We start from the raw sequence: 113,525 nt of genomic DNA on the forward strand, positions 1-113,525 counted from the left end.
CTGCAAACAACTGTGTCAGGGTGGAGTTACAGGGACTTTCTACAAACAAAATCCCTTTGGTAAATATTTCCCAGAGCAGTGAGAACCTGGCAACCACAGCAGCAGCTCTGCCTGCTGCTTCTGTGGTTTTGAACTAATACATCTGCTGGACTTCAGTCTGCAAACTCTTTTAATCAACCACCATTTATATGCATATAAGTTGAGGTAAAAGCAGAACTTCTATATGAGTTCACTTTGGGTTATTTCTTTTGAGTAAATGTTCCAGAACCAGACAAAACAGATAAGTGAAAAATGGTCAGGAGGAGGAAAGGATGCCAGAGTGTAAATCCCAAGTGCCTGAAAGTGTGTCATAAGTCCAAGGATGTTCAAATTTTAGTTTGGAAAGCGGGTTAGAGGTCTGTCTGCGGGCCTACAAGTGTCTAAACAGGATTGTGTACTTCCTTTAACCCTTGTATGGTGTTCGGGTCTGTGAGACCCGTGTTCAGTTTTTTTCAAAAGAAAAATTAAACAATTAATTATTTTTTCACGTGTAAATGTGTTGTGTCTTTCCACTCACTCCACTTGATTATAACTGATTTATTTATAACATTTTATATAAAAGAAAAACGAGAAGCACATTAATTCATAAATGTGATCTAACAAAGGTAAAGGGAAAAAATTAACCATGTTTGCTGTTCATATGTCTTGTAATTGGGATGAAGTAAACATCTGTTGAGTAATTTAACATAAAATTGTTTGATAGTGTTAATTTGGAAAGCCAAAACTCTAGCGGGTCCACCAGACCCATGAACACTGGCTGAGTAACAAAAATACGAACACCACACAAGGGTTAATATCCCCAAGTAGTTCAGAGGTGGTTTGCCGTTAGTGTAGATGTCTTTTCGCAATCATGTAACATTGGTCAGCACTGCAAAATGCATTTTAAATATCTGTACTCAGTGTTGTTGTTGATTTTTAGTTTCATAGCCATTTAAAAGGACAAATCTTTACAAATATAAGTGCTGATCTCTCTGTGATGTGTTGACTTTTAATATGTGGGTGAAATTTCTGAGTAAGTGAGTGGTGCTGGACCTATTAGAAAATGAGGAGTGTTCTTTCAGAAAGAACTTTGCTATTAATAGCACATAAACAATGACATGCATTAAGTCTGACACCCTGCTGAAGGTCTTTAAAGCATCACTGTGTGCGCTTGAGACTAAGTATCCCATGCTTCTGTGTGCACAGGATCACCAAGCTGACTCTTAATTTCAATGATTATCTTCAGTTAAAGCTTTTTATACAAGGTGTCGATTCTTGGATTGATGACAGATTATGGCTACCTGTGTTTTTTCTTCTGTTTGGCTTTTGAATAACATCAAGTGATGTTCAGTTTTGTTAGTTTTTATAATGCAAATGATCCAAAAATGAATTTTCAGTTATCTGTAAAGTTTGAAATCAGTTCAGTCTAAAACTAACTGCTGTTAAACTAATAAAACGTCAAGTTGGGCCTTTAAGATACAGAAAACAACTCAACCAGAAAGATTAAAACACACAGGAAGTCTCAGTCAGAGTTCAGGAAGCTAAAAGAGATTATCTATTTTGTTTTTCTGTCCTGGTGGTTAAAATGATCAGAACAGTTGCCCTTTTACTGGACCAAAAAAAAGTGAGTTGCAAACTGAGCAGTGCAGATTCCTCGCAGCTCTGCAGAGTCCTCTTAGCAACACACAAAACCAGACTCCATTCAAATTCTGCTCACACGCTCATCGGGGAGGCAGAACATCCTTTCGCTGGAGTGACTCGAGGACAGGCGCAAACATTTCCTCTGCCAAACATGATGAGAGCAAGAACATCAGCCTCACTTCCACAGCTCCATGACCTTTGACCCTTTACAACATCAGCCGAAGTCTTCATGTTTATTTCTGCAAGTGTTTGGCCCAGACCAGCAAACCTGAGCACTCGGCCCTCAAACACTTAAATTACTTTACCTGTGTACACAGCGGTGAATCCTGAATGTGAGACTTCATGAAGTGTTCGAACATATGTTTGGTGTCACAGCACCAAAACATATTTCTTAGTATTGTGAGTATTTTAATGCCAAGGAACCTATGGGCATTGTTGGGAAGGTTACTTTTCAAATGTATTCCACTACAGATTACAAAATACATGCCTCAAAATGTATTTTGTAACGTATTCCGTTACGTTACTCAATGAGAGTAACGTATTCTGAATACTTTGGATTACTTAAGTGAGGCCCATGAGGCTACATTCTTTTGAGCAATGCCTGTAACACTCTGCCTATTGCCTTCATATTAAATAATTTAAAAAATATTTCTTCACGTCATTATGAGATGCGAGATTGCAGGGATTTGAGCCTCTTAATGCGTGTTTTGTTTGGGTTTCCACCGGTATGGAATTACCAAAAATAGAGAGGGCATAGTCGAACATATGAAACAGGAAAAGACCGCCATGTAATCCCTTTATTTCAACAAAGTAACTGTATTCTACATACCACCTTTTTAAACGGTAACTATAACGGAATACAGTTACTCATATTTTGTATTCTAAATACGTCATGACGGTGCATGTATTCTGTTACTCCCCTGGTATAACACTGGTTATGGGTGATCCGAGCATCCACCAGCCTTTTACCTTACTTCTCATATAACACTTTTTTACTCTACTTGAGCACTCAAAGCGCTTTGCACAACTTGCCTCATGCCTTTTTTTCACCTAAGTGATTTCTATCTAATGTGCAGCATTCCTTTGGCTTTCCTTATTATGATCTGCAAATCCGGTCGTTAAGTGATGACGTGACGAATCCTACTTCCGGGCCTAAAGTAGTCGGCGTTTAATATGGCTTTTGTGTTGTTAACATGTTCAATGTTATGTATTTTCTTCTGTTTAATCTCAAAAAGCTCCTAAAACAGTCAGTGATCACTGTTGACCTCGCTCGGCTTTTATTACCACTAATCATTTATTTAAGCTCAGTTTTTAAAACCTTAGGATGTAACTACAGCCCAGCCCATGCAGCAGTATATGAATGACTAACCTCGTATTGTGGATGGATTATCTCAGTTGTTCTCCTGGTTGAAGTTTGGTCCTTTTACAGCATCCTGCCATGCGATTACATTTGTTCCTGACCGAGAACACTCACGTTAACATTTATCGAGTGGAAATAAAGTTAGCTTGTTTATATTATGCTAACATAGCTGTGTCACTAGCGATCACGTAGCACATCATTATATACCAGCTAGCCCAACTTCAGTAACCCTACAAATGTCACTGCTGTTTAGTTTTCTGTCTTCCTTTATGTTGGAAGTGATAACAGAGCTGTACGTTTTAATTTGTTTCCAAAACCCCGCAGTCAGGACATGCTATATTGTATTTAGATAGAAGCTAGCGAGCTAACTCCCTGCTAACTTCTAACTCCGTTAAATGTCATAAATGTCCGTTTTCATGGATGCCTGGATGTTAAACTCAATTGTTACACCTGGTAGAGCAGAACACTGATCATTTTATTAAAGATGAAAGACTTTAGACAGTTTTTCAACTCTCAGTAATGCCATAGTGATCGTTTGATATATGGACCTGCAGCGGAGTTTAGACCCAGACACGGCTAGTGACGTCAGACTGAACAACCGGATACTTTTAGCTCACACTACAACTCTCTGTTTTACATCACAACACTATGCACTGTGGGTATTTCCCTTAGATAAAGTCTGCCTGTGCATTACTGGTCACACAAGTGATTATAGTGATGAATTTCAAGCCATTTGGATGAGCAGTTCTCACATTATGGCTGTAAATTGCCACTGTTACACCAACAGTGACTGCTGCCTGCTCCACCCTGTGTGCATGCACACACAGGCATGCTTGTTTGGCTATGTGAGGACGTTCAAGTACATACCCAAGCATCTTACAACCATAATAACTGAAACCCAGAACCCAAAAAACTTTATGTCTAAATCGAGTCCTGTGATGGGGTATGAGAAAAAACCTCAAACTGATTCTCACAATCGCAACTTTATAAAACTACACAAACTATATTATTGTCTATGATCTGCCTGATTGTGTCTATTTATTATCTTTGGTTTGCTGTTACGAATAACCTCAAACACTTGCTCATGCTGGCTGAGTAGTTCTAAAGCATAGGTGTCAAACTCTGGCCCGCGGGCCAAATTTGGCCCGCAGCCTAATTACATTTGGCCCGCGAAGCCATACCAAATTACTATTAGAGCAGGCCTACTGGTATTATACAGCTAATATATATATTGTTTAGTATTAAGCTTTGCTTGTTCCATATTCAGTTTTTCAGCTAAACTTGTTTGAGTCCATAAGAAAAGATTCATTCTTATATCTGGAGGAAGATTTTTTTTTTTTCAATAAATATTAATGTTAGCCCGCGACTTTGTTCCATTTCGAATTTTGGCCCACTGTGTATTTGAGTTTGACACCCCTGTTCTAAAGTATTGTCACCCACAAACCGACTGTTCTGCACAGCCACGGTGTGAATAGAAACAGGTGCAAGTGTCCTATTTTCAAACCATCACAATGTTTTTTTTAGAGAAAAGACAAGAAGAGAGTGAAGATTAGAGACTAAAGGAACACAAACTGATGTTGGAAACTGAACATGTGCTAAAATGAACATGGAGAAAATATCCTACAACATGCACCATACACCTTGTTCACATGGTGCCACCAACGTGTAAATAAAGTGTAGCTTTAAACACGTCTAAATTGAAACACAGACAGGCCAATTACACAGCTTAGTTTCAAGAGCAAACCCTATGAGGTAACTATGGTTAACTACTCATATTAACCCTTTAAACCTGGTGAATCTTCTAACAAACCTGCTGAACTTTTGTACTGTTATAGGCAGTAAAGAAAAGAAAAGTCAACCACATATATCTCCTGAAACCAATTTACAATTTTAAGCAATCCAAACTGTGAGATAAGATGGAGATTTATGAGGAGGCGAAGAGGAGCAGGGTCTGTGATACAATGTGTGTTTTCTACAGGGACTATAAAAAATGCGCTTGTTTTTTCTTTGGTGGGTGTGACTTTTTTCTCTTTCTTTTTACGCTTGGTTGAACAGAGGAAAACACCCCCAGGCTCAGGAAACAGACACCACCACTGTGTGTGTGTGTGTGTGCGTGTGTGTGTGTGTGTGTGTGTGTGTGTGTGTGTGTGTGCTTTGTATTTCTAGACAAGTCCTCTAAAGCCTCTCAATAATTGTGAATGTAAACGCTAATAGGTCATAATTCACGAGTGTGCCAGTTAAAACATCAACTATGAAAAGCAGCTGTGTTAATGAGCAGTGGAACTACCTGTTGGGTCGGTGTTGGTTTCTGCAGAAAGTTCCCACGATCAGGGTTTTTGCTCCTGGCCTCTTGGCAGGAGACCTCCTTTCCTTTTCTCTCACACCAAATTTTCAGTTCAGATAAGTTCAGAACACATTTTCATATCTAAAACGTCAGCAGCATAAGTAAGTTAATGCTCAGAGTAGACTTTAAATTTAATTTTTTTCATTGTCATTGTACTAATACATGCTCATGCTGCTGTATTGTTTTTCCTGTGCTTTTTATTACATTGTTATGTGGTTGCTGGGCAACATGATGATGTCATAATTTAGTTTACGTATAATGAAAGTTTTGTGTATATAATTGATAGAAGTTATTGTCATGAGATGAAAATGATAAGATGCCTTTCAATTCAATTTTATTTATATAGCGCCAAATCACAACAAAAGTCGCCTCAAGGCGCTTCATAGATACAGAGAAAAACCCAACAATCATATGACCCCCTATGAGCAAGCACTTTGGCAACAGTGGGAAGGAAAAACTCCCTTTTAACAGGAAGAAACCTCCGGCAGAACCAGGCTCAGGGAGGGGCGGCCATCTGCTGCGACCGGTTGGGGTGAGAGAAGGAAGACAGGATAAAAGACATGCTGTGGAAGAGAGACAGAGGTTAATAACAGATATGATTCAATGCAGAGAGGTCTATTAATACATAGTGAGTGAGAAAGGTGACTGGAAAGGAAAAACTCAGTGCATCATGGGAATCCCCCGGCAGCCTACGTCTATTGCAGCATAACTAAGGGAGGATTCAGGGTCACCTGGTCCAGCCCTAACTATATGCTTTAGCAAAAAGGAAAGTTTTAAGCCTAATCTTAAAAGTAGAGATAGTGTCTTCAAAAGGTTTTTTTGCAACAAACAGGCGATTTTAACTTGTTTGTAGGAGCTTGCTAGGCAACACAATGACATCATAGCATCTGATATAGATAAGAACCTTCGGGGACCAGTTTTGGTTGCTCATCTCCTGATCATGTAGAAGGAGCTGACGTGAGATTTCTCTGTTGTTTTTCCTCAGCATTTGTTCATACAGTAGCATAGTGCATTTTCACTCGCGTCATCTCATAACTTTAACGCGCTTTCATACGATGACGAGAAAAGGTTAACGTGGTTGCATGGCATCACTATATTAAGCTTAACTACAGGCTACTGCAGAGCTGTGGCCCCCAAATGGTGTACCTTGAGACAAAGCCAGGTGTGTCACAGGATATTTTGGATATTAATGCATTATATAACTGCTTAAAAATTTACTAATTTACTGCTGCTTACTTTACAGATTAAATTCCCTTTAAGTTAAACCCTTCTGTTAAAGGGAACTGAAGTCTGTTTGCACAGTTTGCTGGATGACGGTAAATAAGATGGAATGTGAACTAAGGGAGCATCAAGGGCTCTGTTTGACAGCAAGAAGGTTAATTAGTTGTCTAATCATAATTAAATACCAGTGCAAATGACCCAACACCCAAGAAAGGAGAAAAAAAGATGCTTTCTGAAGGCAGGATCACAAAAGTTCCCTGTCCAGTTCTTTCAGTTGCAATAGGCACACCAGCCTCCCTCACCTTAAGTGCATCATCAGTCAGGAGAGGTTGGGTGTTGCTGAGTCTATGCCAAGCAAGCTAAAGAGGCACTTAAAAATCCCAACCACCCCTTCCAAGAGAAACGATCTATTTATGAGCAACAGCCAGCGATATATCACATATCACTGCTTGTGGCTAGATTTTGCCCTGCAAAGCGATGGAGTCAAGGTATGTCTGTGTGTGACATGAGTGCGGGCTCAGTCGCTTAGTCTGACAAAAAAAAATCTGAGGAAAGCTGACAGAAATACAGGTCTGCTTTCTGTTGTATGGAGGAGCCTGGGAGACGATGCTTCATGACTGTCTTCACTTATATGAATAGATACTTTACCTAAAAATCATTCATTTTGTAAACAAGAGTCGTAAAGAGCTTAAGTCCTGTGTCTTGTAAGATATTTAGGATTAGGAATGTCCGTAATTATTTCTGTCATGATGTCTGAGAACAACAACCAAAAAGATGCCCATAAAAGTAAATGACTGACAGAAAAGAAGTGAATTTGAATTCAAAGGTTTTTTAAACTAAAAATCTGCAGGGTGATCCTTTTTTTTATATAACATTCTAAAAAGCAATACCAGATTTCACTAAAAATAAAGACTAAAGATCATGATAATTATTTTAATTGTAAAAATTAATTCAGCAAAACAAAAACAAAGCAAAAAGACTTTGTGAAATCTATGTATAACAGGCTCTACAGAGAAGAACAAATTAAAAATGTATATTTTTTCAGGTAAATTAAACGTAAGTGTGTAGTACAACAACACTGATGGGGGGTTTTTTTGGCAGTGATGCCAACCGCACTGGATTTGTTTTTTTATAATGGGACTTGTTTACAGTAAGTGAAATTATATACTACTGGCAGCTTGGACCCTTTTTGAGGATTAAAGCTCCAACTTTCTGGTGAGTTTACATCCTTTTTACTGCATTTAGTTATGCGGAGGAGGTTGAACAATGAAATTACATCACCTGCATTTGTTTAGCCCACTGTGTGACTTGTTTCAGTCATGTCCTGCCCCCTCCTCTTTTCTCCTCTTTCACTAATGGAAATGTTCCATGTTTGTCCACAGAAGTTCCTGGATAGTGGCAGCTGATGCCAGCAGCATCTATTGTAAACCCAGCGCTTCCTTACATCTTTTATAGTCGAATAAACAGCTCTGCGTCCAGCTCCGGTCCCTGCTGACAGAATTGCATGTACACTAACCAAACAATGCCCCCATCCTTTTCAAACCACAGCCCACCATTATATAACCTGGCTCCCTCAGTGAATGTGACTCCCAAATGTACAATAGTTGCAAAACACACTCCAAGTCATTTTAACTTACAATAATAATATGTTTATTTCTGTAACCATGGCAGATATATTGGCAGCAACACACAAAAACCTTCACATTCTGTAAGATAAAACAGCTTCAAAGATACAAAAACGAACAGAGAGGGAAACGTGAGGAATAGGAGGGGAAGTCAGTTCGTCCAGAAGGAAGTAGCTCCCTGCATCCAAAGAGGTGGTTGGAAAATCTCAGTCCAGCACAGATCCCTGTTTAGCTGGAAGACCCTCTGACTGCCTCCACTGTGCGTTACGTAGCGTGAACCATTTCTGTAAGAAACAAACAGGACAAACACACCCATGGGTGGGGTTAGAACAGGTGGCAGGGGGTTTTGTTCACTAATGTAAAGCCTGAACACAAGATTGATGATGTAACTCTTGGACTTCTCATATTTCCAAGAATTAAATACAGGCTTCTTTAAATGCATTTTCAGCCTGAGGCTACTGGTTACAAGCCTACATGTAGACAATAACCTAACCACTACTAATACCAACTAGAGCACATTACTCTATGGGTCTCTTAAACTGGTAATCTAATCACCCAGTTTGTGTGTATTATTATCATTGTGTGTGTTCAAGTAAGACACATGAGCTAAAGAAATATGATATGTATGTGAAACTTAAACTTGACTGTTAAAAATATAGTGGTGGATCACATAATTTAATATCTTTAGAGAATAATTGTTTTTTTCTCATGAGACACTACCACCTAAATCTACTGAGCTCCTATCTGTGGATTTAGTAAGGCATTAGAGTCTGGACGTGACTAGCCTAGCTTACCATAAAGATATAGTTAGCCTGGCTTAGCATAGAAACTTAAACTGTCAATGTTTACTATCTAGCCTATTTACATTTTTAATAACACTTATTAAATTTAGCCTAATATAATGTTCAGTATTCATCATTTCAGCATGCCAACATTTTTATGTGTTGCCACATGGTGCAGAATATTACATCAGACTCTCAAGCTAGCCTAGCCAGACATAAAGCCTAAGATTAAGTGACAAAAAAAAATCTAAAGTAAAACATGCTGATATTTAACATTTGTACATGTTAATGTTAGCCTAATATATCTTTAACAATCAATAAATTTAATAAATTGTAATAAAATCAATATTTTAATATTTATCGCTTCAGCTAAAACTGGCTAGCCCGATTCTGGTCAAAATTCTTATTATTTTTTTTTTTTACCATCACAGCATTTGCAAAAGTAAATTTAAAAATAAATAAATAAATAATAATAATAATAATATTTACCATCTAAAATTTTATCACGCTAACATTGACCTGGTAACGTTTTCCAAGTTAGCATAATAAAAAATATATCATTTCAGTGTGCTAATATTAGCTTGTGGCTCTTATTTAATTAAAAGAAGGGACTTTAATTAAAATTTGTAAGCTAGGCAGCATATACATGTTGTCTTTGGTCTCACAGTCAAATTAAGACATTGCTCAGTCATGTCCAGTTTCAAAACTCACAGCTTTAAAAAGGATATAACTAACAAGTGTATGATAAGGAAGCTGGTTGTTGCAGACATCTTTTATATACAGTCTATGGACAGCATCACAGGAAGCAACTTAACTCAAATTATCAGAGGTAAATATTAATTGTTATTTGCGACCAAAGCATAATCATCATACAGAATCCCCACATGGAAATATGATTAACCAACACCGAACTAAACAAAAGCCCCTTTCCATCTGACTCTCATTATCTTCACAATCACACTACAGTCACATCTTTTCAGTGCATGTTAATGTGGTCGCTGACTCATCGTGGCAGAGCAGTGACCCCACAGCAAAGTTTTTTCAGGGCAACCGCACAAAACGAATGTTTCCATCTAATTTTAACAGCATGTAGTCATGGCCCGTTTCTCTGACCCCTCTGCCAAAAACTGCTACACTAAAACTCTGACCAGAAGATGATTGCACGGAGTGCTTTCACACACACGCACACACCCGTGACCCATTGCATTGCTGTTTTAAAATTCATGTTGTCTTGGGATTCACAAGAGTGCTGATGTAATCTGGGGAGGGATGCAGACCCTCTAACATGGGCCTTAGGGTGGATGTTTGAGCCGTGTGCCTGGCGAGAGGGATGGTTTCCTCATTTTGTACTGAAAACACACAAGATTCCCATTTGGAGTCATCTGGGATTGCACTTAAACATGATCAGACTAAATAAATTCAAGAACTATTCTCTGAACTCGGCTGTACGCGCTCTATCCCGTCTGTAAAGCCAGTCCATTACAATGCAATTTTCTTCACCCACTTTTCAATGGAAGCTGTCACTTTTTGTAATCCTGCTGAACCACACAATGGTGCTTATGTCATTTTTTCCTGTTGACTTTAAGTGGATTACGTAAGACGGTCTTTCACACTTGACTCTTGGCCCTGCAGCAGTGAAAACAAAGAAAGAGTTCACTGAAAGGAGCTCAAACATGCAGCACGGAGCCCATAACATTGTAAAGGTTAATGTGGAACAGGGAGTGGTAGCCGGGGTGAGTTCATTCAGTTAAACCTTCTCCAATGAAAGCTTTGTTAACAAATACAAAACGCTTAGGAGGGTCGACAGGAAGAGAAAGAAAGGCAGACACAAAAAAAAGATCAGCTGGAGACTGAGTCAGTACTTTTTGATGAGAGGCCAGACCTTTACATTACCCTGCCTGGACTGGGCTTCCCTGTCAGGTTGGCCAAGCACCTTTGTGTGCACTGAATGGAAATACAGAATAGCCTGATTATTAGCCTTGGCAGCAACATGTGTTTGCTGTAGTTCAACCTTTTCTTGGTTATAATTCCTTCACTTTATTTCCATAAAGGACATCTCCTAATAGATGCACAAGGATCTACTGCCAAAGTGAAACGTAGGCCATAAATCGTCCACATCTTGCAGGATGAAGCGATGGTTCGAGTTACTCTTTAGTTTTGATGTTTGTAATAAACTTTCTCGCAGACTTCTGGATCCTTGAATTACTACTGTTAGCAATAATCCTTTAAATGTGCAAAACCTAATCCTTTAAAGTGGAAGTTGGTTACAAAGGAAGACCTGTGTTTGCCTTTTCTCTGCATACTCGGAAAAAAAGATTCATATCTGGGATTTAAAAGGTAGGAGGACATTTCGACCTTTGCACTTGCATAGATTCCTGGAGTGTCTGTTTCTCCAGGCTGGGGATGTGGGTCAATGCCATTTTTTCCAAAGCTGTTGTGGTTCATTTACATACAAGGTGGAGGTGGAGTGTGTCTCTCCCAACATGTCATTAATGATGTGAAGAGGTGGATTTTAATCCAAACCACAATGTTTTCCTAAATTTACCTGATGAGTCTAGGGTGCTCTAACCTAACTGAGTAGTTTGCAGAACCTAAATCCAACCAGCAGGTGAAAAAAAGGTAAAAAGAAAAAAACCTCCTAGTCTCCTCCTGACAAACCTGCTACTCTTCCCACTATCATCACCTCCTCATGTGGCCTATGCTAAATAAAAATTACCCCCTGTATGTAACAGGAGGACGCAGGTGGGATCATTATATTCCATCCTGGGGCAAAAACACATTGGCTTTTCTGGATTACACACACAAAACCACTTACACGGCTATTGTCTTCTGCTTCTACACTGTTACCAATCATCCTGCACACCTCCAAGCTATTTGATTACTCATAACACTCTTCTCTGCTTACAGTCAAACAGAGATTGTCAAGATCTTTCATGAAGATTGCTCACCTGGTGCATTATCCAAAGATATTTACTGGCTTTTAGCATTTGATTCAAAGGACTATGAATGCTTATTAGTCTACCCTGATGGCTCCATGTTTCTGCTTGATGTCACAGCAACAACATGAGTACGGCTTTATAAACAACATTATTTAAAAAGCAGGAAAGACCAAACTGATTGTCGTGCCAACATTTTAAGTTAGTTTATTTTATAAAAAGGGCCCATGGGAATGTTTTCTTTGTGTGTGATTAAATAATTGACTAATATTATTTTTCTTGCCTCTTCATATTTGTTTTACTTTTTTTCGGCACAGCAAGTAACAGAGACATTAAATGACAGCATCTTCTGGCATCACTGATTGTTGCTTTGGCTATTTGTTTTTGTCAAATTGTGTTTAAACCTAAAACTGAGTTGTGATGAGGTGGGAGTGAGAATGATCCTTGGTTTAAAAAGCTGTTTCAAATCACTTGAGTTCAGTTTGGGGGTTTTTGTTTCATTTTTTTGCTGCGCTTGTGTTACTGCAGTCCAGAAAAATCTTCTGGGACTGGTTTGTTGGGTTACAGCAGAAAAAATGGCAGGATGCACAAATCTGTCATACATGAACTGTTAATGTACATGCCATGTCTTCAGCTTTATCACTCCTGACAAACACAAACACGGGCAGAAATTTGCCTACAAAACGAAACTGATGCTGCATCAGCTCAGATGACAGAGCCACAGGTTGGGCCTCGCCTCCTGCTGAGTACAGCTAAGCAAACAGCCAGGTCATTTGCCAGCCAAATCACGAACAAGAAACTTGTTCTAAAAGGAAACATCCCACCGTTTGCAAAGTTAAAACATCATCATGGATAGCAGCTTCAGAGTGCTGCTTGCAAAGAGGAGGTGCCTGCATTACTTTAGTGCACTTTGTGTTGTTATCAGAGCACTGAAGCTTCACATCTGGCTGCAGATGTGACAGATGCTCAGACTTTACAGTAGGCTACGGCATTCCTCAGATACAGTCAAGGCGGGAGTGCGTACATGTGGAAAGGAGCAGAGACAGAGACCGAATGGAGGCAGTACCAAAAGGAAATTTTCAAGAATTCATTCAAATATTCTCTTTATTAAGCTGCTTGAATATGAAAAACAAAAACGGTGTGTGTTTTCTATTCTTAACATAATTAAGCAAAAAGTAGATTTTAACTTTGGATTTTCTGGCTATAAATAAGAGATTTGGTACCGTTACACTGAGCTCTATAGACCGGTGAGGGGTATGTATTGGCAAAATTATTAAAAATGTTGTAAGTAACAAGGTCTAGCTCAAATTTGGGGTACCTGAAGATGAAATTAAAAGATCATAAAAATATTAGACAGTAAGTTATACTGCAAAGAAATGTATAATTGATGGGTTAGGCATTATTAAAGCCCAACTTGATTTATCAATGGGCCAATACTGTGGGCCAATATTAGCTATTGTTAGTATTGATGTTTATAATGAACATTTAAAAAGTAAAGAACAGACGGGAGAAACACCCTTCAACCATGTTATCAGTGCTGATGTTGCATAGTTTGCTCACCAGAGGGCAGTGAACAGATTTATGCAGAGTGATAGTTAAATAAAAGAAAAGCTCTATAACTCTATGTCTCTATAAGAAAAAATTATCAGGCGATACATCAGAATATCAGGGGGGGTTTTTTAACCAAAAATATCAGTATAGGTCTTAAAAATTCAATATCAGTCAGGCTTTAGTAATTATCCCTTAAATAACGCATTTGTTTTGTCAGTGAGGTGTCAAACATTCCTGTGAAACACCCATAGCCACTATGATATTCAGGGGGTTTTTCTACACAGCAGAAACAAATTAAAAGTAGCAAAAACCAGGAAATGGTTTGCATTTTTGTTTGAAAAGCTAACTGATTATGATTAAAGAAGATTTATATTATAAAAAGCATTTATTGACGTTGAAGCATTGATTTTAAATGTATTTTGTGCTGATATCTGAAATGTAAGCCAGAGAAGACGCATTTCTAACATCTGAACACACACGCTAATCTGGCACAGGTATGAGCAGCGACCACATCACCAGAAATGATATCATCTGAAACAGACGCAGCAGTCCCGCCCTCACTGTTTGATCCCAGGGCTCCTCTGAAAGTCACCCTGCGCAGATGAATCAGTGTTATGAGTGTTAACAATAGCTGACCCCCCTGACTCTGGGGTGACTTCATCAGGAAAGACAACTTGGAGTTGCTCCACTGCTGATCAGCTGTGGTCACTGTTGGTTTACACTCAGATGAGGATTATTTCATCACACTGTGATGTAAACAGAAACACTGAGCGCTCTGTTCGGTGTCAGCGGAGCTGCCCCACAAATTCAAAGTCTTATTTCTTAGACACTGCATGATTATTTCCTCAAAGGTCACCTGACTGAGCCTCTGACAGGATTTACTCAAACACTAGTAAAGCTGTAAAGGAAGTCAGATTTACAGACTCAACATCTCTGAGTAAAGTTAAACTTCTGAAAACCGCACAAACGGAAAGTACATTCAATAAAGTACGACTTTAATACATCTCAGAATGAAACAAAGTACTTCCTACTATAGGAAAAAGTATTATGATAAAAGACTAATGCTTTTTATCAACAGGCGTTTTTCAGCCTTGAACAGTATTTAAATATTAAAAGTACATTTTTAGTAGAAGTTGGAATGCAGGTATTTTTTATACTTTTTCCTATTAAAATGTTTCCAGTTTATGTTATAAGATAATGACTATTATTAAATGCTTGAATAACAATAATCACCACTGTCAGTCTCCACAGGCCTGTCACGGTGATCTCCATGGAGATAATAACTTAAAGGTGTCCTATGTTTGCTCAACACTATCGTTTAAACAGCTCCTTATCGATAAGCCTCCCAGATCAGTAACATCGGGAAAACTGAACTCCACACTGTTTTAAAGCATTCCCGCTCACAACGACAGTAAAGAGAGGCTGCGGGAGTTTTTTCGGTTTTACTCACTTGTGTTTCCTCCTCTGACAGTCCGCACTCCGCCGCGATCAGCATGAGCGTCGTGCCGTCCGGATGCTTGCTGACTTTGTTGAAATTCTCCTCCAGGATAGCAATCTGATCCTGAGACAGGTTCATACTATCCATTGCGTTAGAACCCATATTCCAGTCTCCTCCTGCTCGCCAGTGGTTCCGGCGGGTTCTTGCTTCGGTCCTGATTTGGAGCTCAGATGTGCGCGCAGAGGACGCAGAGATGAAGCAGCGCGTACTTACAGCTCGGCGGGAGTCTGTGAGCAGTGTGGGTGTGTGAGTATGTGAGCGCTGGGTTTACAACTGTCAACAGAGCAGAGCCCTTCCCTGAACAAGGGAGGCGGAGAAATACAAATGTTACACCAGGGGTGTCAAACATGAGGCCCACGGGCTAGAACCCGCCTACCGGTGTTGTGCCAAAAAGTGATTGTCTGCCAAAAACTGATTTCCAGTGTTTCTGTGTATTTTTTATGTGTAATATCTTTACGTATGTTCGTAAATAGACTTCGGTGAACAGGGGATACAAAGGGGTTACATAAAGAATTAAAAAATGATCTGTTTTTTAAGTATCTTTACAACTTGTACTTACATTATAACCAATCCGGTCCTTTATCCCCACTTAAAATATTTTTACAGAACTATTGTAATATTTGCTGCCATTTCTGCTGTCCTGTTGGGCAACTTACTCTTACAAAATACATTTTTAATGTTAATGAGATTTTTTTTACTGCATAAATAAAGGTTATATAAAAGTCGCTGCCAAAAACTGATTGCGGCTTGTATCTTGCTACACGAATGTTGTTTGTGGCTCAAGATGACTTTATGTCATCCATAAGGGATGCATTTGACATATGTTTAACATATTATAGCCCAACAAGTTACTTATAGCACTTTAAATATGAGCAATCGCTTTTTGGCAAATACCGGAAATCAGTTTTTGGCAGACAATCACTTTTTGGCACAACACCGGCCCACTGAATGGGCTTTGCAACATGTCAACACCAGGAAAAACAAAAAGCTTTTTCAGAATATTGTGCAAACAACACAGTTCTGGATTATAACTCTTCCCTGGCCAAAATAACATCTCTGATAGACAGAGTCTCCCACCCCATGCATGTGATTGCTGCTGAACCGCAGAGCTCCTTCAGTGACAGACTGCTGCATCCTCGATGCATGAAGGAGAGTTTCGGCAGGTCCTTCCTCCCTGCAACTGTCTGACTGTACAATCAGAACTGCTCCCAACAATCATACAGGGAGTGCAGAATTATTAGGCAAGTTGTATTTTTGAGGAATAATTTTATTATTGAACAACAACCATGTTCTCAATGAACCCAAAAAACTCATTAATATCAAAGCTGAATGTTTTTTTAGTTTTAGCTATTTTAGGGGGATATCTGTGTGTGCAGGTGACTATTACTGTGCATAATTATTAGGCAACTTAACAAAAAACAAATATATACCCATTTCAATTATTTATTTTTACCAGTGAAACCAATATAACATCTCCACATTCACAAATCTACATTTCTGACATTCAAAAACAAAACAAAAACAAATCAGCGACCAATATAGCCACCTTTCTTTGCAAGGACACTCAAAAGCCTGCCATCCATGGATTCTGTCAGTGTTTTGATCTGTTCACCATCAACATTGCGTGCAGCAGCAATCACAGCCTCCCAGACACTGTTCAGAGAGGTGTACTGTTTTCCCTCCTTGTAAATCTCACATTTGATGATGGACCACAGGTTCTCAATGGGGTTCAGATCAGGTGAACAAGGAGGCCATGTCATTAGTTTTTCTTCTTTTATACCCTTTCTTGCCAGCCACGCTGTGGAGTACTTGGACGCGTGTGATGGAGCATTGTCCTGCATGAAAATCATGTTTTTCTTGAAGGATGCAGACTTCTTCCTGTACCACTGCTTGAAGAAGGTGTCTTCCAGAAACTGGCAGTAGGACTGGGAGTTGAGCTTGACTCCATCCTCAACCCGAAAAGGCCCCACAAGCTCATCTTTGATGATACCAGCCCAAACCAGTACTCCACCTCCACCTTGCTGGCGTCTGAGTCGGACTGGAGCTCTCTGCCCTTTACCAATCCAGCCACGGGCCCATCCATCTGGCCCATCAAGACTCACTCTCATTTCATCAGTCCATAAAACCTTAGAAAAACCAGTCTTGAGATATTTCTTGGCCCAGTCTTGACGTTTCAGCTTGTGTGTCTTGTTCAGTGGTGGTCGTCTTTCAGCCTGTCTTACCTTGGCCATGTCTCTGAGTATTGCACACCTTGTGCTTTTGGGCACTCCAGTGATGTTGCAGCTCTGAAATATGGCCAAACTGGTGGCAAGTGGCATCTTGACAGCTGCACGCTTGACTTTTCTCAGTTCATGGGCAGTTATTTTGCGCCTTGGTTTTTCCACACGCTTCTTGCGACCCTGTTGACTATTTTGAATGAAACGCTTGATTGTTCGATGATCACGCTTCAGAAGCTTTGCAATTTTGAGACTGCTACATCCCTCTGCAAGATATCTCACTATTTTTGACTTTTCTGAGTGTCACGATCCTGGGTCTTATGACCCAGTGTTTTGAGTTTTAGTTCATTTTTGATGTTTTAGTTTATGTAAGCCCTTCAGGTTCCTAAGTTCATTTGTTATCATGCTTAAGTGTTTCTAGTTATTATTTCCCCCTCGTGCTTCCACCATGTTAAGTCTCCCCTGCTTTTCATGTATTTCATGTCTGTGGCTTATGTTGTCAAGTTCAGGTTGTCATGTCTATATCTCACTCTGTTTCCTGTTTTATTGTGAAGAGGTCTGGCGTTTCTGTGTTCATCGTGTTCAGTTTTACTCTCCCACTGTGACGTCATTATGTTCATGTGTGCCAGCTGTTTCCCCAGGTGTTGCCACTTCCCCTAATCACCTCCTGTGTATTTAAGTCCTCTGTTTTCAGTGTGTGATTGTCAGGTCGTCTGTTGTCCACGCCATGCTTCCTATGCCATGCTTCCAAGTTTCTTGTCTAGGTTTTTCTTATTGTTTGTTTAGATTTCCCAGTTTAGGTTTGTGTTAATTTTGCTTCAGTTTGCCTTGCCCTTTGTTTGTACCTTTTTTACCAGCCATATTAAACGGCTCGCTTTTTGTTAACATTCAAGTTTTGTTCCCTGTTCCTTGGAGTCTGCATTTTGGGTCCTTTTTCAATTCATACAGTCTGCCCTCGCCAGACTGTGACAGAACGACCTGACCAGTCATGGACCCAGCAGATTCAGCTCTCACCGAGTGTCTGGAGGAGATGGCTCGCATCCAAGCGATCCTCGACTGCGTCCTTACAGCGCCCGAGTTGAAGAGCAAGCTTGTGATGGTCAACGTTGCGGAAGCTATTATGGAGAGGGATCCCCGCCTCCTTCAGCTCCCGGGCTCACCTGCTATAGTGGATGCTTTTACAAGGGTAAAAGAGATGCTGCAGGCCCAGGAACTGTCGAGTCAGGAAATGGCTTCCAGCACCCACCAGTCACAACAACCCCACGATCAGTCGTCTTCATTGCTGCCTCCGGAACCTGAGTGTGTTCGTGTCGGTTCGCTGAGATTCGCCGCAGCGTCACCACCTCTCAGCTCACCAGTTTCCACGCCCTCATCACAGTCTCGCCATACTCTTGCCACGGTCCAGTGCGAGGAAGCACTGGACGCCATAGATTTGGACTACGACGAGCGTCGGTCGATATACTGCACTCTATTGGAGGAGGAGCTCCGGTGGAAGCCATGGCTCATTCCGGAGCACGAGCCCTCTTTCCGGGGTTCTCGACTGGCTCTCGGGGGACCTCGGAGTTACCAGGGACTTCCGCCTATTGCACCGCCGTCTTCCACTTTCAAGAAAAAGCGGCGTGCGCGCCATCGACGCTCCACACCACGAACACAAGTGAGTGACTATATCTTGGCTCCTCATGTTTCTTCTCCGGAGATTATTGGAACGGACACTGCCTTTCCGGGTCATGAGCCCGGCTGTGAAGAGACTGTTTGTACAGGAAATGCTAGCCAACAGGCTCAGCTAAGCTGTTGTGGGACTGCTATCCAGGCCGGTTTGGAGCCGGAGACGGAGGTACAGCTGGTCCAGCCTCACGCTTCGTCTGCTGGAGGTTCAGGAGAACCCAGCCAGCCTCGCGCTTCGTCTGCTGGAGGTTCAGGAGAACCCAGCCAGCCTCGCGCTTCGTCTGCTGGAGGTTCAGGAGAACCCAGCCAGCCTCACGCCTCGTCTGCTGGAGGGCCCGAGGAGCCCGTCCAGCCTCACGCCACGCCAGCTGGAGGGCCCGAGGAGCCCGTCCGGCCACCTTCTGCTTCATCACTTGCAGCTGCCGTATCGCCACCTGCAGCGTCGCCACCTGCAGCGCCACCACCTGCGGCTCCCGTGCCGCTGCCTGCAGGACCACCACCTGCCGCGCTACCGCTTGCTGCTTCTGCGCCTCAACCTGAGGACGACGCCTCACCTGGTTCTGCCACACCTCAGTCTGAGAACTCATACAAACTCATTTCACCCACTATAGACTGTGTGTTGCTGCAACTTACACAGCCTCCTGCCAGGTCAGCTGGGGGGCCCGAGGAGCCCGTCCAGCCACCAGCTGTGGCTGCCTCATTGTCGCTTGGTCCGGCCTCTGCCTCTGCTACGCTTGGTCCGGCCTCTGCCTCTGCTACGCTTGTTCCGGCCTCTGCTGCTGCCTCGCCTGTTCCGGCCTCTGCTGCTGCCTCGCCTGTTCCGGCCTCTGCTGCTGCCTCGCCTGTTCCGGCCTCTGCTGCTGCCTCGCCTGTTCCGGCCTCTGCTGCTGCCTCGCCTGTTCCGGCCTCTGCTGCTGCCTCGCCTGTTCCGGCCTCTGCTGCTGCCTCGCCTGTTCCGGCCTCTGCTGCTGCCTCGCCGTCGCCTGGTCCGGCCTCTGCCTCGCCTGGTCCTGCTCCTGCTTCGCCGTCACCTGGTCCGGCTCCTGCTTCGCCGTCACCTGGTCCGGCCTCTGCCTCGCCTGGTCCTGCTCCTGCTTCGCTGTCACCTGGTCCAGCCTCGGCTTGTGTTTCGCCTGGTCCGGCTTCATCAGAGTCTTCGTCCTCGCCTGGTCCGGCTTCAGCCTGTGCTTCGCCTGGTCCGGCTTCATCAGAGTCTTCATCCTCGCCTGTTCCAGCCTCGGGGTCTTCAGCCTCGTCTGGTCCGGCCCATGCCACTGCTTCTGCCGGCCCTGCCTCGCCTGATTCTGCAGCGCCAGCTGGAGGTTCAGCCAAGCCACCCGACAGGTCTCGTCCTCGTCGCCGCCGGCCGCCAGCCAAGCCACCCGACAGGTCTCGTCCTCGTCGCCGCCGGCCGCCAGCCGAACCGCCCGAGTGTGGCCAGCCATACCTGCTTCGCCACTGCCACCTTCCACATGGTCGGCCCCCTGATTTGCTCCGTCACCACCGTTGGACTTGTGGCCGGCCCCCTGAACCTTTGAACTATGAACTTTTATGCTATCGACCTCCAGGACGGCCCCCTGAACTAATTAACTCTGGACTTTTGTGCCGTCACCCTCCAGGTCGGCCCTCAGAAAGTTTTGAGAACTGTCTCCGGAGCGTTAGTGCCTTTCATGGGCTCTTTGCACCCTTTTTGTTGGACTTTTGCTCTGGTTTTGGTCGGTTTCGGGCCCTCCATCCTGGACCCCCGCCGCCCGCCCTGGGTGGGTTGTTTTGGTTTTGTTTCATGTTTGTTTCTTTGTTCGTGGTTTTGGGCGTCTGGAATCCGCCCTTGAAGGGGGGGCCCTGTCACGATCCTGGGTCTTATGACCCAGTGTTTTGAGTTTTAGTTCATTTTTGATGTTTTAGTTTATGCAAGCCCTTCAGGTTCCTAAGTTCATTTGTTATCATGCTTAAGTGTTTCTAGTTATTATTTCCCCCTCGTGCTTCCACCATGTTAAGTCTCCCCTGCTTTTCATGTATTTCATGTCTGTGGCTTATGTTGTCAAGTTCAGGTTGTCATGTCTGTATCTCACTCTGTTTCCTGTTTTATTGTGAAGAGGTCTGGCGTTTCTGTGTTCATCGTGTTCAGTTTTACTCTCCCACTGTGACGTCATTATGTTCATGTGTGCCAGCTGTTTCCCCAGGTGTTGCCACTTCCCCTAATCACCTCCTGTGTATTTAAGTCCTCTGTTTTCAGTGTGTGATTGTCAGGTCGTCTGTTGTCCACGCCATGTTTCCTATGCCATGCTTCCAAGTTTCTTGTCTAGGTTTTTCTTATTGTTTGTTTAGATTTCCCAGTTTAGGTTTGTGTTAATTTTGCTTCAGTTTGCCTTGCCCTTTGTTTGTACCTTTTTTACCAGCCATATTAAACGGCTCGCTTTTTGTTAACATTCAAGTTTTGTTCCCTGTTCCTTGGAGTCTGCATTTTGGGTCCTTTTTCAATTCATACAGTCTGCCCTCGCCAGACTGTGACACTGAGCCTGTCAAGTCCTTCTTTTGACCCATTTTGCCAAAGGAAAGGACGTTGCCTAATAATTATGCACACCTGATATAGGGTGTTGATGTCATTAGACCACACCCCTTCTCATTACAGAGATTCACATCACCTAATATGCTTAATTGGTAGTAGGCTTTCGAGCCTATACAGCTTGGAGTAAGACAACATGCATGAAGAGGATGATGTGGACAAAATACTCATTTGCCTAATAATTCTGCACTCCCTGTAGATGTTTACATCAGCGCTGTAACTTGCACTATTTTATCAACCGATTCACACTATAACCAGGGTTGCCTCTTATCTGTATTTAATTTTATTTAATTTGATAACAGTATGGTACTCAGTTTTTGGTAACCATTGTCCTTCATGTAAATATGTAAAAATTGTGTATGTTTCTGTTGTGTCTTGTGTACTGTTTGTTTGTATATGTGTCTTTCTTGCTGCTGTTACACCCAAATTTCCCCTTGTGGGACAATTAAAGGATTATTCTATTCTATTCTCAACCAATAAGCAGTATCTGCCATGACTGTGTCAGATCTGTGATGTTTGGCCCCAACTGCATTGTTGTAAGGCTAAAACTGAGAAACTGACAGCCCTTCATGCATGTTCACATTCAAATCTAATTTAGCATCATCAGTTAAGTCAACATGAGTGTCTCTGGTCTGCAGGAGGACGTCAAAGTTGTCGGGTAGAACCCAGGCACGCAGAGGGAGAACATGGAGACTCCACTGCACTGCTGAGCTGCATGAGTGGGATTATCCAGAACCAGAACCAACCAGATCTTGTCAGAGGATGAGAAGCAACACCAGTATGTGCTGGAAGGCATTGAGTACATCATCACTTCCTGTATATGATAAAGACAGAGACTCACTGACTCAATATCAATCCTCAATGAACAAACTGCATCTGTGTTGCTAGTGGAAGACATCAGCACCACACCAAGGCCTGTGCTGCTCGAAAAGCTTATCTGCAATACATCGGGCGCTGTGCTGTTGATTGAAGCCTTCTACACCACATGGTTTGTGCAGCCTATTTAATTCAGCATCAACAATCATAGTGTATTGGATAATGGCTTTTTTAATAACTTTGCTTTGCTTATTGGCCGTGGGGGACTTTTGGACACTCAATTTTTCTAAGATGAGAACATTTAACACCATTCTGCAAGACATGGTTCCCAGATCTACATGCGTCACTGCTGCTATACATCCTGTACAATTTCCAATGTATTTGGAACAGGACATTAATCATTTTGAACTACAGAAAGATTTACCTCATCTTCAAAACCTTCTTGCTTTGTACAATTACAAAATTAGTTACAAAAAAATCCTGCTTTGTGTCAACATTTCACACGTCAAAATCAATAAGTACAAAGCAGAGACTTCTGATCGTCTTACTACTGCTCTTATCTGGTAATGTGCAACCTAACCCAGGCCCTGAGCTGCAATGTAGCTAGACACCATCTGAATTTAAATCCTCACCTGGGCTGAAGATAGTTCATCTTAATGTGCGCAGTTTGTTACCCAAGATGGATATGATCAAGATCTGGGTTCAATCAACAGATGCAGATATTGTCCTCATTTCTGAAACTTGGTTGTCTAAATATATATCTGATGAACATGTTAGCATGGCTGGCTACAATATCTATCGCACCGATAGGCTTAAGAAAGGTGGTGGTGTTGCTGCTTATGTTAAGTCAAAATTTGATGCTACAATAGTTCTATCAGAATCAATTTGCAAACAATTGGAATTTTTGGCTCTGAATGTGAATGTTGCAAAGGGTCTTTGCATAACAGTTGCTTGTTGCTATCGACCCCCTTCTGCCTCCACAGAAGCTCTGCGTTCTTTAAACCTTTTGCTGTCCAGACTAAATTATGGGGAGCTTGTTCTAGCTGGTGACTTTAACTGGGATTGGCTCAAAACAGTTTCAGATGATTTTAAATCTTTTTGTGATTCTATCAGTCTTACCCAGCTGGTCAATTTACCCACTCGGCCGAATCTCAAAAGCCCCGAAAAGTCTACCTTGATTGACTTGATTTTGACAAATGTTCCTCATAAATTTTCATCTTTGGGTGTCCTTTGTAACGACTTAAGTGACCACTGTGTTGTTGCTGCTATTAGAAATACTAAAGTGGCCAAGTCACAACATCGTATTATTTTTAAAAGAACTGTTAAACATTTTAATGAGCAAGCATTTTATCATGATTTGTCAAACTATGACTGGAAGAAAATAGGATTGATCCCTGATGTAGAATTAGCGTGGGCATTCTTTAAGGATGGGTTTATGCAAATTGTGAATAAACATGCTCCATTAAGAAGATATAGGATAAAAGGTCGTGAAAACCCCTGGTTCTCCCAAGAGCTGGCAGATATCATTCATGAGTGTAACCTGGCTTGGGCCAAAGCGAGGAAAACTGGCTACCCCAGTGATTGGCTTCTTTTCAGACAACTAAGAAACAGATGTACTTCCTCTATTAAGAAAGCTAAAACAGAATATTATCTGTCTGTCACCACTGAGAACCTAAATAATCCACAGAAGTTCTGGAAAATCATTAAGTCTCTTTCAGTGAGTAAAAGCTCCCACGCTTTACCCACCTATGTTTTTAAGGATTCTGTTCCTGTTTATGATAGGAAGGAGATTATGAATTGCTTTAACAAGCACTTTATATCTTCTGGCTCTTTGTTTGACTCTCTGAATCCAGTCTCTGTAAAATCTGGCACAAACCTTCCGGTGTACACTGGTCAGCCATTTAACTTTGTTCCTTTCTCTGTGCAGGAGGTCTGTAAAGCTCTTAAACTGTTAGATCCTAGAAAATCTCCAGGGCCAGACTTACTAGATCCTTACTTCTTGAAACTGGCAGCTGATTTTGTCGCAGAGCCTCTCACAACACTTTTCAACCTCACACTGGATATGAATAAAATTCCCTCAGTATGGAAATCAGCTTTTGTTGTTCCTCTATTAAAAGGGGGCGACCCAGCAGTGTTAACTAATTACAGACCAATATCTAATCTATCTGTGCTGGCCAAAGTTCTTGAAGCTCTTGTGTGTGAGCAGTTAAAGGAGTTTTTACACACCAATGCCATTTTATCTGAATATCAATCAGGCTTTAGGAAGAATCACAGTACTATCACAGCTGCAATTAGAGTGGTAATATTACTGGGGCTTTGGAGTGGTAATGCAATATTACTATTGCACTTGATAAAAAACAACACTGTGCATCCCTTTTTATTGATTTGTCAAAAGCATTTGACACTGTTGATCATTGTATTTTAAAACTTAGACTCTTCCAGTCAGGGCTCTGTGAGAGAGCAGTGGCATGGTTCTCAAACTACCTCAGTAACAGGACTCAGTGCATTAAATCTGACGGTCTATGTTCTGACTTTGTTACAGTGCACAACGGAGTGCCACAGGGTTCTGTATTAGGTCCCCTTCTATTTATCATTTACGTAAACAATCTTAGTCTACATGTGCCAGATGCAAACTTGCACTTCTATGCTGATGATACAGTTATTTACAGCTGTGGTTCAACTCTTGTCCAAGCCATTGACTCCTTGCAGAAAGCCTTTTCTGCTGTCCAGCACTCATTACTTCAGCTTAAACTTGTTCTCAACGCAGACAAAACAAAGCTCATGTTGTTTTCTAAATCAAGGAGACGAGCCCAAACAATCCCATCAGTAACCACTCTTGAAGGTAATAAAATAGAGTTGGTTCACACCTATAAATATCTGGGAATCTTAATTGATGACTCGCTTACCTTCAAACCACATGTAGAGAATCTTGTGAAAAACCTGAAGTTAAAACTGAGATTTTACTTTCAAAATAAGTTGTGTTTCTCTTTTAATACAAAGAAGCGGCTTGTTGCTGCAACATTCTTGCCTGTGCTGGATTATGGTGATATTCTATATATGAATGCTTCTGCTCAATGTCTTCGAATGGTTGATTCTGTGTATCATGCTTCTCTGAGGTTCATCACTAACTGTAAATTTCAGACTCACCACTGTGAGTTATACTCTCAGGTAGGATGGCCTGCTTTGGTAAGTCGGAGGAACTCTCATTTATACAGTTTTATATATAAGGCAATACTTGGGTTGCTGCCTTCTTATATATGTTCCCTGCTTATAATGAAACATGCTGGTCGGTATTCTCTTTGTCCGCATGGCTACTTGTTGCTTTTTGTTCCATTTGCCCGAACTGAACTTGGTAAAAGAGCTTTTGTCCATTTAGTACCCTTGGCCTGGAACAAACTGCAGAAGGAATGGGAAATGACTGAATTCATTTCATTAAGTGCTTTTAAATCTAAACTACGAATCATTGAGGCCAAGTCCATAACATGCAACTGTTTCAATTAGATTGATTGTCATTTTAACTGACTTTTTTATTTTTATTTGAATTTTATTTTATATTTTATTTGTATTCTTTCACTTATTGTTGCATGTGTGTTGTTGCTGCCTGTGTTTGAGTAATTTCTGTAACTGTGAGACATCTGCTGCTGCCTATCTTGGCCAGGTCTCCCTTGAAAAAGAGGTTTTTTTAATCTCAATGGGATCTTCCTGGTTAAATAAAGGTTAATAAAATAAAATAACTGATAAGTGATTATTGCTGGAAACTAGAAGCAGCTGATACTTTATGGACTCTTCCTCACCAGGCAGTGTCAGTCAATGCTACAGGACTTTGGGGAAATGCCCATTTTGTTTGTGCCATCTTCAGGCAAGAAATGAAGCAGACAACTCCGTATATCAAAAGCAAGCAGTTGAAAACACCCCAACAATGCTGGAGATTATGTGGAGACTGGAACGCCAATCACTCACATGTGTTTTGGAAGTGTAAATATATTAAATCATATTGGGAAAGAATCGCGGCAACAATGACGAAGGTGCTGGGGTATGAAGTACTGTGTGAGGCACGAGTAATGTATTTTGGAATATGGGAAAATGTAAAAAAGGAGGACTGGTATTTGTTTAAGATTATGTTGTTGTCAAGCAAAAAGGTGATAACAAAGAATTGGCTGAAAAGCGATCCTTTAAAACTGGAAGACTGGATGGACGTAATCGAGGACATATATACAATGGAAAAAATGACTTACACTCTGAGACTGAAATCTGACAAACACCGAAAACAGTGGACAAAATGGATAATTTATAAGTCTCAGCCAGCCTTATAGGGCGGGACCTCTCGTGTTTTTTTTTTTTTTTTTTTTTTTTTTTTTGTGTGTTTGTTGTTGTGTTATTATTATTATTGTCTTGTCTGTATGTAATACAAAGGAAAAAGTACAAAATAAAGAGTTAAAAAAAAAAAAAAAAAAGAAATGAAGCAGACTGAGGTGGACAAACACATGACTTTCATTTTGGAGACTAGAGCTTGTGTCCCTTCTAAAACCAAAAGCTTTTTTAAAAAATCTTAACTTACTTTATTATTAGGTTTAGTTAGAAATAAGAAAAGCTCACGGTTTGTTCACAGCTTTACCCGTGTGAAGTCAGAAAGTCCTGAAGGAGAGCTCTCCCTGCTGGGTGAAAGCCCTCTTTTTAACCCATTCATGCACAGCCTGCACCCTTCACAAACGTTTTTCATGCTTGACTCATTTAACATTTCACTTCAGTTGCAAAACTAATATCAAATATCAAATAATAGGGCAATAGCATCGTCAGCTTTTACTGAGCTTCCTCTGGCTGCAAAAAGAAATTAGATTGTGTTGAAGTTTACGAGAACATGGCCCTACTTTTTGCTTAATTTATGACGTCCATAAAAGCTGTTCTGATGACCCATCGCTCATGAAGGCGAGCTTTAGAGCAACATTTTGGCGACAACCAAAAATGCGTACATTTTTGAAACATGGTGGACATCACAGTGGTTGTGTCACATGTATATTTATTATTGTGTATGGGTTCAACTGTGTTAATGACATTTGAGAGAATGGGATTAGCACACTATATATCTATAAAAATCCCTCTGCTTCACTTTTAACTCGCTGTAGTATCACAATAATATTCAAATATCTACACGATTACCAAAATCAGACAACTAAAAAGCTGTTTCATTCAACACTCACTTAACAGTCTTGACATGCAATTGAAGCTTTGAAAAACTGGAAACAATGCACCAGGGGGCTGACTAAAACCTGCTAACACAGCACAGCAAACATGGCTCGTGTCCCAACATGAATACTTTTCGAATATAAAGATGAGCTTTCATGCCAAATCCTGAAAAATAAAGAGTGAATAATTCCCACCTCTGCATCTCTACTGCAGCTTAATCTGCATGGTTATTTTCTCAAGGCTTTCCCGCTATCATTTTTCAGAACATGGTGACTGACTGCTTTGAAAGCATCTGTCCAAGCATGACTAAAACCAAGGCACTCCTAACAGAAAAAAACTTTCCTTCTGCGTCATTATTATGTTTTTCTCTGCACTGCTGTTCTCTAATGAGCAGACACTGACTCATTTAGCAAACCAGCTATTGTGACGATCTTCCTACAAAGTAAAAACATCCTGATTTCAGATGATAGAAACTGTAAATTCAGGCCTGATAAATGCTCCCATATCCTCAACACACAGCACGCAGAGTCTCTTGCGGTTCTATTTTTGGATTTTGATTAGACCCATAATTATGTGGTACTCTCACTGAAAAGCTTGCTGGGTGACTTTCCTGCACAAATCCATGCAATCATGCAAAGCAGATCCCATTAGACTCTAAGAGTTTATATATATCCTTTAATACAGACATATATCCAGTATTCATTTAAGCTTTCTGGACATCTACAGGCATGTTCAATGTGCTTGGAGATACGGAGGCTCAGATTCACTTAAAATGAGGCTACAGGGAAAAAAAATTACTGTGAAAACATAATCTAAACCAAAGAGAGGAAGTGACCCCAATGTTCAATGTTTAACTTGCGTGAAGAAACCAAAGGAGATATCTGATAACCTGCAGGCCCTTGGGCTTAAAAGGCTGAGAAAGGCGAAATAAAGAAGGTGTTTCTTTGTTGTCTTTGTATCCATAAGATACAGATTCCAAAGAAGGATATGAGGTCTAGGAGTGAGCGTCCATGCACTGACTTCAGCTGTGCTTGTCAAGGAACTTTCAGGGTTTCCTCACAGTGTTACAGGAAGCCAAGATAATGCCAGTCAGAGGAAGTATTTGGTGATGGCACTAATGCAAACCAAAACAGCCTTCAAAACAGATTATGTACAATTAGCACTAATCTTCCATGTCTGACTTGCAATTAAAATGGATTAAATGCACTATTTATTGAAAACAGACAAGAATGTTCCATCCATGCATCTTAACAATAAAATAATTACCTTGCTAACCCTTCAGTCAACAGCTATATATCTCTAACGTCTATTTATCTAACAAATTTTGATCTCAAACAATAACAAAACTGTATTTCGCCTTGCTTTCTGAATAGGAGTTGAATTAGGCGCTTAGTTGAGGAGCTCAATAAGATGAGGGCTGTAGAGCTGGCAGAGAAAATGGGATGTTTTTTTTCTGTTAATGGGTTCCCAACAGTACTTTAAATATGGTTAAAGATATGAAAGATATTGGACATTAACAACAGGTTCACACCAAAACACACCATTGTGCATGGAGATACTTTGATCTTCAGATGCATCATCGGGACTCAAGTTATAGATGATCAAAAGACACAAATGAGTATTTAAAGAGGAGGATACACCTTGAACTAAACAGCTCAAAGACAGATATCCGGAAATGCACAAAGAATTCAAGGCTTTACTTGACACTGTTTACATTTGTCACACTGTTTATATCCTAAAATATTAATGAAGCTTATGTGCAAGTTCAATCACTTCCACTTTCCCATGCTGTCAGACTCAGTGTTGACTTCGAATTTGTTGTTGCCCCCGTCCTCCGAGACAATCGGCCTCCACTCTGCGTACTTTGAATCTGTCATTCTGCATTTCATATTCTCATTAATGCAACCCAGCTCCTCCCCATCTTTGCTTTATCCTGGTCACTCAGAGCTCCATCCAACCTCCATCTTCATCTACACCACCACCAGTGTACAACTTTCCAAATTCCTATTACCCCTGGGAATCTGCTCTGTTATGATGGGTCACCACAGTCTAATCTCCAAAATGCTTAACTGAATTCTGTATCTCAATGAATCATGTTCAAAAAAAAATATGAGGAACTAAAGCATTTTTTAACACAATCGATTCATTTCAGGGACTTAAAATTAGTTGGACAAATTAAATAACTGAAAATAAAATGTTCATTTCTAATACTTGGCTGAAAACCCTTTGCTGACAAACTGAAGTCTTGAGCCCATCGTCATCAGCAGATGCTGGGTTTTCTCTTTTTTAATGCTCTGCTTTTATCTGCCTAATTAATAATGACATAACGAAGCCCATGAAATAACCTTTGAGTCAATTGTCTAATTACTTTAAGTGGGTGGCGCATGTTAAAAAGCTGAAACTCCTAAACCCTTTTTTCCAGTCTGAATGTGGATACCCTCAAATGAAAGCTCAGAGTCTACACCTTATATCCATGTCCATTATATATGTATAACTGGAATATATTTCACTAAACAGGTAACAAAACAAAACTTGTGTCAGTTTCCAATTGGACATATATATGGTACAATTCTACGGGCTCAAAGATCAATATTTAGCATGACTACCTTTATTCTTTAAACCAGCTTTCTTTAACTGGTTTTTGGGAATAGTTCTTCATGCATCTTGGAAGACATTCAAGGCTCATCTTTGGATGTTGGCTGTCTTTTTTTCTAATGTCTATCAGCAGGACCCCACCCTGCTAATGTAATGTATGGGCTCTGGGGAAGCCAATCCATGACTGATAGAAAAATAAACAGTGAAACACTATGAAGGTTGTTGTTCCTCTCTTGATCTTCTCTATCTACTGAAGACAGTTTCAACCAAACATTTCAAATTTAGATTCATGGCTAGATGTCAGGAAAACACTGCCAACCGACGGTTACTAAATGCTGAAATGTGTGCCTGAAAATGGCTTATAATTTTAACTGCTCACAACCACGTCAATATTAGAGGGTTTCATTTTAGAGTAAAAAGTATTTCCAATAAATTTACTGACTATGAAGAGGAAAATCAGAGCAGCAGTCACTGATTCCAGTGACATGTTTCATAAGTAACATACCATGAATACTTGTCTCCACCCTGTTTGCTTGCTTTACTCAGATATTACTTTACTCTTTACTTAACTGCAGATAGGGCTGAACAAAATCAAACAACACTAAAAAATAAGAAAAGCTTTTGATACTGGACAACATATAGTGAGATACAAGTGACAGCCTAATAACAGAGAACTGGATCTTTGAATTTTAAAAAAAATGTATGAAAGCTCTTAACAAAAGCATTACAGAATAAACACAAAGCAGCACTGAAGTATCTCCTGCACGAGACAGGCACATGTGGAAACTGTCAGATTCCTTTTAAGAAGCAGATGCATGATCCTTGATTGTTATCCTTGCCTGACAGTAAAGCATATGATAAACCTGCGAGCAAGGTTTATGATGGACAAACAGTATACAGTTGTGTTGAAATGTCACTGTACATTATATAGTCAGAGCTGATTGGCTGCTATTGATAGTGAAGGTTGTATTCAGTGATAAGAAAAGAAAATGGCAGCAGAGAGGTCCAAAGTTCGCTCTGAGTGCCTGTAAACGTGACCACCTGCCTCGGTTGTGTTTGAAAGTGATATAACCTGCAGCAGTACAAATAGTTATAAATAACAACCTTTGTCCAGTGTGATCAATTCAAGCAATTATACATGGCAACGTGTGTATAGTATCTATGACTTGTTTGAAACCACATCTTGTCGTGTGTTGGCTGTGTGCAGGCAGGATAGGAGGAATGATGGACCTGAAAGTGCACTCAAAAACAAAGATTCATTACTAAATGACAAAAACAGAATACTGGGAATACAGAAACTAAACTGGCAGGCAGCTGGACAGATGACAACGCATGGGATGACGGTAGAGCACAACACAGACAATGGAAAACACAGGGCTTAAATACACAGAGGGAGCAATCAGTGAATGAGAGACAGAAGGGAAGCACAGCTGGGGCAAATCAGGGCTAACGAGACAGGGGAAGCAAAACCTGATACAAAAACCCGAGACACGGACTTCAAAGTAAAACAGGAAACATAACACAGAGACGCGGACTTAACAAGGGGATACAGCAGACAGGAGAGACAGAGCAACTAAGGAACACTAACAAAGAAACCAAAAGACTAGAAATGATAAATAATATCAAAATCAAAGTTCAATAATAATGCAAAAATGAAAACTCTGGGGAAAATGTCTGTAATTCCAAAACATTACATATAACACTTTTGTTAAACTCCTTGAATTAAAGCTGCAAGTCTCTACTTCACACACCTTGACTGTTTGATTTAAAATCCACAGCGATGGTGTACAAAAAATATCATTGTCCAAATACACTTGAACCAGGCTGTATCTATTTAAAATATATTTGATTAAAAGGGCAGATTTAAAAGATCTGGAAATATTTAGCACAATTTTTTTTTTAATGGTGAATTTATGGTTTATTTATCGTTAATTTATGATCAGGCGGTAATATGCTGAGAATTTGTGGATGTTTATTTTGAAAGGCTTGAAAGTTATTTTATTAATGATGTTATCTGCATTACAGTTTTGTTTGGAAATCCAGCATTAAATTACTTAAAGACTCAAATATTTCTTTTGTAGAGCTGCATCTAATAATATCAAGCTTATATTATCTTGAAAGAGTTAATTGGACAAACAAATGTTAATAACTGTAATATGCCAATTAATAATAATTGAGCCACTCTAACTGCACCAAAGTGAACATACTCATCATCATGAATCATGACTTATATTTCTATGTTAATAAAAGCTATAAATGTGAAAGAACGTATTATTTTTGTTATGTTGTTACTGTTTGATCACACAGGAGTTCATTCCCCTACAAATAAATGTCCAAAAAGTTACTGAGGGCAAACAATACGGTGTAGGATAACAGGACTTACGAAGAGCTTAAAATAGAGCAACACTGTGATAAAGTGAGTGGCTGTGAGTCTGTAACAGATATCAGACCAGCCAAAGCAAAAATATCACAGGTTGTCATGCTTTAATTTGGAGGCAGTGCAGATGACAGACAGTAGCTGTTAATGAGGGATGAACGGGTGCTGTAAAACCAAGAGCAGAAACATCAAGAGTATTTCATAAAATATTACATGCATTCACTTGGCAAGCCAAAGGTTGCTGGTTCAATTCCAGACACACAAATCCACTTTGGGGCTGCGTCAGGAAGGTTATATCCAAACCAAAACTCAGATTTTACTCAGTCTTTTTGCATAGTAAAAAGGATAACACCTGTGGTCAGCTGTTTTACAGATTTACTATCATGTACCCCTGAATTTGTTTGAGCTTAGATATTGGAAACAGTCAAAAAGTGAAGACTTGTCATTGACAACATGATAAGATCAAGACGCCAAGAGAAACTACAGCTTTAATGGATCATTGAGTTCATAGACAACCCTAAAGAGGACTAATAGGAACATGATCCCGTGAAATATACTCACAAAGAAACACTCACAGAAAGACAGAATTTTAAGGAAGTGTTTCGGAGGTTTATTTTTAAAAATTGGGTGGAAACATTTCGGGGATTTGGCAGCACGGTGGCACGGTGGTTAGCACTGTTGCCGCACAGCAAAAAGGTCCTGAGTTCAATTCCACCATCAGGCCGGGGTCTTTCTGTGTGGAGTTTGCATGTTCTCCCCGTGTTTGCGTGGGTTCCCTCCGGGTACTCCGGCTTCCTCCCACAGTCCAAAGACATGCAGCTTGTGGGGATAGGTTAATTGGATAATCCAAATTGCCACTAGGTGTGAATGGTTGTCTGTCCCTGTGTGTTGGCCCTGCGACAGACTGGTGACCTGTCCAGGGTGTACCCCGCCTCTCGCCCTATGACAGCTGGGATAGGCTCCAGCGCCCCCCGCGACCCTGAAAAGGATAAGCGGAAGCGAATGGATGGACATTTCGGGGACTGTTTGCTGGTGTAGCGGTAGGAATTAAATTAATCATAGCTAATTAAACAACATTCAAATGCTGGTTTACTTTGCACTGAGAAAGCTGTGGCAGGCTGGAGCAAAGAAGTCTTCTTGACTAACTGTCCAGATAAGGCTCTGTACAGTCCAGGCTTCACTCATCACCTGCAGATAAGAAATGTTCTGAGTTATTTAGTATCTGGAACTTTCTCTGCTTCAGAGTAGCATAACAAAGCTCAATATAAGAACATCGGAGTTGGTTTTGTGTGGGTTTAAAGCTTCCTGTTGCTTCACAGTGGGATTAGCACTAGAAAAATAAAACAAACATGATGTAATGGTGCTCGTGACAAAAGTTGAATCATGACGCTCCGGTGAGGCATTCCCGCACCGAGATGTGGGACGACCTCCTCCCACTCTGTCAGTGAGACGGCTCATCGGAATCAGACAGACATGCAGTAAAGTGTTGTTTTTACAACTTCGACACTTGTAATTAGAGTCAAACGTGTCAAGGTCCCAAAACAAATGCTTATCAAAGAGCTCCCTGATATGAGACACTGATATTCACAGCTGTTTGCTGCTGAGTCACAGGATGATGTCATCATAGAAGACAGACGACTGATTAAAGTATGATGGAGGGCATTGGAAAAAATTAATAAAGCAAAACAAAACAAAGACTTTCAAAGCTGAGAAATGGAGTATATCAGTGGTGTCAAACATAAGGCCTGGGGACCATAATTGGCCTGCCAAAAACTCCAATGCGGTCAACTGAACTGCATTGGAAAATGTGAAGGAGGGCATAAATTCTGGACTTTTTATGTGTTTTTATAAGTTTTACGGCTTTTCCTACTGAAAAACTGATTTATCATTTTATATTTTTCTAATTAATTGCTCATCGTACAACACTAAGGTGAATATAGATGAACAACTGTGATTATCTGTATTATTTATACATTTATTTCTTAACCATTTAAGCCCTGAGTCATGCTGACAGATATCTTTCATTTACCACAGGAACATCTCTTTATCATATGGAAAAAACTGAGCTGTGTTGTTGAAATTGCACTTCTTTTTCTTATATTAAAATATTTCACGGATTCAATGTGTAGCTAAGGTTCTTTAAAGCGTAGTTTCACTGGTCAAAGTTGGCTCTACGTGGCCCACCGTGTAAACTGAGTTTGTCGTACCTGCTCTAGATGGAAGTGACAGCTCCAATGTTGAATAATCATCATTTATGGAAATAAACTTGCTACGTCTAAATGATTTCTATCCAACACTCACACACCAACATTGATGAACACATCGGGAGCAACCCAGCAAAGCCAGAAGCTTCCTGTTGTGATGTAACCGAGGTTAGTGATGATGAAGGCTTATTGTGTCAGTCTATGAGTTGTTACAGAAGGCCGTGTGCCAAATAAGGCAGCAAAAATATATTGTGCTGACTATACTGATGAATTCTGAAAATGAAACCTTTAAAAAAATAGAACCTTTTATAAATGCTGTGCAATAAAGAAAGGATTACCTTTGTGTTAATTGAATTACGACTGGAGGAAATTAAGATCATATAAGTGCACATAGTGTCAAACTTATGAATGTGTTGAAATCATGATATGGTTAACACTGGTGGATACCACTGGTTAATTAGATGCAACAAATGTAACAAATGTTTTTATTGTGGAACCACATTTGAATGAAGATCTAAACTATGGATTCTTTCATTGAATACTGAAACAGGGTACATATAGTAGCACTGTTTACACTTTAAATTCGCTTCCCTGTCAATTTTAAGCAACAAGGAGGATGTTTAGTTCACTGTGAAGAAAGGGGAAAGGGACAAACACTTAGAAACGGAACCTCATCTTAAGACAGTTAATCCACAGAGAATCAGATATGTGCCGTGGATCAATCTTCGGACCCTGTGAGAAACAGGGAAACCGATTCGCCAGTATTCTAAGCAGTCGTGTCGTGTCCCAGCCTCACCTTTTGGCCCTCGTAATTCACGCTGCGTTGTTTTCATTAAAGGGAGGCTGCGAGTTATTACGGATGCTTGGAAGACAGCGTTTGTATGTAAGGCCACGTGGCCCTTACATAAGTCTGAGCTCCCACCCATTCGCTCCCTCATCAAACAGAAACATCTGGGAATAAAGAATCTAATTCACGCTGACCTGCGAGGGGCGGAAACATGGCACGTGTGCCGACGATGGATCATTAGATACACGGGGCTTGACTGATGATTTTCAGGAAATTGCACAGTTTGGGATACAAACATTTATCTGAGGAGCAAATATTTATGAAGACCATTAACCCCAACTGACAAAACACTGACATACATGCAGTGTGATGGTTCAGGACACAACAGAGCAAATATCAATAACATAACATGATTGTTAAAATAGTCATTAAAGACAAAATGCGATTACTTGCAAGTCATCTAAAGCCTAAATTCAATTAAAAGTAGCACATTTTAAAAAACCTTTTTGAATGTAAATTGCTGGTTTTGAATCTCATGCCATTGGACATGTTTAAAAATAAAAAGTTGCAACACGGGCACGTTTGCCACTGTGTTGCATCACTTATTCTTTCAACAGCTCTCTGCTAACTTCAGGGAACTGAGAAGACCAGTTTCTGTGTTGAAAGAGATATGGTTTACCATTGTTGCTTAACATAATATTTCAGCAGTTTAACAGTTCAGGGCCTCCTTTTTCATTTTTCAAAAGTAACACTCCAAATGTTTTAGCGGCTGGTTTCAGGCCTGGGTAGGAGGAAAGCTGTGATTCGGCATCAACCTGCTAAGATTAACAAGGCCTTCCCTGAAAGAGATCATCATGCTAAAAAAAAAATCTGGACATGTTTTTTAGAATTAGTGCCTGATAACAAGCAGGATGGTCCCTCTTCTTTAAAGCTCAGAGGATATAGTACCCAGCTTATCTTTAAAAAGCTTAGGCCCAGAGAAAGTAGTAATCCCATCGAATTTTGCAATCTATGGAGAATTTTAACTTGCAATTTGTGTTTTGTAGCAACAAGCTGTGCTGTAAGTTTTGTTGAGCACATACAGTGATTTCCACGACTGAAATAACCATTTCTTTTGCAGTTTTACTTTCTTCTTCTTCAGGGTGTCAAAAGCCTAGTGCCAGTCCCCAGTAGGGACAACAGGAAGGGCATCTATAAACATATTTGCAAAAATTAACTCATATTTTTCCAGACAAAGCAGAATTTTCCAGTTTCAACATTATATTAAATTGAATCTTAAATTAAATACAGGTTTGTAACCAAAACAAGTGCCTAAAAGAAGGGTGAAACTCTTCTGATACAAAAGTTGGAATCTATATAAACTACACTGATAAGAGAAATTGTGACCCGTGCATATGAAAGCCATCAGCAAGCTCGTGTCTGTGCATTAACCCTCATTAGCTGCTTTGCATTGACCACTTATGGCTGAATGGGAGCATGTCAAAAGCAGGATAAAGGATAAAAGTCTGATTCACATTTCCATGTGAGCTGTGTTTTATTTTAGGGAACATTGCTTGCAGATGTGAGCATGGCTTTATAAAATGGATTATTTTTTCAGCGCATAGCTTTTAGTTTTTGTGTGGATCCTGCTTCCTGATCTGAGCTGGTTTCCAACAGAAGTTGTGGATACATTTTTAGCACTTGATTGCTGAAGCATGTCCCAAGTTGAGCATCAAGTTGAAGTCATACAGGCACATGGACGGCGACAGAGAGATTTCTATCAGGATATTTTTGGTTTGGTGCAGGGCCATTGTAGAGGAAGTGCTAAAGACATTTCAAACTGCCAGAAAGGGAAGCCAAGACATGACAGCAGGAAACAACTTCCTGAGGCAGAATGGAGATCCAACCATTACCGAGGAAGGAAAAGGCTTTGAGGAGCTGGACTTCAGGCAGAATAAGAGAAGCGCTTCTTACATAACTGGGTGGATTTTTATGTTCTACATCAAACACTGGGGGCCCTCAGTAAGTAAATACTCTAGGGAAGGGGTTGAGTTTGAAACCCAACTGGTTTCCTTGGCCAAATACAACAGTCCAAAGGAGCAGACTGAAGAACTGCCACTTTCTATGGTTGAGTATTGAAGAGCTCAACTGTACTCAAAGCTTTTAAACTGGCTTTTTGTTCATTTTGGCTGTTTTGGAAGTGCAAATCCTCTGGGAACAGAAGATTTGCTCAGTGCTGAAAGGAACAGAGACAGACAGTTATTCACACCTACGGCCAGTTTAGACTCATCCAGCCTAATCTCACAGAGTTTCCAGTGAAAATGCACGCAAGCATTGGGAGAACATATGAAGTCCCCTGCTGGCTGGTGGATAACAACATTGGTAACCACTGCCCTACTGAGCTGCCTTAAAAAACAGTGAGAGAGAGAAAGAACATCTGTGTGCTCATAAATTAATGACTGTTAATTATGCTGATTGTGAGTCAGCGGCTGCAGCAGGATATCATCACTTTCACTTTACAACACTGGACCTTTAATAAAAGTGCCAGCAATACCTCCTTTCAACATTATGATCTGTTACGACAGCTGTTTTCTGGGGGAGTTTTTTGTATTAAGTTTGGGTTTGAGCCAGCCGTTAGACGATTAGCACCACCGCCTGCCTTCCTTCACGTCTTCCTTTCCCCCCTTTGAAATCAAAACGAGATAGTCAGACACATGCGCAGCTCCGGTCTGGTGTTCTCTGAGGTTATCTGCCCGTGATATGCGGCTCAGCAGTCTCTGGGACTTTTCTGTGGGGGTGCAGTCTTGGCTTCACTCAAAAGCAGTTTCTGTGGTTGTCCTGTAAGCAAACAATGGGGTATTGTGGTACCGGATATAGTTCAGATAGACTCATTCAGGAGTCAAAATAGAGAGAAAAGTTCTTTTTGTAGTCTGTGAGGGAAAACATTGGAGTGTAAGGCCTGATAAGGACCTCAAATGCCTTGTTTTCAGTCTCCTGCTAAGAACAGAGGTTTGCTCAAATATTTTTGAGGCAGATCTGTTTGATTTTCCAACGATTTATTTAGAAGAGTTCATTTTTCACAGTTGAAGGCCAGAGGATATTACCAATAACCACCAACAAAAGCCTGCTATCATTACACCTGTCTGTAAAAGCATCATCAATATTTTCGGCTTTCAACGCGTCTTTTTATGGCCACGCCGCTTTGGGACTCACAAACACTCACTGTTTGCTCAGCTTTCCGGGAGCTTGACACACCACCGTGCCAGCCCTCTGCAGGCTATCTGTCAGGCTTCTTAGCTGTCAGGGGGAAGAAAAAGGAGTTCAGCTGAGTTTATTATGATGAGCATTCCTCCTTAGACGGATCCTCAACTTGAACCACATGCACAACGACTGAAGAGAAAATGAATACAGTCTGTTAAAGCGGGTTAGACTTTCTCTCTGACAGTGAGCCTTAACCCTTGGAGGATCTTAAGGACATTTATTGTCCTTAGGCACAAAGGTGGATGTCTTTTTAAGGTACCTCCAAGGGTTAAACAGGTCATCTTTGGGCCTTGAAAAATCTTTAACACAGATTTGAGATCCTAAAATCTTTAATAAGTGTTTCAAGCCAACCATGGGATATATCAGAATTGGCATAAAAACATGAAAGGGTGTATTTATCCCACCTTAACAGTTCAGGGTGGCAGTGGTGTAATGCTGTGGCAGCACACTTTGGGCTACTTAGTACCGCCGAGGATCGTTTAAACGTGCGTTACCTGAGTAATGTTGCCGACCATCTCCATCCCTTTATGATCAGAGTGTACCCATCTGTTGATCGCTGCTTCCAGCAGAATAATCCATGTCACAAAGCTCAAATCACCTCATGTTTCCTTAATGTGACAGTGAGTTCACTGTACTCAAACAACCTCAACAATCAACAGATCTCAGTTCAACACCTTCGAGATCTGGTGAAATGGGGAGATTCCCATCATTGATGTGCAGCAAGTCTGAGACGCTGTCGTGTCAATATGGTCCAAAAATCAGAGAAATGTTTCCAGCAAGTTGTTAAATCTCTGCAATGAAGAACTGAGGCAGCGCTGAAGGCAAAAGGGGGGGTGGGGGAGGGGGACCAAACCAGTAGCAGAAAGATGTTGCTAATGAAGTGACCATTGAAGATATCAGAGTGGCTGTAGCTCAGGAGGTAGAGCAGGTCATCTACTAATCGAAAGGTTAGTGGCTCAATTCCTGTCTGCTCCAGTCTGCAAGTCGAACATCCTTGAGCAAGATACTAGACCCAAGTTGCTCTCCGAGGCATCGATCAGAGTATGAATGTCTGTTAAGGTTACACAGAAAGCACTTATGTAGAGAAAGCATAGATAAAAGTGAATGAGGGGAGTAGTTTAATGTGCTTTGTGTGCTCAGGTAGAATAGAGAAGCCATATATAAGAAACAGTCCATTTACCCTGTTTTTTTTTTAAAGAACGTATTATTGTTAGGGATTATTCTGTCATTGCTTTTTAACCTCCCTACGTGTCATTTCTGATAATAACTACTGTAGCAAAAGTAAAGGTACAGCTGTGAGGGGAAACTGTGACTTCATGGTTTTGAATATATCAAAGAGGGTCTGTTGTAAAAAAGGTGGGATGGAGCTGAAGCGGGGTTTAGAGGGGAGTGGGGTTGGACACTTGGAGGTGGGCGTGTGAAAGGGTGGACCAGTCAAAGCTGGAGTTTAAATATAGGCATCAGAACAGCAGTCACTTGTTGTTTGGCTCTTTTTTCCCCCCCAGCCACCAAACGGACCAGTTTGTGTTGTTGACTGGTTTAAAAACCTCTAGTTCTGAATGTTCATGGCGCAAAACAGCAAACATCTGGCATCACAAATCAAACTGCTTTTAGACTGACTAAAAAACCTATATAAAATACGGCTGCTTTGAAGTGCTCTACATGACTTTCCAACGCCCCTTTCCAGCCGAGTGTGGCCTTTTTTTCTTCTTCCCAACAAGCTTTCTCATATCTTAGACTGAACTATGTTTTTAAAAGTCAAAAACAAAAATGTGAGGCCACTTAAGACAACTTTTTCAACTTCTTCTGGTCTTAAAATATTTGAGATTTCCCGGGTCCAGTTTTCCATGAGAACAGCAGCAGTCAGACCATATGGGAGCCAGATCTGTTTGAGAACAGTTCACGGGCTGTTTGTGTGTTTGCTGCCAGCATTTCACAGCTCCGTCTAAAAGCACCTCACTTACGGAAAACAAATTCTCACACAGGGGCTGTGTTTAATGGACTGACGAGGCTAAAAAAACAAGTGAAAACTGATTTGATATTTTCCAGCTCGGGAGAATAACAGCACAAGGAAAGCAGTGTTTGCCCATTCAGGCGTAGTCTTGATTTAAATGCAGGTTTTTAACATCTCATGGGATTTACTCCAATTTCAACCCTGGTGCTGAAAATACAAAAAGACTGAAAATGGTCAAATTTAGAAACACCGAGTGCCAGCTCTTTGCATGACGTCCTTCATGTATAATAACTTTGTACATTTAATGAAGCAATGCAATATTTCACATTTATATAATTAAAATTATGTTTCAAGAGTACAGAGGTGTGAAATTAATGCTCTTCTTCAGCATTAGTTTATTAGTCCAAGACCTATTCACATGAAATTTTCAGGGTTCAAAAACACATTAAATCTCTGTTCAAAACTGCAGAAAAATGAATTTTACTCCCACTCTGAAGCTAAAATCTGTTTTTTGTTTACTTAAAGTGCACATAGATGAGGATCGACACCCTGGATGTGTGATCGGAATTCTGATTTATTAGAGAGAAAGGATCATGAAATTCCAGATAAGTTTCTGGACACATGAGCCAAAACTCAGACCAAGAAACTCTACGACCTTCCTTGAACCACTCACACAGTAGAAAACTAGAAATCACAGATGCTCAATCTGTGATTGGATGGTTGCACATCTGTAAAGGAGACTGAATGTTGTATACAAGCTTTGGGCAAACAGACAGCTTCTTACTTATTTCAGGAAGACAAAGCCAAAAATGCATCGTGCGCTTGTTCCAACAGCATGACTTCAAAGTAAAGGAACATCTAGAACTAAACTGATCAGTCTTCATTCCAGACTCGTCACCTACCAGAAAAACCTGGAGCATAATCAAAGAGGAAACCCAAGAGAGGACGCCCGGAACGGCGAAGCAGGTGAAATCATCAAGTAAGAATGGGGAAACACTCTGTTTTTCATGTTGCAACAGAGTGTTACACTTTGATAAATTTGCACCCATCTTCTTGTTCTTTCTTAAATAAACACGTTGTTGAGCAGATATTTAAAAGGCAATCACATTTTTCACCTCTCTGATTTTATTTGTTGTTTTGCACCCAGCGTTTCAGGAAACAGAGTCCACGGCATGATGCAGAGAAGAGATAAAAACTAAAGTTACACTGTGTTAGGCACTCTGGGCATTTTGATGAAGGATGCTGCAAATAAAGCTTATAGGAAATCAAAATTAAAATGATTAAAATGTCCATCACACAGACTTGGAAGCAAACACAGTCGAGCGTAAGCGGATTTGTAGCACAGGCTGTTTCTATATCAGAGCACAAAACGGAAATTTGTATCCTGTTGGGAATGGTGAGAAAGGAAAGACAACGCCAAAGTCAACCCCAAACTTCCACAAATAGCCTCTAAACGTATTAAGAGCTTGCTGTTTTTTGCTTTCTTTTTTAGAGATGATTCAATTTTATGTTTACACGAGAGGAAATGCCCTGCTGCTCGGTGTTTGTAGCAAAAGAGTAAAATCAGTAAATACAAAAACCTGCCTCCAAACAACATTGTTTTAAAATACAAGCTTGGACACATACAGTAAACATTGACTGTAAACCACAAGTTCAAATGTCCTGAAGGAAATCCTTTCATAACTTTTCCTACAAAAACATTGCTGCTTAAATCTAACACACTCAAAAGTTGAAGATGCAGTAAGAGCAAAAACATAGAAGCAAAGCTTTTATCTGGTTACCTGCTGAAGTTTTTCCTCAGAAATATCACATCAGCCTAAACCAAGCGTGCCTCAAGAACACACTGATCCTGAAACCAATCATCTGTTTCATGACGAGCACAAAGTGATTAACTAAAAAGAACAGTCTGTGGCCATTGAGGCCATTTTGTTCACATAAGAAAATAACTATCACTCTCATTTTTTTTTTTTTTTTTAGATACCTACGACAAAATATTACTTCCTTTGTTTCCGAATCACTTCAGCTTCACCCCAGAAATAAAAGGTGCATCTTATTTCACCCCAGTTTGGTTAAATATGTGTGTTTACTGTGTTGCTTCATTTAGATCACTTTAATAAGAGCCACTGGTGAAAAACATAACAGTGAACACAAATCTAAGTTCTTCACACGATTTATGGGACAACATTATTTCCTCTGCATTCACAAAGGACGGTTAAACTCGCTTTACATTATACAGCCTGCTTTGAGCATAAGATATTCCACTTCCTGTCAGTGTGAAGACGTTTAACCGAGACATCTTAATGTGAGAAAAGCACATCGCAGTATTTATAAATGATTAAGACATGCTGCTAGAGTAAATGAAAGAAATCCTTCAGTGTGAGTAAATTAATGTGTAAAATTAGGTCTGGTAACTAATTTCACAGACTTTGCAACAATTATAAAATCTCAGAAAGCTTTTATTTTATTCCACTTTTAGGCTAGTTTAGTATTTAAAAGAAAAAAGTAAAAAAAAGAATTACCTGTTTTGAAAAGCCCGGGAAGTCTTTATCATTAGCAAAAGTTGTAAAACTTATGAAAACATAAAGTCCAACATTTATGGGGTCCAGATTGGAGTCTTCACCTGGCTAATTCTGTGGCTAACCCTGCTGTAATATTTCCATTTGACCACAAGGTCTGGGTTACTTCACCCAACTTCTTGAGAAAATTAGATGAAAGCTGTGGCAACACCAGCACAACCAGTCTGGAATGATATGAGATGCTGTCCAAAAAGGCTTTGCAACTCTGCCAAGAAAATAAATCTAAATTTTAAAACAGTAACCAATTTGAATTAGGCCACTTCCTTATTCAAGGTCATCTCCTTGTGTCATTTCAAGATTAGGTCACTGGGTGACTTCTTCCTTTTCCCTTAAATGAAATTCATGTTGAAGGATCCCCTTTTTGAAGAAACCGAGTGCTTAGTCATTGGGCTGATGGGGTAATATCAATAATCACGTCACACGAAACAAGCAGAGTTCTGTTTTTGTCTTTATTTAATAAGCTGGTTCATAAATAATCACACATAAAAGATTCTTTCAGTAGTTACAAAGTGGGTAGCAACTTAGTTAGCGCCTGGAGAAAAAAAGATAAAACAAATGAAGAGAAGACTGCCGGCGGGTGGGGGAAAGTTTATGGAGAGCGATCTCAACAACTCGGGAGTTCATAAAGCGGAGCAGAGAAGACGGAGCCGACGGGAGGGTTAAACATCCGACTGGTGTCCCATCACGTTCCCGGCAGCCGTCGCTCATCAGCAGACTAGCAGCGGACAAAAAGGCGGCATGCGTGTCGCCGTTCAAAGCACATGCCCGATTTTTGTTTCTGTTCTCCAGTGTTTTCAAAACAGTCTTGAAATGAAACAAAGGGAAGGGAATGTATCGGGAAATTTTAAAAAAAAAAAAGGAAAGAAAAAGAAAGAAAAAGCACAAGCTACATTTTAGGCTCACAAAACAAACTGAAATAAAAGATGTTGAAGTGGCATCTTCTTGGCTCGACTTTCTCCTCCTCCTCTCGGGAGCGATGGATTTATGAGAAGGTTAAAATGTTTGACAGTGGTTAAAGAGGCGGCAAGAGCCGCTGCAGGATGTTTGTTTTTTAGCAATTTCATTCGTTCATTCATTCTTTTCGGTAACTCGTTATTCTTTTCTAAAACTACCTCTTCCCTCCCCTTCTGCTGGTCTAATCGCAGGTGACCAACAAGCTTTGATTTGAATGAGACCGTTTAAAAGAAGGGGAGGAAACTCGCCTCGCTAAAACTGGTCTGACGCAGCGATGGGTGTCCATTGCTGGCTAACACTAGCTTTCACTCTATCAGGTTGCAAGTCCTTTCACGCTCTTGTTTAAGGAATCTAGTGGTCAAAGTTTTTCTCAGCGTGATGGGAGTCTACTTGGACACTTGCTGCTGAATGTGCTGCAGGAATTCATGATAGGAAGAAGCCCACTCTGACCGGTCCTCCACCAGGTGCTGGAACAAAGTGGCTTTAGCAGAGGCATCATCTCTGCGGGAAAGAAGGAAAAAATGCATTAAAGGGAAAGAAGAAACTGGTTTGTACATTTTAATGCTCTGTAAGTCTAAGAAGTGTTGGAATCTATTCCACATAACTTGAAGCATTGCTGACATGTCAGCTCTTAAACACAACACTCTCCTGCATCTTCTACCTCACTGACTCTGAACTGACAGCTGTTCGTACAAATCCCCAGCATGAGAGTTTTTCTCTAAGAGTTTGCGGAGCCACCTCCTCAGGACCACCTATTCAGCAGTCAGAGCCAAAGCCCTCCCTGCCTGTTTTTTTCATCTTCTCTTTTTTTTTTTTTAAATGTCTGTCTTTAATTTCAAAAAGACATCCATGAAGGACGAGTTCCCAGGCTGGGCGAGACGTTGCTGGCTTCTCTAACCCGACTTACAAGAGCAGAAACTGAACGTCTGATCTGACGTCTGGTTTCTCTCTCAGAGCTCGCAACTGCTTGTAGTCAGACCTTGGCTTTACTTTGAGAAATATATTCCCAATGCAAAAAAAAACCCAAAACTGAGATTTGCCAGAATGAAATGTTATAAAAGTGACAAAACAAGAGCTATTAAGGAGCCGCCTTGAGCTCTGGAGATAATGTGGTGTGATATTTTTATTTATTTGACATTTAACAGGCTTTAGAAAGTCCCGCATAAACAATAAAGATGTAGCTCTCTGCTGCTTAGCCGTCTGCCTCTTTTGCCCCTTTGTTGCTATGCTTATAAACAGCTCATTGCGCACCTCTTCATTGTTTAACTGATACCTACAGTGTGTCTAAAAAAAACAGAGATGACGGTCTTACGTGTAAATGTCATTCTGCCACGTAAGCGCTCTGGCAGTAACAGGCACACAGCTTTGATGTCTGGACCAAAAAAGGGGGAAACACCATCAACAAGGCTCAGACGGAGCAGAACATGAGCTCAGTCAAACCAGGACATACTTGTACATATACGCAGAAATACAGGGGTCGATGCTTTAAATGTACTTTTTATGCTGTAGTAATCTCTCTGAGCCAAAAGTTCAGGTTGCAAACGACCCTAAAAGCTGTTTTCTTCTACTCTTTGCTCTGTATGATCTCACAGAGAGCAGGATTGGCTAACACAGTCACCTCAGGCAAAGCTCTGGCCAGTCAGAAAAAAACTGGCTTAAAGGGAGAAAACCTTAAACAGCTTGTGTCCCCCTGGGAATAAACTGGGTGCATGTCCATGAGATGAAGGCTTTAAATGCTTTGTCCCTTCCTTCACGGAGCATCAAATAACACCAGGAATCTTTCAGAAACATGGTGTTAATTCTTAAGGCTTTTAATCTGAAAAGTGACGTATTTTTTATGCCATTCTAGTGTCCGACTTCCTGTCCACATCATTCTGAATGATGTCGAGTTGAGAGCTGCTTCTGGGACACTTCTGAAATGTTGAAGTACAATCTGATAGAACTGCAAGCCATCATTTCATGAAGAAGGGTGGATTATTGTGAACTATGACTCATGCAGAGCTACTCTAGCAGAGATCAAGTCCAAACACTGAGGTGGAAATGAGGAGAATAGATCCCTTTAACTACACGTCCATTGGCTTCTCTGTCAGGTGCCCATCCGCTTTTTCAAATATTCGAACATTGCTTCCTTGAATATTTTAGCCACTCTTTAAAGTTCTTGCACTTTTAATATCATTAAAAAAACAAACAAACATATCAACAACTGAGAGGTTCGAAGTCACAGAGAACTTGAAACCACTTTAAGAGCCGTTTTTAATTCTTTTGTCAAATCTCTCTCGTAGTTCCTGTCATTTCAGATCATTAAGTCCTGTCATCACGCAAACATCTGTTCAAATACCACTCAGTGCATTTTTACTAACATGTCATGTAAACATGTGGCTAAGCAACAATGCCGTACCACCAAGAGGAGGAGAGAGAGGAAACCGAAACAATGCGTTCCCTGCGGATGACTTTACCGCCGCTGTCAATCTGTGACCTCAATGCTCACTTTGTCTTTGTGTTTACACTTCGGAAATACTTTTCCGTCAACCTCGTGCCGATCTCTGCTATATGAAACTGTCCACACCTAGTTTCTGTTCAATGCCAATCAGAGCAGCTCACTATCTGGATTTACGAGATTCCAGGGAGGTGACGAAGCAGAAGGGCGAACTCGGAGAGGATGTGCAGTATCAGACAATCGTAATGTTCTTTATTTGCTTTATTTCCTCATGAACCTCAACAGAATGTCAGATTTAATTTGGCCAAGTAGCCAATAGATATAAAAAGGCACCTATCACATGACTGGAACATTAAACTTAACGCTGAACCTGGAGGTTCACAGGAATGAGAGATGATTCTTTTTAATTTGAAGTTTATTACTTCCAAAAATTATTGCCTACTTTTTTCTGTCAGTAATAAGCCAGCTCAGTGTCCAGTAGTAACGGCTCACTGTGCAGCTGTCCTGACACAGCATCCACAGAGCCTGTGCTCCAGTTTAAGTGAAGTTTTAGGATTTCGTCAGTCTGTTAGTTCGCACTCATTACCAGGTGTCTTTGTGTACAGTTTAAAAACACAGGTTCAGGCTAACATGGCGGTGGCCAAAACACTAATGCTGAACCTTCAAAATGAGTCCAAAACCAGTGGTTGATGCCACGATAGGCTGTGTGCCTGCAATCTTTTATGACATGTGAGGCCCTGAGGCGACTTTAAACAAGTAAAACACAAATGACTGCTCGCTTGGGGTCAGCAACTCTCTGTGTTCCCAACAGAGCACAATCCCTGCTTTACACTTCAAACCTCAGTTTTCTGCAGTTCCGTCTTTGGCGACAGAGCAACTCAACACTTTTTCCTTCAGTGACCTCAGATTTTGTATTAAAGCAATATGTGAGATCCATTTCACGCAATTAAAAAAAAAAGAACAAAACAAGCTGTCTATGTATATCTGTGACTGCCCTGAAGAAGAAGCACAGTTTCCAGTGTGTTTGCAAACAGTCAGATATGAGTCCAGATGTGCGGCAGTGCTTACTTGACGACATGTATCGTGGAGCTGAACGCTCGGTTGTCGTGGAGCCAGTCGAGGAAAGCTCGCACCCTCTCAGAGAGAGGAGTCTCCAGCTCCGGAATGTGACTCTAGGAACCAAAGAGGACAAGAGGGGAAACAAAACAACAACGCTGTTGTTAGTGGAGTGTTTCAGATAGCGCAGATTCACACAGTCAACCCCAGCCATACAATGTGGTTAACGGGAACATGCCTGTGGTGGGGAGTGTGGGCTTGTAGGTGGATCTATGAGGCACTGACCCCTTGCTAGAAAGATAAAATAAGCATAAACAAGTGCTGACTCGCCGTTTGCTCTGGGTGTTGCCATCAGGCCCTCGGCGTGGTAATGACAGAACTTTCTAGGTGGCTGCACAGTTTGTTAAAAAAGCAGAAAAGCTACATCAGCAAGTCTGTTCTGCTGGACAAGTTGTTTTTTTCTAACTAAGTGAACAGAAACACAGCTCCTTCACTGTGGAGCTCAACTGTGAGTCATTTTCAGGGGAAACAAAATGTCGCATTGCATCATTCAGCCAGCGACTGGGCGGCGCACACACGCGTGTGTGTGTGTGTGTCAGTACAGACATTTCCCTAATCACACTTCTCTGTAACGTCCTGATGTGCTGGATGTAGAGGGAAAATAAAAGCTTCATTGTACTTCAAAAGATTAATTGTCTCTTTGAACTGTTTGCATGTGTACTTCTACTCAAATGAGTCTTACTGACCATGTTGGGGGGAATTGAAGCGTAGTTCGGGCAGCCCAAAACATCTCGGATGAACATTTCGTTGCAGCATTTGCCAATCCACAGATAAAACACCTGGACAGGCAGAAGAGAAGAGGAGCATTACCGCACAGTATACTTTCTACACACTCTGACATGTGTGCGTCTTAATCTGCCATAACTAAAGAGCCAGCAGGGCCAATGTTATTAATATCACCACTCTAAACTATGACAGTGAGGAAGAAAAAATAATAACAAAACAATTATAACAATAATTTTCTCTTTTAGTTTTTTCTAGGGTTTTTCCCATAAATTTCTATTTCTTATCAATTCCCCCCTTCGTATGCATCCTCCCATAAATTTGACTGTTTTTCTCATAAATGTTTTTTCCTCATAGATTAGAAATTTATAATTCTTTCTCTTAACTTTGAGTTTTTTCTTGTAAGTTTTTTTATTTTCAATAAATGTGTGGCTTTATGTTTTGCCTTGTTTGTTTGTTTTTTGTAATATTAAAACCCTCCCACCTTTTTAAAAAAAATCTTTATTGCCACCAAATACGCCATTGCACTAGTGAGAAGTTCACTCAGAAATTAGATTTGGTACCAAGTTTAAACTTCAAACATCTAACTACCCTCCATTTATTACTGATACTTTCCAGTGATAGTCTGAAGATTGGAGTGTTTCGGTTTCTTTCTGTATTTAATTTGCTCCAGTGGAAAATCCCTTTAAATTAAATTATGTGACATTAAACTTAATGAAAACTGGGCTCCAGTGCTGCTGCTGATGTTACTCCGAGGCAAATAATGAGACGATAAATCCCAACTCCAGTCCTCAAGCCATCACATATTATTTCAGGCAAAGACAACTTCTCTTTGATTTGCTCTAAATTATGACCTAAGGTTTATTGCATTTTATTAAAGGACTAGATGGTGAGAAGACAGAGACGTGAAAAATATAAACGAGGTGAAATAAAGACTTCTCGGAGCTTACGTTGCCACAGTCCATGAGGAAAGCTCCATCTCTGCTCAGCCTCTCAGCAGACAGGTGGAGCAGATGAGGCTGAGGGACTACGGTATCGTTCAGATGAAGCGCCCCCTGCAGGTCAGACAACTTGTGAGCAGAGTATAAAAACAGCTTTACTATATACATGTGCAGACAACATATACATAATAATTACATAGTGTCACAGGTAAAGCTCCCAAAGCTTCAAACAGAGAGCATACAAACATTAAAGTCTGATATTACCTCATTTAAAATATGTCTCCACTATAATATAATCTTCATAATTCTTGTTATTACAAGTGTTTAAAAGTAAATGTTACACGTGAGACTATTTTCACATTTTTAAATACAACTTTAAAAGAAACGTTCAGTGAAAAAAAAGCTGATGCATATAATGCAAACTAAAAAATAAACACTAAAATAAAAGTTTTAATCACGTTTATTATGACATTTCTGTCATTGAGTTAAATCCTTGTTGTTCTAAAAGATACCACAAGCTTAAAAACACAGTTTCCTCATAAACATTTCAAGTCATCTGTTTTAACTAGCAAAAGCAATCCCAATGATCCCAAACCAATTTTCACCAAACTTTCTGTGAATTTCCAGAGAAAAAAAGCAGACTGGCTTTGCTCTTAGTCATCATAATGTTCAGGATTAAGGCTTTGATGTGACACCTTACCAGATGCTGGGATTCCAGTGTTTTTAGGCAAGACATCTAAGTTATCTAAAATATCTTATCAGCTCACTGTTACATTTAACCACTTCGCCAGGTATAAAAAACAACCTAAAAGAGTGAGTCAAGCCATTAAGCACAGGTTTAATAATAAAGTTGCACTGCATACAGAGATATATATGTTAACGATGTTATGTTAATGGGTTAAATAGTAGTCATTTTGTTTTTCCCTCTCTCTACTATTCTTTAGTGCACTGAGTTATGAGAAAAGCCATCTGCATCCCACCTGGTCAGAGATGTTGTCCAGTCGGTAGAGGTCAGGATGAACCATTCGCATCAGCTGCTGCAGCGGCTGAGTCTTGAATTCGCACATGGCAAAGACCCGCTCGTCCAGCCTCGTGCTGGTGCCCGTCCGCAGGGCTTTCTGAAAGCAAACACACATCACATCAGCAGTGTTGGATTTGATTTCTCTGATTTATTACGTCAAGAATAAGAATAAGTTCAAAGATCTATAAAAATTAAAAATGCAGAGTAAAGCTTTAGCCCCATTTGCAGAGTAAAACAAATCCTTTTGCTAAAAATGGAGAATTAAACTGCAACAAGTTCAGACAAAAACATTGTGGTAACAGTTTAACCTTTAATCACCAGGAATAATAGGCCATAATGTGCTTCTTTCAATTAAACAGTGATGTTTCCGAAGTTTATTCTCTGATTCATCAAAGGAACACACTGTTAGAGTCCCACAAACACCTACAGGGAGGATTTGTCTCAGAAACAGGGTGTGTATGTGCTTCTGAACATGGACACACCCTGGATGTATGAATGCACACATGCCGGGTGGATTAATAGTCTTTAACCCAGGCATTGTGACTGTGAGCTCACACTTTTCTACTGTGTAACATTTGGTCAGAGGGTGTTTTGTTTTTAGGGTTTGTACTCAACTACATCTTAAAATGCGTAATAACGTTTTGCAGGTTTAGTCAGTAAAACAAAACTCTCTCCTTTTACCTCAAAGTGAATTTAAAAAATAAAAACTTTCCAGAAGAAGTCTGCTAACAGGGAAAAGTGGAGGGCTGCATGCTTAAACACACATTCACAGCCTTTTCTTCTCCTTCTTTTTAGTGTATGTCATGCTGTGTGACGCGTGTGTGTTCATGTGCCGATGACAGTCAGGCAGCTGCACCTGTTTAAGTAGAGCAAGGATGTAGAGGGGGAAGAGACGCATGGCTGCAGGGAGGACAAGTCCAGACTGCTGAAGGTTGGAGACGTTGCTCTTGTAGGCGCTCCCCAAGTCCACCACCGCATTCACCAGTGCGTCCCGGGCGTCCGACAGGCTGGATGATATCGATCGATCGATGGCTGGATTGAAAAGACCAAATGAAGACTAGTTTACCTCCAAGACAGCATTTTAATCAGTTCTGAACACAAAGTTAAGTTAACAAAAGCCCAGAGTACGTCCTGATGAGACATGTTTACAAACTAGGGCTGTGCGATATGATGAAATATATCACATGACAAAATGAAAACATCGTTTCAAATTATTTGCTATCGTTTGTTTCGTGGTGGCGCAAACTACGCTGTTTTTCATTGTGGCACAGAGAATACCAGCATTGCCAGTGAAGATGAGGCAGAACCAGGTAGCTCCAAACAGAAGGACCAGTCAAAACAAATCCAGGACCTTATTCCTAAACGAGGTTCTACCTCTGTAGCATGGACATGGTTTGGTTAAGGAAAGTCTGACACGGACTAGAAAATTGTACCATGCAAATTATGGCGCAAACCAGTCCCCACCACAGACTCAAACACAACAAACCTCTTCTACCACCTACACAATAACCACGTGAAAGAGTGTGGAGAGAGTTTGCAGATGAGAAGCAAAACGGAGCCGACAGGTGCACAAAATAAACCTTAGACTCAAACGTTAGAACAGGCTTTTCCCCGCAGCACGCTGTGTAATAAATACTCAAAGAAAATGGCGGCTGTTGCAACTTCTATCTAAAAATACATAGTTTTATGCATGGGTCAAAACACTCAACTCCAGGTACACGACGCCAAGCTGAAAACATTTCACACAAGTCGAGTTGCCCGAGTTCGAAAACGTAAAATTTTTGCGAGATATCTCGTTATCGGGATGAGAAATGTCTCATATTGGGATATGAGATTTTGGTCATATCGCACAGCCCTATTGCAAACATTTTCATATTTATGTGGACATTGTGTGTCTGTGGGACAGGCAAACTTTGCACTGTTCAGCTCCAATGCACAACCTCTAGGGAAACAGCGGTGGTCAACATGACCCATAAAGCCACTCTGCACAGACTGAATAAAACCTTTTAATCATTAATATAAAATGCAAATGTATACGAATGTGACTCTTGAAACAGGAAAGACCTGGCTTACAAAAAGCTCTCTGTGGGTTATATACCACCACACAGGTATCGCTACATTTCCACCCAGGGTTGGTATTTAATTCCAACTGACTGCGTGTTTTATGAAACCCGATGGAAACTTATTCGATACATTTTGATGCATTTTTTTCTGCCAACTTTTCTGGAAAAAAAACACTGACAATATCACTTTATCACTCTAATATTTTTAACATGTTATTGGATTTGTGTCAACCACGGGGAGGCTAGAGGCCAACTGTCATAAATGTGTAAAAAGTCTTAGGTTAAAAGTACTGCACATGAAAAGGCGTGAAAGCCAAGGATTTAAGCTAAACACTTACCCATGTTGGCTAACAGACAAGTGATGGCTTGGACGTCAGCACCGGCATACACATCACTCAGCTGACTGACCACCGGCAGACACAGAGTGTGGACCCTGATACGTCTCTTTCCTACAGATGAATTAATAACAGTCCCGTTTTCAAGATCTTTAAAGAATTTCAACCTAAATGTGTTACCATGAAAATGAGTCATTCTTGTGTATACCTTTACTCGACGTGTAGAGCAGAGCAGCCTGGAAGCAGGCCAGAGACGAGTCTGCCAGAGAGTCTTCGACTGACATCTGGACAGCGAAGGCAGAGTCTGGGTTCACATTGGCCAGGGACAGCAGGTCAGTGGAGCGCACAAAGAAGTTACCGTGAAACGTGTGGATGGATAAACCTGAAGAGGAAAAAGGCAGGGACAAAACTTGTGTTTGACACAGAAACATTAAAACGTGCATGAAGCTGCATCTAATCTGATTACCTTTAGTGCATCTTATTCTCATGACCGCCTCAAAGCCGATCTTCCTGGTGAGGTAGCGCTCGAGGTCTCTCTGGAACTTTTCCAGCTGGGCCGGGTTGTGGATGTAATGAAAGGAGGGATAGTAAAAGACGCTGCCTGCTGAATACCTGGAGATACATGCTGAGAAATAAGAAAAACATGAGAGGATCGACATTAAGAGAATTACATGTGATTATCTTCAGTCTGTGAAGACTGGGAAGAAGAGTTCAAATACATCATTATGATGTGTGTGATTTGTAAATAATGCCTTAATCCCACACTGGACTGAATTAAAGATTAAATAATTCAAAACACAGATAATATAATATTAAATATGACATAAAGATGAAGAAAGCAAATAGGTCGATGATGGCGAGAAAGCAGTTTAGAATAGGTTTCTCCTTTATTAGCCAGAAATAAGCTGTTAGGAGATTTGGTATCCGTGTCAACAGATGACCTGGTGTGTGGTTTAACAGATAAAACAAGGTTGATAACACTGGTAACACACTTTCTGGATGTTATCACTTGAGCCGAGGCCTGAGCTTCTGCAGGACATTTTCTTCGAGGCAAATTATTTCCAGTCTCCTGAATCACATGTTAGCTGCTACTACTACTACAGCAACAGCAAAACAACAAGCTCTGATGATGATAAGCTGAAGAACCTGAGTGCAGCAGCAGTACACACTCAGAAACCAAAGCACAAAATGCTCCTACAGGGTTATTTTAAAGCGATCTGATTTAAAGTCTACGTTTGCAAATCTGCACAAAAAAGGAAATATATTATTAAAAAAAAATAGAATAAAAAAATATAGAATATAAAGAATACTGGGAGCCGATTTGCTCATTAGCATTCATAACATAAGCAAAAATGTTGACACTTTGGATACATGGACAACATGAAAGATGCCAACAGCTGACTCAATCATGCTCTCACCTAATGAGGCGAGGTCGGCGTACTGGGAGCTGAGGAGGAAGAGATCCACTCCTATCTGTTGTCCTGAGCAATCCAGTGCAAGTTTCTTGTAGAAGTCAGTGGCAGGACCGAGGTGGTGGGCTCCCTGAAAGATATGAGAGTTATTACCAGCAACTCCTCATTTTGATCACAGGACTGAGGGAATGGGGACCTTCCTGACAGCAAAAAAAGACAATATAATATCTTTTTCCCCCGAGCAAACAAGCACATCTGTTATTTGTCATTTTCTTTTTGGAAACTCTTATCATGACTTGTTGGCAGTTTATTCAGAATTAAAAAAGAAGATGCTAAACTTGAATAAATCACAATCCTGGGATGACAATAACAGTGGTGTTTAATCTGAGATGAAATGTGAGACAACGTTGGGACAGGTAAGAAAAGTGAGCTGTTGCAGGAAAGTATAAATACAACTCAGCTGTGAAAATGCCAGGACACAAAGTACTAATCTTTGGCTGTACTTCATCTGTCATATGGTTCAATTTAAGCTTCACAAGTCACAATGCAGCCATGATTTAAAACTCCCATTTGATGTGAAAAATATAAAAATTAAAACAGGGCACCCGCAGGCACTCCAACTTCATGATCATGAGACAAATTCAAAAAATACACATGAAAAACAAACACCATGAACATACCGCACAGAGGTAGGAAATAAGGATGTTTTTATTTATGTCTTACTTATCAATAAATATCTAAATAAATAAAATAAATATATAATTAAATAAGGATCTGGCAGTTCAGGGTGGTGATTATTAGCTGTTACAGATGAAGCACAGCAGCCCACTTTACACTAAAACAATCTGTTCATTAAACATTCGACGGCTTGCTGTGTCCAAACTTTTCACTGTTAACATCCAAATAAAGACAGAAATAAGAAAAAGGATGCTGTTTAACTCCAAATAAGGAAGATATGATAAAATCCTGCATCTGCTCTTGCTCCCACTTTCTCTGGATAGTTGTTTTTCTCATTATAATCACAAATAAAAGAAAATATAATTACCTTTGAGCTCGAACGCTGATTGGGGTCTTCTCTCGACTGCAGCTTCCCGGCTCCCAGCGTCGGCAGCTGAGTCTGGAACACCGTGATGCGGCCTCCGGTGGGTGACATGAGCTTGAAAGCGGCCTGTAAGGCAGGACCGAGGGCGCTGTGGGTCTCTCTGCTCTGGCTGAACAGCGCCGGCAGTGACTTCAGCAAGTCCTTCACCAGCTGGAGGATGGAGAAACAATACATGAGAAAATTAAAAAGAAAACCGTTTCAGAAACATCATGAAGCAGGCACGAACATGACAGAAGAGATGAAAGGGAACAAAGCAGCACGCTCTACCTCGTTGCTCTCCTTTAGATTCACCATCAAGCTGTCATGAGATGGTATGAAGACATCTGCAAAGAAAGCAGGAAAGACTATTAATGCGGCTATAGATGACACATTTCTATCAAATACACTAGAAAGGGTCATTAGTCACTCTAATAGACCACCACCTCTGGTCTTAACTGTGTGGCAACAACTTTTGATCGTGGGTCACTGCCACAGCTCTCATGTGTCATTTTGAAGTAACTTATATTTACCATCGATGTCTGACACCACCAGCATCTGTGGCTGGGACAGCCCCTCCTGGAGATTGTAAAAGTGGATGGTGCTATCAAAGGTGAGGAAGCCCACTCTGGTACGCGAGTCCCCAGGCAACCTGCAGCAGGAAACATTGTGTCAGCCTGGTTTCTGCCTGTGACAGACGCTAATAATCAGCTTGATTAAATAGCTAACTGACAAACTCATGAAGCAGCAACATCAGGACTCACTTATCCAAGTTCCCAAGAAGTGATTCACAGAAGTACTTCAGGTATCCTGCTTCCACAGCATTGTGAGACACGTCGAGTACAAACAGGTAGGCCGCCGGCTGAGGAGGTCGCAACTGAAAAGGAACAAAAACATCAAAGATCCCTGAAGGTTTGAAAAAAAAAATAATAATAATAATAATAAGTTTTTATATGACCTTTGCAGGTGTCACTTCTTATGCATGAGCCTTCTTTTTTTCCCCTCTGTTTACTAAACACAACACTGCCCTCTAGTGGACAGAGAAGCAAAGTACGTGTAATATGAATAAGAGGCGTGTTTACCATGTAGTCTGAGGAGGCGATGAACTCCACAGTGGAATTCTGGACCTCTGGCCTCTTGTGTGGTTCACCGTATGACCTTGTGACTGGATTGTACATGAACTCATCTGGTACTGAACAAGAATTAAAATGGCATAAAACATTAAGGCTGCAAAACATGATTCAGCAGTAAAGAAATTGCAGGGACAATATATAAATAGCTTGACTGGACTTGTACCATCATTGACCCGGTAACACAGGTTGCACTTCCACCTGCGCTGGTCCAGAAAGGTGACGAACGGATTGATGTAGGTGCGGCAGGAGCGACAGCGCACGATCGTGTTTGATGTGATCACCGGTAACTGCTGCAGAGAGGCAAACGGGGGAAAAAGGCTTAGAGAAAGATGGACTAACTTCCAATAAAAAAATAAAAAATACAAAAGACATGTTTATGAACTTTTCATCTGTCATGCCTCAATTTTTTGGCCTCCACTTTCTTTCTCCATCCCATGACCCTTTCAAAACAATCTTCTATTTATATCTCAGCAGATGGCTGAATAGCACTTTGTTTCCTTTTCTGTGAGTGTGGTTGGAAAAAAAAAAAACCAAAACAAAACTGCAGTTCTTTTCTCCTCTTTTTTTTGGTGTCATGACTTCCGCTGAAGCACCAGAGTCACCCAAAATTTCTCCACCTTTTCCTTAGAACAAAGTCTGTTTATCCTCGGGTACACCTGAAGGCCACAACGGAGGTTTTGGGACTACTTTCTTTCTCTGCAATTTACTAAAAACAGCTAAAAATTATTATCAGATCAAATGCTAACATAACTATAAAATAATTGACATCTATGTTGATAAACAGTTGAGTTGAGCTGCAGTAATTAAATAAAACATGACACTGATAGAAAAGATTTTGAAAACTTGTAATTTCACACTTGGGTTGGATCGCAACAGTAATGTGTTACTTTCACAGGCGAAGTAAACACAGATGTCGAGAAAAACGCCTCAGTAGTGAAACCAAAATATCTTAATCACCTCTGTTTGCTGGTTCAGCTGTAAGGTTAAGCAAAAACTAAGAATTTCCACCTCTCTGGGTATTCGAGTAAATGGGTGCCAATGCTGCTGCTGTAGTGCAAAAAATTTAAATGTAGCTTCATTTTTCTTGTGCCATTTTCCATCATGATCAAATACATCCTCCCTTTCTTTCTTCTCATATCTGGATCCATGCAAAGAGACATCAGTCTAAGAAGAGATGCCCAAACCATCCCCGCTTCTCCCACTTCGTCTAGGTGGTGCTTTTCAAAACAGGCAATGAATGTTAATGTCAGAGCGCAGACAGCCTTTGGGGAAAGAACAATTTCTACAAGTTGGTTAGACTATTAAACTAGACGATACCACAGTATCCTTGGGAGATCAGAGAAGACGAGGGACATGAAGTTCCTCATGATGGGGCATACACCCATATTTGGGCTGCATAAGAAGGGAGGACCTCGATGTAATACAGAGTCTCCTCAGAGACCACAAACAATGTCACAAGCTGAAGATTTAAATGCATCATAAAGCCTCACTAAACCACCTCCAAGAAGAAAAATTCTTTAAAACTATCCGTTGACAGTCAGGATGCTCTGACGTATCTGACACCAAACTGCAGGCTCACTCCAGACTACACCAAACAGCTCACAGCTGTTTACTGAGACACTGTAGACTTGACTGACTCAGAGGAAACACCAAATTACATTCAAAATCAGGAAATACTGTGTAGGTGTAGCATATGATTCCAAAAATACATTTTCATAACATATCCTTAAACTATCAGAGTTGCCAAAATTAAAGCTGTAGGCAGAAACTGCAGAGGAGCATGAATGTCTGTTTCACACGTCCACAGGATCCACACCTCTGCAGTCATCTACTGTAAAAGCAACACAGCCTGGGCAATTCTGAGATATCCTTTTGAAATACACACTCACAAAAACGACGAGCCAACAACTGACGCTCTGTCAAACATTCAGTTATTTAACCGTTAGTCCAGGAAGTCAGTGCCAGCCTGTCTTTCAAGCACTTTCCTATTGTTTGTCACTTCACATCTACTGACACGTCTTCACCTCACAGCTCTATAAATACCCTCCCTTATCTTTCCTGCACCTCTTCATCGTTGTCATTCTGCTCCTCCTGCTGACTGGTCACGAGTGGAAAAAGACAGCTACAAAGGACCCAGATAGTATTTAAACACTATGTTCCACCTTTCTTTAATGTAGAACTGTGTCGACTAATGTGAAATACCTCTGTCAGGGAAAAAACACCCTGCTCTGCACAACATATTTTGCATTTCACAGAATGAATTGATCACATCTGTTTGCTTTAACAAAAAAGTATCAGAATAAAATGACTCTTGATGAAGAAACTCAAACTATTGTCTGCTAAAAGGTACAGCAGCGTTTGTGCCCTAAACAAAGCTTTTGTATGTTCAATAAATAAATAGCAGAACAGCTTCATGCAGTGCTTGAGAAGGCAGAACTAAACAGAACTAAACATTTGCCGACATCTTAACTCCATAATACCAAAATCTGAGAAAAATGTTCTTTGAGGGGAATTTTGATGTACCTGTAGATCTCTGAAGGGGTGGAGGAGGAGGCCCAGAGGGAGTCTGGCTTTGTTGAGTAAAGCCTGGGTCTGGGGAATGCTGGTCAGAGTACACCTGAATGTCCTGATTTTAAAAAAAAGAAGAAAAAAAAGACAAACGAATGACAAAATATACTCACAGATAAAAATATACGAAATGAAAAAAGGTTGAAATAATGCAGTAAGAAAACAAAAACCATGAGCTTAGAAGTTGAAAAAAAAAAAAAAAACCCGTAATTGTATACTACTGTTGTACTATTTTAAGAATTTATTTATTTTACTACTCTAAAGTTTCTGTGATACACTGAAAGTAAATGGCTAAATTTAAGGGCTCAGCTGCCACTCAAAATTTCCCTACACCAGACTTACTGTGGACTGCAGTTGACTTTCTTAAGGTCGGGGCTGAGGTTGGGTTCTGGAGCTTCCAAAGGTCTGGGGGGCAGCAAGTTTCTCTCCTGCAGCAGGTTGATTGGCCTCAGGGCCTCGACCTCCAGCTCTGGCACACCACTCAGCCCGCCGAGGGCTGCGGACAGCTCAGAGAGACTAGGGAAGGGCTGCAGAGAGGGACGGATGGTTTCCACACCGCGAACAAACAAACAGCTCAGCTTACAGCCAAAATTCATCAGGTGGGCTATTTTATAAAATAATGTCTGTGTAGTGACACCTTAAACATTTATTTATTAAGTCTGACCAGTCAGTCAGTTGTGGATTATGATCAAGTCTAGAAGTCTGGCAAAGTCCAGGGTCAGAATCCTGAACAGGTCTCTGACTCTGTTATAAGCCAGCTCATAAAACTAGAGCCTATCACCAGAATTGGTCAAAGCATAGGTGAAATTTAAAAGCCTACATATGCTTACTTAAAATCTAGTGGGGGCAACAGACAGTCGCTCTAAGTGATGGGTATCAAACGCAGGTTGGGTTTGCCTTTATCCAAACTTTTTACACACGAAAAATTAGACAATTTAATATAAAATCTGAGAAAATAGCCTGAAAAAAACTTTCAAACAATCCATAGATGTGCAAAATATTAATCAACATTTCTGTTGCAGGCTCACCTGTGAGTACTGCTGGTAGTTTGACTGGCCATACAGGTCGTCGGAGGGGGAGGCGTCAGTGTGGGACGCCGGTCCCTGCCGATAACCTGACTGCATGCCAGGGTAACCGTAACTACCGTAGGGCTGAGCCTGGTTGGTCACATTGCTGGATGGTGGCATGGATTCTGGAAAGAGAGACAGTGCAGGAGTACAGTAGTGTGATGTTAAGAAGACAGAACATTTTTAAGGTGTTTTAACATGACCAGAAAAATAAGATCACTGTGTTAATGTTGATTTTAGAATAAGTTAGAATAAGTGCCAAATTATCCCTAAACAACAAAAAAAAGCCTTTTCAAGTAGCATTTGCAGTCCCCTTTGCTGTCTCCATTAGCTTTGGTCAAACTACACAATATTGTTATCAGATTAGATGAATAAAGAGCCATAAGAGATGAGACGGTAGTATAAACATCAGGAACACTGTACCAGTAACAAACTAACAACAATCACATTTAAAGCGTTGTGAATGACACTGCTGTCTTCTGCTTAGAAAAGCTGGGTCGCATCAAAGGGAATATGTGGATTGTCTTAAAGCCCGTTTTTCCTCTCTCTGCTGTGAAAAGTTGTCACTAGATAACAGAAGACCCAAGTCTTTTTTGCCACATCAGCTGTCAGCAAATATAGCTGTGTTAACACTGCAGGAACCTTCCTCAGGGATAAGGAAAAGGATCTAAATTCAGTTCACGGAGAATTATTTTATCCTCTAAGAGTCCCTGCTTAGGAGGCAGCACTTTCTTTATATTCAAGAATATTTTCATCCGGTCATTCTCACATCTGTTTTCCAGCACTGACCTAAGACCCTAAAATTCAGCTTTAACAATTGATTAAGGTTTTATAACAGATTTCATTTTATGCAAATGCCAAGTTATAAAAATATTGTGCACTGTACATATTGTCAAAGAAAAGTTGATTTACAGTTTAGACAAAGCTGTGATTTTACTGAGAGTTGCTCAGGTGCATGAGGTGCAGTCTGTCTGTGATGAACACGTACCTGGATAGCTGCCACCTTCGAGGGAATCGTAGCTGTTGGGCACCGGAGAGGCACTGCCAGTAGAAGAAGAGGATGTGTCACCGCCTGCGAGAGGCAGAGAGGGGAAAAAATGAAACTCAAAAGGCATTAAAAACTGTTATTATGAAGGAAAAGACAGCTTGCAAATATTACTCTGTTCAAATAAATAATGGCACAATAAAAAAAATCTAAAGACAAATGAAGTGAAACGGGGAGGAAGGACAGAGTGTTGGGATAAAAATGAAAGACAACATTAAAGTGAATAAAAGCAGATTTTCTGGTTTGGTCGTGCATGGACTCCCTTTGGCCTCACAGAAAGAAAACGAAAGAGAAGAGGCAGACTGAAAGATGGAAAGAAAACATAAAAAGGAAGCACTTAAGTTTTGAGTATATGCAAGTTGCTGTGTGGGGGAAAGGACGTCTGAGGACAGGACATGTGTAGAGAACTGAGGGGGGGGAAAGAAGATATGAGTGTGTGCGATGGGCACAGAACGAAAGACATTTTCAGCATGTTCAATAAAACCAGTTAGCTACAGGCCATTAGTGAGGACAAACCACTGGAAGCTACAGGGTGGTGCCCTGATCAGAGAAAGGTGGTTTACCAGATGTGGATTAGTCAAGCCTTATCTTTTTTGTAATCTAAAAACCAAAATTAAATAAATTCTTTTTTGGAGAACTTTTATATTAACATCTACCATCTGAATTCAGCTTTCTGACAAAAAGGCTCCCAGTGTCCTCACAAACAGGCGGGTTAGACAACACATGCCTCAGATTCCTCTGTTCAGCCAGCAAAACTAAAGAAATGCATTAAATTAATAGCCGAGTCATTTATATTTAACACCTGGAACAAGTTTATCACCATCATCAAAACTCTGAACTTGCTTTTTTCCCCCTAGTAACCAAGTTTTTATTCCTTTTTACAATTTCTATATCTTTTCTAAACTTTTCATTTTATTACTGCCCATTTTATTTATTTTGTAGTACAGTACTCATTTAGTTTTATGCCCTTTTTAAAATGTTATCTTGTGACTGACTACTTTTTGTCATAAACTAATCTGTGTTCTCTTAAAGCACTTTGTGACTATGTCAAAGTATCTGAAAAACAAATCACTACTACTACTACTACTACTACTACTACTACTACTACTACTACTACGTCTGTGAAGGTTCTCAGTCATCCAGGTCATCGTAGTCAAAGGAGCTTGCAAAGAAAAGCGTCTGGACTTCTTTAAGTTGCTTGAAGACGTTTCACCTCTCATCCGAGAAGCTTCTTCAGTTCTAAGGTCAAATGGTGGAGAGTCCCAGATATAAACCTAGTGGGAGAAACCCCCCACAGAGGGACCCACTAGGTTTATATCTGGGACTCTCCACCATTTGACCTTAGAACTGAAGAAGCTTCTCGGATGAGAGGTGAAACGTCTTCAAGCAACTTAAAGAAGTCCAGACGCTTTTCTTTGCAAGCTCCTTTGACTACTACTACTACTGCCATCATCATTTTCAGTTTAACTGTTTCAGTGATCAAACACTAGGCATGCCCAAATCACCCCACCTAGGAAGTGTCCAGGACACATTTTTCCTCAGAGGTCCGAGCCACCTCGGCTGGCTCGTGTCACGGCTCAACTCTGAGCTCCACCCAAATGACCGAGCTTCTCACCCAATCTAGGGAAACTCATTTCTTGTGTTTATGATGTCATTCTTTTCGTCTCTATCCACCGCTCATGGACATAGAGGAGGGTAAGGCTGGCAGCTAACTCGAAAGCTTCACGTTACGTTATTTAAAAAAAAAAAAAAAAAAAAAAAAAGCATGAAGGCTTTTAAAATTATTTTTCAAATCCCTCAGCAAGCTGCCATAACCTTTCAAGAATTAATGCTGCAGTCAAAATAGCGTGTGGACTCATTTAGTGCACTGCAACACTCCCGGTTCAAATCCAACATTGGTTGCATGTTATCCAACTCCATCATATTGCTTTTCTAATTTGCTTCAGTGCCTATGAGGTAAAATATCCACAAAATAATCTTAATAAAAAAACAGCAGCAAGCAAAAGGATCTTTTCGTTTTTGTCTGTTTATTCCTTGCATGTCATGTAATGAATAGGTTTTCCCAAAGGATTACATGGGCAGTAATATTTGAATGGATCCACTAATCCATGTGTGCCAAAAGGAGGGATCAACAGCAGCAAACCAAGATGTGACAGGCCTCAGGGACAGAGCTCATTGGACAGGGCAAGATCCAATTATCTCAGACTAAATCGGACCAGCAGACTACTGGATTAAGCACTAGGGATGACGAGGACACCAGGAGAGCCAAGCCTACTCCTCCTCCTTCAAGAAAATGGATACTACCAAGACTATATAGAGCTCATTGTAGCCAGTGTTGATTTGCAGTTGATCTTAAAAGTTTTAATATGAGCCCAGTTTGGACTCCACATACATTTATATTCTATTACTGCACCAGTACATGTGTAACTTAATGGTTACTGAGCCGACTAAGGCCTATTTCAAACCAGGACAAACCTTGCATGTATTTGAATACTTGATTCACACTCAGCAGTAAGACCATGACAACAACAGAGATGACACAGCAACACAAACCAAAGAAACCAAAACACCGTCCCTGACTCCAGACAGACTTAATTAGTGAACAAACAAACAGCCAACTGAGTAACGCCTTAAACTCTAGTCGTGGATAACTTTTGTTATGTGAACAGTTACAAAATAAAGATAAATTGATCAAAACATTTTGGCATATAATCAATAAGAAAAACTTGTCGTGTGTATACAGATAACAAAAATGAATGGCCATACACAAATCTGAAATAAAACAGCTGTAACTAAATAAATATGAGGCAATCCAAGATTAAAATTCAGAACTACTACTGCTATTAGAAATATTAGTGTTGCTGTTGGCTGTGGTTGCCATTAGCTGCGAGGCTGGTTGTTGCTGCTGGTGTTATAGTCGGTTATTTTGGTTGGCGACTGCTGTTGTTGATAGTAGGTGATGGCAGTATTATCAAAATGTGACAGGTGATGAATTGATTCATCCTGATAACATACGTCTGCTGTTAGATTTGTGTTATAAATTAGTTTAATCAGGTTTGCTTATAATGTTCATTTTAAAATGTATTTAAACTATTTTTCAACTAATAACTTGCAAGCTTTGTCCTACAAAAGTCTAAAATGCACTGGTTGTTTTCTGCTTTACTTGTGACTCTGAACCCATTTTGTTATTTTCAATATCATGATTCTGGTAAGCGTGGCTTCCTTGAATCAACAAGTGCTATTTTGCTGCAACAGACAACCTGTAAGACAGCAACACTGTGGGGAATTGATGAGAGCACGAGGGATAAACAGAAAGCTAAACCAAGCTCCTCATTTTATTAGGCAGTGCGCTAATGAGTTGTAGCAGTGCTAACAATGCTCTCTTGTGAGAAGCAGGAGAGTCAGCAAACGCATGCATAGACAGCGGGACCTATCGGCAGGGGAGTGGTTATATTTAAACATCTGTTAACCTCTGGCTGATGACACACGTCTCAGAGGATCTTTAAAGCAGAACATCTGAGAGAGACATCACACAGGTGCATGACAACAATCAGTATCATGCTGACCTGACATTTAAATTATTAAATGTAAAATAATTTATTTCAAAAAAAAGTTACACCAAGCATTTTAGCCTTTTTAATACAATGCAAGGTTTTTTAGTACAGTGAGATTCAAGATTCAAGCGTGAGGGTCAATCAGTAGCCCCATGGACAAATAAACTTGTCAAAAAAATCAAACAGTGTACAAACAGCTAACTTCTCCGTAATAAACCAATCTTTTTTCTCCTTGTAAAAACTTCCCCCTGCAAAACAAAACAAAATTACCAGGCATGTGATAAAAAAAATTTTTTTTTAAATAAACCTATACTGACGTTTAATCTACTCACGCATGAAACACATTTCTGTTCATCAGCAATACTGAAAAGTTACTTCGTAACAGACCCCTTGCATGAACAAAGTACACTGGAATCATTTTTTTTACTTATTTGCTTCTAAATGATTTAAAAGTCCCAAAACTCACCTGAATTAAATACAAAAACAAATCTAAAACATGCAGTACATAAACCAATCCCCCCTACATCTTAATGCTTTCCCTTTACTAGAGAATGAAAGAAAACTCTTGACATTTATGTTAGAAAATATATTTAAATTCACTTAGATTATTTAAAACCTTCATACCTTTTTCCAATTTTTAAACCCAAAGATATTCGATTATATTAATATTTCCTCTCAATACATTTTTATGTCATAAGTGCTCATCTTACATCTAGGACTCATGACCACATCTAATTCAAACTCATTCCCGAGGCTATCCAGTTTACTATCAAGAGCCGTGAACAGAGTGGAAAGAAAAACACAAAATATTGATTTTTTTTTCCATCAGCATGGATAACTGCTGATAAGTGGAGGGTCCACTACAGCTGGACGATCACACCCTGAACATTACTGAGAGACAGCAAGAGCGCTGCTCAGAGCTAGACAGCAGGCAAGCTAGACAGCGTCCTGTATATGACAACGAGCACTACTTACCTGCCACCTTTCTGAGGGAAAAAAATTTCATGTTAGCTTTCAGTGATGGAAGAACAGAACAGTGTGCACACACACTGAGGAGATGAAATCAATATTTTGAAAGAGGACTGATGAATGCGAGGGGGGGAAATGTTGCGCGCAGCGGGTGAACTCTGCAAGGCTGGTGACAAGGACCAACAGGGAGAAATATGATTAGCCTATTAGAAAGGAGATGGTGCTGATGATGAGCAGTGAACTGATTACAAGCGTTGGCAGGTAGAGTAGACGTGACAGATGGTAGCCAGACAGGGAAGAGGAAAATGGCGGTTATCAGAAGTGACACCGGATAGGCGGGACAGTAGAGGTGTCTAAAGAGACGTGTACACTTTAGGTTTAAGATTACTAAAAAAATAAGGAGTGGATAAGGTAGTAGCAAAAAGGTTATGGGGGAGGTAAAAGCTAGAGCAGACCTGCTTCCTCATCCTCCTCCTCCTCCTCATCGTCATCATCAGAGCTGGATGATGAGGGGGCTGCTGCTGCTGGGCCTGAGGTGTTGGCAGAGGAAGAGCTAGCGCCACTATTAGCAACATATCCATACTGCATGCCTGTTGGAAGGGGGTGGAGTGGGAAAGGTACATAAGAGAACTGTCAGGATGAGATGCATGTCATCAGACAGGGCTGTGGTAATCAGGCGGCTGGCTTCCAGTCATGTGATACGGGTTTAAGCAAAGAACAGAGTTGCTGATGGCTGGCCGCATATTTTGTCAGGAAAAACAATTAATACTACACACAGGAAAATAGGTCAGGATGATAAAAATTTAAAGCCAATGATTACAAAGGTGAAAGTCAAAGAAGGAATTTTGTTTAGATGGAATTTAACATATACATTTAGCCTTTCTCCACCGGAGGAACCAGCATCCAATATTATGGCCTCATCGAACTGTTTTCAGGGGAGTTTTTTAGGGTTTTGGTTAGATAATGTAAACAGTTTTGATGCATTAGAGACAGACATAAGTGAAACTACTACGCAGTTGGACATATTTGACTGACCATCCAGGAATAGAGCAGGGAACTGTCTGGTGAATTCACAGTTCCCAATAGTGAGAAATGCATCTGTTGCTGCATGCAGCAGCAGGAAAGAAAGGTCAACCTTGGACAATGTCCAAATTACAGAAGTCTGAATAATCTAAAAGGCAGAAAATAGTCAAAACTGAGTGCAGTTTTTGACTATTTTCTGAAACGAAACACTAAGCCATCAAAACACTCTGTGTGTGTGTGTGTGTGTGTGTGTGTTTAAAAGCAATATGAAACTGTTAAATTCATTCACTGATGATCAAACTTAATGTTGTTAAAATGTGTGACTGGTTGTGAGGTGTATAATTCCGCACAAATGCAATGTTTGATTAGTTAGCAGAAACGCTCATTTTTCCATTAAGTACCATCTGTTTTAGACCAAGTGTTTACCTTTCACCTCGTTCATTTACTCATATTAACCTTTTGAACTATCAGGTTACCGTCTGATGCTGTACTTTAATAAAATAGGAATAATTTGTTTAACAGAATAATATTTCTGATATGATCAAGGAAAGGTCTTTTAAACGTCTAGTCGACTGGTCACCCCCATCCTTCATCTTCAATTGTTTCACCTGACACTGTCCTTGGTTCATGTGTGACAACAGCTCAAGTCTCTCTGTGGATCTTGAGTTCACCTACACTGCACTGGAAGCAGAGAGAAAGGGCTGATGATTAGGGGAAACTTCCAGTAAAGGTTCACACCACATTGTGCTTGCCCAAAGTTCTTTCAGTGGAAGAATGTCTACTTTGAAATTAACGAGTCCCTAGAAATTTAAAACTTAAAAAAAAAATGCAACTAGGCGTCACAGTTCAGGGCAGAAAGTAAACTTGCAGGGCTAAAGGCACATTCAAGCCAATTAAAAACAACTGAACCTTCGTCAAAAGTTAGCTTGATGCTTGCTGTATTGCTAAAGCCTTTCCGCTACAATGTTCTCATAGAATCCATCGACAACTGGAGAGCATTTCCTTTGCCTTAATGTATTCCATGGTCTAACTGTGTGCTTTCATTTTAAAATCTCAAGCAGGTAAGATGATGCCGTAATTTTGCCAGAGGTTGTAACTGACCACAAAAGCGTGCAATCAAAAATATGTACTTGTTTTAATACCAGTTAACTGATTGAAAACCAAAAATAAAACATGTCTCCATTGACTATATTCACTCTAGAAAGCAACTCTTTGAAATGCTGTGTATTTGGTCTAAATGCATTGTAAATCTTTAAACATGGCTCAGTTGAAAAAGTGTTTGGATCAAAATTATATCAATTTATTCTGTCGAAGTAAGAGTCAAATTTTTGCAACCCAAATCAACATTACAGGAAAGAGTCTAATTATCCTGACCAGCCACTAAAGTTAAGAGTGAAAAACATTCACAGGAAAAATAAACCAGCAGCACGTTGCTAAAAGCAAACCTGAAACCCCCAAATTTGTATACAGACCCACACCTGCACATCGGAAAGCGTGTGTGTGTTTGCAGCTAATTATGTGTGCTATATTCCCAAAGTGCAGCTGTAACCCATTCACGTGCAGTGTGCGTCTAAACAAGCTGCATCAGAAGACACAAAAACAGTCACTATAGTACAGAAAAAACCAAGATAAGAATGTTGTTCAAACGTCGAATGCAGCAGGTGAAGAAAATAGGTCTCCAATCATAAAAAAAACCCCAAAACATTTTAAAGAACACAGTTTTAATGTAAGGTACACAGTGTGGTACTTCTCCGAGCAGCGAAAAAATAAACAGGAAACTGATTTCATGCAGACTTTCAAACTACAAAACGCTTTCATCTTATTTTTTGGCAGGTTATCTGCACAGGCACAGATTTTCAGTTTTCAGCTTCCACACATAACATATTTTTCGGAACATAAGGCGCACTGTCGATGAGCTGGTCTGTTTTCATACATAAGGCACACCAGATTATAAGGCACACTGTCGATTTTTGAGAAAATTAAAGGATTTTAAGTGCGCCTTATAGTGCGAAAAATATGGTACACAAACATAAAAATCTTCATGTTTACAATACATAATGAAGATTTACTCTCATTCTTACCTTGACGGTGGCCCGGTGAGGAATGGACTGAAGCGGAAGGGGTTCCTGAGGGTGGTCTGTCTGCCTCAGCACCACCACTGCTTTGAGTGACCCCACCATAGGAGTTGTAGCTCAGAGAAGCCTGATTGGTTTGGCTGTAGTGGGAATGGACTGCGTTTTGGGCTGCAGTGAAAAAAAAAAAAAACACAAACAGCCACTGAAACAGCACAAGGACAGTGCTTTCTAAGGATACTGAGGGATAGCTTTGGGTTCAAAAATGCAAACATGTTAATTTATTTCCTTCTTTAAACATAAAAATGCATACAATGCACAAACAGTCAAAATATGCTTTATTTTGGAAACTTACAGCAACAAAAAAAACTAAGCAGAAAAAATTTTGCAGAAAAAAATTAATTTGCCCACCAAACACTGACAAAAAAAACAAAACAAAGCATTTTCCGCCAACATCCACCAGATTTTCTTAGCCTATAAAACTCCACCTGCATTTTCAGAGAATTCACAATTGCAGAGTCTAGCAGCATTAAAATGTGACTTCACTGGGTACCTGTGCTTCCTTGACCATTCACTGTTGGTGCCACTTGGCTGGGAGGAGCCATGCCATACCCAGAATGCCCTGATGCTGAGGAGGCTGGAGGCTCAGCACCGTACTGATGTAAAGGTGCGCCCATCTGGGTGGTGCTCTGGGAGGAACTCAGAGTGCCATACTGGCTGCTTCCTGGAGCAGACGGGTATGAAACAATGGGGTAGAGAGGACCTCCAGGCCCACTCGCCGCCATTGGGACCAAACTGGGTTGTTGTTGCTGCTGCTGAGACTGCTGTGCTGGAGAAGCATGGTATGACTGTGGTCCATAGTAGGATGCCGGAGTGGTGTAGGGTGGATGCTGCTGCTGCTGGAATGGCTGTAGGTTGTACTGGGCATTTGACGGTGGAGGTGCTGAAGAAGGATGTGTGGCATATGGCTGAGAAGGAGGGGCAGAGCTCAGTGGAGCACTGTAAGGTGCTACATGATGCTGAGGGAGGTGGTGCTGTTGCAGCTGCTGTGGATGGTTGTTCTGGTAGTAGTTAGCACTGTGGGCACTGTTCGTGATGGGTGCTTTGCTGGAAACTGGGGTAGCTTGGGACGGGATGGTGGAGTAGCTCTGTTGCTGTTGAGCTGGAGCTCCATAGTAGCCTGTAATTGGATACATGGAAGGGTAGCTCTGTACCGGACCTGGAAGGAGGCGGGGCAGGATAGCAAAGCACATGGTTAATAAGCATAAATGTCGACTCTCACTATTACACTCCAATTACAGAGTAAAAATAAACAGAAACAAGAACAACTCTATTTAAGTTTTTAAGTTTTAGAGTTCTTCCTGCCGAGTGAAACATTTCCAATTTGCTCACCAGGCAGCGCTTTTTAAAATATTGACATCTGACTCAGAATCATACTTTTATTTTGAAGGGCCAACTAGAACAGGATTGTGTGGTTTTAATGTCACAAAACACCATTTTAGATCTAAGCCTCCCAGAAAGTTGGCATTTCAAAGACAAGGCAGAAGAGTCAACTACAAGACCACGAGGATTCTAACTTCTCTCTGACATTTGTTTTCAATGGCTAAAAAGGTTTGGGGCACCAAACCCCTGAACTTCCACAATCACAGTTTGAACGAATATAGGGAATATCTCAGAAACACAAAACTACTGAATTATCTCCCTCTGTAGTAATTTAACAAATTAAAGTGTGGGCTCTAGAAAGAAAGACAGCTTCCAGAACCGCACCTCACATTCATATTTAGCTACAGAATGAATGCATTATCACACATTTTTGAACATTCAACTTTAAAGACGACTAAAATGTAAAAAAATTAATTAATTAATTAAAAAAAATAGAAATGATCTCTAAGAACACGCCCATTGTCCCCACCATCTTTAATACATAAATACACATGCAAAAATAGAATTAAGCTCTATTATCTCTATTTAAAAATGCAGTATAAAGCCTACGACATACACACACACTTTTCCAATATGCAAAATGAATATTGGCTAATGTCTACTTCATAGCTACGACAAATTAGAAATAATGGACCACAAAGTACAAAACACGCTTTATTTTGAGCCAAACTGCAGCCTGATTTTAAGATTTTATCCCCTCTTATTTGTTTACTTAAGAAGGAAATTAGTTGGTTGTATTCCTTCTCTTTTGAGATAAATATTTTTGCGAAGCTCTGTCCTGAAAACTGAACCATTTATTAGAGACGATTGTCTTTCCTACTTTACCCTCCACAAATTAGTTTGTTCACATGTGTTTAGATATTCTTGTGAAGCTTAATACACGTGCACGAATATATGTTAAATATGAAAATCTGATCACAGGTTATCATTTACTGTAAACACGCTTGAGCAGCCTTCCTTGAAAGGCTAGCTCTCAGTTGAAATAAGCAGCCTTCTATTAATAGAAAGTAAATTGTTTTAACGCAACTTCTATTAAGTCGTTAGCTATTGGAGATTTAATAAAAACAAGAGGCTATGGAGAGGTGGTGCGCAATCTGTCAAACAGCTATTTTCATGCTAACAGTTAGCTACCGTTACCATCCGTTTTCAATACCCACGTTAGCTTTTAAGTTAGCTACCTTTAGCAAGTGCTTAGCTTCAGCTAAAATCATCAGTCTTTTAATAATTCATGCCCATAATTTACAGCTAATGCCAGCATCGCGACTGACAGTAAATGACAGTTCCAGTGTATAAAATGCAAAAAGCAAAGCGAAGGACCGACAAATAGCCCGCCAATGGGGTGTTAGCATGCTAACGAACCATTCTGATAGGGTGGCGCTGCTCCGCCGTTCGCTGCAGAGTTCTGGCTGTAGCTGACGGAGCTGTTCAGGTTAGTGAAACCGGGCGCAGACATCGCTGGGTCTTCCCGTCCTTATGCCCGCGAACACACAGCTGACCGAATATACATGAGCGTCACTTTCTCGGACCCAGCCTTCCCCGAGAGAAGCGATTCAGAGGCTGCTACTGCTCAGAAGAGACCCGGGCAGCCTGGCCAGGTCCGTTCGGCTGAAAGCTGAAGCCTCCAGTCGGGATGTTGAGGAGCTTAGCAGCCTCCAGGATGTTGTCCTCTCGCTCCCTCTGGTGGAGTTGCATTTTGCATGTTTCGTTTTCTATAATGTGCACTTTTGTTCTACAAGTATCTTGGCAAATAAAGTACACATGCTTTAATTTCTGTATAAACAGCTATTTTCCGACTGCTGTTCCTTCTCTTTTTGATGGATACCTCCACACATGTTAGTAATCTCACATACACCTTCAACAGTTATTTACAAATAAATACCTGAAACATGTTAACACCTGCAACCAGACTGGTCTCATCTCTATATTCTGTGTTTTTCTCTTCCTTAACGTCTGTCAACACTACCCCTGTATATCTGTAAAAAAAAAAATGTCTTGCTGCTGCAGTATCTCCCTATTCTCTGCTAGTGTACTTTCTCCTCCCCTTTGTTTTTTGTTTTTGTGGGGGGGGGGTTGCGCCTGTCCCACTTGGTTCTTCAGCCATCATAACTGTTGTCTGATGCCATTGTGGCAGGATGAATGTTATTCCTCAGTTTAACCCACTTTCGGCCTGGCGCATTAGGGGGGCGCTAGTAAATAGTGGCCATTTGAGCAGTCCTGGATCGCTTACCTGTGATCTCCTTTTTGGTCACCTGGCTGACTTCCCTTGGGGTTTATTAACCCCGATTCTTTTGTCCCCGTGATAGAACAGAGAAAACCGACTCATAGTGTGTTAAAACATTTATATTTCTTTTTATTCAATCATCTTCCGGAAGAGAGAGACCCCTGCACAGCCCAAACGCCAGTTGCAAGAGCTCTAACATTTTTAGCTCCATATATGTCTTATATGGTGTTATTTCTCAAACATTGCTTATATGGCAAAGTTCCTCTTTTCTGTGTCTTATCTATTAATATGCCTGTGCACTAAAACTCCCTGTTTTTCAGTCTGGCTGAGCACTTAGTTTGTGAGTCAAAAGTGGCCTTGCTCTACAAGCCTTCATTATTAAAGTACATAAAACAATATAATAGGAAAATAAGGATCTAAGGATATTGATTTCATGACAGGTTGCAGAGATCATTTGCGGGTTACCCTTCTGAAGCCTCCATCGCGGCTGGTAGGTGTTTACTCATTGTAGTGTGTAATTTACCTTACTTGGTGGTAAACAGATGTTGTTTTTAGGTCGTAGCTGACGCGGTTTACTCGGTTTACTCGGTAATTCAATTTTGTTGTTGTCTTTTATTGTTCTTTTATACATATTATGCTTTGCAGGAAGTGTGGGCCTTAGTTTTACGCAAAGCTACGCTAAGTGAAGTGCTGCTGCTTTGCTTTTACTGTCTGTTCCTGTTGCGAGGTTTCTTTTCCTACTGCTGCCAGCCTTTAAAGTGGACTTCGGCGTGGACAACGGCCATATGCTACGCGAGTCGGCTGGCGTGCATATTGATTAGAAGATTAACTTATAGTCGGGCAGACGGCAAGTTGGAGCAATACCAATTCCGTCTGCCCCATATTTTAAAGTTTTATTTAGGCTGTATGTTTGTTCTTTTTTCCGTTGTTTGATTTGTAGTTTGGGTTTTTGTTACGCCACTGGTGGGAGGCCCTTTTTCTAGATGCGGATCACCAGTGTGTTCCTGCAGTTGGGCTATCCCCAGCGTGTGAATATTAGTTTTGTTGTAATATATTAAAATTTTCTTTGTTTCTTTTATTCAGATGCGGAGTGCCGACGTGGAGGAGACTATGGGTGCCTTGGTGGTGGGATCCTTTGAGTGTACACACCTGCCTTTCTTAGTTTATTAGTGTGAGTGTGTGTTTTATCATTGAACCTCGTCTCTATACTGAGTATAACAAACCTAACTGCCTTCTTGGTGATTAGTGTTACTTCCAGTATTATCTGGGTGAAATTCCCAGGGTAGCGTTGTCTTTTAAACTGTGAAGAGTATTTACTTTATTCTCACCTCGTGCTGCTACACCAACAAAGACACCTAACGGATTTACTTTGCCAAGTGGATCATCACGGCTTTGCCGTATTGGTCCGTTCGATCGACCTTTGTTGTTATTATTAATTAATTAATTATTTTTTTCAGCTGTTACAGACAAGAGAGACATGGCTGGGGGATAGAAAAGGGAGGGGAAAAAGATGAAAGAACAGAAAAATAAAGGGGAAGGGGGACAGTGAGAAAGGGCACTTAAACAGAAAGAAAATCTCCCGGATCACCTGTTGAGAAAAAAAAAGAGAGAGAACAAGCAAAAAAAAAAAAAAAGAGAGAGAGCCGCATAATAAACACAACACCATTGCATTAATCTAGCTAAGTGTAAATAAAAGTAAATACTGAATGTTGTTGTGCAGCACGCAGGACCGACAGCGCACAATGTGATTTGAGGTAGCAGCCAAGAAAGGTGTGGTTTGTGTCTAATAGTGAACACCCGTGTGTACACCGACCGAGCCACGGGCGCCAGGCCCCGCCAAGCAGCCACTGGGAGTGAGCCGATACATACCTGAGCGCCCAGCTCCTTACATTTACATAAAAAAAACTACCAACGCACCGACACCTGAGGGCATCAACCACCGGCAGGGAGTATGGTGAGGAGAGATAGGCCTCCACACTTTGGAGGGCCTGAAATGTTCCCAGAGAGGTGGAGTCTAAGACCTGACCTGACAATATAGACACAAACGTGCATTCCCACCCTCATGCACGCATATACAAATACTCAGCACTTACCCAACGTAAAGACAGACACAAATGGACACTGTACACGCACAATCACCCCCCCCCCCCCCAAACATACTCTATACCCCAGGTCCAGGTACCCTCGCCCCCAGAGGGAAACCGCACCTAGACTCAGGAGATGTTACCCTTTCCCCGGGGGTTGAGGCAAGCAGACTGCCCCCGGCTCCGCAGCAGCAGGGAGGCTCCGCATCCCAGACCCCAAACGGACAGCCAGCACCTCCTTCCAGCCCCTCCGCCCCGATGGCTAACAGAGAACGGGGGTGTGTGAAGACCCCATACCTCCCGCTCATGCACAGTGTTGCTGCGTGTTGTTCTAAAGTGCATTTAAAACACGGGAGGGCATGGTGCTTGCTGCCAGAGAGCAGCAGGTGTCAGCACGGCCCCTCCCGAGAACCCTCAATGTCTACACGCATTTAAAATTGAGAGATGGGCACCGGCACCAGAGGTGAGGTTGAATACACAGACCGTCCTTCCTCTTCCCCTTTGAGAAACACGTCAACACCTGCAACCAAACTGTTCTCATCTCTTTATACTGTCTTATCTTCTTCCTTAATGTCTGTCAACACTACCCCTGTATATCTTTTAAAAAATGTCTTCACACTTTGACCTTGAAAGTTAGACTCTTAATTAAAGACACTTTTTTTCATTTCCCACTGTAGAATTGAACACATTCACCACCAGGGGATGTGTTGAGATGTTTTGGATGTCAACTTGTTTGAAATTTCTTTGTTTCTCAGCATTTCTTCAACAGACTTTCTTTTGCAGAATAGCATTATAAGAACATGCTCTTACATGCCTGACCACCTTCTGGTAGATATTAGTATTACACAGCACAAAAGCATAGTCTCAGATCATCTCCAGCTTGGGGTTTTGGAGAGAAATTTATACTGTAGTGGATGTTTCTGCATATCCTGCTGATGGTTTTAGTTTATTTTTGGAAAGGAATGATAGTGTAACCACACATGCTATGTCTCCTTGCACAGTCTTGAGAGTGTAGATACATCCTGTTCCAGTCTTGAGATACTGGGCCTTTATAGAGAGGAGAGTTGAACAGGTCCACATACAGGCATATACCCAGTAGAATCGATATCTGCTCCTTTGTCTGAGTAGGAACAGGGTGAAGAATGCCTCCTCCATCTGGCTATTAATTTGCATGTCTCTGACCAAATTGTTAGAAAACAAAACATTCCCCAAGCATCAATTGGGCCCAGCCTCCTTTAATGAGACATGTCCTCACAGCCCAGCCCTGTGCAGCTTGACTAGCCTACCAGAACAGGCAGGTACCCCACTCCTTCGTGTCTGTCACATCACGTTTTCTTAAAAGCTTTATTTTAGTTACTGCTTTCATTTACTGCTTCTGTTGCTGTAACTTTCATGCTATGACCTGCTAAACCTATTATGTAACTGCATACTTTGGCGCTGTTTTTGACATGCATCTATTATTACATATGTTAAAGGGACATTCTGCCATGAGGCAAACAGATGCACTACTGCTTGTGGTTTCTTTAAACAACACCTGCAGTCTCAGTAAGCTACACTAGCCAGAGTTTGCAGAGTTTGGAAAGCAAACGTGCATGGATCCTAGTAATGCATGCATATCTTGGCTATACATAGAGCACTAAATAATGATGCATCTGTTTGTTAAACAGCTTGAAAACACAAGAGACAAAATATATGTCACAGTTTAAAAGTACGAAACAGAAACATTTATACATACAATAAGTTGAAGTTGAGCTTTCATTAGTGACAAAATGTTCACAATATTCACATGATAAAAACAGATTCAGCAGATATTTTCTTCAATTTCTTCAATAGATTTTCATTAGTTAAAATGCATCTGACTTAATTTCCCACATGCATTAGTATAAAAATTCCTATTTTGAAAATCTGTCACACACATTTTACACTATGTTTATGTTATTTTTAAGCACTGAAATCTGATCATTTTACACATCCTGAGGGATTCTGGGGCGTACGTCAGTGCACTCGCACTCCTCTTTGTGATGTGAGGTCTCCTCGGACTGAGCCTGACCTTTGGTCTGGCACGTGGGGCAGCAAGCGGTGTGGCCGTCCTGTCTGCAGCTTGGACAGGACAGAACCAGCTGGCAGCAGTACTGGGTGGAGCAGAGCTTGTACTGGTCCCACGGATGGCCGCAGTACCTGCAATCTAAACAGAGTCTGTTATCTTATTTAAAAAAATACATGTATATTAAGAGAATATTAGATCTTATGGATGCTTTCTGGTACTTCTAACATGCAGAGAATGGGCTCTGTTTACACACTAACCTGAGATGATGTCACTGTTTGAGGAGATGGCGTAGCGTTCATCAAACACAAAAAGCTTTCCACGATAGAACCCCTCGGGGAAACGCTCCAGGTACTTATGAATTCCACCTTTCAGCTGGTAAACCTCCTTACACACATCCTGGTACCAGATTTAAGAGATAAATATGAACAAGAACTTAAAATATTTGATGCAAACATTTCAGAAATATGCATTTCTCAATACCTAAACTACTAGTAAAAGGCTCCCCCTTGTGGAGAATCAGCAACCTGCAACAAGTGAGCGAGTGAACCCAGCTCCACTAAAAGCTTTCCAGACTGATGACTGAACAGCTTACTTTGGAGCGGAGGTAGGCGGAGCCACGCTCACAGCGGATCCCTCCTGTGCAGTACATCAGAACCTTCTTGTCTCTGAACAGCTCAAGGTTCTGGTCCACGTAGTCTGGGAAGTAGCTGAACTTACGGATATTTGGCGCCAGGCACTGAGTGAACTGCCCCTGAAGGCAAAAAAAACAGCAATTATTAACTGTTACAGCCTTTGCACATTACTCTCTAATAGCACAACCTCAATACCGCTGCTTCTGGCTAAAATACTGAGGCTTATGAAATTGATCCCAGTCATGCTTTTCTGTTTGGATACAGACTCATTATTTCCAGCTACAAATATCAGTGTTCTGCCCATCCTTACTATTTGCTCATGGTAGCTTGTGTAGATGGTGCACAAAAAACTTAAATTACAACATAAATCTCTGGGCATGTCACAAGTATGCCAAGATGATCGGATTACAGTTGAATGAAGTCAACAATCTCCTAAAGAAAACAAATTTACTACTCACAATTTTACTCTCATAATAGTTGCGGCAGTCCAGGAGGACGGTGTCATTGCATGAATCTCCTTTAGTCAGAAGAGCCTCCACTTCTTTATGAAACTCGTCGGGCTCCAGATGAACTCCTGAGAGGCAAAACAGACACATACCTGACATTATATACAAGCACAGCATAGAGTTTGTCATCAGCTGGTACAAGAGCACAGCTATGGCTGCAGAGCAGCAATCAAAGCAGACATTTTGCACCTTATTATGATAATAAAGGCAATGATATTAGTAAATCAGCTACAGGTGTCACTTACATTATTAATAATTTCTGTAGGCTTACAGTGTCAGTACAAATAGTACCTGCCAGCTCGTAAGATATAAGATCTGGGTCCACTCCCATTGGGACAATCTCCTTGTAGACCCCAACCTTCAACTCTGTAAAACACTCTGCGCCACCGTCACTGGTCTGAACAAACCCACAAAAACAGCACCATTAATATTCAAAGATTAAGCAGTTATTAATTTATTTTTGTTAAAGTCTGATTATGGACAAACCACACCCTGATGGAGCCTATAACAGAGTCCTACGATCCTATGAAGCAATATTAAGAGAGGGAGGTGACACTAGTATATAAAATTTCCCTTTATCTGATTCTGACCTTAAAATCCTCCTCATCCATCTCGAACAGCGGATGTGAACGCATTGCTTCTATGTAAATGTCAGTGGCCAAGTTTGTGCCACCAACTGTTCCGTTGATGCCTTCAGTCGCCACCCTCACCTGAAGAAAAAGATCAACACATATTTTAATGGCACGGTTTCACTGAAATTAAGAGAAAAGCCTTTTTTCTTTGCTCTTTCATAGAAGTGTTCCTCAACCCAAGACTGGATGGGACAATTCATTCACCTTGCCCGTTAAGTGGAGCTTCTCACACAGAGCTTTCTGCCAAGCACAGATGACATGTGGCTCCTCGACGCGACAGTAGTGATAGTAAAGCAGAACCCTGCCTGGACCGCTGATGGAGAACGAGAGAACAAAGAACAGAAATAAAACATCAAATTCAAAAATTAAAACGGGACACATTAATAATCTACATATATAGATTAGAAATATAGAATATAGTGAAATAACTGTATTGAGATTGTCTTTACTTTTTAAGTTGCTCCTCAGAGATGTGGCTAATATCGGGAATCCACACAGAGACGTCCACCGTTTCTCCACTGTGCTCATTCACCTGCGTTGCTTCGGGCTCTTCTTCCAGTTGGCTAAACAAATGCTCATACTCGTCCTGTGCGAGCGGCTGTATTTCAGCATTGTGCACTCTGGCCACGTGTTTGTGAATGGCGGCGTGCTCGATGAACGTCTGGCCGCAGCAGCACCACAAAGGGCTTCCTTCCTCGTGACTACCGTCCTTCTTGGATGCCACAAAGGCAGCAAATGACTGAGGGGATAACATAAAAAACAATTAAAGAGTTAAATCTTTAACATGGTCAAATAGATGTTTAAGATTATAAGACAGTGGCTGTGTGATCGTATGCCACAGTTTGGTGCATATGTTGCCCAATATGCGATAATATTGAAATTTGTCCAGAGTAGTTTAGAAACTGTATCCGTTTCTAAAATAAATGACTCAAAAGTTGGTAAATAATGACCCTTCCTTCTTAACAATATATTACTATTGTATTATTATTATATTATCCAACTTAGAGTGGTTGGGCGAGATGGAGCCTATCCCAGCTGACATTGGAAGGTAGGTGGGGCACACCCCATCTGTCAGTCCATCACAGACTGTAAAACAGGACATGGGAGCATCTCAAAGTACAAGGAGGAAACCTATGGGGAGGGGGCTTCTTTGGCCTCTAAGTTATACAACAACAACAACAACAACAACAACAATAATGATGATAATAATAGGAAAATATAGTTTTTTAAGTAGAAGAACTACTTTTTTCTGCTACACTCCCAGCACACAGCTGAGAAACCACTGATTAAAAATACAAAATTACAGAATGCAAAACAGATCATAACGGGGTTTTTTTTTTTAATATTGTTGTTCATAAATATGTAAACTGTCACCAATTGTCTTTTGCAATTTGAAGTTTTTTTTCATGAGTGTGCTCAAATGTGTATGTATTTTCAGATTTTAAATAGAAAATACAGATTACAGATCAGATTCATTTAGATGCTTAGAGAGGCCAGTGACAATTTAAGGCTTTTATCTTTCTTAGATTTTGAGATATTAATGTTCAAACATTGCCTCAGACTTCAATGTGCGAAAAACAAAATTAAATATCTTGAAATTTCACAATAATCGTTATATATGTCCAACAATTGAACCATAAAACAGGGATTCCAGTCAGTGTGTCCTGATGCTCACCTTTCTCCTGCAGAAGCTGTAGTATCTCCTTTGTGGGGCAGAAAGTTGCTTCTCCTGTTTGAATCCATTACAAATTGAAGAGTCAACCTCCCAGTTTATAAACTCTGAGCAGGGTGTATCATCCGCCGCCATTGTGTTTTTAAAAGAGCTTTTAAAACAGTTGGCGACTAACCCGTCTCACCAGAATTAAAGATAAATTCTAACATATTATTTTAAGGAAACAAACAAACACATCCTCCAAACGTGCACCGGAAAACTCAGCACAAGACTCCGGACACCAAAGACGGGTGCACTTTCCGGGTTAGCCGGATGTGCTTCACTTGAATCAGACCGCTTTTATTTTTCTCTGAGAGGCTGGCTGCTGAATGATCCATAGATAAACTCGTTTAACGGACTCATTGTTTTGTTTCTCGTTCAACACATATTTTGGCTTTGTTACATTCACATCGAAGCGGGGTGAAACATGTCCAGGAGGCGGCACAGCGATGAGAACGACGGTGAGTCGGTGCACGTTAACGGCGTGTTATTCACACCGTTAGGCTAACCAGCGGTGGCTAGCTGGCGTTAGCGAGCTTTTCATGCGTCCCCTACGCACTGTTGGGAGGGTTATTTTACTAGTTTAATGTTTGGGTTTTATCGGCGAGATCCAGAAAGTTCAAAACCAGTGATGACCGCAGTATTCAGTTACATTGTGGCGCACTGAAAGCGAGAAAAGTGCTCAAACAGTCGCATGCAGCCGCAAAATGAACCGGTGCAGCTAGCTGCAGGATTAGCTGGCGTTAATCAGCGTAGTCAGCGACTATGGGGGCGGTAACCAAACACTTCAAAACATGCACGAGATTTAGTGTTAACATCTGATTGAAAGTTTAACTATGGATCTGGATTTATGGGCGGGGAAAATCACCTAAAAATATCAAATATTTTCCCGCAGAGTGCAAGATCCTGAAATTAAATGTGACCTGGTCTGTTTAAAGATTAAATCAGATCTCTTCTCTTAATCTGGGACTATGGTAACTTTGCATATGTACATGGGCAAATCAAGTTTCTTAATATAGCACTTTTCAAATACTACAGTCATTCAAGATGCTTTACAAGATTAAGATTAAAACAGAAAAGAAGGGAAATGCAGAAATAGTAGTAATATTCATAGCAACCACAATAATAGCAATGATGGTAATAAAAAGCAGAGATGTCAAAAGTTATTTTGTGTCTTGGTTCACACACAGCCGCACATACAGTTTGAATTATAAAACAGTTTTTGTTAATTCACAGAAAATACCCTGTCTTTTTTTTTTTTTTTGTCACGTCTCTTTTAAAAATTATACATTTGTACAGTAAACGTAAACATGTCTGTCATTTAATTGTTCGCCTGTTGCTTAATTACTTTGGCATAGGATCAGTAGCCATGGAGTTCTTTATCTGTATAAAAACCTATAAAAGTTATGAAAATACAATCAAGAAGCCAGAATTAATGCCCTCCTTCACACTTTTGAAAGCTGCCCATGGAGGCCAGACTGGAGTATTTCCTGGGCCGATTGTGGCCCCTGGCCCTTATGTTTGACACCCCTGGTTAACAGCATAGCAGCTAAGTGCTTTATTAGCCTGTTTTGTTTAAGATTCAAGCAGCATTAGGTGACCAGATCTTGCAAACCTTAGGGTTTGTATCTATAAAACAACTCGGACATATATTTAGGGCTGAAGCCCTTTAATGAGTTGTGTAGTGTGATGTGTAGTTTCTTTTCCAGGAAGGTGCACATCAGGTTAAGTCATCAGATTTTGAAGGAGTTTGCTAGTATGAAGTACCTACGCCGTGCACTTAAGACAAGTATAGAACTGCTGTTAGGTGTGGCAGTCTGCATGCGACACCAGGAAAATAACTTATTAATCCCAGAAAGAGAACGCTGTTGATACAGTGCTGTTTGGTTTGATAAGACATAACGAACAACCACTCGAGACTACATCCTTACTTTTAATATATTAACAGTGTTAATAAACCTTTATATAAATAACAGAAAATAGAGAAAAAATAATGTAAAAATAATTTGGTCCCCTTTAAATGTTCAATTCAATTGCTGGATTCATGTTTTGTTAATGCTCTTATTCTTTAAATGACAGTGTAAGTGTGCTTTTCTGAACTTCTCATAGCTTTATTTTATCAGACCATTGTTCAATTCATAGTCCTGTGCTGTCTGAAAACCACTGAACGTGAAATGACGGTGTAACTGATGAACACAGCGGAGAATTTATCATCCTTACTTTGAAAAGACTCATTGAGATTAGAGTGCACTAGCTAAGAGAAACTGACAGATAATTCCTACAGGAGCTGGTTGAGCCTCTTCTGGCTCTGATTATTGTGTTACTCTTTCACCTTTCCAGGAGGTCAAGCCCATAAGAGGAGGAGAACATCGGAGCCGATTGAGATCGAAGACCGTCTGGAGTCACTGATATGTCGTGTTGGGGAAAAGGTAAGGAGACTCTACAGGAAGGACACATTTTTATTTTCAGGATGAGTAGCTTCATTTTCCACTCTAGAGAGATGAGCCACACAAGTTCAGTGCAAAACTTTGCTTCTAAAGTAAATGCCAGAATGTTCTTTTTAAGTCTTCTTTGCTTTGTGTTAAATTGCTTTCTAGTGACAAATTGCTCTTGTGCGAAAATATTTCCTTACAGAGCACATCATCCCTCGAGAGCAACCTGGAGGGCCTCGCTGGCGTCTTAGAGGCAGACCTCCCAAACTACAAAAGCAAAATTCTGCGCATTTTATGTGCTGTGTACGTTCACACCTCTCACCCTTTGATTTCTAATAAATTTTGCAAGTGTGTTTTGTGTGGCGGCAGTCATTATATGTTGTCATTTGTTGACAGTGCCCGCCTCCTGCCCGAGAAGCTGACCGTTTATACGACCTTAGTCGGCCTCCTTAACGCCAGGAACTACAACTTTGGGGGCGAGTTCGTTGAGGCCATGATCAGGCAGTTGAAGGAGACGTTAAAAAACAACTTGTACAGTGAAGCTGTTTACTTGGTATGCTGGCTTTTATAATAATCCTACAGATTGCTTTTAAACTAATTAACATGGCCACTTTGTATTTATTTTACATAATGACATCTCTTTCTTTAGGTGCGTTTTCTGTCTGATTTGGTCAACTGCCACGTGATTGCTGCTCCCTCTATGGTGGCCATGTTTGAAAACTTTGTCAGTGTTACTCAGGAGGAAGATGTGCCACAGGTAGGCAGATGGTTTATGGTGTGAAACAAGCTGCATTGTACCCAAAAGCAATTTAAATAATTTGTAATGTTCACATTTGAGCCAGACCTTACATTAAAATAGTAATTATTTGATTTATCTGTTTCTTTCTTTCTTTTAATTTTGGTGAGTCTTTATCATTATGGAGCACATTTTGATCTTTTTTCACTAGCCCATGGCTGTGTCACAGTCCACACTGTGGTGGATTATGATCCAGTCCTTTAATTGGTCTCTTTTTTGTCAGGTTCGGTCGGACTGGTTTGTGTACGTCGTTCTGTCCTGTCTGCCCTGGGTCGGGAAGGAGCTCTATGAGAAGAAGGACGTGGAGATGGACCGGCTCCTCAGCCAGATTGAAGGCTACCTCAAGTACGTTCCCCGGTTTGGTTAGATTTTAATTAAGCAATCATCGTTTGCTGCCGTTGTTTCGTTTTTATTCTTGGCTACATCCACATTTTTCAGGAGGAGAGTAAAGACCCATGTCCCCATGCTGCAGGTGTGGACTGCAGATAAACCCCATCCACAAGAGGAGGTGAGTCTTGCAGTCGGTTAAACAACAGCAAATATGTGCAATGGTCAAAACAGTAAAAGTGTCTCCTTATGGCCTCATGTTTACTAGAGCTTGCTGTTTGGATACAGCAATGTTTGTTTTCGTCTGAGTAAACGGATCGTATCTTCCTTCCTCCAGTACCTGGACTGCCTTTGGGCTCAGATTCAGAAGCTGAAGAAAGACCGCTGGCAGGAGCGTCACATTCTTCGTCCCTACATCGCCTTTGACAGCGTGCTCTGCGAGGCCCTGCAACACAACCTGCCCCCCTTCACCCCACCGGGCCACATGCCCGACGCCCAGTACCCCATGCCCCGGGTCATCTTCCGCGTGTTTGACTACACCGACGCCCCAGAGGTTCATTACAAATAAAACGCTGTCTGTCAAACTCTTCTTCTGCAACTTTTTACATATTCATCTCTTTCTGTTCAGGGACCTGTTATGCCCGGCAGCCATTCTGTGGAGAGATTTGTTATAGAGGAAAACCTGCACTGCATTATCAAAACTCACTGGAAAGAGAGGAAAACATGGTGAGCAATGAGGGCTTTTTGTTTTTTGTTTACACCTGAATGTGTGAATAAATAGTGACTCATATTAATTTTTTACTAAAATGCTTAAACTAATTTTTTGTTGTTCTATTCCTAACGCTCAGCGCTGCCCAGCTCCTCAGCTACCCAGGGAAAAATAAGATCCCACTCAACTATCATATCGTCGAGGTATATTTTCTTTCTTGTTTCTGGCATCAAAAAGTAGAAACAGTGCAGAGCTGTTTTAGTCTAATCTGCTGGCTTAATGGCTTTTTTTTCTCTTGTAGGTGATCTTTGGGGAACTTTTCCAGCTGCCCTCGCCGCCTCACATCGATGTCATGTACACCACACTGCTGATCGAGCTCTGCAAACTGCAGCCCGGATCGTTGCCCCAAGTCGTATCCTTGATTATTTTATCTTAAAAAATAACCTTTAGCTGCTCCTTTGAAAAATTTGAACACTTGTTTGAATTAAATACACCAAACTGTTGCAAAAGGCAACCGTGGCCATCTTTAATTTAGATTAGTTTTAGAGATTAACAGGGCCTAAGTATTTTAGCAGTCGGTCTTATGTAATCATTGTTCAAACCCCAGGATTCAATACTGAGACGCTGAGAGTTTGGTGAAATAGTTTATCGTGGGTAACCTTGGCTGTGGGGCTAAAAGGTTAGCATTTGAGTCAAATGTGTGACTGGATTCTCCTCTCTGTTGTTCCTGTGACATTTTCTTCATAATAATTTAATACAGGCAGCAAAAATATGCACCAGATAATGCAAAAACACATATTTGCCATGTCGCGATCAAATTGAATAATTCTTCTAGGGCATCCATTCTCATCTGCTTATCCTTGTCAGGGTCACAGGGGGGCTGGAGCCTATCCCAGCTACCATACAGCGAGAGGTGGGGTACGCCTCGGGACAGGTTGCCAGCCTGATTAAGGGCTGGCAACAGAGAGACAGACAACCATTCACACACACACATTCACTCACACACATTCACTCCTATGGGCAGTTCAGTTAACTTGAACTCACTAACTGTAACACAACAAGGAGCTTAATGAGTAGAAGTGTCTGTGAAAGGACACAAATGGAGATCAGATTTGACTTGTCTTAATGAGCACATATGTAGAAAACACACTCTAGTTGGGAAATTGTTAAAGGTTTAACAATTAGAAGTTGTTATTGGAGCCTTAACACCTGCCCGTTAGTTGGCCCAAGCCACAGAGATGCTTTACATGAGACTGGACACCATGAACACCACCTGCATAGACCGGTAATGTTTCTGTGTCTTAACTTTAACAGTACAAAGAGGTTTCCTGACTCTCATTTAACTCTAATGTGATCACACTGCTAATTTTTGCAGACTAATCAACTGGTTTTCTCATCATTTGAGCAACTTCCAGTTCCGATGGAGCTGGGATGACTGGTGAGTGACTGACTGGGAGCATTTAAAGTGGCTGTATTTATGTTTTGCCTTTTTAATATTATAACCTAAATCATGCTCTGTCTTAAAGGTCTGACTGCTTGACCGTGGATCTAGAGAAACCCAAGCCCAAGTTTGTCAAAGAGGTTCTGGAGAAGTGCATGAGGTATTGGGGCACTATTTATGCTTTCTTTGTTTTCCAGTCCTGTAGAGGAGATCAGGACACAAGTCAGGTGTAGTAATATAGTTAGAGAGGGTTTATCTTCTTTATCTTGAGTGTTTGTGACGGTGTATCAGGGCCACTATAGGGAAGAAGTAAGGCTGGGAAGAGAATACAATAACAAGAAAACATTTAAAAAGCCCTTTGGATTAGAAAATTGTAGCGGAAAGAACGTCTGTGTTTTTGCTCATTTCTCTGCTGTTCTCTGTTGTGCTGCTTTAATTGCAGACTTTCATACCACCAGAGGATAGTGGACATCGTGCCTCCAACCTTTTCGGCCCTCATTCCTGCTGACCCCATCTTTACATATAAATATCCAGACGAGAGCGCCTGTAAGACTGCCAGACATTTTGTTTTCTTGTTACTTAAAAACAAAAAGGAGCAGACTGATAACTAAATACTGGACTCTGCTGCTTCATAGCCTCGTTACCGGGTTACCCCATGTCCATCACCGTCAGTAACGCCATCAAGAACAGAGCATCTAACGAAGAGATCCTCACCGTCCTCAAAGAGGTCCCCAACCCCAATCAGGAAGATGATGATGGTTTGTTTCTTGTTTCGTTTTACTTGCTCCTGCATGAAAAGTTCATTTGTGCAGTGCTGTCTTTCTCCTACACTTCTCCCTTCTTTGATTACATTTCTTTCTCGGTCCCTCCAGACGAGGGCGAGAGCTTCAATCCGCTGAAGATCGACGTGTTCCTGCAGACTCTGCTCAACCTAGCAGCCAAATCCTTCAGCCACTCGTTCAGTGCGCTCGGCAAGTAAGGAACATCTGTTGCCACCAAAATGTTGTATTGTATTCATCTATGATACAGAGAGATGTATCAGATGCTTTTCTGCTGTTATACAAAGTGCCAGAAACTATTATTTTTTAAGAGCTGAAATAAAAGGAAAATTATTTAATTTAGTTGCTTTTTATGCTCTGAATGCACATGCAGTGACTGGAGAGCTGCTGGCCTCACCTGCGTCTGATTGCTTTCAGGTTTCACGAGATCCTGAAGACTCTGGCCAACAGTGACGAGGGAAAGCTGCACCTCCTCAAAGTGTTGTATGAAGTGTGGAGGAACCACCCGCAGGTACAACAAACAGACCCACGAGCATGTAAATGAAGCCAGTTTTTTTTTTTTTTTTTTTTTTTTTGTGGTTCATGTAAACTCTGCTGATTGGCAGATGATCGCCGTGTTGGTGGACAAATTGATTCGGACGCAGGTTGTGGACTGTGCTGCAGTCGCCAACTGGCTCTTCTCTCAGGACATGGCCCACGAGTTCACCAGGTGGGACACGCAGATGTTTAGGTTTTAGCTCTCATGACGCAAGCGCAGCGTCTTCTCTGTAAACTGAAAGACTTTGTGCCTCATCTAGACTTTTCATCTGGGAGATCCTGCACTCGACCATCCGAAAGATGAACAAACACGTGCAGAAGATCCAGAAGGAGCTGGAGGAGGCCAAAGACAAACTGGAGAAACAGCAGCACAAGAGGGTAACCCTCCCCCCAATATGCAATCATCATTATTTTAACGTTAAACTTAAAATAATGAACAAATTGTGTAAAATGAATTCAAATTTTTGTTCACTACTAGCGCGACAGCGGGGACGACGAGGATATGGACAAGAACAGTGAAGATGAGGAGGGTCAGCTGGAGGAGCAGATCGAGAGACTCCAGGAGAAGGTGGAGTCTGCTCAGAGCGAGCAGAAAAACCTCTTCCTTGTCATCTTCCAGGTACGGAAGACTACAGTTTATCTTCTTAACTACTTAACCGGTTTCAAGGTTGCAGCTCTCCAACTTATGCAACTTCTGCAGGTGGAAGTAAACAAGGGATTTAATCTTTTGTAGTGCCCTCTAGTGGCCCTGTGTCAAGTGGCTTGTGTCTGTGTTAAATCTGAGCAGATCCCCACATCACTGCAGCTGATTGCTCCTTAGAAGGTAAACATTGTGTGCTAACAGCACTGTAGAAAGGGTTAGATCTATATCATCACAAGTGAAGACACATGAAACAACTGCTGGGTTTGAATCTGACCCGCCTCCTCCGGCTCAGTCAAATGTCAGTGAAGGAAGAATGAGGGGACGGATTAAATTCTGGGATTAGACCAAAAAAAAAAAATCTCCGAACAGAATTGATTTTCTACCAGGGTTGTGTTCAAGAAAGTGGAATCAGTAAAAACTGAGGTTTTCAGTTCCCCAACAACGGAAGTTAAACTCTGGTTTAGTTTCTGGTTTTGGCCTCCTCTCGTCACCAAAGCAGCTGACTGCCACTTTATTTCATTTCCTCATTAGAGAGACAAGGTCAAAGCTCATATCGGACCACAGTAACAGACGATGTTTTAAAAGATAAATGCGATCACTTAGAGTGAACACACTCAGAGCTGACTGATCAGTTTTTCTGGAACTGAATACTCCAAGGTTGTTAAACTTCCTGGATTCGTGTAGGCTAAAATGGTTGCCAGCGTCATGACAGTCACCACTGCCGACTCTTTCTTCTTTCTCGAGCTGAAGAGATTAAAATGCAAAGATAAAAGCTTGCTCCATAAAAGCATTTTTAAATGAGGCTTTTCCCCATCCTTAGCGTTTCATCATGCTGTTGACGGAGCACCTGGTTCGCTGTGAAACGGGCAGCGTTGACATCAGCACGCCCTGGTACAAAAACGGCATCGAGCGGCTGCAGCAAATCTTCCTCATGGTAAAAGCACAAAACACTCTCACACACATCATTAGATTTCTTTTATTAATGCCCACTTAGTCTGATTTTAGTTTTCTTTGGGTGAGTAAAAATTTTGACTTTCTTTACTCCTCCGGAAAAGGACAAGCAATTACTTTCTTTGTAGTTTTAAGACTTTTGAGACAAACACAAATTTCACACACATTATTAGGTTCAATGGGACTTATGGCATCCATAAAGCTACTTGGAAAATCAGAAAAATATAAATGACGAAGTTGTCTGCCACATTTTCATAAAAAAAAAATAAAAAAATTTATGTAATTTCAAGCATGCATAGCACACTGCATGCAGGCCAGTAGTGCTTACATGCAAAGTGAGCCACTCTGACTCTAAAAATCTAAAATATCTGAGAGCAGAGAGGCTGGAATCTCATTTATAAAGGCTACTTTGTCTTCTATTATCCAATTTATTTTTCTTATTTAATTAACAACATAGGGGTTCCTTATATTATAAACCAGGGGTGGGCAACTCCAGGCCCCGAGGGCTGGTGTCCTGCAGGTTTTAGATCTCACCCTGGGTCTACACACCTGAATCAAATGATTAGTTCATTACCAGGCCTCTAGAGATCTTCAAGACATGCTGAGGAGGTAATTTAGCCATTTAAATCAGCTGTGTTGGATCAAGGACGCATCTAAAACCTGCAGGACACCGGCCCTTGAGGCCTGGAGTTGCCCACCCCTGCTATAAACTAAAGGCCCTTCATTTTGAGGGACCTAGCAGCACTTGGCAAGTGGGGGGAAGGAACAACTCTTTTAACAGGAAGAGATGTCCAGCAGAACCTCAGGCTCAGGTGCAGGCTTTAAGATGCTAGGAGTAGCACTGTAAACATGAGGCAAATACTGCTGTGCTGGACATGAGCCAATATAAACATGCCAGCTTTATGTGATTCACTCAGTTCCAGTTGGCTTTTGGTTCAACAGGAGAACGGGCTGGAACCCTTTACTACCAAAAGAGACATTTTGGGGGGGGAAGAAAAATCTTTCCACACACTGCTAAGTTCTGTACCTTTAATGTATCTGAATATGGAAACCAAGGCTAGCTTTACCCTAAACTCACTCTGTGAACTCTATTGTGACGTCTCCCCCTCGTTCTGCAGCACCACGCGACCATCCAGCAGTACATGGGAACCCTGGAGAACCTGCTGTTCACCGCCGAGCTCGACCACCACATCCTGGCCGTGTACCAGCAGTTCTGCGCCCTGCAGCTTTGAGACACACGATCCCGATGAAATGTGTACTTGTGTTCACCCGATGTGATGAAGCGACACATTAGAAAAACCAGCTCTTGCATCAAGAATCTCCTCTTCAGTTTTATTTTTATTTTCCTGTCTGGTGCCATTCATTTCACTCATGTGCAGCCACATCAGAGGATGTCTGTTGAGAAAATCTTTAATTTGTGGTAGCGCTCCTTTTTTTTCTTTTGGATGTATTTCTTTGTTTTCTCTTTTGTTTATTTTTACCTCCTGGCCGTATTGTTATGAATGGATCTTTTTAAAAACTGTATGAAGACGGAGCTACAGAAATAATCTTCATAGGAAGGGAGGTTCCAGGTCGGTTCTGACTGATTCTGAATCTAGAGAGTGCTCTACTTTTTTATATTTGTTTTATGTGGAATTGGGAAGTAATTAAAGCTCTACAGAGTCTTTATCCATCCACTCGTTTGTGTTATTGAGTCTTCATGAAAATACAGAATGGGGGGGGGAGCATCCAGTTTGAGGTTATCTGAACATACCAATGTAAATAAAAATTGAAATATTGTTATAAATGCCTAAAAAGGACAAGTAAACATTTACACAACATCTAGTGCTTAAGTGCTTAAGTACAGCCTTACTGCTTTCATAGAACTAAGAGGTACTGCTAATCTAATCCACTTCATTTATCATCAGCAAGCTTGAGCACCTCTATAAATGCAGAAGCTTTGTCAGTTTGCCGCTCTGGAGCAATTGGGTGTGTATTCAGACATTTCCACAATCCTCACAGGAGCAGAAATTCACCCCAGAGATTGGAGCAAGCAGACCGAGTCAGTAACTCAAGAAAGCTCATGACTCCTCAGACTCTACAGGCCTCTGTTAGCATGTTATTTGATAACAGTACAATTAGACAAAGACTGATCCAAGTATTGCGTGTTAGGAAGAGTTTGAGGACACAGCCTCTTGTCTCTAAAAAGAACATGGCAGTGCAGTTTAGTTTTGCAAAGCTGAATCTGAATAAACAATAAGAAGCTGTTGTAAGACTTTAAGAGAACTGCATGAATTAATGCCATAAAACTTGATGAATCAAATGAATTTTATTGTAGAGATGGGATTCTGCAAGGTACTCAAACATAGTGTGAACTGCACAGTCCTGTCAACCTTTGCACAAAATGAGGCAAAGCATCAGTATCCTGTCCTGTTGCCTCTTAGCTCAAAGAAAGCATCAAATTTGAACTCAGTAACATGAACAAACTCAAGCAGGAAAGATTAACAAATTTAATGGTAAAAAATAAGATTTACATGATTTAGAAAAGTGTTCTTATTTACTGTGTACATGTTTTTTGTCATAAAGTGCCCCACAGCTGAAACACTGTTTTCTTTTATTGCACAAAGCCCACATGTCTCACCTGTGAGGTTTCAACATTATTCAAGGGTTTTAAAACATCTGCAGTCCTTAAGAAGGCCACACATTTACAAAAAGAAAGCATTAAAGTGGTTAAAACACTTTTTAGGAGTTTTTTCTTATTTTATTGTTTACAGCGGTAGAAAGATGTTATGTTTATTTTTAACAACATTCAGGTAGTCATGTTTGAAAAACAGTTTTCAGAAACCTGCAGAAAACCCGTTTAACACGTAAAGGTAAGACATGATATCTGGAGAATATTTGTGATTTTTACAGTGATTTTTCAAAAATGTATGCAAGTTTCCTTCCTACGATCTATAAAGTCAAGTCTCTCACTGTACTAGGATGGCATCAGGAGTTATTTCAAGCAGCACGAGTGCTGACTGACGGCACAAAGTCAGTCCCTGAGAGGCAAAATGAATCTGCACACGAACGAGTGTGCTGAGTCATGTGACTCACAGTTTATGACCTTTACATGTTTGCTGTTCAAAGGAAGACTGTAAGACTAAAGTGGAGTGCACTGAAGGACAGTGGATACATGAATGCTGACACATGTGGTCTACATGTGAAATTTAACTTAATCCATAAAAGCAGGTTTTGTAACAAAGCACCGAACTTACATTACCATTTACTCTACTGTACCTGGTCAGGTGTGGGTGGGTGTTTTGTACCCGTGTACACAACGAACTTCATTTTGAGGTAACATTTCTTCACCTTTATATTAAATCTGAGTGAGTAAAAGTGCAGTGTCCTGTATTAAAATGGTTTCCTTCTTTTTCTTCTCATAATAATAATAATAATAATAATAATAATAATAATAATAATAATAATAATATTATTATTATTATTATTATTATTATTATTATTATTATTATTATTATTATTATGAGAAGAAAAAGAAGATGGAAATTATTTTAATGTATTGACACAGATTATTTACATGCCAAAGTGGCTGGAAAATAATAATTTAAACTTTTTTTTGAGGATTGGAAATTTGGATTATTTACTTGTTACATCCAACAATGTACCAAAAGTTTGTGACTTAATCAAACTACACACAAACATCTTTATTTAAAAAACAAAAACAAAACAAAAAAAGATCATCTGTTCGAGTACCTTTCTGCTCTCACTCATAGTGGCATGTTTCCTCTGTATTATCAGCAGCTTTATGCCTCCACGGAGGGTGCTCATTCCTGTATAGATGCTGGCTCTCTCTGGTCCCGTAAGTCGCTTGTTCTTCGGCCTCCAGTCGCCTGTAGCGGGTGTTGAAGAAGACGAGGAAGCAGCAGGTGAACAGAGTGCACAGCCCTGCCATCACCATCATGGGCACTGAGGGTAGGAGACGACAGGAAGGTCGAGTTTTAGTCCAAACGCTCTCCTCAAAGACATTACGCGTCTATTACAAAACATTTCCACTTTCATGGAGGCTTCTTGTGTACAAGCGAATGTCCTCATATGTGGATCTCATTTTTCTCAGAAACCAAAATCAGGTACAAAACAAAAAAACAAAAAAACCCAAAAAAAAACCCCAAAAACAAAAAACCAAAATCAGGTAATTCTTTGTTTGTACATTCATCAGGTCGCAATCAGCCCAAATAGCAAAGAGAAATTAGAAATGCATGCCATGAAAGAGTTTGGGACCGACTCTATCCAGCACGGACCTCAGATTAAACTAATGCACATCAATAAACTTTAAACCGACCAGCAGCAGACAGAGGTTTGATGTAACATCATGCGACCTACCCTTCCAGCTCAAGGCTGCTTCCCCGCAGGTGGACAGGGGAGAGTCTGCGAGCCGTGTGGTCAGAGCTTGAAGGAGGACGATGTAGACAACCGACTGAACCTGTCTGGAAGAAGAAAACGGTCACATCAGTCTCAGTAATGCAACTTCACATTTTTCTATTTACTATCTAATCTCTGAGGCACATGGTCGACTACAGGCACACCTGATATAACATGATCTGTCAACATCAGCACAAACTTTTTAAATGGGTCATGAAAAGCTGAAAGCCTTTGAGTGCATCTCCAGGTGACGTCAGGCTACATTTTACTGAAACACCCACAACAGTGACCCAAAACATTTTGCAGGTGACAGCACAAATATGAAAGCCATTTGTTATGATGTCAGCTAAGCAGCTGATTTTTACAGTAAGCAATCTCCTGCAAAATTAAAGCCAAAAAAAAACTAGACAAAGATTTTCTAAGATGACTCTGTGCATCGTTTGAAGATTTAGTGAAAATTTAGTTCCCCCCCATTCTTTAATAAGACTTTAAGACACAATTAGATGATAAATACATTCCTCATATTGTCTCTGAAGTGGTTTTACGATCTTCAGGATAATTTACAGCAGAATTTTGCAAGAACTCTCATTAAAAAATGAGATAAAACCATAAGTATGTGTTGCTCAGACATTAGTACCCCGATACAAAGACGAGTCCAGCTGACGTGGCCTCTCCAACGGGATACGAACACTCCACCGACAGCTCCATGGCAACCGGGTAGATGGAAAAACCGAAAAAGCCGAAGAAAGAGCAGACGGCGGCCACGGCGACTTTCTGCTGCGGCATCAGAGACACCTGAGAGGCCGGGACCAGAAAGAAAGGGGGTCTTTTAGGCTTTGATACAATATAATATATGTTTTTTCCACATATTAAAGTACATCAACAGAGTCACCTGAGTCTTTTTGTTTTAACACTCAGGTGAAGGTTTACTATAATACTGGATGGCCACTCTTGGTCACTCTCGAGCGTTCTTAATATTCTGCCACCCTCGTGTATTTAAACAGGGGTTGTTTAACTGCGTTTACAATCAATAAACTACAGACTTGTTTATTTTGGGGCTCGCTGGCACCCACAGCTTTTTAATTTCTTTCTATTAAGTCAGACACATTAGAAGTGAGAGTCAGTGGGAGACTAATTAAAACCTGTGAGGGGAAAAAGCTTTTTAAAACTTTTCATCACCTCTCACTGACGACACGCAGCCTTCTTGATGACCACTGACCGTTAATGCTTCAGAATAAATACCCAAATAAAGTCCTGAGATTCTCGAAGCTTGTTTTCAAGTGTTTATAGGAGAGCTTTGATTAAATTCAGTCATTGATTCATACCAGTCGCTCGTCTTCTAGTGCCTAAATTTTAATGCATATCCAACTCTGTACATTTAGATGTATTTACATACAGGCTGTATTTATTATTATTTTTAAATATTTATATTTAATTTATAAGCTACACATTTCGTTGTTCCCTTCCTCACACCTGCAAATGTGTGAGAGTATATGCCAGAGTCATTTTACTGATGAACCAAAGTGGCTCCTCAGTGGATTTTTCTAATGTTAGTTCAGTTTCCTGTGATGAAAACATGCCTTTCCATAAAATTTAAAATGTGAGCTCCAAGGAGGGCAAAAAAACAAAAACAAAAACAGACCACTATATTCATAACATAATATTTTCCTGACTTTCAAGTTTATTTTTTCCAATTTATGTAACACACATTAGTTGGTGTGAGACTTTCACCTTCACATCACTGTTTTTTGTCTTTTATATCAGTTAACGATCATTTTAAAAGTTCATTATTTTGTCCATAATACTGGAGAAGAAGGGTTTTGAGCATTTAAGAAAGTATATGGAGTAAATTATTTGTGTTTATTTGAGTTACTGTCTGCTGCACATAAATCCCGCGTCTGAAGACAGTTTTCTTTATGTAGTGGATGTCCTCTCAATAACCTGATATAGAATTTTAATTTATGCTGTATTTTACTGAAACACTGCATTAACATAACAGAGCTGTCAGCATAACCTGATAAAAAGACCAAACAAGCCTTCTCTTCAAAGTGTTTGCACATCAAACACTGACTCTTTCCATTTCCTTTAAGCGCCCTCAACTTCTGTCTGACATACACTTCACGCAAATATAAACGTCTGCCTGGAAAAAACTGTACGTTAGTCTGCGAGAGGCGTTTACCAGTTTTAATATAGACAAAAAATTAACTTCAAGAATCTGCCGCACATTTCTGACAGCATGGTTTGTGTGTCAGCACACAAAAAATACTTTAGATTAAGAAATAATCATTACAATCTGTCGTGAAATGAATACAATCCTGCTGAAAAGAGTTCAGCATTAATGTTCATATTAAATATCAAAATCAGAGGAGAAAAAGAAAATATCCATAATTTCCTAGATTTCCATTGCAGCAGTCTCTAAAACTCGGAACAACAGCAGAAGACTGGCGACTGACTCACCTTTGGAGCCAGCTTCAGTGGCGAATGGCCGTTTTGAGATCTATCAATCAGTCCAATGGTTTTTATGCCATAGATTATTCCTGCTCACTATGCGCCCATCTTTATGGTCACAGTTTACACTCCATATCATAACGAAAGGCTTAATAGTTTCATAAACTTGACAGTCGCTTGATTTGATCCAGGACCAAGACTTTTTTAGGATAAACAGTACCTAGTATTACGTCATTCTCACATTAGCCGATCTGTAGCATCCAAAGTCTAGTTTATATGCTGTGCCTGGGAACAGTTGTGTGAACTGGAAGAGGACTCTTAATCAATGACAGCTGTATCCATGAAAATCACTGTAAGTAATTAACAAATCTATACAGCATGTGAGAGGACAGCATGTCACCGCTTCACAAATAAAGCCACAAAATGCTTAAAAACCAAGAACATCGTGCTCTCTCATATATATATATATATATATATATATATATATATATATATATATATATATATATATATATATATATATATATATATATATATATATATATATATATATATATATATATATATATATATATATATATATATATCTCCACGTTATATAAAAATTCAAATGAAGACATCACATCACAGCTTTAAATCTGCAGTTTATCAAACACCACTGAGCAGTCCTTGCCTTTAAATCTAACCTCTCGTCTCTCGTCTTCCTCTCGTCTTCCTCTCCTGTCCTCCTACATCTTTTTCCATCTCTAAGTTACCTCACTCTCGTTTCTCTCCGTGTGAAGTGCAGATACCTGAAAATTCTATTTAAGTAAAGTAACTAGGTATTTGTACTTCGTTACTTTCTACCTTTGCCCCTCAGTGAGCGTAACAATCAAAAGTCTTAATGCAGAGCCTTCTTCCTGGCCTGACGAACAGTCAGGGACCAGCTACGTTTCTTTGTGTAATAAATGAATGTTCTCACCACTGAGAAGGCGATGCACGCCACAGCACAGAAGCTCATGTTGATCTTTGTGGCTTCCATGAACTTCTTGGTTTTGTCGACATAGAGACCCAGAATACCGGCGCCGATGATGCCAAACACAATGAAGAGGGCGCCGCACAACCCAGCAAAGTCCTGCAGTGGTCAGATTTGATAGGTTCAGTAGGTAAATAACTGTTGTAAGTCATGTTTTCTACAGCAAATAGCATCTATGCAAGACTGGGAAAAGCTTTCTTTCACTTCGTTCAATAAGATGTTAGATTACTGTGCAAAGAAATTACACATTCATCAACCTTTTTCTTAATTTATTCAGTTTGAGAGCTGTAACATCACCACCATCTAGTCTCAAATATACCGTCTGGGTTGCTTTTTTTTTTCCATTTATCCTTCGATGACATTGATTTGGAGTCTTTCTCCTGGCATATACTTACGTTGGTGTATCCTTTTACACACAGGATCTGATCCAGCAGCGTGGAGAAGCAGGTGAAAACGGCGATCCCTGAGCCGAAGCAAAGCAGCAGGACGAGGTAGGCTCTGTTCGTCAGTAACTACAGAAGAAACAGACCGGACGATTTGTAAGAGAAGCCTCAGGGGAAAACAAGCGCACTGCGGCAACATCAACAAGGGAAACATGTGCAAAGAAAATGAAATGAAGCGGTGAAACAACAGCGTGCTGGCTGCTGTTTACTCTGTCTGCGACTCCACGCTCACCTGGCACAGGTAATGCAAACACATTTGTGCAGAGCCTGCAGACATAGCGCACAAACTGTGTTGTTGGGAAATAAGATGCTAAAATCAGCACTGTGCAACTCGCATTAATAACAAAAGCTGCGTACTGTATAGAGAGATAATCACAGCAGGTGCAGGGAAAGTATGAGCGGCACGTTTGGGGGGGAAATGTCACGGATGCAGAGAGAACATCCTCACTTCAGAGACACTCATCGCCGCCTCTGTTAGAGACGTCACTGCTGCCGATGGAAATGTCAGTCGCTGCAGGAAGAAACGGCATCAGTGCAGCCAGACGAGCGCTCGCAAATGTCACTGTCAGCGAAATCACTGCTGCTGCTGGAAATGTCAGTGGGGTTTGAAATTGATCGTTATTTTCATTATCATTTATTATTTATGTCAATGTCAGATGCCGCAAGTGTTGGTCATTAACTTTTGTCTTCCCTCCTGCAGTTTGTATTTTGTTGAGTTTGTTGTTCGTGGTCTCTCCATGCTCCTCTTAGATGCAGATGCCAACCCCCTCCCCAAGCCTGGTTTCTGCTGAAGGTCTCTTCCTGTTAAAATGGGGCTCTTCCTCTCCGCTATCGCTAAGCTCCTAGGTGTTTGCTCATGTGGAATAGTCTGATTGTTGGCTACTGTTATTAGTGCTACATAAATTAAGAAAATAAACTAAATTATGAGTTTTTCTATGAATTTATTTTGTGTTATCACCTCCAACCAGTCACGGCAGATGGCCCTGCCCCTCCCTGAGCCTGGTTCTGCTGCAGGTTTCTTCCTGTTAAAAGGGAGTTTTTCCTTCCCACTGTTGCCAAGAGCTCACCCAAAGGAGGGTGTTTGATTGTTTGGGTTTTCTTGCTGTTATTGAAGGTTCTTTACTTTATGACATACTACTCCTTGAGGTGAGTGCTGTTGTGTTTGGTGTTATATAAATCAAATTAAATAGAAATTTTTAAAAAAGGTATCAAAAAAGCAAAATTTGCTTTATCCGAGTTTATCATTACATTTGCTGAAGTGTACCAGTAATGACAGAGGTAGATACCTCAGGTTTTGTTGTCACGTCATTTAGGAGCTTGTTTGATTGGTTTCGACATTTTAGATTAAAGAATAATATAACTCCAGTTTGCCGTCACTCTGTACAAAAATGACAATTAAGGGGAGTAATTACACTGCAGGAGCATGCAGGTGGATGCTGGAGTGGTGGTGGGGTTAAACCATCAGACGGAGATGCAGAACAGGCTAATGATCACTTATAATCGCTGTCTATTCTAAACATGTGTATGGAAAGAATATTATATAGTTATGTAATTAAATATTTTAGACATTTGAGTTTTTAAAATTCATAATCGCTTACAGCAAAAAAAGAAAAAAATCTCACATGAAGCTACATTTTCACCAGAAATAAATCAGCCGAGCAGCTGAAGTTATAACATTTACCTGGATTGTGTTTTTTTAATATCTTTAATTCAACTCTTAACCTTTTCACGTTGTTTTTATCTGCTTAAATACTGACTAACTGTAACAGTAAGATAATTACAGGCAGGACTAGCTTAACAGTTGTAGGATATGTCTAAAAACATCTTAAACACCCCTCCATGGTTAGGCTCACAGGAAGCAGAGGTCTTTAGTTTGTTATTCATGATACTAGGCCAGTTTTGACCACACTAATAACAGATCCAAAGTGTGAAACAACAGTAAAGTTGAGGGCCAGAACTGAACAGAACTGTGAACTGAAATTCACTCTAAAGCCAAATGAATCTTCAGTTTCAGAGATTAGAATAACTGAAATATCAGTTAACCAGGAAATCAGTAAATATGGCTCGATGACACACCTCAGGCTCTGTTTGCACTCAAATGTTTAGAAGTGTTTTTCTGCTTTGTGTTTTCTTACCAGCTTGATCCCTTGTACAAACGGCTCTGAGTTGGAGGTCTCTGCGCTGGCTGAGGGCGGCGTCGGGGGGGCACTGCTGCGTATCCCCACTGTTGCTAGGACACAGATGATGCATGTCGGTATTGCATAGGCTAGAAGCTGGAAGAGGAGAGAAACACACATAACGTAAAGAATAATGGGTGATTGCACCTTATCTGACACAATTTATCATCATTAGAAGGTGAGGAGATCAGAGGCAGAGTGCAGGGTGAGAAGGTGCAGTCACACAGTTCTCTGTAGCAATCACCTAAATCCAAAACAAGAGCTTTTTAAAGGTTTTAATAATTTCGCCCATACCAGACAGTTACCAGTCAAGAAGGGTTAGCGAAAGAAAAGGAAAAACAAATATTGTGATGATAAATGGGTGACTGCAGCTTAAATCAAACACCATTTATCATCGTTAGCAGCCGAGGTGACCAGAGCCATATTTCAGTTTTATGTACACTGACAAGCCACAACATTAAAAGCAGTGACAGGTGAAATGAATAACATTAATCATTTTCTATTAATACAATTTTATGCTTGGGACACAAACTGTATATAAATGATGGACATTTCGCATTTTTGATGACTCGAGCTGAGCGTTTTAGCCATTGCCATCCAAGTTTTGATCTGAGAAACTGAAGAGTGGTTTACGCTTCTATGGTAACGATTCATGAATCACAACAATAAAGCTACCCCGTTTAATGCCTGCTTTGACTTAAATTTACAGAAGGAGCAGCCGTGTGTAACTACAAACTATAATAACCTATAAAATAACCTGGCTAGACTAGAGGACATGCCCCCTGCTGGCTATAGTGCATAATCCACGCTCTGGTTGCCTAATGTAACTGCCACCTGCTTATATATATATATATATATATATCAGTAGTCACTTCAATTTGCTCGCCTCAAAGCTGAGAAAAATGTAAATCAGGACCCGCCCACTCGCCGGCAGTTATGTTAATCATCGTCATTTGAAGTTGCCATCATTGACTTTCTGTTGTCTGAGTGGATGTTAGGAGCTTCCATCATCTTTAATATACAGTGTAGATCTGGGTTAAAAAATAAATAAAATAAAAATAGCACTCCCCGAGGACAGGAGTCTCTCTGTGTAATGCACATAACACAGCATTGTCTTGTCCTGTAGGATCTGGGCCTGATGCACAAACATTATGGCAGGCGAAACATTGTGCTGTTGGTTTGAATGTTGTGGCTAATCAGTGTATTGGAGCACTTGTCCTGTAATATTCTGGGGATCTGTCACAACCACCAATGTCCTTCACACTCACAAATCTTTTTATGAAACAGCCAAACCCGGTTGTCCGATTACTGGTGTTCTCATTTATTATAAGCATCACAGACTACTCTGCTTTCTGAACACCAAAGGTTTCTTTGTTAAACTCACCAGCTTTGGGATCTGTGCAGATGTTTCAGCCATCACAGGAGAGATGATGTTAGCGAGGAGGATTCCCAGGGGATTAGCTGAGGACAAAAAAAGAGAAGTGGAGTTTTACTGCTGTCCTAGATCACTTTCTGTTCCCCGTTTCATTCACAACACAACATCTGAGCAACATATCTGACCTTTAATCACCCTTTAACATCAGCTTCCCATTTTAATGTCTTTAACAGGCATACATATCAATAGACCTTGTTAGCAGTCATTTTAATAATGTAACAGCTGCGTCCACACAGGAGTTTGCTGACATGCTAAAATGAAAGCGCTTTGTAAGCAAACCTTCAGGGAGCATAAGCATAACGCAAAAAATAAGAATGACCATGATGATCAAACCAGCCTTTATTTAACTACAGTAGTTTTACCCATTAAAACTCCAAAAGGATTAAGAAACATGACAACTTTTGGTTAAAGCCACAGCTCTCAAGTCTCCCTGTCCTTAATTGTGCATTTTCTATTTATCGCATGTTAAATTTTAAAAATAAATAAATAAATAAAAATAAAAAATGGTGGTGGTGGTGGCTAGAATGTTACGTAGCCTTGTTCTCAAGTTCATGCATTCACAAGAGTTATGTTGAGTTATCGCAGTTACAAACTTGGGTGTCCTGCCCGCATCACAACATTACCCCATCGGCCGTTTACAGGTGAGGGGTAAAAGCCCACCATCAGCAGCCCTCACATTTCTAAAACTGCCCAGTTAGCAGGTGGCCAACAAAGAAAAAATTAGCTCTGTTGTTCCTGCTGTCAAGAAATTCCATGAAAGCTGGAAAAAATATTCCCTCAGGAATAAATCATGTGAAAAGTAAAAGTGTTAATGATGAAAAATTATCACCCAACAAGTTAGAACAGGTCCTAGAACTTTCTATGAGGAAATCTAGACTTTTTTCTGTCTATATGCTGTGCTGTAACATAAAGCAATCCATTTAAATGCTGTATGAAGGTTTCATTTATATGTATTTACCACTAGAGCAAATGCATTTATCTCATTGCAGAAAACACACGAGGGTTGAGGTTGTTTAGTTTTGCTTTGTGAACATTAGAGCCCAGACTGAGATGTCCACAGCCCGGTTCTGGCCCTCGGGCCATAGTTTGCCCAAATGTTACACAAGAACACTAGAACCACCACAATCAGGAGCCACAACTCAGTGCCCACAGACTCCAGTGTTAAAGATCTGACCTTCATAGATAACTTCCAGCTTCATAACAGCTGTAGCCAGGGTTTGGTTCAAAAAGGCTCAAAGTTTGGTGTTTGGCTGCTTTGATTGATGTTTTTTTGGTAGTTATTTTAAGCATCCAAGAAGATTAGATTAGATTGTTACTCAGCATTTTTAACAGGTATTTATCAGTTTGATGCAGTCATTCAATTTATGCCGATCCATCATCAAAACTGGTCATTTTTATTCCAGAAAACCAACATGGAGAGAAACATAAAAATAAAGTGGTTTCTAATTAAACCTCCATCTTTGTACAGACTATTATCCTTTATATTTCTATACCTTATATCTCTGTCTGTTTCCTTTTCACTGGCTTTATTTACACTCTAGAATTTCAAACTAACTTTGGAAAAAAGTCTACATTTATTTATCAAATTCAAAAATATTTGAATTTTTTTTTTTTTTGTGAATTTGCCTGAAAGTATAAACTTAAAAATGCTTCAAAAGACAAATTCTGTGAACTCCTTAATTAAAACTGCCATAACAGACTTTTTTTTTTTGGCATAAAAATAAAATAAAAAGAGTATTGCTCCTTTGTTGTTTGACATGCACATGACTAACACACAGCAGAACATCTGCACAGGTTTGTAGATGCTGTACTGAAGGTGTGAAAGGTAAAATCGCTCACCCATCGAGGCGATCATGTTAGCTGTGGCCCGCTGATGGTCGGGGAACCACAGGGCTGCCAGCTTGGTGGGAGCGAAAACGATGAGGGGCTGAGCCAAGGCGCCGAGGGTCTGTCCCAACATCACTATCGGGTACTGGATTTTAAAACTCTCACCCGGAAGCGTGCCGAGGAACCGCAGCACGGCTCCGAGCATGTTCAGCCAGGCACCCAGGATCAGCTGTGACAGTCAGAGGACAGAAGGGTGAAAGTTTACGAGAAAATCCCTTCATATCTGGGAGTGAAATAACTGTCAGACAGTTTCAGAAGGTCTTCTCAAAGATCAGTCCAAGACAGTGGGAGGTCTTCATCTTTAAAAAGGTGCAATTAATCTCAGATTCACGAAGTAAAACTAGCTTGCATGGTGTGGTCAGAAGCAGGTGGGACAGGATGTCATGTGGGTGAAGTGACAAATATAAATGGTAGGGGTTTGCATGCCTTCTGGGCTAAAAACAGCAGTCCACAACATTTTCAATTACTCATAGTTTTATTAATCATGCCACTATAACTAACCGGTGTCAGAGTCATTGCACTCACTGGTGCTCAGTCGCAGGTCACCTACTCTGTATTATGTGTCACTAGATTCAGAGAAAAAGAATAAATTCCTTCATGAACACCTCATCTCCAAAGTTTCCTGCAGTTTCTGCATAATCTCGTTATCAGACATGCTAACAAACATTACTGCTGCCAATGGCCTGCGTGCTTATTGGAGGTAGCGATCCATTTTTCCTGACTCAGAGGTCATCCGCCTCCTCTCCCTCTCCTATGGCTGGTTGAACTGGTTATTGGGAAGCTGAATCCGGTCTGACTGCTGCGTTTATCAGTTCACTTCATCTTCTGTTTACTTTAAACAAATCAAATTTGCAGGACAATTTCCTGTACAGCATTTTTCCTGGGAGATGACTCCAGGATGAAAGGAGCATATAATGGCCATATCTCAGGCTTCATTCATTTTTAACTTGTACCCATTTCCATCAAGCCTATGTTTATATGCACGCATACAGCACTAGCTCTAAACCATTAAAATCCTCCCCTGGAAGGTTTCTTCTCTCTTCTAAAATCATTCACTACTCACTTAAAACTTTGTGTTCTAGAGTTTAGAATAAACCTCACACTGTGCTCTGAGGTTTACCATCTCATACTAAAACATATAATATTAACAAAAAAAACCAAGCAGTTGGTACCGTTATCCTCAGTCCAAGAGTATCCAGCATCCAAGTGGTTGCAAAGCTGAGCGGTATGGCCACCACCATGTAGACCAGTGATAGCCAGTTGATCTCGTCCAGAGTAACTTTCAGGTACTGGGCAGACTGGTTCGCCACTGGTGCAAAGGTAAGCCATATCTGAGGAGACACCAAGATTTTTTTTTTTTTTTTTTTTAAGTATGGAAAGCTACACACACACACACACGTACGTGTGTATGTGTATATATATATATATATATATATATATATATATATATATATATATATATATATATATATATATATATATATATATATATATATATATATATATATATATATATATATATATATATACACACACACACACACACGTACGTGTATATTATATATATATATATATATATATATATATATACACACACACACACACGTACGTGTGTATATATATATATATATATACACACACACACGTACGTGTGTATATATATATATATATATATATATATACACACACACACACACACACGTGTGTATATATATATATATATATATATATATATACACACACACACACACGTACGTGTGTATATATATATATATATATATATATATATATATATATATATATATATATATATATATATATATATATATATATATATATATATATATATATATATATATATATAGTGAGAGTGCGGGAGGTCCAATGCATTCAGATTTTGTACAAAATATTAAAAGGACAAAAAAAATGCACAATAATGGCTGACGTTTATACAAAGTGTACAAACTAAATGTGGCAGGGCAACATTTCAGGGAAATAAAATAATAATTTTATTTTTTTATATGAGGACAACAATACAAAATCACTTAAATAAAAGAAGTGTATAAAAATACATATATACTTAAAGAAATTAAGGAGTAAATATAACTGATAATACATTAGACCTGATAGATCTGGCTGTATTCCTGATATAAATATGATCAGTGCATTTCTATATATTGATATATGATAAGTATGGCATATGAGACCAGGCTGCGTGTTTAGATCCACCGTAGAAAAACCACAGCAGACGGGGCAAAGCCTGAACGACCTTTTGTAAATCTGCATTGTGTAAAGGTTTGCAGTGACTCTAGCCAGCAATTTAAAATGTCAGCTCTGTCAAAAAAGGTAAAACCGAAGGTTTACTTCAGCAGCGTGCCAACATGGATATTTCAGAAGCTGCTTTCCATTCAGTGCTGTCAGCTTAGTTTTGTGCAGGTGGAGAATAATTACACTAAAGTGCTTTATCACAGTGCCAGTCAGGTACAAATCATTTAGGTGGATATTTAACAACCACTCTGTTAGACATCATCGATTACATGACATATACAAAGCATCCCTATTTCAGTACATCATCTTAGTGGTCACTCCTCCTAAAGCAGGTGCACTTTAGTGATCAGATTCCTGGAGCCTGTTTTAGTCTTGTGATCTGGACACAACTTTAGAAAAAGAAAGGAAGTGACAAGACATGCTCATCTCACATGAGAAGGAGATGATTTCTGTTGCTTATGTTCCTAGTGTCATGTGTCTGCCCTCACATGACACCACTTAGCATGCATGAGACAGGAAATAATAGGACACTTTCATCATACTCTACAAGCTGGACAAAGCTACAATGCTGTGCTGAGCTGGTGAAAAGACATGTTCAACAAAAAGACTTCAGCCTTTAGAAAATTCTCTCATATTTCACCTTGATTGTGGATGAATAAGAGTGAGTTTATCAATAGAGGCCTACAACATTTATTCAAGAACAATGTTGAAGCACTTACATTTGTGGTGAGAAGGTTATATATGCACCCATCATGGGCATGCATGTCATGTTCATTTTGGGCTGTCAGTGATTTCTCTGAACTGTTCTTTTTCCAGGATGAAATGATTCTACAGCATATTTGATGGCTTTAAAAAATTATGAACTTGGTGCACAAGTTTGAATTTATTTTGGATTTTCTCTAATCTACACAGGCTCACATATACACTTATACTCACTCAAATCTTTTAATAAGTGGTGCTGAAGGTTTTACAATTTCGTTTAACTTGAACTTAACAATTGACTTCAACTGGTAGTTTCTATTTTCTCTACTTTTTTGACAACACTTATGGGATTGACCAACACTCAGAACAATGGGAAAGTCCAAGGAACTGAGTGAAGACCTGAGGTTTGTAACTTCTAGTTGAATGCAAAGTAGGTAAATTATATTAGTCTTTGCAGTTTTGCTGTCGATCAAAAGCAGAGACATGAGTGGGAAAATCCTCATGGATGAAAAATACTTCCAAAAAAAAAAAAAAAAAAAAAAAAAAAAAGAGCTGCGGTTGTGTAAGCCGGTTATAAGCTACGACTAAAACCACATGCTGTGCTGACAAAAAGGAAACAACAGCTGCTCTCCTGCTAGATAGTAAACCAATGTAATAAATGTAATAAATAAACTCATTGTAAATGTAGGAGCTTTATGTATTCACATAATAATGACATCTTTGATTATTTAAAATTGCTGCTGCGATTGCATTTCTCTGCTAATAAACTCCTCCAGACTTTTTTTTAAAGTAGGGCTTTACTGTGAAAAGTCTTGAATGTGAATTTATCTGCAGAAGAAGAAGAAGCTGAAACTTTAATGTGCACACGTACTAAGCAGTAGGAGCTACCCACACTCCCGCTGAGATTTTGCCAGACACCGTGTTACATGACAAGAATTGTACCTGATAAACATCACCATGTTGTCACTGTAACTGATGATTTTCGTGTAGAGCAACTAAAAAGTGCACTAAAAATAGCTGAAATATCTCGAATCTAACCTGAATTTGTATTTTCATGACAAACATATAAAATACTTAATAATTGTAGCTTCTCAGGACAAACCAGGACATGTTTATACTTCTATTGCTTAAAAGGTTTAAATTATCCGTGTGTGTAACACCTTTTCAGACAGAATCCAATGTCACTCTTATTTAAACATGTTTAAAAAGGAACGTATCCATGATTTTTTTTTTTTTACTACACATATAACCTATAATTCACCTGGAAACAGGCAGCACATGTGTATGTGTGTATTTTTGGCCTGATGCACAAACAAACTGAATGAATTTGACCTGTAAACTCTACACCGAGACCACAAAGGCAGTACCAGTCCTGTCCTCTATTGTGTGGACGGTGAACAAATCCTAATTCATGCCGAGCTGGCGGGAGCTGGTCAGCTGATTTGAACACACAATGCTAGTCTTGTCCCCAGCAGGGAGGAATGCTTCTAGAAACGGTTTTCACACATGCCCCTGTTTTGTTATTTCACAGGTCGTATCAGATCAGAGTATCGCTTCCTCTCAATCCCACACGCGTCCATGTTTCAAACTGTGCTAAAATTAGATTTCATGCAGACTCAGACACCTAAAAAGCATCAAGGCGTGCACAATAACTGTAGGCAACATTAGGGGTGGGGGAAAAAAATCGATACTGTGTAGTATCGTGATATTTTGTTTGCTAATAATGTATCGATACAGGGACAGGAGAAATCGATATTTTGTTACAAAAAAGTTTTTGTGCTCTGACTTCAGAGCATGTTGATCCTTTTTCTCAGCAAGAATCCTGACATTCCTTCACTGTCCAAATGTGTTTAACTTTTTTTTGGCAGCAATAAACATGACAGTTTACTTATTTTAATTTAAGACATGTTTTATTTTAATTAAGTTTAAAACTTTTTTATTTAATGTAAAATTATATTTTGTTTTCATTGACTTTCAAATTCTTCAGTTGCTGAAGGGGCTGCATAGTTTTCATAAATTGCATAGTTCAGAATAGCTATAATTGTACCAGATGGTTGCATTCAGTTAAGTTGGACTAGACTGTAATACAAACCGTTCAGTTTGTCAACAATAAAACTGACTGAAATGAGAGAAAGACTGAGTGCAGACTTTGATATTAGATAAAATGAATATTGATAACGTTTACCTTTATGTACAGAATCTGAATATCGCAAAATATTTTTAAAAAATTGCAATAATATCATATCGTGCGTTAAGTATTGTGATAATATCGTATCGTGGGATGTATGGTGATTCCTACCTCTAGGCAACATGCGATGCTAACACGCTAAAAATGAAAAATCCTAAATTATCTGCAGAGATTACAGTTAATGCAATCTTGTCACAAGTGAAACTTTAATTTCAATATTTAAAATGTTTTAATTTAAATATGTTAACAAATTTTTTATCTGCAATTTGTAAAAACTGTTAGATGATAAAATAAAATTGCTTAGATTTGTGATTATTCATGACTTGGGATTATGTTTTTCCATGTTTGTAGCACCTTTTAAGGTCTGTTAGAATAAACTAACAAACAGAAATAAACTGCATTAGAAGAACTGGTTTATGACCTTCTGTTTTCTAAGTATTATTATTAATATAATTTGAACTTTAACTTAAAAGGGACTTACTTTGCAGGCCCAGCACGTTGATATTTGATCATTCTAGTAAGCTCTTAAGCAACAAACTCTATTCTTTGTCATGACACCGTGGGCAGAAATGTTCACCTGTTAACTCTGTAAAGACTCCAACAGCAGCTCCGTCAGGCTTACAGATCACTTCTCTTTCAGTACCTGCTTTAGGGAAGCCACAGCTTATGTGCACACTTTATGAATGACTGCAGGAAGACAACAACCGCTAACTGCTTTCACTTTTCTGTCACTGTGGAAACTTCGCTGACACGCTGAGTAAAAACTCACTTCCCACAATAAACCCACTAAGGTAGTCTGAGTCACAGCTGTTGTTATGTCGTGGAATAAAACACCAGACAAGGTTGTAAAATTAATTCTTAATGCAATTACAGATTTTCCATCTTCCCTACTTTAAAAACAAACTGTGATATCGCACCCTGCACCTTGACTCACAGGCTCCTTCTCTAGTTTGTTGCTGTTCTTTTCTTTATTATTTGTCTTATTAGGGACAATAATTAATTAATAAAGTTAAGAAAATGAAATAAATAATGTTAGGGAGTATTAGGATTCCTAGTTTCATTTTATCAGATTTTCTATAGATACCATAACATATCATCAATTCTCATCTCCACTGTCATCATATAGGGAAAACATGATATAATGAAAATAGAAACATGGGAGCAAACATTTTTCTAACACATATAAATGCACTGGTCAGGGTCTGTAACATAAGTTTCAGGTGTACACTCTGCACAGATATGTGGATGCTTAAATTAAAGGAAAAAGGGCGTTATGCAACATTTAATTACTGAAAACATGATTAACATTTTCAAATTCCCCTTTAATTACCATGCAAGACTAAATGAAGCCGTTGAAGTGTTTTGAGCATCTGATTAGTCCTTTATCCATGGTTGCATTGACGTGTGGTTGGGGTGGGGGTACAAAAGGATGTAAGCGCCACCCCATGTGTCCCTTTTAGCTCCGCCTCTGGCACACTGTACTTGTCAGCCCTGTTGCACAGATTTACATCTTGTTTGCTTATCAGCCTTATTTATCAGCCACGGAATGACTCTATGGCCTGAGGGCCTTAAACGGGAAGTGGGGACACCTGTTCCTCGGAACAATAGCTCCCATAGGGAAGAGGAGTCCCGTGGAAGCAGGAAGTAGGAGAACGATTGCGGGAGGAGCTCAGCACACCCTGCTTAACACTAACATCACCACCGGGGAGTTATACCAAGTCAAACAAACATATAGGGGGAACACCACATGTCCCGTGTCTACCTGTATTCATAAACACACCTGGTTTCACCTTTCACAGACTCACCGTTGCGTTGGAGCAGTTTAGGAGACACAACACCAGCAGCACAAACCACCTCCTCTTGTAAAGTTTGAAAAGCTGTCCATTCTTCAGGTCAGAGTTTGGTTCTCTGGAAACAGCAGCGTAAACAGTCCGAATGTCGTTGGAGACTTCGCCGCTATTATCCATTATTATTATTACTAGTATTATGACAAGTTAACCGGTTAAGCCAAACAGCTGCTTAGCTCCCAGAAGTTGAACAAGCACCGAAGTTTCGGTCGCTTTTGGTCAAAAAATCCCAGAAACCTGAGAAATGGTGTATGTCTACTAAAGTAAACAAGATATAAATCCATCCTGCTGTCTCCCGACAGACTGTAAGGACATTTTGTGTCTCACACAGAAGCCGGTAACTCAGTTTGAAGCCTGGAAAAAGTCAGCAATCCTCTGAACATTAATCAGGGAGCTACAAAGATCTTCGACTGAGAGGATGAGCCACTCCGCCCTGAAGAAAAGCGCTGTCAGCATGCAGAACTTAAAAAAGGGTTCTTCAAACTGAATGAGTCTTGCCTTCATAAACGATAAATAAATAATAAATCACTTCTAATAATTTCCGAAACACTGATCTGTGTGTTTTTTTCTCAATACATTTCAAGTCTAGAAAAAATCTAAAAGATTCAATTAAGCAAAACTTTGGACTGCGTTTATCATTTCATAAAGGATAAACACAGATAAATTAAACGTTAATGTGTACTGGTGTAATAGACTAAACCAAGGGTGTCAAAGGCCAAGATCGGCCTGCCAAAGCGGCCAACCCAGCTCACCAGGTGGCTTTGCAAAATTTCCAAATTGCAGAGAAGTCATTAATAACTCAATGCAGTGTTACTTTTGCTGTGGGGTGTACAAGCATTCCACATCCATCCATCCACCCACCCTTCTTAAATACTTGTGCAGTTAGGGGTTGCAGGAGGAGCCTGTTCTAGATGATATAGGGCAAAAGGTGGGGTGCACCTTGGGCAGGTAAGCAGTTCATCACAGGGCTAATACAGAGAGACAGATAATTATACACTCTCAAAAACCCAACTAGAGACAGTTAATCTGCATGTATGTTTGGACAGTATAAGGAAACTGTAGAAAACGCGTGCAGCCACAAGGAGAGCATGCAAACTAACTCCGAAAGGCCCCAAATGGCCAGGTGGTTTAAACCAGGAAGTTGTTTTTGCTGTGATGAAACAGTGCTAAACTGCACCCTGCATCGGTGTTAAAATATATGTAAATTTAAGATATTTCCAGATCTAAGGTTGAATCATAAGGAAGTAATGATGTTGTTCGTTACTGTTGAGGGTTTTGAGGGATTTTCTCCATCCTCTGTAATCCATACATTTTAGCATACATGTGCATGCAATGGTTTTGCTGGTCTCACCCATGGACTTGATCAGCTTGGCAGATGTGACCAGTCTACATGAACCACACTAAGTTTGTAGCCGGGGGGGACTATTAAGTGGTGACAGTTAAATTTGTGTCAACAAGATTAAAAAATGAGCATGCACACAACGATTCCACATATTGCACCACAGCATAAACTGGCAAAGGTCACTTCTTCAGGCTTCAAGTGTCGTTCACATTGCACCTGCGGAATGTGTAACACTTGCCATCAAAAAGCAGCGCTGACATGCAGATTATGTTATTTTATTATTTTATTTATGAGTAATCAGAAATATGACTAACATGACAGAAAAGAATGAATGCAGAACTAAAATGTAGTACCCCAATTTGTTATTCAAAGTGACAAAGACTGTCTTTTTTAGCTATTTATTCTAAAAAAAAACTGATGTAAAAATCAAACAACACACAGTGAAAAGACTTCCATTCACTGAAAACATGTTTTTAAATCATAGCACTGAAATTATAATGTATTTAACTCAGTCTTGAGATACAAGTTATTGTCTTTTGTATGTTGATGAAGCGAATTAGACTAATCAAACTAATCAAAAGTGTTGTAAAATGTATGGTTGTCTTGGAGACTTTGCCATTTACGTGTCTAAATGAAGGTGTAAAGCAGTTTTATATGAAGGTAAATTTGTAATTTCGGGGTTTTTTTTGCATGCACAAAATAAATGTGCTGTGCTGTAACAAGTTTGTGTGCCCAGGAATGTCTTTGCGTCAGCGAATCAGTCGACGTGACTCACCATTGCACTACTGCAAACTTTTTTTCTTTTAGCAGGAGCAGAGTGAGAACTCTTCACTCTTTTGTCCTTATTGACGGCACATGACCACAGCTCCGCCCTCTCTTTAACCCTCTGTGACTCAGTGTGGCAGTTCTGCAGCTCTGATTCACAGGAAAGTCGCGTGGAAAGAAAGTGAGAAATCAGATCAGTTCTGCTTTCATTTATTTCACCTGGTGTAAATTGCAGACGTGTTATGTTATCCATTAACCTGAAGACATTTGTAAGTTCAGGGACAGTTTTGATCAGCTGTTATCATGACTAAAATGAAATGCAGTTAAAAATGTTGGTGAACCAATAATATGTGTTTTTTATAAATAATAAACAGCCATTTATGATCTTGTACAGATCATCGTTGAAGTCTGCTGTTGTAAATCTCAAGCGATTTGACAAACAGATTTTGATCCAGATTTCTGGTAGGTGTTTAAGAGAGCACTGCAGGTGGTCTCACTTATGAATTTGAAAACAAAAGGGCTGTAAAGAAGAAGGATTTTCCACAATTTGGCATCCCCAAAACTTATTCTTATTACTGGCTTATTTCCATGGCTGGATTAGCCTCTTTTTAGAGAAATGTGCAGGGTCCCTTTTGGCTTCCAGCTTCATCATTTCTGTGCAAGAAGAAGACGACCCTACATTAATCAACAGACAGAAAAAAAATTAAAACCATACAATATTTTAAAGAATTGTCTAATAAATTATAATATGATGGAGGTTTATTTGTTTACATAGAGAAATTAAAGCACAATTTTACAACCCCAACAGATTTTCTACTGAGAACTGATTAGACTATTTTATATAGAACCCAAAATAAAGGAAGCTTCAAAAGTAATTTGACCAAGAACAATTGGAAAAGTTGATGGTTTGCTGCCCTGGAACCAGTTTTGGATCCTGGACAACACAGGATAAGGGCCACTGCCTGATCCACATAGCACCTAGCCTTCTGTGGGAAGAGGGCCCCCATAAAGATGGGCTCCTGTGCTTCACTTAAGGCCATGTGAAGTCCTGGTGGAGTTTCCCTTAGGAGAGCCTACCAGAGACAAATTGCTTTTGACAACACAGCTCATGGGAGCTGTCAAGTATCACAAACCCCTCTGATGCAATAAGGTGACAATCTACGCCCCAAAAGGAACCATTTTTCAGTTTGCTGATGATGCCTACATGGTGAGCTGATTTGGGCATATCCTAGCAGGAGGAGGCCCCCAAGCAGAACCAGGATACGCTGGAGAGAATATGTCTTTCAGCTGGTTTAGTTAATGTCCTGGTGTCCTTCCAAAAGAGCTGGAGGCAAACAAAATCTTCAAATTCCACTTAATGATTTATTGGTCAAAAACCTCTTATAACTTATAAACTATGAGTCTTAGAAGCACAATGTGCATCAACAATACATAGAAATACATATAAAAAGATTTAAAATATCACATGACTTCTGACCTCTCCTTAAAGGTCAAGAATTCACCTGATGGTCAAAGTGATAATAATGATAATAATGCTACATGGAGCTATTTATCTTTCTCACTGACCTTGTTTGTGCTGACAACAGAAAATGCTATATGAGGATGATGTTATTTTATTATAATTTATTATTTACATTACAGTAACAGGTTATAATTGTTTAAATACATAACATTTTTAATACACGCATAATTTTCCTGAATGAGTGGAAAGTTTTAGAAAATACCCAAAACTGTGACCTAAAGACTTTTGTCACTTGATAGTCATTACAAAATAATTAAATGAAAGTGATGTATGTGCTACAACATAAATAATTTAAAGTATATTAAATGGTAAATGGCCTGCATTTGTATAGTGCTTTTCTAGTCCCCAAAGCGCTTCACACTACAGTCAGTCATTCACCCATTCACACACACATTCACACACTGGATTTCAGCACGTCAGATAACAAAAGCTTGGACTTTGCACTTGTTTTTACTGCACTGCTGACTTCTTAAATAAAAATAACATTAAAAAGAATAAATAAAACAAAGTGAACATATACAAAATTCAAA

The 113,525-nt window shown here is 40.3% G+C and overlaps 5 protein-coding genes across 6 annotated transcripts; 1 reads left to right on the top strand and 4 right to left on the bottom strand.

The window, feature by feature from the left end:
* Positions 1-8,210: 8,210 nt before the first annotated feature.
* hopx (HOP homeobox) lies at positions 8,211-15,270 on the bottom strand. The gene is made up of 2 exons (XM_082505083.1): positions 14,929-15,270; positions 8,211-8,493 (listed from the first exon to the last, which is right to left on the bottom strand). Exons 1-2 carry the CDS (start codon positions 15,076-15,078, stop codon positions 8,416-8,418), a joined length of 228 nt encoding a protein of 75 aa, XP_082361209.1. The 5' UTR covers positions 15,079-15,270; the 3' UTR covers positions 8,211-8,415.
* Positions 15,271-43,591: 28,321 nt separating this feature from the next.
* Positions 43,592-72,102, bottom strand: sec24b (SEC24 homolog B, COPII coat complex component). Of its 2 annotated transcripts, XM_082557628.1 has the most exons (24): positions 71,470-72,101; positions 69,221-69,886; positions 68,677-68,838; positions 66,028-66,162; positions 60,993-61,076; positions 59,966-60,129; positions 59,280-59,464; positions 58,893-58,995; positions 56,533-56,659; positions 56,319-56,428; positions 56,001-56,113; positions 55,770-55,888; positions 55,528-55,583; positions 55,204-55,410; positions 54,165-54,288; positions 53,213-53,371; positions 52,955-53,128; positions 52,750-52,860; positions 51,205-51,380; positions 50,308-50,445; positions 49,337-49,441; positions 48,350-48,442; positions 47,616-47,719; positions 43,592-44,611 (listed from the first exon to the last, which is right to left on the bottom strand). In XM_082557628.1, exons 1-24 carry the CDS (start codon positions 71,561-71,563, stop codon positions 44,497-44,499), a joined length of 3,624 nt encoding a protein of 1,207 aa, XP_082413754.1. In that variant the 5' UTR covers positions 71,564-72,101; the 3' UTR covers positions 43,592-44,496. The 2 variants fall into 2 exon arrangements, with proteins under 2 accessions (XP_082413754.1, XP_082413755.1); XM_082557629.1 differs by lacking the exon at positions 66,028-66,162 and having other exon boundaries at positions 71,470-72,102.
* A 4,050-nt stretch (positions 72,103-76,152) lies between these two features.
* On the bottom strand, positions 76,153-80,073 carry tstd2 (thiosulfate sulfurtransferase like domain containing 2). Its single transcript, XM_082507514.1, has 9 exons — positions 79,908-80,073; positions 78,682-78,971; positions 78,437-78,545; positions 78,191-78,310; positions 77,892-77,997; positions 77,553-77,668; positions 77,055-77,213; positions 76,720-76,858; positions 76,153-76,600 (listed from the first exon to the last, which is right to left on the bottom strand). Exons 1-9 carry the CDS (start codon positions 80,037-80,039, stop codon positions 76,380-76,382), a joined length of 1,392 nt encoding a protein of 463 aa, XP_082363640.1. The 5' UTR covers positions 80,040-80,073; the 3' UTR covers positions 76,153-76,379.
* A 143-nt stretch (positions 80,074-80,216) lies between these two features.
* On the top strand, positions 80,217-90,234 carry ncbp1 (nuclear cap binding protein subunit 1). The gene is made up of 23 exons (XM_082507480.1): positions 80,217-80,404; positions 82,284-82,372; positions 82,578-82,678; positions 82,772-82,928; positions 83,025-83,132; positions 83,395-83,516; positions 83,610-83,679; positions 83,836-84,051; positions 84,127-84,224; positions 84,347-84,410; positions 84,509-84,619; positions 85,428-85,492; positions 85,583-85,645; positions 85,734-85,808; positions 86,091-86,194; positions 86,284-86,406; positions 86,521-86,623; positions 86,845-86,938; positions 87,033-87,136; positions 87,225-87,342; positions 87,443-87,583; positions 88,428-88,541; positions 89,677-90,234. Exons 1-23 carry the CDS (start codon positions 80,371-80,373, stop codon positions 89,788-89,790), a joined length of 2,388 nt encoding a protein of 795 aa, XP_082363606.1. The 5' UTR covers positions 80,217-80,370; the 3' UTR covers positions 89,791-90,234.
* A 613-nt stretch (positions 90,235-90,847) lies between these two features.
* Positions 90,848-109,792, bottom strand: slc49a3 (solute carrier family 49 member 3). Its single transcript, XM_082507505.1, has 10 exons — positions 109,325-109,792; positions 103,534-103,692; positions 102,314-102,530; positions 100,424-100,500; positions 98,998-99,135; positions 96,815-96,931; positions 96,366-96,518; positions 93,594-93,751; positions 92,918-93,021; positions 90,848-92,503 (listed from the first exon to the last, which is right to left on the bottom strand). The coding sequence occupies exons 1-10, from the start codon at positions 109,484-109,486 to the stop codon at positions 92,301-92,303; spliced, it is 1,488 nt and encodes a 495-aa protein (XP_082363631.1). The 5' UTR covers positions 109,487-109,792; the 3' UTR covers positions 90,848-92,300.
* Positions 109,793-113,525: the final 3,733 nt, after the last annotated feature.

Source organism: Aulonocara stuartgranti (genome assembly GCF_965226115.1).
Source record: "Aulonocara stuartgranti genome assembly, chromosome: 2".
Taxonomy (NCBI): Eukaryota; Metazoa; Chordata; class Actinopteri; order Cichliformes; family Cichlidae; genus Aulonocara; species Aulonocara stuartgranti.

Excerpts from the sequence above, each read along its gene's own strand:
- ncbp1 (XM_082507480.1), top strand. The coding sequence starts at position 80,371 with ATGTCCAGGAGGCGGCACAGCGATGAGAACGACG. Across the intron at positions 83,517-83,609 it reads CAGATTGAAGGCTACCTCAA|GAGGAGAGTAAAGACCCATG; the intron begins GTACGTTCCCCG and ends CACATTTTTCAG. Across the intron at positions 85,493-85,582 it reads AACACCACCTGCATAGACCG|ACTAATCAACTGGTTTTCTC; the intron begins GTAATGTTTCTG and ends TAATTTTTGCAG.
- hopx (XM_082505083.1), bottom strand. The coding sequence starts at position 15,078 with ATGGGTTCTAACGCAATGGATAGTATGAACCTGTCTCAGGATCAGATT. Across the intron at positions 8,494-14,928 it reads TGTCAGAGGAGGAAACACAA|AAATGGTTCACGCTACGTAA; the intron begins GTGAGTAAAACC and ends TGTTTCTTACAG.
- slc49a3 (XM_082507505.1), bottom strand. The coding sequence starts at position 109,486 with ATGGATAATAGCGGCGAAGTCTCCAACGACATTCGGACTGTTTACGCT. Across the intron at positions 96,932-98,997 it reads TTGTACAAGGGATCAAGCTG|TTACTGACGAACAGAGCCTA; the intron begins GTAAGAAAACAC and ends TTTCTTCTGTAG. Across the intron at positions 92,504-92,917 it reads AGCAGCCTTGAGCTGGAAGG|TGCCCATGATGGTGATGGCA; the intron begins GTAGGTCGCATG and ends TCCTACCCTCAG.
- tstd2 (XM_082507514.1), bottom strand. The coding sequence starts at position 80,039 with ATGGCGGCGGATGATACACCCTGCTCAGAGTTTATAAACTGGGAGGTT. Across the intron at positions 78,972-79,907 it reads ACAGCTTCTGCAGGAGAAAG|TCATTTGCTGCCTTTGTGGC; the intron begins GTGAGCATCAGG and ends TTATCCCCTCAG. Across the intron at positions 78,311-78,436 it reads AGCTCCACTTAACGGGCAAG|GTGAGGGTGGCGACTGAAGG; the intron begins GTGAATGAATTG and ends CTTTTTCTTCAG.
- sec24b (XM_082557628.1), bottom strand. The coding sequence starts at position 71,563 with ATGTCTGCGCCCGGTTTCACTAACCTGAACAGCTCCGTCAGCTACAGC. Across the intron at positions 56,429-56,532 it reads GTGTTACCGGGTCAATGATG|TACCAGATGAGTTCATGTAC; the intron begins GTACAAGTCCAG and ends ATTCTTGTTCAG. Across the intron at positions 52,861-52,954 it reads GCTCTACACGTCGAGTAAAG|GAAAGAGACGTATCAGGGTC; the intron begins GTATACACAAGA and ends ATTCATCTGTAG.